At 37.6% G+C, this 144,179-nt stretch overlaps 7 protein-coding genes across 18 annotated transcripts; 2 read left to right on the top strand and 5 right to left on the bottom strand.

The window, feature by feature from the left end:
- Positions 1-8,160: 8,160 nt before the first annotated feature.
- On the top strand, positions 8,161-10,389 carry znf648 (zinc finger protein 648). Its single transcript, XM_079628907.1, has 2 exons — positions 8,161-8,315; positions 8,690-10,389. Exon 2 carries the CDS (start codon positions 8,747-8,749, stop codon positions 10,223-10,225), a length of 1,479 nt encoding a protein of 492 aa, XP_079485033.1. The 5' UTR covers positions 8,161-8,315; positions 8,690-8,746; the 3' UTR covers positions 10,226-10,389.
- A 928-nt stretch (positions 10,390-11,317) lies between these two features.
- sec16b (SEC16 homolog B, endoplasmic reticulum export factor) lies at positions 11,318-40,788 on the bottom strand. Of its 4 annotated transcripts, none has more exons than XM_079628904.1 (25): positions 40,677-40,788; positions 39,213-39,506; positions 37,622-37,722; positions 37,436-37,538; positions 37,258-37,342; positions 36,501-36,621; positions 36,204-36,349; positions 36,057-36,118; positions 35,246-35,384; positions 33,877-34,104; positions 32,998-33,095; positions 23,159-23,240; positions 21,692-21,809; positions 21,474-21,585; positions 21,283-21,388; positions 20,756-20,893; positions 20,533-20,646; positions 19,612-19,690; positions 19,130-19,471; positions 18,212-18,240; positions 17,901-18,002; positions 17,706-17,798; positions 15,168-15,267; positions 12,076-12,125; positions 11,318-11,998 (listed from the first exon to the last, which is right to left on the bottom strand). In XM_079628904.1, exons 2-25 carry the CDS (start codon positions 39,470-39,472, stop codon positions 11,990-11,992), a joined length of 2,817 nt encoding a protein of 938 aa, XP_079485030.1. In that variant the 5' UTR covers positions 39,473-39,506; positions 40,677-40,788; the 3' UTR covers positions 11,318-11,989. The 4 variants fall into 4 exon arrangements, 3 of the variants coding, with proteins under 3 accessions (XP_079485030.1, XP_079485032.1, XP_079485031.1); XM_079628906.1 differs by having other exon boundaries at positions 17,901-17,999; XM_079628905.1 differs by lacking the exon at positions 40,677-40,788 and adding an exon at positions 40,259-40,522.
- gadd45ab (growth arrest and DNA-damage-inducible, alpha, b) lies at positions 40,761-43,982 on the top strand. Its single transcript, XM_079628908.1, has 4 exons — positions 40,761-41,789; positions 42,145-42,246; positions 42,470-42,683; positions 43,202-43,982. The coding sequence occupies exons 1-4, from the start codon at positions 41,740-41,742 to the stop codon at positions 43,313-43,315; spliced, it is 480 nt and encodes a 159-aa protein (XP_079485034.1). The 5' UTR covers positions 40,761-41,739; the 3' UTR covers positions 43,316-43,982.
- A 5,740-nt stretch (positions 43,983-49,722) lies between these two features.
- On the bottom strand, positions 49,723-104,486 carry gng12b (guanine nucleotide binding protein (G protein), gamma 12b). Of its 7 annotated transcripts, none has more exons than XM_079627358.1 (3): positions 103,898-104,486; positions 54,290-54,399; positions 49,723-53,179 (listed from the first exon to the last, which is right to left on the bottom strand). In XM_079627358.1, the coding sequence occupies exons 2-3, from the start codon at positions 54,377-54,379 to the stop codon at positions 53,054-53,056; spliced, it is 216 nt and encodes a 71-aa protein (XP_079483484.1). In that variant the 5' UTR covers positions 54,380-54,399; positions 103,898-104,486; the 3' UTR covers positions 49,723-53,053. The 7 variants fall into 7 exon arrangements, with proteins under 7 accessions (XP_079483484.1, XP_079483485.1, XP_079483488.1 ...); XM_079627359.1 differs by having other exon boundaries at positions 103,903-104,486; XM_079627362.1 differs by lacking the exon at positions 103,898-104,486 and adding an exon at positions 101,087-101,138.
- A 1,546-nt stretch (positions 104,487-106,032) lies between these two features.
- dr1 (down-regulator of transcription 1) lies at positions 106,033-109,752 on the bottom strand. 2 transcript variants are annotated; one of them, XM_079628485.1, is made up of 4 exons: positions 109,439-109,752; positions 108,978-109,353; positions 107,346-107,509; positions 106,033-107,231 (listed from the first exon to the last, which is right to left on the bottom strand). In XM_079628485.1, the coding sequence occupies exons 2-4, from the start codon at positions 109,195-109,197 to the stop codon at positions 107,085-107,087; spliced, it is 531 nt and encodes a 176-aa protein (XP_079484611.1). In that variant the 5' UTR covers positions 109,198-109,353; positions 109,439-109,752; the 3' UTR covers positions 106,033-107,084. The 2 variants fall into 2 exon arrangements, with proteins under 2 accessions (XP_079484611.1, XP_079484610.1); XM_079628484.1 differs by having other exon boundaries at positions 108,978-109,349; positions 109,439-109,702.
- Positions 109,753-119,464: 9,712 nt separating this feature from the next.
- LOC307007359 (retinol dehydrogenase 8) lies at positions 119,465-124,715 on the bottom strand. 2 transcript variants are annotated; one of them, XM_079629305.1, is made up of 7 exons: positions 124,681-124,715; positions 124,449-124,570; positions 123,262-123,423; positions 121,519-121,698; positions 121,271-121,364; positions 120,580-120,763; positions 119,465-120,462 (listed from the first exon to the last, which is right to left on the bottom strand). In XM_079629305.1, exons 2-7 carry the CDS (start codon positions 124,543-124,545, stop codon positions 120,238-120,240), a joined length of 942 nt encoding a protein of 313 aa, XP_079485431.1. In that variant the 5' UTR covers positions 124,546-124,570; positions 124,681-124,715; the 3' UTR covers positions 119,465-120,237. The 2 variants fall into 2 exon arrangements, with proteins under 2 accessions (XP_079485431.1, XP_079485430.1); XM_079629304.1 differs by having other exon boundaries at positions 124,449-124,547; positions 124,681-124,701.
- A 973-nt stretch (positions 124,716-125,688) lies between these two features.
- On the bottom strand, positions 125,689-135,390 carry scinla (scinderin like a). Its single transcript, XM_079629303.1, has 17 exons — positions 135,194-135,390; positions 133,484-133,669; positions 133,131-133,285; positions 132,244-132,405; positions 131,991-132,140; positions 131,231-131,320; positions 130,983-131,115; positions 130,758-130,846; positions 130,461-130,676; positions 129,391-129,524; positions 129,177-129,267; positions 127,940-128,110; positions 127,683-127,857; positions 127,438-127,553; positions 127,272-127,349; positions 126,704-126,764; positions 125,689-126,498 (listed from the first exon to the last, which is right to left on the bottom strand). Exons 2-17 carry the CDS (start codon positions 133,662-133,664, stop codon positions 126,338-126,340), a joined length of 2,163 nt encoding a protein of 720 aa, XP_079485429.1. The 5' UTR covers positions 133,665-133,669; positions 135,194-135,390; the 3' UTR covers positions 125,689-126,337.
- Between the last annotated feature and the right edge of the window lie 8,789 nt (positions 135,391-144,179).

The raw sequence follows: 144,179 nt of genomic DNA, 5'->3' as shown, positions 1-144,179 counted from the left end.
CGCGTTTGCTGGCTTCTTAATGACGCTCAACTTAGGGACCGTGCGGTTTTTATATTTTTCGCGTTTTTTAACGGAATTGTGTTACTTTTGTGTCTATTTTCAGAATAAAAGAATAATATATATTTTTAATGCAAATAACACTGATATATCAGCGAAAAATGACTGTAAAAATATAAAGGCACATAATTAGGCTACAGTAGGCCTATTCTTTAATAATTGTACATGTCATCAGCTCAATTTCCACCAGCAAAAGTGTCCAAAATTGAAGAGTTACAGTAAGTAAAGTACTGTGATCTTACAATGTGTTTGCCCACATGAGATAAAATAAAATAAAAACGGACAGATTTTTATACATTTTATTTGTTTTAATTAGCCTAGTTGTATTAATTTTTATCAAACCTTAAAAATTAAGCTTCATAAACTTCAAAAGTAAAAATGTTAGACTGATGAGAGTGCACGCATAACTACTTCAAAAGTAATCAAAAGAACAGCTGTTGACTGAGATTGTTGGGGGGGGGGGGGGGGGGACTGAAAGGGCCCTTTGCTATTAGCGATTATAAAGGGAATAAAGACTTTAAAAGTATTTTTCTGGTGAAGCTGGTTGACAAAGACCGTCTTGCTGGTTTAGCTAGTGAAGCAGAATGTTCATGTTGGTTAAGTGGTCAAGTAGTAGGCTACTGCAAACCTTTTTTTTTTTTTTTGCAAATCCTTAAAAAATTAGGTTTGGGTTGAGGTCAGATGTCTGTGGCTATATGCAGTTTGATGATAAGGGCAAGTCAGCATCACAAAACACAACTGATGATCATAATTCATTCATTCACTCAAAGTCACAGAATAATACTGTTGCCTAATGAATACATAGTAAACAAAAGGCTAAGCATAGTTAATTAAATGAAAATAGTATCCCTATTTACTCACCCTCATATCGTTTTAAACCTGTATGAATTTTTGAAGAAAATGTCTGACAAACAAAAACTGGCAAAAACATAGGACCCCCATTGACTTTCATTGTATCAACAAAAGAAAGAAAAAAAGTCAGTTTGGAAGAGCATAAGTAAATTATGTCAGAACTTTCACTTTGGGGGTAGGCTATATTAAACTCCACCATAAATTACGCTCAGGTTGGGTGTAAAGAGTATAAAAAATAAAAAAAAGGACTAAAACAATTTCCAAATATAGCACTACACAATACCGCTCCACAATTTGCCATGATGAAAAAAAAAAAAAAACCCGCACATATAGGGCCCTATTTTAACGATCTGAAACGCAAGTATTAAACGCGAAACGCAAGTAACTTTATGGGCGGATCCCGGGCGCTGTTGCTATTATACCGGCGCGATAAATTACTCTTGCGCCCGACGCATCTTTACTGTTGTAAATTCAGTTCCCTGATGAATTGAACAAGACGTGCTGTCCCTCCTGCCACAAAGCTGAACTGTCTGCTGAAAAGGAAAATGTGTTTATTTATGTTTTATAAGATGCTTGTAAGTCAAGTCACCTTTATTAATATAGTGCTTTTACAATACAGATTGTATCAAAGCAGCTTCACAGTGATAACATGAAAATAATACAACAAAGTTTGTTTCTAGAAGAAAATTGTATCATTGTCCACCTTAAGTAAGGCAGATCAATAATACTGTTGAATATCTCCACCTAAGCAAGCCAAAATCCAAGGCAAACAGTGGCAAGGAACCAAAACTTCAAGCAGTGCCCCAAGATGTTTCCATAGGTGTGTGTGTGTGTGTGTGTGTGTGTGTGTGTGTGTGTGTGTGTGTGTGTGTGTGTGTGTGTGTGTGTGTTTTATAAGATATAAGATGCTTGTACTACGTCTCTTCAAGTCCTCTGAACTGTATTGGTAAACATAGCCTACAGTACTATTAATTTGATAATATCGACCTCTGCTGGACACAAGTTGTATACCAGGTTGTTTACACCATTAGTTTGAATGTAGATTACAAACAAAAGCCAGGACTAGAGTGTGAGCGAAGAGAACAGAATGTCCTCTTTTAACTGAACAGAACCTCCTCCTTATAACCTAAATGTTTATGCTGGCATTCAAAAACATACAAACTTGAAAAAAAGCAAATCCATGCGATTCTAAACAATGCTTACATGAAAAAGAAGATTCAAACAGCAGAAAGGCTACGAAAATAAATGACGAATATACACATAGGCATGTCTTAATTTATCTTATTATTATTTTTTTTTCATTTTAATTTCAAACACAATATTATATTGTTTGTTGTTTTAATTCATGTTTTTTTAATACTTATCAATCATTTGTCTTTATAATGAATGTAATTATATTTTCAATTAGTATTCTAAACTACATCATGTTTTATTAACGATTTATGTAATAGGAATGTGCAAAACTGGCATGTTGCCATTTCTCCTGTTTAAAGCAGAATGACATTTTAAAAGTGGCTTGGAGAGTTAAATTCAATTAGCTGAAATTGCTCTTAGACTAATTGTTCATTTACTGAAAAATCTGAAAGCAATGACATGTTTTTGGTTGGCCACATGGCCAGATTCTATAATTGATAACGCTTATTTCAACTGTGCATGTCCTCTCAGCTCAGCATGGGCGACAGCAAATTGCAGCTGTTGTTGAAGCTTCTGCTTTTAATGGACTGCTGAAAAGGCAAGTAAGCAAGTAGTTCAAGTATTATATTAACACGATGACATGCATGTGCAACAAGTGCATTTTAAAAGGTTTTGTGTCATCTTAGCAGCTAGGGTGGCTGTTAGCCACTATTAATGTGCCAGATAATTTTACATGCACTGCTGCAACATATTTTGTTCAAGGATATATGTTGGCTTGTGTGACATTTAATAATGAACCAGATATTAACCCAGGGCCATCTAACCCCAGTCTCCACTATATATGTTATCCATCATACTCTGCCATACAACATTATATTAGTTTGTCATCAAAACATTTATGGCAACACAGTTATGTTGAGAGTAACTCATGGTGGTATCATTAACTCTTAAACTGAACTAGTAGAGGAAGAAGGACATTATAGCGAGGATCACTCTCTGATCGTCAAAACAAACACATCACTGACCAGGATTATAATATAATAATATAACAACATTATGCTGTTCAGGGACAGACCACCATGTCTGCTTATCCTATATCATGTAGTCATACTTTAAACATGCAAGTCTAAACCATTTTAGGGGAGAGAAGAAATAATGTTTACAATGTTTAATGTCTACATATTATTAAGTATACTTACACAAATAAGTAATAAAAAAGAATGGACGTCAAGTAACACATACTTACTATGTAGGCCAAGGTTAGGGTTGGCAAGGTTTAGTGTGTGTGTGTGTGTGTGTGTGTGTGTGTGTGTGTGTGTGTGTGTGTGTGTGTGTGTGTGTGTGTGCAAACAAAAATACTTTCATTTTATTAAATAAATTAATACTTTTATTCAGGAAGAAGAATTCAATTTTGATTATTTGAATCGAAAGTGACAAAGACATTTCTAATGTTACAAATGATTTATATTTCAAATAACTTCTGTTCTTTTGAACCAATTCCATTCATTCATCGAAGAATCCTTAAAAAAAGGTATCACGGTTTACACAAAAACCATTAGTGGACTAAGGGCACAACTTTTTTTAACATTGATAGCAAGCAATGTTTCTTAAACACAAAATTAAATTACATTTTAAAATATATTACAATAGAAAATTGTTAATTTGTAATAATATTTTAAATTTTACGGTTTATTTTCCCTGTATATTTGATCGCATAAATGCAGTCTTAAGTTAGCATAAAAAACTTTTCAAAAACATTAACAAATCTTACCTAAACCCTAAACTCGCAATTCTGAGAGAAAATAGTCAGAAGTTTATATCTCGCAATTCTGTCTTTATAACACGCAATTGCGAGTTTGTATCCCACAATTCTGACTTATTTTATCAGAATTGTGAGATATAAACTGAAAATTGCGAGTTATAGGCCTGGTTTGACAGACAGACAGGGCTTAGACTAAGCCAGGATTTGGCCTTAGTTCAATTATGACATTTAAGTAGCTTTTATAAACGTGCCTTAGAAAACAAAAATACTGGTGTGCTTGAGACAAAAAGAAATTCATAAGATATATCAGTGCAAGTTGCTTTCAGTTAAATGTGCAATAGGTGATTCTCTACAGAATTTTTTTTTGTTATGCTGGTGCTGGTTGAAAGTCTCTTATCCTCATAGCATATAGTATATATAGTCTGTGGAAGGTGTAGGACCATTTGTTCCCTGTCAGTCAACGTGTGTTTGAATACCACTGAGCAGCCTGTTAATACAGACATCATACGTATTCAGCACATTTCACATGCTCTGTGCAGACAGAGCGAGAATACCAGGCAAACAACCTAACTTTCCTTTTGAACTGACAACAGGTGGCAAGTATCTACATTTCAGGTTTGACAGTAGAGTTCTATGTATTGCTGACTTTGCCCTATGCAGGTAATTCATTGAGATATGACTGTGTTGAAATGGAAGCTTTAGCATAAGTTCTGCCGGGAAGACTCAATTACTACGTCAACTTTCGCTTCACTTCTATCCAATCATATTCTTATGCTCACTGTATAAAAGCTCGGTACTTACACATGTTTGAGTTCGCAGATACTGAAGCAACAATTACCCCCATCCTCCCCACCACCACCACCAGGATGGTCCTGTCCATACCTCCCGGGGGGGTCGGCTGCGCCCCGTCCTTCATCTTCAGGCAGGAATTGCAGATCCGATACCCTCGGATTATGCACTACGGACGGGGCCTACGCCAAATGACTTTGTACAGTGCTATGCATAAGTTTAGACACCCATGCTAAAGTTGACTAAAAAGAGGAATAAAAAATCATCTTTTGGAAATTGAACTTAATGCCTTAATTTAAAAAAATAGGAAAAATCCAACCTTTAAGGACACCAATTTTCGTTGTGAATGAATAATGTATCGTAAATAAATAAATGTTCTTCCTTAAAATACAGGGTGCATAAGTTTGGACACCCCTATGTTAAACTCCCATAGAGGCAGGCAGATTTTTATTTTTAAAGGCCAGTTACTTCATGGATCCAGGATACTCTGCATCCTGATAAAGTTCCCCTGGCCTTTGGAATTAAAATAGCCCCACATCATCACATAGCCTTCACCATACCTAGAGATTGGCATGGTTTTATTTCAGTTAGCCTAACAGCTGGTTTGATTTGCATTGAGAGATGATCTTATGGAAAGTACTCCATGCCAATCTCCAGGTATAGTGAAGAGTGTGTGATGATGTGGGGCTATTTTAATTCCAGAGGCCAAGGGAACTTTATCAGGATGCTGAGTATCCTGGATCCATATAGTAACTGGCCTTTAAAAATAAAAATCTGCCTGCCTCTATGGGAGTTTAACATAGGGGTGTCCAAACTTATGCACCCTGTATTTTAAGGAAGAACATTTATTTATTTACGATACATTATTCATTCACAAAGAAAATTGGTGTCCTTAAAGGTTGGATTTTTCCTATTTTTTTAAATTAAGGCATTAAGTTCAGTTTCCAAAAGATGATTTTTTATTCCTCTTTTTAGTCAACTTTAGCATGGGTGTCTAAACTTATGCATAGCACTGTATATTATCAGCTTGCTGAGCTGTCAATAAATGTATGATTGTTTAAATAATTCTCCCGAATCTTTCAGGTAGAAATGGGAATAAAGCTGAAATTCAGTGCATTTTTTCCCTCTATGTCAACTTCTGAACTGAGTCATTTTACAATCAAATGCTTATGTATGCAAGCAAGCGCTTCTGTTTCTCCCTGCACTGTACTGTAAAGATTTCTCACCAGTGAATGAAACATGATGAATTCATTAACATTGTTTCTGGTCGTCTTGCTTCTGGTCTGTGCGCGTTCATGTGTTTTGGAGGAGGCGTGGCTTTGGTCTGCGATTAATCGACGTTTTTGACAATACCCGTGTTCGTGTGGAAAGGGCCTTAGTCTGGGACTAGACTTAAGCCTTGTCTGTGAAACCGGGGGATAAAGTTCAAATCTGAGGGGGGGGAAATGTCAGCTCACATTCTGACTTCGTTACTTGAAATTGTGTGTTAAAGGGTAATGTTTCATAGTAATTTTAACCTATGGTCCTTTACACCATGACCTCGAGCTAAACACCACGGGGCTTCTCAGGTGCTGCGAGCAAATCACTCCGCAGAAGTAGCAGTGCTTCGCCTTCTGAGAATATAGTTCCCAGTATGTATACGGTTAGAAGATGGCTGTGTCTCATGTGGCCTTGTTATTTGTACCGCTGTAACTATACAAATAACAACATATAAATAGGAAAATGTTGGTGTTATTTTGTCATTTATTGGGAGCAGTATGCTAGCTGGAGCCGTTTACCTCCAGTTTTTGTGCTAAGCTAGCGGTGGGTGCGTCAGACAGAGTTTTGAGACGCACAGAGATGAAAAGGGTGTGTATGGACTTATCTAACTCTGGGGGATGGGGTGAATAAGCTAAAGTTCCAAAAAGTCGGCGTGTTCCTTTAAATAAGTTTGTTTTTTGTTAGTTATTTGATGCTATAAAAACGGGGATGTGTTGTCATGATTGACACCGGAGATTGACAGCTTCTCTGAGTGAAGTAGTCACTGGCACCAACAGACTTTAATTGGGATCTTCGGGAGGAGATTGGAGCTTAAACTTTAATTTCTACATTTCCGTAACACACCTACATAAACTGTACAAACCGATTCTGCGGGGCCTTTTGCGGCTCAACTTCGCACTGTGCAGACTCAAGATGTCAGCGCCATATTGGAACACTGGATACATAAGCACTCGCAGTCTTCCAACGAGTCTGCATTTTCATGAATATTGGGACACTGGTGGCTTCACTTAAGCCCTGTTCCAAATATCCCAATAAGCACTCGCGGTCTTCCTACGAGTCCGCACTTTCGTGACATAACGCCGCTTTGACTGTCGGGAAGAAGTCTGCTGCAGAGCTCGCATCAGTGCGGCTTCAGCAAAAGTGCACATCAAGGGCACATATCGACCGCAAAGAGGGCACTCAAGAGCACTCTTCTGAAACCTAAAATGACAAATGGGACACCCTATGGCCTCATGGACTTAACGGAAAAGTCGCACGCTGCAGCCATGGTAAGTCCACAAGACCGAAAGTGCATATGAAGTGTGCCATTTGGGACAGGGCCTTACTACAATGGAAGAGAGTAAAGGTGTGTCTATGATATAGAGAGACATAAAATGTGCAGTGCTGTTGGTCTCCAGGACCAGGATTAAAACCGACCCTTGTAAATCTGTAGTGACCACTAGTGAGGGTTGGGAAACACTGCTGTAGAGAGTAAGCCTCACTGTCAGGATTCCCCTGCCAGTGCTTTTGCACTGTTTGAACCTTAAGCAGTAAACAGGTGTCTGGTACTAGCTGCTCTACAGCATGTTCTCTTCCTCTCATATTTCCTCTGACTCTTAATTTTTTGATCTATATGCATGCTGCTGGACAGGTATCAAGTTGTTAGTTATGTCTTGCATCAGCAGGTTATTCCTGTTCCTAATTCTCTCGCTCAATAATTAGTAGAAATATGTAGATGCTAATTAAATTAATTTAAGAATGTAGAAGATGGACACATCTCCTCAGTCAGACAAAAACAGCCTTACATACTTAGAAAATGTAAAATAAATAATGCCGCAGTGAAAATGTACATCAAACATAGAAACTGCTATTAGAGATAGTATAGCATAAGCTGGATGCATTTCCCTGGGCGCCACAGCAAAAATGGCTGCCCGCTGCTCTGTGTGTGTGTGTGTGTGTGTGCACACTACTCGCTGCTCCTTATGTGTGTGCACTATCTTGGATGAGTTAAATGTAGAGGACAAATTCCGAGTATGGGTAACCATACTTGGCCTTCACATGTCACTTGAATGGCTTGTACTCTTAAAAATATTGGGAATGATTGCATCATACTTTTGCAACAGTCTATAAAACAAAAAAACAAACAAGAAAAGCTATATACTCTATAGTGGTTAAATATAATCCTTGTGGATTGTAATCACATCTATGTATGTATGTTATGTGCTGTTCCCTGGGAAATATCTTGTACCTCACGCCTGTCATGGGTGAAAGGGTCACTGAGCTGATCTTTCCCGACAGCAAATGGTTTTGCTAAAGTGCTGACCACTGCCAGAATATGTTGCACTCCCCCATGTGAAGTAAGTGTAACTGTGCTCTGGCTCCTCCTATGGTATCCTAAACGTCTGCCTAAAATCCACCATAAAGAGGAAGTGCATTAATTGCTCTCTTTGAAATCAGCATTGGTGGACTTCTTGCTGCCAAGGTAAGAGACTCTTTGCATGTGTAGAATAGTTGAACGTTTCTTTGGAGTGCACACTATGCACTATGACAGCTGAGAATAAAGTCTTGTTCTTTGCTGGCTCCGGACTGCGTAACTCTAAGATCAAGGCAATCTACTGGATGGTCTCCCAGTTAATATAATTTATACTGGATACCATCATTACTCTCAAATCCAGAGTTAATTCGCAGCCTAAAATAAGGCAAACAAGAGCCTCTTAGAATAGAATCTGCTGTACAATTTGTTATTTGATGGTTAAAGTATTATTCTCTACATTTCATCCATTTTATAAAATATATTTTTAATGATATTATGCTGTATATAAATCTGACAACTAAACTTGTGAATTATTTTGGCAGGCATTGCAAACATTGATTATTTCTATTGGCTAATAAAGGTCAATGCACTAAACTACAATGGCTAATATGAATGACCTGTGGAATCCAGCAACTTTAAAAGATAATGCCTACATATCAAAACGAAGTATTAGAAAGATTCTCATCAGCAAGAGGCATTATCTGCCTAAGGAGAGTAACCTTGCGGACACCATGCAAATGAGCCTTAATCTACATACTGAAGAGGATATCAGCACTTCTACCAGTTGCGATGAAAGAAAAAACAATACGAGAATCCAAAATATCCTTTCTAAGAATTCAAGAACTGAAGCTTCATGCCACCTTCACGTGAAAAGTTCTGAACGATCCTCTATAAAGGAAAGAAGAGTGGATGAAGCTGACGTGGAGGCTGAGTCTGGATCTGACCATAATTCCCAACTGATTCATGAGCGCTTGGAAGCGACCAGCATCACCAACGTGAAGTTGAAACAGGAGGTGGATATCACTACTCTGTGTGAACTGGCAACGGTTCCAAGAAATCTGCATGAAGCTGCGGCGGACGAATGTGAGGTGGAGGGAAACGTAGCGGACAACCTGAAATCTTCACAGAAGCAGGTTTTAAAAAATCAGGTAGTGTTTGCGACCATTAAGAAGCGAGTAATGGAGGGAAGCACGGAAAACCGTCCATACAAGTGCACTTACTGCAACTGGGCTTTCAAAAAGTCCAGCAACCTGTTGAGCCACATCGATACTCACCGCGGTGTTAAACCGCACGTTTGTGACATGTGCGGGAAGGCCTACTCGCACCAGGGGACTCTTCAGCAGCACAAGCGGCTGCACACGGGCGAAAGACCTTACCAGTGCCCGTTTTGTGTGAAAAACTACATTTGGTCCTCTGACTTCCGCAAACACATCCGAACGCACACTGGAGAGAAGCCATACATCTGTGAGGAATGCGGCAAGGACTTTGTACGCTCCTCTGACCTGCGGAAACACGAGCGCAACATGCACACCAACAACAAGCCGTTCCTCTGCAAGCAATGCGGCAAAACCTTCAACAAACCCCTGTCTCTTCTCCGCCACGAGCGTACGCATTTGGGCGAGAGGCCATTTGTTTGTCCGGAGTGCGGGAAGGCGTTTGCCCTGGCCAGTCGCATGACAGAGCACAGGAAAATCCACAGCGGAGTGCGCCCCTACACCTGCTCGATTTGCTCCAAAGCTTTCACTAAGTCCTCCAATCTCGCCGAACATCTCACAGTTCACAGTGGAGTGCGGCCACACAAGTGCTCAGAATGTGGAGTTGCATTCGCCATGGCGTCCCGACTGGTGCGACACCAGCGTGTCCACGCAGCTGTGCGGTCTTACCGCTGCCAGCTGTGCGATATGTCGTTTGGCCACCTTGCAGCACTCAAGAGGCATGAGAAACAGCATGGGGAAGGTATGATCTTTGTATGTGGGCAGTGCAGTAAATCTTTCCCTCAGGATTCCCTGCTTACTGAACACATGCAGAGCCACGCTAATGCTAAAACTTGTGTTCCTACCCACTTCACACTGAAGTAACTGGAAAATTGTAAGTAAGCCTGGGTTCTTTTCTTTCTTTCTGTCTATCTATCTGCCTATCTGTCTATCTATCTATCTATCTATCTATCTATCTATCTATCTATCTATCTATCTATCTATCTATCTATCACAATTCAGCCTACAGTGTATCTATCTATCACAATTCAGCCATAACAACAGTTATATTTAGCTAGAATTTAAAAACAATTTAAGACGTATCTATTTTTACAAGTGTTAAATGCAGGGAATGGTGGGGACCACCGTCGAAAGGCTTGGATTTCAAATAAATCACTGTGTATATTCCTAGCAAAAAAACACACTGTAAACACACTTGACCCATTTGTAACATGTCAATTGCACTTGATGGCCTCTTGTCGACCAAGGCAGACTCTGTGTGCGTGAGAAACAGAAAGTAAGGTGGAATATGTTGAATTCTCAGAGGTGAATCAAGCATAGTGCTATTTTAAGTTTCAAGATATGTTGTTAAAAGCTATAAGATATTACTATGTGATATAGTACTATTTTTTAATATTAAATGCAGCAGGGAAACGTGTATTTTGAGGTTGGTACATGTTATATGAATTAAATGAATTACAAAACTGTTACCTCTTCTTTGATGCTGCTAAAAATCACTGACTTAAATGAGAGTATGTGTTGTATAATATTGAATATGAATGTCATTACAAATAAAAATACTTTTTTTCTTCATTACAAAATGTCACAACAGATGGACTAAATAAAATCCAGTATTATTTAGGATTCATGTAATTTTTATGTGTGAAATGTGGGTTGGACTAGATATTTATTCCTGTTGTTGGCTCTATATATCTCTCTTGAGGACACCAGACCTAATTCCCAGAGTGCCACTTCTGGTAACATTTGTCACTTTGCTGCCAGACCTGCTCACTCATGGTAAAATAAGATGGCATTCAACTTGTCAAATTCCACTGTCCTGCTTTGCAACAAGAGATGTTGACTCATATTTCCGTATTTTTAGTTGTAATTTAAATGACTAAGTATATTTTAGTCGTTAATAAAATGACGACTAAAATATAGTCGTTAGTAATTAGTCGTTAATAAAATGCTTTGACGTATACAAATACAATTGATTTTTATTAGAAAGTTTTACAACAATTTTGAATACAGTTTTGGAAGAGATATTGAGTAAACAACCTAAAACATCAATATCTCTCCATCTGGGATAAATCAAGGCTGTTCATTTTCCAATTTACAACATTTCCCATATTCACTAGTGTCCGGCTCTCTATCCCAAACATATGAATTGTGAAAAGCCACTTAAATGATTCAAATAATTTGTGTGTACGGAGGAGGGAAAGTGGGGGAGGTGTTATGTGTTATTCAATTTACTGACATTGCCAGCTGTGGTGACAGTTTAAGTTCATGTTTCCATGGGTCACAGCACCTTTGCTCAGCACCCATTCCTTCATATTCCCGGCCCCACGGGGCATAACACAAATCCCTAGAGTCAGCATAGGGAGCTGTGCTTCAGCTGTTCAACGGCTTCATTCAAAGACGAAAGGACACCAGACCCTTTACAGATTATTTCAAGAACCCTATGTCCGCAATTTATTTCTGTAACCACAGATGTTCCTGTATATGAAGATACAGACGCTCCTCTGACCTTCTCTAGAGGTACTGCATGGGTTTGCCTGAGAGATCCCTTAGTCATGTAATCACTGGGCTGGAACCCAAAAGTGCATCCTTGTTCCACAGCTGATGATTATTCTTCAGTGTAGACCTTCATTACGGACCCTATGAACAAAACAATAAAACCTGAATATTTTCATGACAGCTATGGTATATATATTTACATTTATCAGGATTTTTACCTGTGACATGTACCCTTGATTCTGAATCACGGGTCCAGACATTTTTTGTCCTGTAACAAAGAGACAAACTTCCTATTAGACTTGTTAAAGCTTTTGTTTGAGCTTTGAAAATGTAAAATCTTTATTTTGTACAAAATAATGCAGATATATGTTGGTCAAACTAGAATAATACATATATATTCCAGATAATAGCACCTATTGGCCATTGAATTTTCACATATTTTGGAAAACTTTAATTTTTAAAATGTATTTTTTTAATCTTTGTAGTGCTGTCAAATCTGATGTCAATTAATCGCATCTAGCATAAAAGTTTTCGTTTATGTGTGTGTGTGGGTACATACAGTAAATGCATGCATACAGTAAATGGGTACACACACACGCACACACACGCACACACACGCACACACACGCACACACACGCACACACACGCACACGCACACACACGCACACGCCCACACACTAACCCTACCCCCAAAACCTAACCATCACGGAAAACTTTATGCATTTTTAAATTTTAATAAAACACTGTTTAGTATGTTTTTAAAGCCATTTTAAATACGAGGACTCAGCAAATGTCCTCATAAATCAAGTTCACATTGTAATACCAGTGTAATACCCATGTCATTTTACAAATTTCACAAAAACAAACACACACACATTATAATATATATATATATATATATATATATATATATATATATATATATATATATATATATATATATATATATATATATATATATATATATATATATACACACATGTTAGATGTGATTCATTTATTTGACAGAACTAAATCTTTACTTTTCCAGACACAGAAAATGCACTGATTTTCTAACTTTATTGACTACGTTATATATTAAGTAAATAAAATGGAAACATATATGCTTTACAAATTTTAATGAATAAAAATATTTAAATGTAAAAAAAATTGTAGTTTACTAATTTATTTTCAACCTGTTTATTCTGCCAAAAGCTGCGCTGAGAAAGACTAATTATTGGACTAATATTTAACTAATTATTTACTAAATGCAACTACAGTCATTAATGATTAATAAGTTGCGTGCTAACGATTTACAAATGTGTTGCAAGTTATCTTAAAAAAGTGTAAATCATGATATAATCAGATCATTAGTAGATGTGTAATGTCATTAGTTGATATACAATTATTCACTTTTAAATCACTGAAATAACTGTCGAAATTTGTTTTAGTATCCTTCTCTAAATAAACAATGCTTAATCTTAAACTAATGTTGAACAGACCATTAGTAAATGATCAGTATATAGTTTATTGATGTATCGTGAAGTTGTAATCTGGTCTGTGTTCAAAAGCACTTACATATGCTAAAGCAGAATTTTTAAGAAGAGTAATGTATTTGTTTTCAAGTGGATAAACATTTATAAATAACTCACAGTCAGGGGCTTCCAGTGGGTTACGTTAAATCCTTTCACTCCTCAGCACAGACTTGTGTTCTGTGTGGATCTAGTGATAATGTGAACCAGTTTTACCTTCCACTGAAGCTCACATGCAGATGCACAGGGTTTAAAGACTCAATGTGTGTCAGAGAAGACAGCTGTCTATACCTTCACCAGTCAGCACTTACATTGCAGTACAAACTACAAAGTAATGGTTCGAGTGAGATGCAGAGGATGGACATGCGGACCATGGGAATGGGAACAGCATTAATTCTGTTAATTATGCTTTGCTGTCAGAGCACTGGTAATGTAGCTTGTCTATTCTTTATCCTGCTTTTTGTCATATTTTAAATTAATTATTGTGTACATTTATCTGCCTGTTATGTTCTGTATATTGTCAAAATGATTATCTTAAGGGCTATAGGGTGAAGTAGGGAGTTTAAAATTATAATATTGACACTATAAATTAATCTATATTACGTTTTTATTTTTGAGAAGTGGCTGAAAAGTGGATACGTTTAGTATTGGGGTTAGTTAAGGGCTCAAATATATCTATATAACAGTCAAATATACTTAACATTTAAATATCAAATAAGGGATTTGTATAGATGTGTAACTGAAGGTTATACCAGAAGCTTTGCATATGGCAAATAAGTTATACATTTAAAAATTGCAGTTTGTACATAATTTATAAGGAATATCTACAAAAAAAGTAGTTTACACTTTAGATTAGGACGGAGATGCAGAAAGTGTTGTAAATTACTTGTATACTTATACACATCATTTGTAACAGATCTACAAATTTTATGCAACAAATTTACAAATCATAAATAGTTTACACTTTAGATTAGTGGATACAGAAAGCTTTGTAAATTATGTATTCATGCGTTTACACATAAATTATAACAGGTGTTGAACCGTTTGTAGTTTGCTCTGCAATGTAAGCATGCATGTTTGTGCTTTTGAACACAGACCAGATTACAACTTCACCATATATCTATAAACAATGTACTAATCATTTATTAATGGTTTCTTCATTATCAGTTCATGATTAACCATTGTGTATTGAGATAATGATAAAAAAAACTATTTTGACAAATATGTCAGTGATTTATAAGTGATATCAACTAATGACTTATTAACCATCTATTAATGATCTGTTTGATTATTTCATTATTTACTATTTTTTATTAGTACTAAGTTAACTTACAAGACATTTGTAAATTGTTAGCATACCAATTATTAATCATTTATGAATGTATAGTCATGTTTTGTACATGATTAGGTAATCATTAACTAAAAAAGTATAAATGAATTATAACTGAATTAAAACATTCATAACATTTTTGCATATCACATATTAATAATTTATGTACTGTATGTAGCCTATAGTCATGTTTTGTAATTGATTAGTGAATTATAACAGAATTAAAACATTCATAAAATGTTATAATATCACATATAAATAATTTATGTATGTATAGTTATGTTTTGTAAATGATTAGTTCATCATTAACTAATAACTTATAAATGACTGTCAAACTGAAAAATTGCAGTGATTTAGGACATTTTGATTTTGTCAGCTCATGCTCATTCAATGTACAACAGTCTCAAAGCTCAGTTGCTGAGTCAGTGATGCCAAAACCAGACAGGTGTACAGATGTTCTTCACTCACCAGCACTCCTAGAAAAAGGATTGATCCCACTGAATTGAGACTGTGAAGCCTTTGGAATGGGTGGAGGAGGAGAAGGGAAAGGAAAGTTGGCTGATGACTCCTTACAGGAAAGACCACAATTTTGTTACTTGACTGCAAACAAGGCTCATTGAAAACAAAGCTTAACACTGTCACTGTGCAAAAGCTTTTTAGGGCCATTGGAAATTAGCTTTATCATGTTTAAGTAGGCTAACTATGATAAATGTAACTAGAAAGTAAAGTTCGTTGGGACAACTTTTAAGTTTTATATTCTTCTTAGCATGTTTTATCATGTTGTTAGAATGTCATAGCATGCGTCTAGCATTATTAACATTTTGTTAACATGTTTGTAGCATATTTTAAGACAATGCTAAGATGAATTTGCATGTTGTAAGCATGTTTTAGCACGTTGTTAACATGTTGCTAGCATGATTAACATGTTGTTAGTGTTTAACACATTGTTAGCATAAATTAACATTGCTAACATATTTTAGCTCAATGCTAACATGAATTAACATTTTCCTAACATGAATTAACATGTTTTAATACATTACTATCATTAATTAACACATTGCTAGCATTTAATACCATGTCGCTAACGTGTTTTAGCAAATTTCTAGCATTAATTAGCACATTGCTAACATGAATTATTATGTTACTAACATGTTTTAACCAACGCTATCTCACGACCAATTCGTACGAATTTGTACGAGTGATTAAAAGGTGGCTAATTCGTACGAATTTGTACGACCTCACTCGTACGAATTTGTACGATTTGTCTAAACCCACGTGACGGTTGGGTTTAGGGGCGGGGTCAGGGGTAGGTAATTCGTATGAATTCATACGATTTTGGCAAATCGTAAAATATGTACGATTTAGCAAAAAACGTACAAATTCGTACGAGTGAGGTCGTATGAATTGGTACGAATTAGCCACCTCGTAAAATTCGTACGAATTGCCGTGAGATCGGGTTGGTTTTAACACAATGCTAACATAAACTACCATATTTTAACATTCTGCTAACATGTTTTAATACATTGCTAGCCTGTTTTAACATGTTGTTAACATGATAAGCATTTTCCTAGTATGATTAGTATTTTGTTATCGTGTTGTTAACATGATCTAACATGTTGCCAGCATGATTAACATGTTGCTAGCACAAATTAACACATTCCTAGCATGTTTAACATGTTGTTAACATGATTATCATTTTGTTTACATGATTTAGCTGGTTGTTGTTAGCATGTTTGCAAACATGTTTTAACAAGTTGGATTTAACACACTGCTAGCATGTTGCTCACATGATTTAACATGTTGCTAACATAATTTAACATGTTGTTAGCATTTTACTAACATGTTTTTAAAAGTTGCTAGCATGTTTCTGACACGTTGCTAGCATTAATAACATGTTAATAACATGTTGCTAGCATGATCTAACATTTTTCTAACACAAATTAACATGTTTCTACAATGACTTAGTATTGTGTTAACATGACTTAAAGGAGAACTCCGGTCAATTTTAACATTGAGCTATTTTTTTTTAATTGGTCGAAGTCCAAAATAGTCGATTGTCGAGTTCACGCGCGTGATCATAGGTAACTAAACCTATGCGCATGAACTCAACAATCGACTACTTTGGACTTCGACCGAAAACAGGATGTAAATACAGATATTTGCGCTGGCTGATATAACATCATTTTTATTCATATCTTTCATATCTACTGCATTCAGATTCACTTGTGTTCACTCTGAAGGAATCATCTAACATGGCTGGGCATTTGTATGACACATTAAGGATGTTAAGAGGCTAAAAGCAGGTTTAAAACTTGCCCCATTGAAGTCAACAGGGTGCAAATTTTAAAGAGGATAACACGGTGTAGGCAACACTGATTTTTGTCGTTGTTCTCTGTATTGACAGCACTCCAAATTAGCTCAGTGTTAAAATTGACCGGAGTTCTCTTTTAACACATTGTTAGCATTTTTAACATTTGCTAACATGATTATCATGTTGCACGTGACATTTTGCTAGCATGTTGTTAGCATTTTTAAAAAATTGCTATCATGATTTAACATGTTGCTAACATATTTACCATGTTGTTACCATGATTTGCATGTTGTTAACATGTTGCTAGCCTGTTGCTAGCATGATTTAACATGTTGTTAGTATGGTTAGCATGTTAATGTTTTAACATGATGTAACATGTTGCTATCATGTTTCGTAAGTTGGATCAGTTAGAAAAGATATAGCAACTTGATCAGAACGGTCTGCAGGTCTGACCCGAGTTTGGTGGTTGGCTTTGTCAAGCCAACATAATGAGTGTAAGAAACTAACAAAGGATACTGATTTCATGCAAGATAAAATAAACTTGAACAAATTGTTGAATGATTGTCCAATGATTGAAATACTAACTATGGAATATGGCAGTTTAAGGTTGCAGACTGGGGTTTCACCGTTTTTATCATAAACTATCCTAGACTGTTATTTTACGATCACTTTATGGGAAATGTAAAGGTGTCTACCTTTGTAGTAGGATTGGGGTCTGGGATTTGTTCTTTTGGGTCTTCTTTAGGCTTGGACTTGAACCAGCCACTGAACCATCCAGGCTTAGAGCTCTATTAAAAAATGAAACAATACAACAATAATAATAATAAATACACACATACAAGAGCAAAAAGTATAGAGGTAATCGTGTAAACATTTGATGTAATATATACCGTAGCTGATAGTGTGTTGGCCTCTCTATTGTTGTCTTCACTTGGATTTGTCCCAGACTGATTTACACTTCCAACTACAGCATCGTTTTCAACAGCACCCTGCTTGAATTGTAAATACAACATTGACAATTACAGACCAAAGTACACACACGTTTACAATTAAACTGCATAGAGGTGATGTGTGTGTTTTTTTTTTGTGTGTGTGTAAAAATACTGTCTCCAATCTCTATTTAACCAGCAGAGACAACTTCCCCAAGGTTGATTAGTCTTTCAAATAAAAAGGAACTGAAATGGAAATTTCATTTTCTCACCATTATTGCATCAGCAAAAAAGTCACCACCTTAGAAAAGAAATGTTAAATAAAATATATATTATAAATCAGTGTTTTAAAATATGTACACAACTGTTCAAAAGTTTGGGGTCGGTAAGATTATTTTTTAAAGTGCCTTTTGCTCGCAAAGGCTGCATTTATTTTATCAAGCACACAGTAAAACCAGTAATATTGTGAAGTATTATTACAAATTAAAATAACTGTTAAAAACAATAATTTGTTAAATTCAAATCATATTTTATATGATTATTTGAAACTCAAGAAACATTTGTTATATATAACGTTGTATATTTTTTTCTGGATTCTACGATAATAGAAAGTTAATAATAACAGCATTTATTTGACATAAATATTTTGTAACATTGTAAATGTCTTTACTATCAATTTTGATCCATGTAATAAAGTATTAATTTCTTTAAAAAAAAACTTTTGAACGGTAGTGTACATATACATTAGTTTCAAGAGATCATTGAAGAATGGTATATAAGGGTACATTTACACAACAACGTTTTTCCTTTGCGTTTTTCGCATACAGGCGACAACGTTATCAAAACGATTCCTGTTCAAACGGATGCACCAAAGGGACTAAAAACAATGTATTATGCATGTCAGGCCAGTAGTTGGCGATGTCACACACAAAAAGAAATACACACGTGCATAACGTTGCTGTTTTCACAAATTCGTGTTTTTTAGTTTACATGGAGATGATAATGGTATAGTTTAAAAAAACTTGCACTTTAAAACACGTTTTCAAAAGTTTGCATTCCCAGGCCCCCAAAACGCCGTTGTTGTGTAAATAAATGGGCAAAACCCAAACAAAGTTTTTCTGTTTTTAGTTGAAAACGGTGACGTTTTAAACAGCCCCAAAAATATATCATGATTTCATAGTAATCTTAACCTGTATTACTGTAGCTTTTTGGAGGCGAAGTGTAAGCAGCAGTGTGACTGTGAAAGGTATCATGTTTACTGCTGCTATCAAGATTAGCGTGGCTTTGGTCTATTGAAACTGGTGGAGAACCAAACATTTCCATAGGAGGGACTGGGGGCAGTGGCATCGGTTGCTGGGTCGGGTACAGTGGCACTGGGGCAACAGTCCTAGGAGCCTGTTCTTCAGAATAGAGGCACACTGGCGAGTAAGACTCCTGAAACCGGCCATCAGTGGGTGGTATCATGTATTGAGATGGGTTTGAGGGTTCATTTTCAGTGCTAGCATGGTTAAGCGCCTCTGTCTGGGAGTCTTCTGTAAAAACACATGACATTTTTGCAGCATAATGACAAACTAAAATTACAGGAAACACTTCTGAGTTGTATTATGACCAAGTGGCTCAAAGGGCAACATCATGGTCACATACTCAAACATCTCTGGTATTTGTTTTTAACCTGAACACTTGTTGCTGTCCTCATGAGTCCAAGTAGTCTCCCCAACTGGTGACTGGTATGTCTCACTATAGTTCCCCACCTAAACAAATAAATAGGTCACTGACGGTGGAACCAGTGGAAAGGTCATAAGGATCATTAAGGAAAGTGGCAGTTCTACAGGATGTCTGAGGCCCTATTTATACCCAGTATTACATTAACATCAAATGATCAGAGGGTTAGCTCTAAATACGGCTGTGATCAGGGTCTAAAACATTTTCACTATACCTCATCCAAGTTCAGAGGTAAACATAAACAGTTGACACCACATAACCTTTGCAGTATAAATACAAATGTGTCCTAATGTGCCCTGGACAACTGTGGAAGACAGCCAACTCACAAAACAAAGGTAAAAATCATGTAAGGAATAGACATGTACTGTATGTGAAATTCAGTTAATATGGTTATATTTTACATAAAAGTATATTAATATTTGTATATTACATTTGTAATGTTTTCTCATAGTTTCATATGTATATACTATTATTTGTGATATAAATTTTTTTGTATACAAAATGCATTAATATGGGAAAAGTACATTTGGGAGCTGTTTTGCATGTTATCAACATGCAGTTATACGTACTAATGTACTGTATAAGGTCATAAAATCGTGGTCTCCTTGAAATCCAATAGCAAGTGGTCACAGGAGACACTTTAAAAATAGGTGTAAACTTCGATCTGTTTTTGCTGACAACTTGTGACCCGTATTACCCGAGACAGATGTCAATACTAGGTCAATACCGGTCAGTAAGCCATAGGTTATGCAAAGGTAAAATGATAGTGTGGTCTGTGCATTGAGTTCCATATGGTCTTCCCATAGACAACCCTGAAAATCTTAAAGTGGACTAACGACTTTCATATATAGTGTACAAACATCGGGTTTACCAGCATGGTCTGGTGTCTGCAGCGAATCTGCACCAGCCAGTCAGGGTCCAGAAAAGGCTGACTGACACCGGTCTCACTGAGCTGTGCCTCAGAGAACTTCAGTCTGTCCACCATCTGTGTTAGCAAACAGACAGATCACAAAACAAGCACACACATTTCGATGCATACACAAAATGAACAAAACTACAGGATTAGTTTTTAGTACTGTGTACAGGTGTGTTACTTTGATAAGCTCTCCAAGCAGCACTAAATGGGGTTCCTCTATCCTGAGCAGAGCTTTTGCCACCACCTCACAGTAGTGGAAGGCTTGAGAAAACAGACCACATTCCAGCAACCGGCATGCATAGAGGAATTTATACACCTACACAGAGCACAACACAATATTATGCAATATATAAATCACATAATCACCCACTGAACCATTGTACATCAACATATAAATGTGAAACAGCCATGTAATCAGAATGTGTAAAAGAGTGACCTATAGAAGGTATGACATTCAGATTACTAGTCAAATTTATTTATTTATAAACCTTTAAAAAAAAAAACGTTATAAAGGAAAAAAATTGGCCCTAAAAATCAACCTAAGAGGTAAAATGCTGTCCCTTCATGGAAAAGTTGTGACTGCAGTCTAAGTAGAAGAGAGTGGAGGGGGTGCACAGAGCAAAGGGATGTTAAATGTCTCAAGGGGTACACCACTCTAAAAAGTTTGGGAACCAACCACTTCTGTAGATAATGTGTGAATTGTACCTGAAAAGCAGGAATGATAAATTCAGCATTTCCAAGCCTTTGACAGTACTCAAACAGTTCAGTACAGCGAATGGCAGAGTTGTGACAGAACTTGGAAAATTGTGTACTGCAATCAAAAGATTAAATGTTAAAAAGCCATTTAAATTCAGGTCAGGAATTCAGATATGTTAGCATTTACACTGAATCTTCACCTTTGCTTGCTCCCCAGAAGCACCAGGCGCTCTGAACTGTTTTTGTACCAGCCAAATGGACATTGGGCTATGAGGTAGCAGATTTGGGAGGCATACAGCATATCCCTGGAGGCTGAGAAGAAACATTTAAAGTCAAGACCTACTTTCATTTTATATTAGGCCAAAATATGAGAGAACATACAAGAATGGTTATTTCTAGAAAATGGACTGGACATTACCTAGGGTATCACCCATGGTGACGATGGCCCTGTGATGTATGATTGGGTCTGCGGTCTCATTGGACAGCATAACAGCCAAGTGTGGTTTCCACTCCCCCCACTTCTCACAACTCCAGGACTGCAAAGAGGAGAGGAGAACATCAAGAAAACATTTAGAAGAGAAGGTCAAGAGGATGATTTAGAGGACAAGAAAAGGTTTTACATGAGGTGTGACTGGAGGTTTCTGTTTTACACTTCTGCTTAAAGGAAAAATTCATTCAAAATTTAAATGTAATGAAATTATATCACCATCATGTCATTCCAAATCCATATGCTATTATTTTTTCACTGAAACATATCCTATGAGAAATGTTTATATATATATACATATTTTTATTTATTTGGCATTCTGATTCCCCTTGAATCAGAATAAATTCTCGAATTATGTTGTACTTAAATCTTGAATTAACTATATGTGCATACTGTCATGAAACACCCAACACAGAGGGATCCAAGTGCAGCGTGAGTTTAATACAGGGTAGTCAGACAGGCAAGGGTCACAGACAGCAAACACAGCATAGGAGACAAGGCAATACTCAGAGTCCGATAACCAGGCGAGAAGAAAGAGGCAGGCGGCAGACGAAACGGAATCCAGGAAACAGGCGATGGGTCAGATACACAGACAGGACTAGACTCGGAAAAGCTTGGTGATGTCCACAACAGTAAAACAAGACTACGCAAGGGGTAATAGTGTGAGTGGGGTATAAATGTGTGTGGAGCTGTGAGTGGAACTAGATGCAGGTGTGAGAGTGATCAGTGGAAACAGGTGTAAGAAATTAGTCCAGAGTGTGTGCGTGAACAGTCCAAGGGAATGAAGTGCAGGGGTGAAGCGCCCTCTCTGTTCTGCTTACCCCAAGGGGGGTTATTGCTGCTCTCCCTGCTCTTATTAATGCTAGGCTTCATGGGTGCGCAGGGAGTTCTCGCCCAGAACGGAACCATACCGCCAATCCAAATTGTTTGCTAATTGTCAATCATATTTGACAATAGTGGTCCTGACAGAAATAGATATAAATTCTTATTTGTACTTTCTGCTATCTCACTGCTTAACTCTGGTAACGTCTGCACATAAGGCATACTTGAACGTAAACTTTAAATGTTGTGGTATTCATTCATCCATTTGTCTGATCTTGTATTTATTTTTGATCGATGTTGTCGTCTTTGTTGCCATGTACTGTATGTTAACTTATTTGCTACTGCAGCAAAACGAATCGCCCCTCTGGGACAAATAAAGGCCTTGAACTTGAAAGTCTTACAGGGTTTGAACAACATGAGGGTGAGTACTGACATAACTGACAGAATTTTTGGGTGAACTAACCCTTTAACTTGATAACTAAAACTAAAATTGAAATAAAAAAGAATAATATATATATATTTTTAAATAAAGACATTTATTAACTATAAACTAAGTCAGGACAGAATGTAGTTTACCATGGAAACCGCTGGAATCCTCCCAGAGAGCAGCTGGAAGACAGTTTGCAGTGGGTCACTCGGAGCCAGACTGCCTTTAAATCTGTCAAACACATACATATTCAGTCTATAGAGATGCACCGATTGCAATTTTCTTGTCTTATTCTGATTTCTGTTTTTTTAGTGTGACCTGCTGCCAAAACCGATTTTTGCTGATTCCGGTTTTCTTTCTTTAGAAGTATAAATTAACATACAAACAAAAATCTGCTCTTAAAGTCCCTGTAAAGTCAAAATTAAGTTTTGAGTTTGTCACACTACAGAAAAATGTGTTATTAGCCAGCCACCTAGCCAAATTTGAATGATAAAAAAAGCCGCCAAGTACATAAAATAAGCTATCAAAATCTTGAAAAAAATAACAGTTTTCTCTGCTCTCAAACGCTGGGGGCGGCACAACTGTCGGCGCGACGAGAGGATGAAGGCCGAGGCGGGAGATAGTCGATTCGGCTCCATTCACCAGTAACAGCCATAGACTGTAAAAAAATAGGTAACAGCGGATTATCAGTGAATCGATCCCAGTTGTCTCCGACTACAGAGGTTTTGGCGGTGATCCTCAGCTCTCCATCAAGGTGGCTCTTCAAAAAATGAATCCACCTCTTCTTGATGTGATCGTTTTTCGGAAATTTAAATAAGGACAACGATCTGTTTTTGTACGTGATCGTGTACGGTACGGTACCGTACGGTAGTTCAGTGACGAAAGCATAGCTAGCTAGCAAACTAGGCTGTAGTAACTAATAGTAGCTACTGACAGTAACTCGCGATTGAGCGGCACACTGATGTGTGAATGTACTCTATTTATATTGTTAGGGGAGGGGCCAGCCTCAGTGGCTTCAGTGCGCCATCAAGTAGGGGCGTGTCCAGGAGCACAGGGGCTCCACTGCATCATCGAGCCCCCGTTTTAGCCCCGCCAAAAAAAAATCCGGAACACAGCAAAAAAAAACCTGTTTAACGGTCTAACTCCAGTACTTCACAGTTCACAGTCTATGTTTTAACATTACATTTCTAACATTTATAATGTGTTTAGATTATTATTTTATTTTTTTGCCTTTACAGGGACTTTAAAGAAAAAAAAATGTAATAAAATAAGAACAAATAAATAAATTGCAAACAACAGCACAAATAAAATGCATGGCTTTATGTTTTTCAGCTAGGTCTAGCAGTAAAGTCAGGTAAGAAATACTACATGTAATCAAATGTAAAATAACACTGGATAGTCTTCATTGTAAAAAATAAACACAGATTAAAGGGCACCTATTATGACATTTAAAATGTTCCTAATGTTGTTTAGGGAGTCCCCAACAACAGTTTTACGTGCATGCAATGTCAAAAAACACTTTTGTTTTCGTATAATATGCATTTATTTTTACCTGATTTGCTCACCGACTCCCAAATGATTCGTTCAACGACTCATTTTTCCAAACCCCTCCTTTGCGCGACGCTAATCTGCGTTGATTGGTCAGATGACCCAGCAGTGTTTACAGAGATAATACTTATTGTTTAACACGGAGTACAATGATGCTTTTATCAATTAAATCGTGTTATAATAATGATTATAGTCCACTGCTTTGTAGTTTGTAGTAAAAAACTAAAAATAAGAATTTAATGTTATGTTAGCGAGCATAGCCCAGAGTTCATATTGTAAAAGCACAATCAGTCTTTGTTTGCATTAGCCCGATGCATAAACATAACGTTTTTACAAAAAAAAAAAAAATGCAGTTACGTTACAACGAGTTATTATTCTATTCTTTAAAACAACTCCGAAAACAACGACAAACACTTCACATATCTCAATACAATTGCCATTGAAGACCTAGAAGCTAAACGGTGCTTACACAACAAACAAAATAATTATTAAGCATGCTACATAAAACATAAAAGCAACAATTATTAATAACACTTAAGTTACAGGTTGTGATACGGAGGAGGAAGCTGATGCAAATGCACTTAGAAATGAACCTTCCTTCAATATCAACCGGCTCGCGAATCCAAGTTTGATTGCATTTAAAAAGCAATCGTCTTCAAAATGGTGCGAACAAAGCACAAGGCTTGGACTATTCTGTGGTATAGTTATATGAATTGTAGCCACTTAGTCTTCAAATGCTCCTCCTTGGGCAGATGAAAAAAGTTGGCTTTTGAGTCGCACTTCAGAACACAGCGTCTCGTCGCCATGATATTTTCCCTGGCCTTGGAGCGCAATAAGTGGGCGTATCGTATTCAAATAACTTGACAAGTTGACGTCATCTAGTCAGAGAAAAAGCTTCGGTCTTCTAACGATTCATAAAAATGACTCTGAGTCGACTCTTACTTTTGAAAGACAATAACTTTATATACGGTGCACTTTCATATTTCAAACTTTGCAGGATGTTTTTGTTCACTTAGATCTATGTTACACACTACATGAAAGGTCAATTTCAAAATTCCATAATAGGTGCCCTTTAATACTTACAATTAAAGTTACAAAAGTTATTCAGTCAAGAGCAGAGAGTGATTTTTTGTTCTTTGATTAACATGACAGACAGCAACAGGAATATTAGACTGCTGTCACTTAAAGGGCCCTATTTTAATGATCTAAGCGCATGGTCTAAAGTGCATGGTGCAAATTCACTTAGGGCATGTCTGAATCCACTGTTGCTTTTGGCTGGCACATGGTCGAAAAGGGTTGTTCCCATTCTCTTAATGAGTAATGAGTGTGTTTTGGGCGTAACGTGCAATAAACCAATCAGAGGCTCATCTCCCATTCTCTTTAAAAGCCAGTTGCGCTTCTCCAGAACGCAAACGGATCTGCTCGTGCGTGAGGTTAAAGCGTGCAAGCAGACCATCTACAGGACAAGCCAGATTCCACCATATCTTTATGTACACAATAATAATCTTTTACATTGTAAAATGACTGACTGACTGACTGTGTTTAACTGAATACTCACAAAGATGGACATTTTGACATAATTTTGTCTGCCCGTTTAAGTGCATGGTAAGCCACTCATTTTGGTACTTGCGACTCACAAGCTGTTTGAGATGCGGTTTTATGCGCACAGCACTTATTTAGTTCAAGAGTGTACGCACTTTTGGTGTGAGCGTGAAACCTGCGGGAATTAGTCAAAGTATGAGCAATACAAGCACTATTTAACCGGAGCGAATGAGACAAGTGAGTGAGAGGAGGCGGGTGAGTGTCACTTCGCCGTTGGAGAGAAGAGAGCGAGAACGCACAGCTGGTATTGGTGTATCGATGCTACAGAAAAGGTGTATCAGAATGGTTTCAGATATTTCTTATGTTATAGACATTTTATATTTTTGACAACACTAGTGTCTAATTAAGTTTGTTGCTCTGAACGTATTCGTGGTGGTTCCCCCACGGTTTACTTTGGCCTTTATTACAAATTAGAACTTTGTTGTCTTCTTCACTCACAATGAAGAACTTCCAAGCTAACGACATGTTTATATTGTTATATTGTGTGGCTGTGACGTTACCGGCAACAAAGCGGACCAGTTCGGAATCGAAAGACAAGAAACTGATCGACCAGTCACCGGTCTAAACTGAGCTTGCGTAAAAGTGGCTGATTCCAGTCCCTGGCCGTTTGATCGATGCATCTCTAATGCTATACTGTGACATTTATGCACACCAGAGGTGGAAAGTCCAGGGGTCAGAAAGTAAAAGTCCTGCCATATGTTTATTCCACCCATGAACTCAGTCAGCTGATTTCACTAATTAGTTCTATCTCCTGGCTGAAAAACTGTGCTAATTAACAAATCCAGGTGATTGGAACAAAATACTAAGGAGGACTTTTACTTTCTGAACCTGGACTTTCCACCTCTGATGCACACACAAGAAAACGTATTAGTCGGTAAGTTCATAACATACATATCAACAAATGAAAATGCTACCTTATTAACAAAAAAACTGCCCAAAAAAGAAAGAAATCTCCATTAATTGAAAGCAGATGAAACATTACAGGGACGTGCTAGCAATCTTTCAGGCAATTCCCCATTTGAACTGAAACCATGCCCTCGCTGGTATACTCATGAGCATGTGTAACTTTAACGCATATACTGTACTGTTTTCTGGGATTACCATTTCCTTTCAATTGATAACCCGCAGAAGCCCTAAGCTCAATCAAGTTAGAGGAAGGTGTCTTGAGAGAAGAAGAGAGGATAGCGATATCACTGGCTCAAAGATGTTGCATGGCCTGTAAAGGTGAGCCAGTTGCAATTAACTCTATCATATTTTGCATACTTCTTTCTGGCAGACCCAGTGACAGCTAGGAAAGACAGCTAGGAAGAACGATGACACCTGGGAAAGACCGCAGAGGTTAGGAAAGACCAGAGCAGGGGTGCTTGGCAAGCTGAAGCACATTCTCCATGAGAAGGAAAATTGATCACTATGGAAAGTTATAAGATACCCCTGGGGTCGGGCGAGAGCGGGGGAGGATGACCGACCCACAAGACAGACCACGGATATGACCAACCAGGATAGGCAATCGACGATGGAATAGCCGAGCAATGTATTCTGCGTCTGTGATGTGGAAAGTTACACAAAACGAGAGGGAACGCATTAACTGAGAGCTTCATCAGGAATCTATTCAATTACTTGTCAAAACTTCTGGCTGGCAAAAGATCAGGAGAGTTAGAAGCAACAAAGAAAAAGGCGTAAGAACATCTCTGTCAAGTTTATAGTGACAATAGAAGGGAGGACAGCTTGAAAGAGATGAAGAAACTCATTAAACCGGCGGAACCAGTTATCCCTTTTGGACTAGAGAAACCAAGTTTCGCCAAAGTTGCCTGCTTTCTTCACGACAGGTAATTCAGCCTATTTGTGTAAATTCAAAGTTTTATAGTTGCTTGGCTAACTAGGTATAGCAAGGTTGTGCATAACGCTAGAACGACATCTAGGTAACCTCATCACTTGAAGGAACACTCATGGACGAAGTCGAACTGGAAGCCATGTTAATTTTGGAATAATACGACCACCGTAGGAGTTAAAACGCCCTCGGAATGGGAGGGGCTAGAAAGTAATATTCAGTTGGTAGTCATATACAATTTCACAGCTAGATGGGAGAAAATCCTACACAGTGTAGCTTTAAGATAGCCAGAGGAAGATCAGCTCCAGGACCAAATGGTATACCGTACAAGGTGTACAAGCATTATGAAAGGCTCAGGAGATGATTCTGGAGGTTAATGAAAGTGGCATGAAGGAATAACTTCCTTGCTGACGATTGGTTGGTTGCTAAGTGGTGTTTCATCTCTAAGGAGGAGAATTTTATAGATATCAATCAATTTTGTACCATATCACTCCACAATGTGGAGGGTAACATTTTTTTTTTTTTTGGCGAGGAGGCTGACCACTTTAATCTTGGACAATGAGTTTATGGACAGACACGTCAGTTCAAAAAGAGTGCTTTTCACGGGTTAGGCAACCTAACAGTTCAGTGGCTTGATCTGACCAACGCCTATAGAACGATACTCCACAAGCTAGTGGAACTAACACTGAATCCTACCATGTCCCAGAGCGCTTCCAAAAGCTCTTGCAGTGCTACTTCAGTAAGGTTAACATGGGTTTCAACTGCGGTACCTTTACCACTGACTGGTAGACGCTAGAAGTGGGCATTGTCAGTGGGTGTAAAATCTCAGTAATTCTGTTCTCAGCAGCAATGAACCTCCTTGTCAAGTCAGCCGAGAAGTTACATCGGGGTGCAGTACTGGCAGATGGCACCCAACAGGCTTTCATGGATGACTTGACCATCATGGTAAGATCAGTACCCCGAAGGGAGATGGACATTGGAGGACTTGGTTGAGCTCACAGATTGGGCAAGAATAGAGTTCAAACTCGCAAATTCCAGAAGTTTGGTGTTGAGGAGGGGGTAAGTCCAGGATCGGTTTCACATTAAGATCAAAGAGGACATCATTCCAACAGTCCAAGAACAAGTTTGCAAGTGGTTAGCTAGCAGAGCATTGAAGGAGGTGGAGGAGCACCTGCATCATGCTGACATAGCTTGACCAGGGCAAGCTGGAAGCAGGCGAATCCGAGTGACCAGCGTGGTATGTTGCAAAGGGAGGTCCCCAAGGAAGAAGAGGAAAATCGACATGTTAAGCCTGCAACCATGATAAGAAGGACAGCTGGATATGGTGGGAAAGTGTGTGGGAGAGGGTTCTGACCTTGCAGGACATCTAGAGCATGGTAGAGCATTAGATTAAGATTCTGTTGTGTTCTGTATACGATGTCCTACCTACTCCATCGAACTTCCATACATGGGGGTTAGCAGAGAGACACAACTGCACACTCTGAGGAAGGCCAGCTAATCTTGAGCATGTCCTCTCCTCGTGCAGGTCAAGTTTGGTAGCTGGGAAATTTCAGAGGCGACATGACATTGACAATTTTTACCTAAGCTGGCTGCCGGGGTGAAACAAGCAAGAAAGAAGCTAAAACAACTTATTTATGGGGCCTTGTTTCATTCAGATTTCCTTAGGTTTGGGGAGCGTGGCAACAGAGATGAGGAATAAAGGAGTTCTGGCCACACAAAAGTCAAGTCATCTTCATTTATATAGCACTTTTAACAATGTAGATTGTTTCAAAGGAGCTTTACAGAGATAAACGTATAATTTAAGGTAATAGATTGTTTTGGCTTTATAGCGGTTCTTGAATTAAGATATTTTCCAGCTAAAGTTAGTTTTGATTGATTCACTTCCGTCGAAGTGATCATTTGTTATTAAATTAGGGGCCACTAAGACAACACCGTTTTTCTCTTAACAGACTTTAAACGCAAACCTGTGATAAACGCTGATGCCGCTCATGTGCGCATCAAGAATTAATTCTATAGTTATATGCGTTTGAATATACTGTATATGTGCAGGTTTGTAATTCCCTGCAAACCACGCCTAAACAAACTACTTGTCTTAAATTTTGATACAGAATTGTATTTGATCATTTCGGGGTAGGTACGCGAGCCGAATTTCCCCACAACGCTTTATCTGTAGAGTGGTAAAGGGATCCGTCATAGGGAGAGGCTAGTTGGCACTTCAGCACTGCATTGTCATCGGGTCCAGGCGAAGGTCGTTCGTCAGATCTGGATACGGCAGGCTGCGGGAAAACCTCGGGATAAACAAAGACACTAAAATGAGCGTAGATGCCATTCTTCTTATGATGTAATGAGTACATCAGGATATAGGGGAAGTGTTCCCAGTTCCGGCTGACCTAATCTATGCAGCCTAACATTGAATTATAGAAGTCTATGATTATAATGTATTATGTGAATGCTAGGTCAAAGAGATGTCTTTAATCTAGCTTTGAACTGACAGAGTGTGTCTGCTTCCCGGACAATGGTAGGAAGACTGTTCCAAAGTTTTGGTGCTAAATAGGAAAAGGATCTACCGCCAGTAGGGCTGTCACTTTTTGTTCGAAAATCGATTGCACAATCGATCGGACCAACCAACACAAGTTTCGAAAATGAAAATAGGGAAACGATTTTAACGGCTTTCAGGACGCAGAATGCGCGGCGCTGGCAGCTGGGTTCAGCGTTGCGCTTCAGATACAACGCGATTTGCGCGATTGAACTTTGACCGCGGCGTGCGCACCGCTTAGTCGACCCAGCAACAACACGTCTCGCGCTATCTGTAGCCTATTGAATGGCTCAGCCATTGAACCGCACAGTCCAATGGCATAGATCTGACCAATTGTTGGTGTGTTTTGGAGGTAAAAACAAAAGAGCTGCTTTCACAAAACAGAATGTCTCGCAAGCCATTGAAATGAATGGGTCTCATAGCGCCGCGAATGCCGTGCCCTGTCTGAAAGGCGCTTTCTCTCAGAGCGCGTCCAGCTCGTCACAATACGCCCGCAGCGAACGCGCATCACACAGCAAATGCAGGTTCTGATAAACACACATAACAGCAAATTATAGCCTACTTCTGCATAAGGTGTCGCCAGTATTTCGAAAATTTCAAGAATAGGCTACAGATAGCTTACAGACTCGGGCTACAGGCTACGTAGGTGAAATTTGTTTGACATTTCTAATCGTGAAAACAGCCATGTTAAAGCCTGCAGTAATGTTTTTCATTGCTGTTATGGCAGTCCACTCTGCTTTTCGAGAATGTTACACTCCTGTTTGTAATTGTACACGAAATTTCATGCCAATAAATCATCAGAAATATTGTGCGTCTCAAGCACGAACTTTACGTTCGTCCTAATGCCTGTTAGTTGTCCGTGGATTGGCCTATATTTGGCGTTGAAAATGGAAACGTCTTTAGACATGGAAAATCGATTTTACAATCGATTCAATGAACACTTATGTCTCGAAAATCGAAAATGACTTTTTCACAAAAGTGACAGCCCTAACAACCAGCAGTCGATTTTGATATTCTAGGTATTATTAACTGGCCGTAATTTTGAGATCGCAATATATGTGAAGGACTATAATGCGTTGAGAGCTTGCTCAAGTACTGCAGAGCTAAACCATTTAATGCTTTGTAAGTAATCAGCAATATTTTAAATTTATACGATGATTAATAGGCAGCCAATGCAGTGTTGACAGAACGGGGCTAATATGGTCATACTTCCTGGTTCTGGTAAGAACTCGAGCTGCTGCGTTTTGAACTAGCTGTAGTTTGTTTATTAAGCGTGCAGGGCAACCACCTAGTAGAGCATTACAATAATCTAGCCTTGAGGTCATGAACGCATGAACTAATTGTTCCGCATTTGTCAATGAGAGAATATGGCGTAATTTAGAAGATGGAAAAATGTGGTTTTACAGATACTAGACACGTGACTTTCAAATGAAAGATTGGTATCAAAGAGCACACCCAGGTTCCTAACCGATGACGAAGACTTAACAGAGCAGCCATCAAGTGTTGGACAGTATTCTAGGTTATTACGTGGGGACGTTTTTTGTCCAATAATTAGAATCTCAGTTTTTTCTGAATTTAGTAGTAGGAAATTACTTGTCATCCAAGTTTTTTATATCAGCTATGCATTCCGTTAATTTTGTGAATTGGTAGGTTTCGTTAGGTTTTGAAGAAATATACAGCTGAGTATCATCGGCATAACAGTGAAAGCTAATTCCATGTTTCCTAATGATATCTCCTAATGGTAGCATGTACAGAGTGAACAGCAGCGGTCCTAGCACTGAGCCTTGTGGTACGCCATACTGAACTTGTGATCGATAAGACATCTCGTCATTTACTGCTACAAACTGATAACGGTCAGATAAGTATGATTTAAACCATGCTAGTGCAATTCCACTAATGCCAACATAGTTTTCTAGTCTATTTAAAATGATGTTGTGGTCAATGGTGTCAAATGCAGCACTAAGATCAAGTAACACTAATAGAGAGATACAACCACGATCAGATGATAAGTGCAAATCATTTGTGACTCTAACGAGAGCTGTCTCGATACTATGGTATGGTCTAAATCCGGACTGAAAATCCTCGCAGAGGCACATAAGTGTAATCTTAAGAAATATCATGCTTTGATTCTCCAAAGGAAAATATGGAAGCCTTGTAACATGCCAGTGGAGGTTTACTGCAGAGGTTTCACAGGGCAGTTGCTTCAGAGGTCTGCTTGGGATTGGCATTAGCATCCCGGTGGATATGGATAAAATGGATTAAGAGTTGGCAGACCCAACATGGGGAAGGGCTAAGAACATCTTGAGTTTAAAGGTGGGGAGCGGGGTCGGAACTACGTAGGACGCTGGTTCTATACCATCATGATTATTCGGGCATTCGTTCTATTTGAAAGCATGACTGACTGTGCCAGTTATTGATGGGAAGTGGTTACTGCTAAAATGCAAGGGTAGATGGGTGAGTCATCTTTTACAAACCTGCTCAGCACCGTGTTGTAGGATCTGATGTCCATTTTGCTGGCCAGAAATAGGGCATGTCCCCAAAGTCCACTCTGCATGGCTGACTCCAGCGCCTCCTGTAGTGAGGGGAGAAAAGATCAGACATTTGAGATCTGGAAAGATATTTACAAAAGTCAAGGCACAAAAAAGGAGTTTAGGGTCAGCAATATATATATATATATATATATATATATATATATATATATATATATATATATATATATATATTTTTTTTTTTTTTTTTTTTTTTAAGAAATTAATACTTTTATTGAGCATGCATTGATATATTTAATTGATCAAAAGTCACAATTAAAACATTTATAATGAATATTGTACTTTTTAACTCTATTCACCAATGAATCCTGAAAAAATATATCATGGTCAAATAGTAAGCATGGCTGTTTTCAACCTTGATAACAAATAAAAAAAATGTTTATTGAATACTAAATTAGTATTTTAGAATGATTTCTGAAGGATCATGTGACTGAAGACTGGAGCAACGTCTGCTAAAAAAATCTAATAAATGCAGCCTTGGTGAGCATAAGATAATTATTTCAAAAACATCTTCAAAAAAATCTTACTCTGGCTGCAAAACTTTTGAACGGTAGTGTACACATTTACAATGTACAGACTTTTTCTTATAGGAAAATGGAGTAAAAATATATATTGGCTATTTATCTTCACAGTGGTGGCATAGAAATATTTTTGTCCAATAAAATTTATAAGGTCCTTCTTTATGTCCCAACCTAATGTCCATTTTTAATAGAAAATGTCAACAAAGAAAAAAAATGCATTGGCCAAAATATTGTACAGGGTCATTAACATAAAAATAGAAAAAGATTGTTCACTAAAATTAACCTTCTTCCTGCCAGACAGCAATAGTTTTGTGTAATTCTGAAGGTTTTGCTCTGTCGCCTCTTTGTCAGTTGGGGGGTATCCAGTGAGAAGATCAGCAATATTGAGGGTCTCTTTTCCTGGTGTGGGTGTTTCGTTAAGGTCAATGAGGCTTTCTCCATCTGCAAGCTCACCACACGTACTCATGGAGTCCCTCATCAGAAGTTCTGCAACATCTGAACCCATAATTCTCTGCAGAACACCAACGCATACTCAAATTAACAGTGCAAAATGGGCAATCAGAACTCACAAACAAAGCTGAAAAGAATGGTCTTCAGAATTATTCTACAGTGGCTTAGTAATAGTAACATTAATATACCGTAAAGGGTAACACTTTATAATAACTGCACGCTATTAATCATTAACTAAACATTAGTAAACAGTTAATTCATCATTTATAAAGCATTCATAGACATGAATAAGTGGTTTATAAATACAGCTATAAATGCTTTATTCTTGTTTTAAAAGCATTTCTATAATGTGTTTAATACGTGTATTTTTATACTTTATTAATGATCAATTTATAATTTCTAAACGAAGTATAGTATTATTTACAAACCAGTTATTTAGGAGTTGTCAGTGATTCATAAGATCACTTAGAAAGTGTACGTAAATGTAGTAAATTAATGTAGTTATAAAGCATTTAGTAGTGGTCAGTTAACTATTTCTGTGAGCTCATCTAAAGTGAGGACTAGTTATGCCTTGTAAAGCATTTACAAATGAGATTTAAAGGCTCATTTGTCTTCTAAACAGAAAAAATAAACAAACACAACACAGTAATACAGAACATAGAAATATGAACTGCCTTTAAATCTCCTTTATAAATGCTTTACAAGTCATAACTAGTCCTCACTTTAGATGAGCTCACATAAATAGTTAACTGACCACTACTAAATGCTTTATAACTACCTGAATTAAACATGAATTACAGTAGAAATTCATGTTAATAAAGCATTTATTAACACACTAAGTAACTATTAATATACGTCTGAATAATATGTATGAATGTACATTTAAATAGTTTATTTATCATTTACTTACACTTTCTAAGTGATCTTATGAACCAATGACAACCCCTAAATAACTGGTGTCTAAATAATGCGATACTTCATTTAGAAATGATACATTTATAATTAATAAAGTATGAAAATACAATTATTAAACACATTATATATATGCTTTTAAAGCAAGAATAAAGCATTTATAGCTGTATGTATAAACTGCTTATTAATGCTTTATAAATTATGAATTAACTGTTTACTAATGCTTAACTCATGATTAATAGCGTGCAGTTATTATAAAGTGTTACCCTGTAAAGATTAATAGAACTTACTCCATTCTGTCTGCATAGCAGTATTAGGAGATGCCACAAGAGGGCAGCAGAAGTGGCATCTTCTAATTTTTCATCCTTCAGACATTCCTCTGACATTTGCAGGGCAAAGTTAATAGCATCAACCTTATGCAAATCCTCCCTTCACAAGAGAAGAAGAAAAGCAGCAATCTATTTAAGTAGACAGCATTTATATACAAAATATATACTTCTAGCCATCCTCCACAGGGCTCGACATTAAGCCCTGTTATGTGCTTTCGAACAAGTAAATTGGTCATTCACTTGTCTAAGAAAAAAGTTACTTATACGGAAAGAATGTGTGAGATATAATTTTGCAATTCTGACTGGGCCATCTGACCATTCAGAGTAGAGTAGGCAAAATAAGAGGCAAAATTAGGAAAAGGAGGGGTTTAGAGAGGGTGAATCCTTGATCGCTACAATATATATTATGATAAATTTAAAGTGTTTTTTATCTTTGATGCATGCAAACCTATTGTCTAACAAAATTAGGAACCTTTAAAATAGCATAATAGGGGCACTTTAACACTTAAAAATGAATGGGAAAAAACCCTGGAACCCAGGCCGGGTCATGGACAGGAATTGTTGTACTCAGGAATCAGTGAGGGTCTTTAAACATGACCTCTAGCAAAAAAGGTTAATACATAATTTTGTTTAATGATGACCTAGCAGAATCTTTTGAGGGGGGGAAAAACAATATTTATATATTTTATATTGTACTTATACAAAGATTTCAGACTGGATTAATGTCTTGCCACTTTAAGTATTATTGTGAGAGGGATATTTTGAAATATACCTAGCCAGTGGTCCAGGATAGTCTCTCATATTCTGCTGTTCTTGTGTGTCACATAGAATGACCTGAAATCATTAAATAACATATTTATTCCACCATAATATTTAATATCATAACTTAAAAGATGTCTGTATACCGTGTCTTTCTAACCTCCAAGCTGTGGAGCTCCACTTGAGCAGGCTCACCCTCAGAGGCAAGGGCTGGACTGACCCATACCAGCTGACCTGCAGGGCCAAAACTCACTGCCACATGAGGGATGCAGAACTTTAGAGGGATTACCTCCATGGGTACAGCATCTAAATCAAATTGCCAAATAAATAACAGTCATTCTGAGACCAGTGACCAATCAGATCCAAGGATTAGACCTAACTGTTGTATAAAGGAAACTTAATCACACATTTGCAGTGCAACATTAAGCATTAAAGGAAGACGATGGTTCTGACAAACCTGTGTGAGATATTAGATCTGGTTCACTCTGGTCAGCTCCATTGATGTACTGGCTGAGCTCATAGCTGCTCGAGGAAAGGCCTGATGCTTTAGAGCTGGCAAGAGCTCCACTATCATACACCTAAAGAACAAATAAAACAGCCTGAGGGCCATCATACACTACCATTGAGAAGTTTAGGGTCAGTACAATCTCAAACAAAGCACAAATTGTATATTTAGGGTAAAAATGGGGCAGTAATCTTAAAGGGATATCTTTGTATCTTAATTACCCCTAAAATGATCATAGTAGTACTACTCTACTAATATGCACTTTTTAGGGGTACATAAGGTACAAAGTTGTCTCTTTAAGGGTACTGCCCCAGTGACAACTTGTTGTGTAATTACTCCAGTCTTCAGTGTCACATAATCCTTTAGAAATCTTTCCAATATGATAATTTGGTGCTTAAGAAACATTTCTTATTATCAATGTTGAAAACAGTTGTTCTGTTTTTTTGTTGTTGTTGTGTTTTTTAAACCTTGATAAAACATTTTTGTTTTTTTATTAAAAGAAAGTTCAACAGAACAGCATTTCTTTGAAATATTATCTACTTTTAATAAATTCAACGTGTCTTTGCTGAATAAAAGTATTAGTTTTTTTTTTAAAGAAAATCGTACTGACCCCAAACATTTGAAAGGTAATGCATATTGAAATGCTTCGTCTTATATGTATAAATATTTAATACTTAAGTCTTATGAAAAGTCATTTCTGGAAACAAACCTCTCCAGTTCCATCTCCATTGTCCATACTGTCTCTGTGCTGTCTCTCTGAGACACCATATTGAGTGTCTGTTCTAAGGCTATAGCTGTTAAAAAAAATGTGTCAGATCACTTGAAAAGCATTTTTTTTTGTACAAAATCACTGAATAAACGTTTCAGGAATGGCAAAGTCAACAGACCCCTGCTGATCTATGTATGAAGCTCTTGCAGACTCCTGCTGCAGTCCTCTGCCCTGATAGCCCTCTGTTCTCCAACCATCTGTCTGGCTCCAGCCAACACCATCTACAAAACAGCAATGAGGTGAACATTAGATTGAATTTAGCAGATAATTAAAAACTGAGGGCCTCTGATTGAATATTATGTACCTGGGGAGCTGTACTGTGGTCTGTGATAACCATGATAATCATAATACCCGTAGTCTTCTCTGTAGGGCCAGTAGCTGGAAGTGGGGTAGTCATATTCCTGCCTGAACAGATATTAGCTATTAGACCTGGGATTTTAGACCTGCGCTCAATCAGGGACAAATAATAACAAGGTGCCGGGTCTTTCAATATATTAATGTTTAATGCCGTTTAAAAGATTGGGTCAGTAATATTTTTTGTAATATTCAAACATACAGTAAAAATAAAATGACATAGTTTAATTACAGTTTAAAATAACTGTTTTCTATTTTAATTTCCATTTCTTTATCAATGTTGAAAAGAGTTGTGCAGCTTAAAGGAATAGTTCATCCCGAATTTACTCACCACAACACAAGGCCATCCAAGTTGTATATGACTTTGTTTCTTCAGCCAAACAGAAGTGAAGGTGTTAGAAGAAAACATTCCAGAATTTTTCTCTATCTAATGCAAGTGAATGGTGCATAACGCAAACCTGGACAATTTTTGATGGTCCAAAATCCATTTTTAGGCAACTTCAAAGGACTCCACACACAACCCCAGCCAACGAATAAGGATATTCTCAAGCAAAACGATCAGTAATTTCAGAAAATAAAATGAATTATATACAGACATATGCCCACGATGTATGGACATTGGGAAGGTCATGCATGACATAGGCGGTCATTTTGCTGTTTATTACAGTAGTATTTGTTTCAATTTATTGTTCATGTGTGTATTCTGGATGTAAACTCCTCTTGTCACCTACGTCACGCGTGGCCTTCCCAACGTGCGGACATTATGCAAAAGGTTGTGAACTCAACCGTCTCGTTAATGCGCAGAGTTGGACCAAGGTGAGCATTTGTAGTTAAAAACCATATACCTATGTTGGGCACCATTCACTTGCATTTGATGGTGAAAAATCCAGGAACATTTTTCTCCAAATCCTTCATTTCTCTTTGGCTGAGAAAAGAAAGTCATATGCATCTTCTTGGATGGCCTTGGAGTGAGTACATTATCTGAAAATTTTCATTTTTTAAGGTTTCTTTCCTTTCCTTAATTCCTTAATATTAAATCTTTTTTTGTGCAAACCAGGATATACTGTATATTTTTTCAGGATTCTTTGATTTGTTTAAAATCCAGGATTTGTTTAAAATTGTACTGACTACAAACCTTTGAATGGTAGTGTATATTCAAAACAAGAGGTACTGAAAATATTTCTTAATCAGTATTTTTGTCTTGATTTCAGGTAAAAACATCTTAACATTCTTAAAACAATATAATAAATTTAACTGAGAAGCAAAATGACATAAATTATTATTCATTATTAAGACACGTTTATTTTTCTTACCCTATCTGCAAATGATGTATAAAATGCAACTTCATATAATTCAATGTTTCTTTTCTCTTACTGTATACTTACAGTCTTATTTATGAATCTGTGAAACAAGTTTAAAATGGTTTGTGCCAATAAAATGATTAGCCAACTGGGTAAAGAAAATAAACGTAATAATAAAAACAAGTATATTCATTTTGTTTTAAATTGATTTTGCTGCATGATTTATAATCGTACTGTTACCTGGAATGAGGTCTAAAGTGCAATGGTTGGTTTGATGCATAACTGCTGTTATATCCAGGAATATACTCTGGTTTAGGAGGAGGACTGGCCATGTAGCTTCCATACCGAGGATCCACATGGGGCCACTGTCTTTCTCTCCCTCTTGGGTCTGTAGGTGGGTAGTAATACGGTGTTTGCTGGGAGGATCTGTAGTGGTCGTCTCTCTCACTAGACTGGTACTGATGGCCTGGCATATGCCAGCCTTGCCCTCTGGGCTCCATCACACAACGCAGTGCCGGATAAACCTAAAGAAAACTGCGTTTGCAAAGACAAATGTCAGTTATTAGTGAGAAGAGAGGAGGATTTTGTCTGCTGTATACACACTAAGTCAAATGCTATCAGTGAGCATAGATACAGAGACTGCTTATCAGGAAGGGAGCAGTAAATCAAAAACAACCTTTGTTTTCAATTCTGTAAGTGTTTTAGTGGTAACTTATGATATAGCCTACCTAAAGACATCAGTATGAGATCAGAACAAAGCAGCGTATATTACATTTTGTATTTTACCAAGAAGGGTTACACTTTATAAGCTGTCTTAAAGCAACATATTGTTTGTTTGTTACAATGTACTAATTGAATTCATGCTCTATTGCAAAACACGTTTGCTGCTATTGAGGTGGAACACGGGTAGGTTAAGGAGGGTTTAGTAGTTTTAAGTCTGGGTTAAGGTGTAATGGAAGGGTCAACAGTGTAACCATGTTATTACAGAAATTAATTACGGGTGCATACAGGTCTTTTTAATATATAAGTTGTAAAACATGTCTTTACGCAATAAGTGCATTATGTCAAATGATTGATTTAAATGTTAATAGCCGTTAAAGAGACAATATAAAGTGGGTTCGAAAAACTTTGTAATTGTAAATTGTAATTGTCTGTAATTGTCATGCACATAAAAAGGAACGTACTGTAAGATTAATGTTTTATTTGTAATACAAATAAAGTTGTAAAACAACTGACAATAGTATTGCAGAACGATTTATCTTAAAATCAAATTTCAAATAACTCACAGGTCTCTATTTGAGATGTTTTCCATATAGACTTTCGCAGTTGACTGTGTACTGTGTCCTGTCACCGTTTCAAAGTGCACATGCCACATCATTTCAAAGCACAACAAGGTGACTCATGGACCTGCCTTACTCTCAAAATCTTTCTTTGCCCTTCAACCCCTAAAAGGGAAATCAAGGGAGTCAAAATACACCTTATTTCTGATGCATCTCTTTGTGGCTATTCTAAACAGCTGTTGTCAGCTCAGCTCAATGCAACAGCTGGACGTCGACTTTTTATTAATATTTCCTCTAAATACATCACTGAAGCCTGTGTAATCTGTGTAAAAAGCACTAAAATGCGCTTAAACATAAAACATGTTTTTTTTTTCTATACAGATAAAATAACGGTAAATGCGAAATAAATCAAAGCTGGACTTACAGTATGTTTGCATACACAGCTTTGACAGGCGCCCGAGCTTTCTGCACTCACTCCCATATTAGGAATATTTGAAGTTGCCACGTCGTGCGGAACCATCGCGCACAGACGCTGGAGCTGCTCGGACACACCTCGGAGAAACACAGTATTACTCATGGGAGGAGATCACTGCCATGTTATGAAGGGAAAATTTCACCACAGTAATATTAAAAAAGAAAAACGATAGTGAAACTTTTCAAGCGCTTCTTACAAGTGATTGTTTAGAAATTTGATTTAGGTAAATAATTTGGTCACGCTTTGGTCAGTTAACAAAATTAACTGCATTTGGACTTAAGCACTGAAGTTGGTAGGCCTACCACAGATTATATTTTCTTTCTTATATCTTATTTCTTACATTCTTTCTTAGCAGGGACGTTTTATGCAGATTTATATTAAAACAATTTCGTACTGCATCACTGTATACATATTTGTGTATTGTTTATTTTACTAAACTAGCACAATGATGCAAAATATCCATATTTATATTTTGTCTTATTTAACCTTATTTAAATACTATAATTTAAATAAGCAAGAACATAAAATAAATAAAAAAAACAATAAATTCGAAGACTTCACTAATCCGCCACCAGATGTCACTTAAGTCACGTTGATGATCACGCAAATTTCGACGTTTTAGAAAGATTATGTTGGCCTGAAGCAACATTATTTATTTTGTTTTGTTAGTATATTCTTAATTGATTAACTACAAATTACTGTGCAAGCATATAATATATATTTAGAATATATATGCAGCGGGTTTAATTGCAACTGCATTTAATTTAACTGTATCAAACATACCGGTATTCGTGGATCTCCGTGTTCATTCGTGCACGACTGCGCGTCCATGTGAGCTGACCAATCAGGGACGGTATGTAAATGAGACAGGAGCGAGTAGAGTACTCTACTTTCTCACGTATCGTTAGTGTCATTTTATCACTCCACTCTGCACGAGTTGCATATTCCTGTCTGGATCGCACAGGATTACCTAACTAACAGAGAGCACATACTTAAAGGATATCCGTTTCTAATGTGCAATATGACTTTTGAAGAACCGTGTGGAGACAACGCAACGGAAAGGTATGTTTTCATATAAAACTAACAGGTGTTGTTGCATATTAGTTTGACCGCGCCTGTTGTCCGTTTGTGCCGTTGAAAGATCACGAAGATCACATCATTTCCCGAATATGTTTACAGTGTGGTGATCTGCTTTATTAACGAACGCGTCTGTCATTGCACATTTTTCTCTTTCTTTCTTAAGTTAAATGCTTTATTTGCTGCAAGTCCTGCAGAAGTTCGACCAAACAGCAATACTTGTGTGACATTGATCGGATTTCCTCTATTCTTTTGCAAACCGTGAGAATTGTATTGTTCAGTTTGTATGAGGGATCGCCTGTAAGTTAAAGCTGATGTGTGTTTTTAAATCATCTCTTAGAATGGACACGGTTGAAAAGGCACTGGAAGAGGTTCTGACTGCTGCATTACCTCAGGGGTGCATCACTGTGGGAGTTTATGAGGCAGCGAAGTCACTTAATGTGTAAGTGATCATTGGAAGATCCTTTCCATCCAAACCATACCTGGGTTATTTCACATAAAATAAAATAAAATCTGTGCTTCACTATCAACAATAGTCATTGGATCTTTTTTGCTCACGGAATTTTGCTATTGTGATCGCACATTAAGATTAAAGTAGTTCCATTGGATTTTTTTTTTTTTTTTTTTGCACATTTTTAAATGTTCTTTCATTGACATTTTTGCAGGGACCCAGACAACGTGGTCTTATGTCTGCTGGCCACAGATGAGGAGGATGTGAAAGATGTCGCGCTCCAGATTCACTTCACCTTGATCCAAGCGTTCTGTTGCGAGAATGACATCAATATCTTGCGAGTGAACAACATGAGACGTCTGGCAGAGATCCTGGAGGGTGTGAAACCGGGAGGAGAGTCGATGGACCTACACTGTGTATTAGTCACCGTATGTGTCACTTCATACTCCTATCAGTTTATTGCTCGCACGCTATTGTTTCGATCACAGCTGCAGAATTGTCCATGCATATTCATATTAACTGCCAGGAAAGGATTAGTTAAACTCTTTGAGAACGGCACGCCTGAAGTAGAAAGTTCAATGATCCGTTCAGAGTGTCTGTGATGTGGAATTCCAGCCGGTCTGGAGCTGCAGTAAACTGGCAGCTCTTCAGAGTGATCTAATAGCAGTGCTGAACTTCTGTGGCCGCCCGCCTTTAGTATTCACAGAACTTCCTGTGCAACAGTGGGGCATTTCTGCAAACACCGTTTCCTGGAAGAAAAAGCTCTGTGAAGTGACCATCTTTAACAAATTAGAGAGAGGCCCTTTGAAAACAAGTGCTTGTCAGTTAACGGCAGCTGTTAAAATCACTTACCGCCAGACTCTTGCAGACGTACTGAATTGATCTAGAATACATGCGATATACAACTGCACTTCACTCACAATGTTTCTCTTTTTCCCCCTCACAGAATCCGCAGTCATCCACGTGGAAGGATCCAGCCCTCAGCAAACTAAATCGATTCTGCAGAGACAGCCGGGGTTTGGACCAGTGGGTGCCGGTTATCAATCTCCCCGAACGATGAACAGAAGCGGACAAACAATGTCACCGCTTTTACGGGCTACTGCACTAGATTCGTGCTCTGGATGAAGCTTAATGCCAGTGAGAATGAGACATGAGGGGGATTTAATGAAATTCAATGGATTAAATGTATTCCAGCAAAGCCAATGATCAGAAGTGTGGATTTTGTGTGTCATGCTGGACGGTCGATTCATGGTTTCACCTCGGAGCAGGAAGAATGACTCAGCACTATGTTCGCAGTGCTGCCGGGGAATGACAAGTCCCGCAGTTTGCCGGGAAACGAGACTGTACAGGAAACTGAATCACACATGCTGGATTAGAGGACTAGGAGTGAGCTGCGAGACTGGACTGAGTCCAACTGGAATCTACTCAATGAAATGTGATCGGACTGTCGCAGATCAGATGGACTGTTAAATGTTGGGCATGACCCTTTTGCAGACACGCTGCAATTTAAAGACAACTTATGATATTAATGCTGTCCTGTATTATAATTATTTAAAAGGGAATATACAACATTCGTTATTGATTTAGATAGAAATGAGTTCCTTGTTTTCATTTTAACTATACTGGAATATGTTCTCTGTATTTTAAGATGTTAATTTATTAATTGTATTTATATTGTTGCTTTCATCCTCAGATATTGTTAAAAAATAAAATGTCTGACCCATGTATATGTCTTTGGCAGTGTTTCTGTTGTCTGAGTTCATTGAACTAGTTATGCACAATAATTATGTTGGTACCATATCTGTTATCGGCTGATATTTATATGTATCAGATTATTTTGGATATTTAATTGTGCATGCTTTTTTTACAGTTAGATTAGCTTTGCGACCACCTAACAAACACTCAACGCTAATCCTTAAAAATGCTAATAATTTAACGCTTAACTAATCTTAGCAAATCCTAAAATGAAAATTTTCTTTTGCATTCTTTACATTACAATGTTCAGATGCATAAACCCCTCTTGTAGCATTTGAAAGGACTGGTTTTAGTTTTTAATATTTTATTCTTTAGAAATTGTGCAGAATTTTTTTTAAAGGCTGTTTTTCTGTTATAGGCAATACAATTAGAATAATATTATTGGCTTGTCAGAATTTAAAGGAACACTCCGACTTTTTGGGACTTTAGCCTATTCACCTTATCCCCCAGAGTTAGATAAGTCCATACATACCTTTTTCATCTCCGTGCGTGCTATAAGTCTGTTTGACGCACCCACCGCTAGCCTAGCTTAGCACAAAGACTGGATGTAAATGGTTGCAGCTAGCATACTTATCCAAATAGGTGACAAAATAACGCAAACATTTTCCTATTTACATGTTGTGATTTGTATAGTCACAGAGTGTACAAAAAACAAAGTCACATGAGACTCAGACATATTTTAACCTAAATACTGGGAACTATATTCTCTGAAGGCGAAGCACTGCTACTTGGGCGGAGTGATAACCGCAGCACCTGAGACGCGCCGTTGTTTCTTCTGTCAACAAAACCAACGTGATGTCTCAGGTGCTGCGGTTATCACTCCGCCCAAGTAGCAGTGCTTCGCCTTCAGAGAATATAGTTCCCAGTATTTAGGTTAAAATATGTCTGTGTCTCATGTGACTTTGTTTTTTGTACACTCTGTGACTATACAAATCACAACATGTAAATAGGAAAATGTTTGCGTTATTTTGTCACTTATTTGGATTAGTATGCTAGCTGCAACCATTTACATCCAGTCTTTGTGCTAAGCTAGGCTAGCGGTGGGTGCGTCAAACAGACTTATAGCACGCACGGAGATGAAAAAGGTATGTATGGACTTATCTAACTCTGGGGGATAAGGTGAATAGGCTAAAGTCCCAAAAAGTCGGAGTGTTCCTTTAAATATCAGTACAAACAGGTCACAAGATGTTCCCGTAAAGTATGGTTGTGCGAGTTTTTATTTATTAATTTTTTAAGATCATTATGTCCTGTATTACTATTTAAAAGGGAATATAAAACAGTTTTCATTGATTTAGATGTAAATTTGTTGCTTTTGAATTTTTTTTAGAATTTGAATATTTAAGCCAATTTGTTGATAATCGGCCATAAAATAAACTATTATTGACTTGTCGGAATCAGGCATAATTTAATTATCAGTGTATTTCTACAGTACTTTAAACATGGTCAATGAAAGTGTAAAAAAAACACACACAAAAAAAAGGACATTTGCACTAAAAAAACTGACTTAGCAACTAAATCTGATCATTTAAATGCACCGTAATGCTTCAGGTGGCAGGCAGGTTTGATGTTGTAGAGGGCAGTTTTTTTAAGTGTCATTGGGCTTTATTTTGTCAACAGCATTTTGGAAACCGTCCAACAGCTTTCTTCTCTTGTATTGCTAAAAAAAAAAGGTATTTCCACAAGTAGGCGGGACAGAGAATTCCATTACGTTCACCACGGCAGCTGGGAGACGCATGACGTCGGGTCATCACGGCCTTGTGTCTTTACACAAAACAGAAGATAATCCGGGCCCTGACCAAGCCAGAAATAGAAATGGCACTGAGAGAGTGAATCATACCTGACAGCATCAGCATACAGACGGGGTGGGGGACATGCAAAACGTTGGCAGAGTTAAAATGTGCACAAAGAAAATGGAACGAGGCAAGGCTATTCAAGGCTGCAGCAGGAGAGCTGACAACTAAAAATAGCCCTCTGTTCCTTTTGCTGAGTTCACTGCAAGAATGAGACAGGACAAAGAGAGAGAAGACTGGAAAGACCCTAACATTGAATACTGTAAACTGTTGCTTCATTTCCAGCTAATGCTTTGCTGCGTTGCTCTTAAGCAGCTGATGTTCGGGAACAGTATTTCAACTTTTTGTACAAAGGAACTGGGTCACTAGGCCATATTTTCAAACTGGAAACTGATCCTCAGTGTTCTTTATGTTCCCGTAAACTGGTTGCAAGACGACATATCGGTCATCCATCAATATTATTATTTGTTTATTTTTTATTTATAAGTTATTTAATTGTGCGCGTTCATTTCCCCTATTTTTAAGTTTAGATGATCTTTGTCATCATCTAACTCACTTAACGTCAATCAGTAACTTTAGAATAAGGTCCCATTTGTTAACATTAGTTAATGCATTAGCTAACGAACAACAACAAGCAATACATTTGCAGCATTTAACAATCTTTGTTAATGTTAGTTAATAAAAATACAATTCTTCAATGTTTGTTCTTGTTAGTTCACAGTGCATTTACTATCGTTAAAATATTAACAACTTTTGATTTAAAAAATGTTGAAATGTTGAAATTAGATTTGACATTAATGACCATTCTGTTTTCTAAAGGTCAGAAATCATTACATTTATTGAGCAGAATAATTATACTGACAACTTTTTCCTCACATACCGTAGCATAAACATAAAGTCTTTACACCTATGGTTCCTGGCAAGGGGAGTCTTTGGCAACAAAAAAAGAAGGAGGGGGATGCAGTTACGTGTTTTAGTTAAGAAATACATTTGAAGCTACACTTACTACACTTGACTACACACACAACTGTGATGTAAAAAGCCCCATCAGAGAGCCAGACTGACCATTTTGGGAGGGATATTTCTGTACAGGCTGACATTATGCCCCTGCTGTAGTGACCTTTGGAGTTTCTACCACCCGGCCTTCCATTAACCTCATCCTGCTAAATACAGGTATGCGCAGGTAAATGGTGTAACACAGTGGTACTTTCTCCCTAAAAGTGCCTAGAGCTGGGAAACTCCAGCTTTATGCGTTTGGGGCCATGATTTTATAGGTGGAAGTGAGACGTCGGCTGTTCCCACGCATGAGGAATGCAAATGTTTCTGAAGGGACTGACTGCAGTGCCACAGATCAAACAATTTAATGGTCATCTTCTCAGAGGGGTAAAAAGCTATTAGTAATCATTTACCTGCAAAATTATGCATGATTACACTATACTTTTTAAAAGGAAATGTATTCTTTTATTCAATAAGTATGCAATAAATTGATCAAAAGTCACAGTAAAGACTTTTACATTGTTAAAAAAAATCTATGAATCTATTTCAAATAAATTATGTTTTTTCTATTAATCAAAGCATCCTGAAAAAAATGATTAAGCAGCAAAAGTTTTTTTTAAATGGACAATAATAAGAAATGTTTCTTGAGCACCAAATCAGCATTAGATTGATTTCTGAAGGATCATGTGAAACACTGAAGACTTAAAAAAAAAAAATGCTTTTCCATCACAGGAATAAATTATATATTTTAAATATATTAAAATAGAAAACAGTTATTTTAAACTGTAATAATATTTCAGTTTCACTCTTTTTCTGTATTATGGTTAGGGTTAGGAAGGGGAATTAAAAAAATCTTACTGACCCCAAACTCTTGAACAGTAGTGTTTCATTCCTGTTTCCTTTAGTTCTTGTCACTAGTTTGTTTCCATGGTTACTAATTATGTTGTTCGCTTGTTTCTTGTTAAGTTCCTCATTATTTAGTGCCCTTAGGGACTGCTTACACGACACCATTTTGAACTAAAATGCGTTTTGGCCGTTCATTTACACGCAAACCGCATTTTGGAATCCTGAAAATGCAAACTTTTGAAAAAGGATTTCAAAGTGAAAGATTTTGAAAACGATACCGTTATTGTTCAGTATAGGCTCGTAGTGTTTCTTTACAAAGTAACATCGCCAACTACTGGCCTGGCATGAATAATACAGCGTTTTTATTTTTCCCCCGGATCTGTGTGAACGGGGATGTTTTTGACACATTTGACATATTGTCGTCTGTACACGAAAATCCTAAAAGAAAAACTTTTCTGGTTTTAGTACATCATTGTTGTGCCTTTAGTTTGTTCAAATGGTAACACTTTAGTTTAGGGTCCAATTCTCACTATTTACTAGTTGCTTATTAGCATGCATGTTACTAGGATATTGGCTGTTTATTATTACTTATAAAGCACATATCAATGCTTTATTCTGTATGACCATATTCCACATCCCATAATCCTAATACCTAAACTTAACAACTACCTTAGTTACTATTAATAATTATGAGTTTATTGAGGCAAAGGTCTTAATTAATTAATAGTTAATTAATAGTGAGAACTGGACCCTAAACTAAAGCCATACTAGGAGATTAACTGTTTTAACCTCAGGAGAGAAATATTACACAGGCAATAATCCTGAAATACCAAGCCATCCTGTATTCATTAATGGACACCTGTGGTCTTGGAAAGCTGTGGTATATAGCTGAATAATAACAAATAAATGGCTCCTTGTTTTCACTTATACAGGATTACGGGGTTTATCCTGGTGCCTTTCCACCGAGATGACATGTAACTATATCACTAAAATTGACAAGAGCACAAAGCCAGTTCCTCAATGTAGCGGGAATGAGAGCTCTACTGGGATCAACAAGGCTTTGACCTGGAGCAGAGACCCAAATAAAACAATATCAGAGAAATTAGAGCAAGTGGGAGAACTGAGACCATGAACACCTGGCTGCTGTGGGAAAGCATTAGGCAGTCATTACATACATAAATACTACAAATTAATAATACTGATATTACATATCAATAGTGGCAAAAAACTAACAAACTTGATAATACGTTAAACCTACTTTTTTAAAGGGTGTGATTTTGAGTGCACCTATGACAGATTAGTTGATTTGATTGCCATTATGCAGTTATTATAATGCATCAAGGCTGCATTTATTTGATCCAAAAGAGTAAAAATAGTATTATTGTGAATTACAATTAAGGATGAATATTCTTTAGTGTCACATGATACTTCAGAGAAGATTCTAATATACTGATTTATTTCTAACATTTCTTATAAGCAATGTTGAAAACAGTTTTGCTGCTTAATATTTTTGTGGAAACCATGATGCAATATTTTTTGTAGGATTTTCTTATAAACTGAAAGTTTTTTAAGAAATTTATTAAGCATTTATTAAGTTTTACTGTCACTTTTGATCAATTAATTGTGTCCTTGCCGGATACAAGTATCAGTTTCTTATTGACCCCAAAACTTTTTTACAACAGAAATGAATCAACACTACTTACTTAAGCTGGACTATGACACTATTTTCTTCTAGATCTGCCGTACAGCCGAAACAAATGTTGTTGCATTATTTTCCTGTTATCACTGTAAAGCTGCTTTGAAACAATCTGCATTATAAAAAGCGCTATATAAATAAAGGTGACTTGACTTATATACTGTGTATATACTTTGTAATAATTGTTTCTGCTTGTATTAGCATTTGCTAAATATGATTGTAACATTGAAACATGCATTTTATATGAAGCTGCTTTGAAACAATATGTATTGTGAAAAGTGCAACATAAATAATTTTTTTAATTAAATAGAATAAAATAAATAAATGTAAATCTAATACTGGACATAGAAGAGAACATGCATAAACAAGACAACAAGTCTGAGAATAAAACTATATTTTGTTGGAAAAAGACAACATCTACAACCCAATTATATTGGGACCCAGTTCTGCACAATGATAGTAAGATGTAAAATCCATTTAAATATGATGACACTGAATGCTCTTCATATAAAAAAGATATATATTTTTCAAAGGCAAAAAGAGATAAGAAGGCAGACCGAAAAGCTTGTGCATGTCATATTTACAATACAAAAGCACCTGTGACAACTCAATACTACTTTTGGGAAACATTGCAAAAAATGTCACTTTAAAAGTAGCGCTCAACGAGAAAGCAAGGCTGAAATTGCCATTCAAAGCATATACTGATGTTGTTCAAATAAGATTGTGGTTTAGCACAGTTGCAGGTTCAGTTGCATGATAAATCATTATTGTTGCACAGGCAAGGATCAGATGTCGGCCTGGGTACAGTATATATCCAGACTGATGACACAGATGTGTAATGATGAAGACACTGTGAAGATGTCTGTGGGACAGCAGCCCCACTAGTTCACAGTAGTTCAACTCTGGCTGTTGTCTGGACACAGTGAGCGAGTCAGGAATACATAAGGCCGGTTCTGCTGGTCTGGTGAAGTTGTTTTCTGCCAGCTGTGTCACGAAGGCATTACACACTCACTTTCATTATATGCATGGCAATTCACAAGAGTTTTACAAAAAAGGTACAGGAGTTGTAAACATGGAATGATGTCAAAATGCATAACAGTCACAAATTCACCACAATCAGAGAAATCATTGTGTGCTCGGTGTGTACAGAAAAATCATATATGCCAACGAGAGTTTCTATTGCTGGTTAGATCCCAGAATGACATGGCACAATAACATTAAAAGTTTGACATAATAACGAAACATTCAGGATAAATGCATACATTAAATGTATAAGGTATCTTGTATATAATCATTAAAGGGTTACAATATATTATGTACCATGATCTCCAATAAAGTGTTGCTATCTATAGTACACAGAGCAATAATAAGAGTCAAAGTATCCTAATGCAAATTCAGAAGTTTTTCAATTTTTTTTTAAAGAATGGGGTATTTAGTGAAATGGGTAAAACAAACACAGTTTGGTAATACTTAAAAAAAAAAAAGAAAAAAAAAAGACGGCATATATATATATATATATAAATTTAGGCTTTTATTCATATATAAATAATCAATGCACACATATGTAATGGTAAACGAAAGCTCAAGCATGCTTGCTTGACGTGCGAGAACCAATGAGGTTCATTCTTGTGTTACGCAGCACGTTTGAGCTTCCGCAAGAACCAATGAGGTTTCCTCTTGTGCGTCATCATGAACGGTTGAGCTTCTGTTTATGTTCGCTGATCAATGTTTACTATATGTGACCCTGGATCACAAAACCAGTCACAAGTCGCACGGGTTTATTTGTGGCAATAGCCAACAATACATTATATGGGTCAAAATGATAGATTTTTATTTTATGCAAAAAATCATTAGGATATTAAGTAAAGATAATGTTCCATGAATATATTATGTAAATTTCCTACCTTAAATATATATAAAACATTTATTTTTGTGAGTGAATGAAGCACAATCGCGAACATAAATGGACAACTTTAAAGGTGATTTTCTCAATGTTTCGATTTTTTTGCACCCTCAGATTCCAGATTTTCAAATAGTTGTATCTCGGGCCAAATATTATCCTGTCATAACAGACCATACATCAATGGAACGCTTATTTATTCAGCTTTCAGATGATGTATACTTCTCAATAAATTAAAAAATACCCATGTGACTGGTTTTGTGGTCCACGGTCACATATGTGAATAAAAGCATAAAGTATCATATAAACCGATCGAATCTCTTCACAAAATGTGGACTAAACCGCTCGATTCATACGGATTAGTTTTAAGATTTCTTTCGGAACTTTTTTAAGCGTCAAAGTAGTAGTTGTGTTGTGTAGACTTTCAACTAAGGGACAGAAATCTCAGGTTTCATTTAAAACATCTTCATCTGTGTTTAAGATGAACGAAAGTCTTACGGGTTTGGAATGACATGAGGGTGAGTATTCAAAAATAACAGGAAAAAAAAAACAGGATATATGTGAAATATTATTACAATTTAAAATAACAGTTTTCTATTTAAGTATATTTTAAAATACAATTTTTTAGTGTGATGGCAAAGCTCAATTTTCTGCAGTCGTTACATAATAAAATCCGCTTTGATTTGGTGCTCAAGTAACAGTTCTTATCATCACAGTTTAACAACAGTTGTGTATCGCTAAATATTTCAGTGGAAACCATATTTTTTTCCAGGATTCTATTAGGAATAGAAAGTTAATTAGAAACAGAATCTTTTGTAACAAATGTGCTCACTGTCACTTTTGATTAATTTAATGCATCCTTGCTTAATAGAAGTTTTTTTTTTTTATCTTACTGACCCTAAACTTTTGAACAGTGGTCTATAATACATTTTTAACTTTTCAAGTTGAAGTAATCAATGAATTGAACCTTATTGTAAAGTGTTACCCACATTTTGTCTGGCTGGAATAAACAACATTTCCACATCATTTTGTATTCGGTTACTCTTAAAATGCTGATCTGCAAGTTTAGGCAGTTGTTGAACTTTTGAAACACAGCTCCCCTGGAAAAAAGAGAGAAAAAGAAAAGGGCACGACGTTGTGTGTAGTGTTTTGACAGGAGCAGTTAGCTTTGTATCACTCCATTGTTCAAAGCGTGAGTTAATGAGGGAGGGCCGGAGCAGCATTGCGTCAATGTGACGCCTCCAAAGACACCTGTTTCCTCCTCCAATGAGCACAAGCACACAAGCACACATTCATGATGCTGACATTTCACCCCTCGCATCAACCCTCCACACTCCCTGTGACTGGACACCTTTAAAAGCATCAGATAGGGTCAAAAGCACTGCAGATGAGGCTCTGCTTATCTGCAGATATATATTACAGACTGCAGTCATTAAATGATCGTTTCCTGTGCTTTGTGATACTAGCGCCCACTCTGACCTCTCCCTTTATTTGCAGAAGACACAACCACATCAGTGGAGTCCATCACAAAGCAAACAAGTCATCTGTGCTGTGCCCTAAAGCTAAAAATTCATTCATGGGTTGGTTTTGTCTTTGCGCCACAAATGATTTGTTTACTAGGTGCTTTGACTCTCCTTTTCATAGACAACATGAACTTTTCTAGTCAGGAGACTTGTGGATACAATCAAATAATGGCTTGGGGTTTAGTTCACTTTAAGGCAAATAGGGAATGGATGTTTGAAGTATCATATTCTCTCTCTAAAAAATAACAATAAAAGGAACATCAACACACACATCAAGAGTTCAAGCATCCCACTACAATATAGTGCAGGGCTTTTTATCTTTAAAAGGGTTTTCTGAAGTTGGGATACCCATAAGCAGAGGGTCATACTTGGCATGTTCGCTGCAGTAATGCATGAGGTCTGCAGAAGCTTTAGACACCTGCACAGAAGAGACAAAATGTGAAATTTGAGAGATTTGTGTACAAGTAAATCAACTATTAATTAGTCATTAAAGTGATAGTTCATTCAAACTTGAAAAATCTGTAAATTTTATGACTTTTGTTCATATATAAAATGCAAAAAGGATAATATTCCAACTATTTTTGTCCATGCGATGAACATCAGTGGTGTCCAAGACAATACTGAATCCCATTAACTTTTATTGTATAACAAAAAAACATATCATAAAAAAACCAAGTCATAATATTCAAAATAAAAATGTTTCCCGTTTCACAGAAGAAAGAAGTGCATACAGATTTTATTGGTAGTTTATATATTATATATATATATATATATATATATATATGTAAATTATATGACTTCTGTTCTTCAGCAAAACACAAAAGAAGAATAGTTCAATGTTTTTTTGTCCATGCAATGAAGTGTGAGCCTAAAACCTGCAAGATCAGTTCTTACCCCATTTCAAAATAAAAGTAAAGTCATCAAAAGTATTAAAAAACTGTCAATGATTAAAAAACTGTAATCAAATTAATGGGAAGGGGACAAGGGGTTATCCAATGCATTAGCAAAAAAAAAAAAAAAAAAAATAGTACTGTATATATTAAATATTGTATTATTGATATTATATATATATTTTTACATATATATGTTAAATAAAATACGATAAAATATTAACCTGACAGACCTAAAAATAACACACATGGAAGTATAAGAATTTTCTCTTGAGCAAAAAAAGTACATATGAGTAAAATTCAGTTAAAATAAAATTATAATAAAAAAATATAATTTAGCTTCTTCAAACCATCCTGTTTCTATATTTACAGCTCTGCATACTCCTTTTCTCAGCCATCTCATGAAGCGTCGTTTAGTATGCCATTTAAACAATCAAACTTTATTTATTTATTTTAATTAAATTCAAATTTTGTAAAAATTATGCAAAGGCACAATTTAGTAACCATTTCACAACATCTTTAGCATCATGAGAAACAAATTAAAACAAGTGTGTCCAAAAGTTTCACTCGTATTCATATATTGAATGGTACCTTATGCCACAGCACTTTTATTTAATGATAACGAACAATTCATTTACCTTTATTCTCTCTATGTTAGCTTCTATCCGTAGCTGCTGAACAGTCCTTCTGGCCTGGGTTATATTATTAGAGCTTTGCTTAGACGACATCTTTGATTATCTTCACAGACCTGGATCGAAAACAACAACAGAAAAGTTGATATTGACATGCACTCTACTTTGTTTCCTATGAGCAGCCAGCAGCAGATCAAAGTTACATATCATTCTAGTCCCATGATTCATGAGTTAAAAACGGCAGAATTATCATGCAAAACTTGTGCAAGACAGGAAATTGGTCTGTATGCACATGCATGTTAACACATATATCTCTCTGAGGAGGCACCGAAGGCCCCTTTGACTCCTGCAGTGGGTGGGGGGTGTTTAGTGCGTCAAACCCCCAGCGAGGGGCTTTTTCACTGGGTCAGCAGCCTCTGTATTGCTTTACGACTGCAGGAGGGAGAACCAAAGCAAGCTGTGTGTGAACAGAAAACAGAAGATCCCATGCTGCCAGCAGCTCGGTCTCTGCAACTACTGACTGTTCCTGCAGAGCACTCTTTCCGTAAACCGTCGTCACCGGTTACTCTGCCAACTCATCATGCGCAATGGTGCACAGGCACAGAGAGTCAGCGTTGCAGTCGCTCAAACAGAAGAACTTGTGCAATACAAATGGTAGAAAAGGAAATGGTGTGAGGCAAGTGGTCTCTCATTGATCAGGAGATATAAAGAGGAAAGCAGACCATTTGTATTGAGAAATCAAAACAACGTTTTTGGTAGTAGATAACAATATCAGTGAAATTTCACCATAGCACAGAAAAAAAGCAAATAAAAATAATAAAAAGGAATATAAATATAAAATCAAATAACTTATACAAATATATATATATTAATACATTTTACATAAAAAAAAACAGGTTACACTTTATTTTAAAGGCCCACTGAAGTGCCTTGAAGAGCGCAGCATTATTCAACGCGCTGACGTAATTCTCATTGAAACAGGAAGACAGGGTGGGACATATCGAACAGCCAATAGCTTGGTAAACCCAGTCTCCTAATCTCAAAAAATATAGCATTCTGTACAGAATTCAAATGGGTCAGATACGTTTTGTGGTCTACATCGCTTTTAGCTGCAGCTTCAGCGTCTATGATGTAGGATTGGGATGCTTTAGATTCTAGAGAGCATTTGATTGGACAGAAAATCTGATGAGAAGCTGAAGTGCAGAGTGATGTCATCAAATCATTTATCCATATTGGCAGAAGTGAGATTGTGTAAATTTTGAATGCTTATATCTTCTAAATGTGAATTTTGTCATTGTTTTGGAGCACTCTAATAGATAATAGTAAGGCTAACATATACTATTGATTTCATGGGGACTTCCAGGTATCATTGTTTCAGTGTAACTATATACTTAGGTACTGAGTAATACTAATTAACATGTACTTGCTAGATGGTTAGGGTTAGGAATAGGGTTTGTTGCAATTGTAATGTAATTATGCATAATTTTCTGTTATTACTAAAGTAAGAACATGCAACATATGAAGGGAATAAAATAAAAAAATCAAAGTGTAGTGTTGTAAAATTCGTATTTTGTATTGAAGTAAAATTCGTAAATATTCAAGAAAACAGTCAAGAAATAAAGATCGAATTAAAAGAGCAGTGTATTGTTTTATCTTTTTGTTGTCAATATCATGGTTTCAATAACATGCAGCAGGTCTTTTAGCTTTCACTGTAAACAGAGCCATCAATAAAATTTGTGAGACAGTGTAAGTGTCAGTTTTGACAACAGGGGAAATGTTTATTAGAATGGCTTCCATATTGCTACATGTTTAGCCGCATAATCTCTAGCACAACAAACCCTTATATCCTACTTCCTGAAAAGCCCAGACACAGCTTTATCAAGAATTCAGAGGAAGAGTGTATGGCTGTCTCCCATTCCACCGGCACAGTGCTGCTATCTCTACACGGAGGTCTGTGTTGGGAGGTGACCTTATCTGGTCGCACACCAGACATAGCTAGGGGTTAAGAGGTTTGGATAACAACTACTTGTTAATGTAGTGACATAATTAGTGTGAGACAGAGGCTGCAGTTGCTCCCACAAGCCCTGGGGTCAAGGGGCCATCCATACATTACGGTCCACAGAACACACTACTTAGCTGCAGCTTAACAAGTATAGACACAACATGACGCCTCTACCGATAGCAGTTTACTAATGATGACATTTTCAGGACAATACAGCATCCCAGGTTGCTAATTTTAGATGAATCAAGAATTGCTCAAATCAAACAGGTTAAACTGTTGCCATGCACGTCTTTTGTTTAAAGCTGCAAAATGACAAAATTGATAAACAATGCATGTGTTTACATGCATAGTTACAATTGAGCTACAAGTACATTTTGTGTATGTCTCCGTCTTCATGTCTTTATCAATGTATACAGCGTACATTTGTGATTGAAAGAAACAACACTGAATAATTAAATAAACGATGATAATTGTGGTTAGTACGAACTGTAATAAATTAGAACTGTATGTTTGCATGCGCTTTAAAATATTTAATTCAGACTAAAACAATAATTCTTCACTTTTAATGTTTGATTGAGACTAAAAGACCTAGACAATTTGATTTGTCCAAGGACAGATTTTGTTCATTTGATCCAAGTCAAGGTTGAGTAAGAATGCAGCTCTGTGAAAGGGCACAGTGTTCCAGTGAGGTAACGGTTCATTCGCTTAGAGTGGCTTCTTAGGGACAACGAGTCAATTTTTTGCAGACGCAGCACAGAGAGAACTGTGACGCAGACAGACATGGCTCAAGAGCTGGGCCAATCAAACTCCATTCACTACTCGCACACTGGTGACCTCTGGCCTTTCAGGTCGATTGTTGTTCTCATCCACTCACACCATCCAAGCGGAGGTTCACGTGTGGAGACAGAATCAAGATTACAATATGATTAACCGCCAAAACCAGCGCCAAGCGAGCCTTCCAAGAGCCCACATCCGTTTCATTAACCCACTCACTCCTCTCCCTGCACTATAAATGATTAAAGATGTGTATGAATGTATAAATAGCAAAGGAACAGGAAGCAGGGGCGTCTGTGTGCCTGGACTCAGTAGAGAAAGGGCTCGCTAATAACTGCATATCCTGACCCACGGGATCTCATTTATTCCTCTCACGTTCGCCCCCGATAAAACTCTTCTTTTGCTAACTTGTCCTTTCTGTGCTGGGAAATCGGTATGTGATATTACCGTGATGTTAGCCTATGCCCTCTGCTGTCTGCGTAACAGCGACTTTGAATCATCCAGCAGGCAAACCGCTGGCTTAAATGTGGAGTGGACATAGGATTCCGGCCAGTATAGCTGGCCGCTGAGGAGAGAGGACACTCGAAGTGCACTAAGCTGTGCCGCACGGCTCATCTGGATGTCTCGACTGTAATTACAGCTTTAGAGAGAGAGAGATCCAAGAGTCAAGCACACTCCAAAAGATCAGGCTGACGATGCACCCTTCAGTCTTTTGTTAAATCTCTCCCCTCTGCCCTCGCTGTGACCCTGCCTCCAAAAACAACTGAACATTTCAAGAGTGAAGGCCTGTTCGCACCAACACAAATGTTTGGCATGACAATTCAGATATTCGCATGCAATTTGTCTGTTTAGACTAGTGCAGAAAAAAAAATAACGCAAGATGGGCTGAATTTAAGTACAAATTTACTCTCTTATTATACAGCCATAATAATAATGACAAAATATTGACTAACACCATAAAAAAGTTTTGTTAATGCTGTCTCAAAATTGTAAGTTTAGTCAACTTGAAATGTGAGGTTGTACTAAGTGACAACTTGAATATTTCAGTTGACAAAACTTAAAAATGAAGGCAGAACGGACACTTAATTTTTTTAAGTTGAAGCAACATTTTTTTTAAACTGAAATTGCACAGACCTACAAACACAGTAAACCTGTTTTTCTTTAAAAATACGTTTTTCCATGAATCATGCAGCCTTATTAGAATAACTCTTCATAAAAAAAATCCTTCACATTGACGTCATGCAAATATGTTTGTGTCTTTCTGAACAGGTGCATTAACATCCCTTTATTCCAAATGAAATATTTGTCGCACTGAATTTTCACACCGAACATTCATGAGGTAGGATGAAAAGACACAATAAAGACTGAATGAAAAGCAGATATTGCATTGGATAGCTCGTGTTCATTCTTGGACAGATGTGGAGGTCAGGAGGGGTTGGGATGTTTGTTTGTCTTGCAAACCTGTAGAAAGAGTGTGAGAGACAGCGAGTGAGAGGAGAAAAAAAGAGGGGACTGTAACCGGCTTTGAAGTGTGTGACTCAAGCTGAATCACAAACAAACAACAAGAAGAGGAAACTAAGTAAGACCACCAAAAGGCAGAGTACAGACCACCTTGGGGCCCAGAGCAATACTGCTTCTGACTGAGCTGCCCACTGGGCCACCCACACCTCTGCAGACGGGCCCGCTCCTCCCTCCCGCTCTGGCACTGCTGTTGCCTGCTGGATCTCAGCCAGAACCAGACGGCTCCAGCCATCGGCCCAGTCTCTGATGCAGCACTCCAGGAATAACAGTGCGCTGGCATACTGAGACCACCACAGCGGCGGCACAGAGAGCGGGAAATTACTTTCAAATCTGTTTTACAAATTGTAAATAAAAAATTTACGTTTTCTGAAGAACACGTGTGTTGCCGCAATGCTAGGGTGGTCTGCATGGTTAATAAGGGTTGATGTGGTTACAACGGTATTAAGGGTGGTTGCTAGGGCCTTGCTAGGCGGTTGCTAACTGGCGTTAGTCAAAAAAAAAGAAATCACCCCCAAGTTTCACAAATGGCTCGGGTCCCTCCGTTAATTTAACTCTGTTTAAATCCCGAAATCACAAAAGTATAGCATCTTCTTAATAACCTGCATTATTTAAGGAACCAAATGTAATTAAATAAAAAGATTATTAAACCTTGTGGACAGCATACAAAAACACATACAATGGGACTATTATAGTCTGATTCACAGTACTATTAATTAACTAATTAACTGTGTTTGAATAGTTATCGAACTGAATTGGTCAGCACTGAATGAAGTTGTTTAATGAATCAACATTAAAGGGATATTGAGGTGCTAGAGCAATCACCAGTAATAACAACCCCCTCTGACTTTAAGCATTACAATTTTTTTTTTAAATGGAGTATAGTACTATGTGCTTTCTGCAGCACAATTTCTTGGTGTGTACACTACAGTACGCCTTTCATATTAACACTATTCAAATTCACATGAAGGAATAGGACTTTTTTTTTTTTTTTTTTTTTTTACAACACTTGAGGAGAATTATGTATACAGCTGCGTTTCCAATGCTCAGAGAGGAATTTGTCGGCTGGTCGTACCTCACGAGAGCCCTTGACCACAGTGACAGCCCAAGTCTGACTGGACCACCATCGCTAGGACAGAATCCAGCAAGTATGCACATTAAGTCTTCAGCATTCTGAACATAGCGTCTTAAGATGTACATCAATTGAGCACTGTGTTCCTTAATGACTGGGTGGCGGCGTGGGTTACAAAGTTCTAAGAAGAACAAGCTATTTTTTATCCCCTGTCCCACTATGTTCTTTTGGCAGGTCTGTTATCTCTCCTTCACACGGCCTGATTGCTAAGCGACGGTTGTGCCTAAAATTGTGCCTTGTGCTGCTGTAACACAATAAGGCCGTCGAGTCCTGGACGCACAGTGCACAGAAAGGACAAAGAAGACTGTGCTATCAAAGAACCGCCGCACTCCAGCTTGTAAAGTAGGAGATAGCTTACGGCTAGACAGCAAAACATAGTAGGCAGAGGTAACCAGTTTAACAGAACCCTCATGGGAGCTAATCTCAGAGAGCCTGATGTTATCAGACAGCCATGAAGCATGGGGAAGAAGGGAGAGCACCTCTTTCACAGTGGTGCAGGGCTTCGGGAAGAGAAAGAAGGGGGTGAGGAGTGTTGACAGAGGTGTACGTGCATGTGTTTGTTTAAATGGAGAGCTGGGAGTCACAAAAAAGATCCCCGCCCACATAAAATTGGCAAACTGCAGCAAACGCATTAGCACTGACAATGAAGGTAGTTCTATAGATAAGAGGACATTAAGATACTTGATTATGACAGACAAAAGATGACAGATTGCTGAGTGAATGCATTAGAGGTGTAAAGTATAGGTGCTCAACAAAGGTAGTTTTATTTACAGTGTGTACTCGGGACATTTAGCCTGTGAGTCACAGGCTGATAGTTTCTCCCATGTCTCCAGAGTGTCTCAGACTGAAGGAATGAAGACAAGAGGTGAAATGCAAACGCACACCTACATCCCTGAAACATCCGGGACAGTAAGGCTCCAACGGCTCAAATACAGCATGGCAATGTCATCATGTCTAATTCAGACAATAAATGGCTGTTTTTTCCCCTGTAGCTTTCACACTGCCAGTATTTGGGAACTGCATTTACTTCCTGCTTCTGATGACACAGAAAAAAATCGCATTATTCATGCAATCTATCTAGAGCCATCTAGTCACCCCTGAGCTGTGTATCTAAATGCCATTTCAGATGCAGCTTCTGCAGTGTAATGATGGATTTTTTTATACTGATTTCAGTTGATTTGTAACAGCTCCATAGCGTCTTAGTATTCTAATTTAATTTGTTGATTAAATGTAAAAAATGTACATAAGATGATGCATACATCCAATAAGGTTATAAATAATTGCCATTATGAAGGTAAAAAACAATCCTGTGGAAATTCACGTAAGAGGGCAAATATCACACATTAATAGGAAAGTTAATTTCTGTCTCTACTGAACTAACCTCTGCACAGAATATGAAGAATTTAAAAAAGATTTGTGAATCAACTGTCAGGCCATGCAATGTACCATCACAAAAATACACTATATCGTCTATATACACTACATCACAATATGTCGTCTCATTAGTGACAAAATACCAGAAAATATTAAGTTCTTTTTTTTTGTCAATATTTATATACTTTAGTAATATCAAAGATGGTGATCTTCATAAAACTGGAAGGTCTTATTACATTTGACATGACAAAGTTCAGTCGAGGTTCAAATTCATCCATCAGATTAGGGATGTCAATTTACATAAATTCCCATAATCGATCATTGTTTAAATTAACCAATTAATCGATTAATCATTAACCATAACTTCTTAAATCTGAAGATTTACGCATATATTATTCATCTCCTTGATACGATACAATTGGTTTTAAATAATATTGTGCCACAAATGTTGTCGATCGAGTTTTAACTTCTACTGGACCTGGAATTTTCCCTTAATACTCCTCAATAACAACTCCTCACACATTCCTTGAGCTGGTCTGCACACAACTCTGCCCAATGCAATGCAGACGGGACAGGTGAGAGACTTCAGAGACAGCGGCTTCACTTTCAAGTGTATGAGCATCTCGCCACATCTGCACAGCAGAACGAGGGCCAAAAGAGAGAATCGCCATCAACTGAGCGGCGAGGAAGGATGTTTGCATTTGGGATGGGCGGCCCTTTCTGAGGTATGGCGGGACAGGAAATGGGGCAGCACAGTAGGGAGAGTTCAGTCAGGAACAACCAGATGCAACATCAATGAATGAACCCACCATCTGCTTCTATTAATACACGAGAATGGCATAAAGAGAGATGGGTGGGGGAGAGAACACAGACCTGCTCCAGAAGTCTGTTTGATTTTAGACCTTGACTATTGAGTGAGACAATCTAGCATGAAATGCTGGTAAAATGGGTTGAGGGTGTTCGTGCACCTTGAACTGGCCTCAAATAGTCTTGTGTAGCATTTTTTTCACTTTAAGGCCTGTTCACACCAAGGGTCAGATGTACTAACAGCTTGCGCCAGTGCAAACCCTCTTTTAACGTTAAAAAAACTACTGTCAGGATTTACTAAAGACACGCAGTGAAAAATTAGCACTGAAAAGGCGTAACACATTTCATTTTGTGGCAGACCTTATTGCTTATTGTGGGAGTTTCCCTTTCAGACGCAAAATGTATGGGAGGAGAGTATTTAAATGAATCACGCAAGGTGATTTAGTAAGGTTTGTCCATGTCAATTTACCGGTGTTTGCGTCAAATGATCCGGCTGCGTCTGTGTTCTTTAATGTGCGTCGTCAGTAGATCACGCGCAGAACTTTCCACTCCCATCTGCACTTTTTTGGAATTGTGTAATCTCTCGCTAATTTGCCCTGTTTAGTAAATAATAATAATAATAATAATAATAAACTTCATTTTCTATAGCGCCTTTAAAAGTAGCATCTCAAAGCGCTTCACAAGAATAGAAACATGATAAAACATACAATTATACAAAAATGCATTAATTACAGAAAAATAAATAAAACACCAATTAAAAACATTTTATGAAATGTTTGATTAATAATAATAATAATATGGCAATTACGAACAATTATGTAAAAGCTAAACTAAACAAATAAGTTTTAAGGGATGATTTAAAAATACTAAGGGATTCAGCTTGCCTAATCTCAACTGGCAGATAATTCCAAAGTTTCGGAGCATTCGAAGAAAAAGCCCTATCACCCATGGATTTTAAATGAGTAAGCGGAACAATTAAAAGGCCAGCTTCCGAGGAAATTTAATTAGTATCAAATATCACCCCCAATAAAAAAAAAAAAATGTTTAATTGAAGTGTAGAACCATCTACACTTAAAGTTGGAGACTCAGCCTTACGTAGCTGGTGTGGTGAACCAATGAGCATTACCTCCGTCTTGTCACTGTTTAGACATAGAACATTTCTAGACATCCATTTTTTAATCTCAGAAATACATAGAAAAGCGTGTAAAAAGCATAGTAAATCTGGCCCCAAGAGCGATAACTATACTGATACCAATAAAGATGTAGTTCTAAAAAGCGTTCTACCTTCAATCAAAAAGAACTGTATGAATATATGAATGCTACCGATACGGATCTGAATTCTGTGATGCAGCCTGAATTATATGACACCATGTTCATTCGTTGGTAAGAAGAGAACTGGCCCCAATGAGACTGAGCCTGGTTTCTCCCAATGTATTTTTTATCATTCTTTCACCTGATGGAGATGGTACCTTGTCACTGTTGCCTCTGGCTTGCTTAGTTGGGGACAGTCTTAACATTTAACATCTGAACGTACTGACGTTGTTGTATGAGAACTGAATTGAGCTGGGCGATTACATCATTTAGCTATTTTTTTTGAAGAACTGCTTTATAGATCTGGGCCAGATTTACTAAACAGGGCAAATTATCATGAGAGAGCAATCCCATAAAAGTGCCGATGGGAGTGGAATCCACCTGTCACTCAAAAGTGGACGCACCCTTAATTTTGCAGAACTTTAAATATTAATCAACTAAACGGGTGAGTTATAAAAAAATTCACCCCCCTCACATAGAGAACCAGGCTGTAAACATGTTTTTTTTCTGCTGTAAAGTTGGGCATTTTAACATGGGGGAGATACAGATTTGACTCACTTCTGCAGCCAGCCTCAAGCGGCCAGTCGACGAATTGCAGTTTAATTCACTTCCGTGTTGGTTTCAAGAGAGAGACAGGGAGGTTGCCGCTTGATCTGAACGTACTGACGTTGTTGTGCGAGAACTGAATTGAGCTGGGCGATTACATTTTGCTATTTTTTTTTAAGCTTTATAGATCTGGGCCAGATTTACTAAACAGGGCAAATTATCATGAGAGAGCAATCCCATAAAAGTGCCGATGGGAGTGGAAAGTTCTGTGCGTGATCTACTGACGATGCACAAATTAAATAACACAGACGCAAATTAGCGTCTGGTTTCAGACAAAATGTTTTGGAGCGGTAAATAATGGTGCAAATACCACTAAATTGACAAACCTGAGTAGTCAAGTCAAGTCACCTTCATTTATTTGGCACTTTTAACAATATTGACTGTTTCAAAGGAGCTCTACAGTGATAATAGGAAATTAAAATAACAGAGATTGTTTTGGCTTTACAGCAGCTCTAGAATAAAGTTATATTCCAGCTAAAGTTAGTTTTGATCGATTCACTTCCCATGCAAAGATCATTATTAACTTAGGGGCTGCTTACACGACGCTTCCAAGTAGCCATGTGAACTGGAACTATTTTGACAACGTTTTATCTGTATAGAGGTAAAGGGAAGGAGAAGGGGGCCTTCACAGGGGAGAGACTAGTTGACACTTCAGGACTGCGTTGTCGTCATGTCCAGGCGCAGGTCCTTCATCAGATCTGGATACGGCCTAGATCCGGCGGACTGTGATAAACCTCTGGATAAACAGAGAGACTAATATTAGCGTAGACGCCATTCTTCTTATAATGTACCAAGTACATCAGGATAGGATTTATGGGAAGTGTTCCTGGTTCCGCTTGACCTAATCTATGCAGCCTTACATTGAATTGTAGAAGTTTATAATGTGTTATGTGTATGCTAGGTCAAAAAGATGTGTTTTTAGTCTAGATTTGAACTGACAGTTCTGCTTCCCGGACAACGGTAGGAAGACTGTTCCAAAGTTTTGGTGCTAAATAGGAAAATAATCTACAAACAGCAGTCGATTTTGATATTCTAGGTATTATAAACTGGCCGGAATGTTGAGATTGCAAGAGACGTGAAGGCCTATAATGTGTTAAGAGGTCGCTCAAGTACTGCGGAGCTAAACCATTTAGTGCTTTGTAAGTAATCAGCAATATTAAAAAATGTATACAATGTTTAAAGCTAGGGTAGGTAATCCTGTTCAGAAATTTTTTTTTTTATACTGGGTGAAATGGTCCTCCATTCTGATAGTAGTCAATACATTATGTGTTCAGAAAAGGGAATGAAAAAAATCTGACCTCTGTAGCAGCTGTAGGACAGTAAAAACTCTGACCAATCACTGCCATTCGGTGCGAATGTAAAGAACCAATCAGATGCCTTCATGTCTCGTGCCCGAGCACCACTGCGTGCACAGCAGTGATGCGCGGGTCAATGTATAAACAACCCGCACCCGACCGACGTTTTCAACTAACCCGCCCGCAACTCGGACCGCAAAAAAAAAGAAAGAAAATATTGTACTTGACCCGCTTCCTGACCCGCGTTTTTTAAAGTAGCTATAGTAAATGCTCATCGCGTCATGGGCCATAGACGGAGGAACTAGGGGTGCGCATTTTTCAGAATGCTGTATGATAGAGCCTAGTGTTTTGTAATAAAGGCTTGATTTATTCATTTATTTTGTTTCATTTTCTTAACAATTAAGATGCTGCATTTGTTTATCCAGTCTAATCGAAGTGTGCGTCTCTCCACTGACTTTCCCAACAAAAATCCCGCCCCCTCTCAAAAAAATCCCAATGCTAACAGTAGCTTCTCTGTCGGTGTAAGCCAGTTGCAGTTACAGGTCGTAGGTACATGCAGCTGACTCCAAATGTGGATGCGTGTTCATGTTTGTGGGGGGGGCGTAGCTTTGGACGGAGCACTGACAGGAGGGGGCGGAGCTTAGAAGAGGTGCCACTTTCAAATCTGGCTAGCTCTCCAACATTACCTACCCTAGCTTTAATAGGGAGCCAATGCAGTGTTGACAGAACCGGGCTAATATGGTCATACTTCCTGATTCTGGTAAGAACTCGAGCTCCTGTGTTTTGGACCAGCTGGAGTTTGTTTATTAAGCGTCCAGGGCAACCACTCATAAGAGCATTACAATAATCTAGCCTTGATGTCATGAACGCATGAACTAATTGTTCCACATTTGAGAGCATATGATGTAATTTAGATATATTTTCAAGATGTAAGATACTAGGGTTTTAAAAAATACGGTTTTACAGAAAGAAACGTGACTTTCAAATGAAAGATTGGTATCAAAGAGCACACCCAGGTTCCTAACCGACGACGATGGCTTGACAGTAAAGCTTCTTCCTCTTCTGTAGGTCTTTTATGGCGACCATAGTAAATCACCTTGCTTGATTCATTTAAATACTCTCCTCCCATAAATTTTGCGTCTGAAATGGAAACTCCAACCACTGCATGCAATAAGGTCAGCCGCAAAAAATATTGTGTCCACGCCTTTTCAGCACAAATTTTTCCAAAATTTCCAAAGGAGGGGTTTGTGCAAGCGCAAGCTGTTTGCCTTAAATCTGGCCATAAATTAACTAATTTTATAATTGATTATCTTTTCATCTGTTGTCACTATGAAGCTGCTTTGGAACAATCTGTATTGTATAAAGCGCAATAAATAAAGGTGACTTGACTTTACATCTGATGAACACTTTACCATTCCATGAGGTCACAGGAGAGGAGTTGTGAATGTCAGTGAAAAGCGACGCAACTGACGCTGGTAGGTCACATGACAGTGACAACATGGCAGATGTAGAACGTCAGAATGTCATTACTAGTTCAGCTTAGAAGCTTAAAGGGATAGTTCACTCAAAAATTTAAATTCGGTTTAAAATTTAAATTTAAATCCTCATTTACTCACCCTCAAATTGTTTCAAACTATTATGAATTTCTTTCATCTGCTGAACACAAAGAAAGGTTATTTTGAAGAAAGGATAACCAGGCTGCGTTGGGGCACCATTGACTTATAGGGAAAAAAAATACTTTGGAAGTCAATGGTGCCCCAGAACTGTTCAGTTTTTTAACATTCTTCAACATATCTTCCTTTGTGTTCAACAGAACAAAGAAATCTATACAGGTTGGAACAACCTGATGGTGAGTAAATGATGACAGAATTTTCATTTTTGGGTGAACTATCCCTTTAAAATATCCTGAAGAAATTGATTAGGTGGTTCAGCGGTCTAATTGGGGTTCACTCTAAAAAATGCTGGGCTGTTTCAACCCAACTTTGGGTCAAATATGGACAAACCCAGCTGAGTGTTGGAGCTAAAGTCTACAAGAACTGGATTGGATGCCTCTGTTCTAATGAGTAAACACAGTGGAAATGATTTGTTGTTTTGCAAGTCCTGTAGAATATTTACCCCATAACTTCATTAAAGCTCATCTCCACATGAATCATATTGATATGTACCACAAAAGGAACAGAAAAACACATTCAGGAACACACACAATGGACTCTTTGCTCTTTCATGGCATCAGCAGCTTTTATCCTCACTGTCACTGTGTTAAGTGCACTGACAAAAAGATAAACACTTGAAATCACTCTGTACTCTCAAAACTGCTGGTGGCCTATCACCTTTTCTTCACCCTACTGTCATGTATTGTATAAGTGCATCTTTAAGGAGATGAAAGAGGAGGGGAGAGTCATGTGGAGGTCATCATTTATGACAGTGCGCACGCATCTTCGCTTAAAGCCTGTTTGAGTAGATCACAATGTAGTACAGCTTTTGTTTGGGTCTCTCTTAAGGTGTTTTATCATGGAGTGTAATAGGGGCTCTGTGTGTGGCGAGAAAGTAGAAAGGCTTTCTTCTTTCTTTGTACAAACAAAATGTGCACTGTGCAGCATTGACTCACCTTTATGAATCTGATAACACATACCAGACATGAAGACGAGCAGTCTGTTCTTCAATGATGCACAACAGACACTTTAATTTTTCAAAGTCATTTCATGGTTCATGCTATCAAATTTTCTGTGATCTGTGCATACAGACAATAAGGAAGTTGTGGTTGCATACATACTTCTGTATTGAAAATACAAGAAGAATTGCATTAAGATTACCAGAAATGATAGCAGCAAATATAAGGATTCTAGTTCCTCAAAATCTCAAAGACTCATTGACCTGCTCAGAAAATGTTGCTTACGATGAACTCTGCTTGTGAGGTCTACATTTATCTCTTGGAAGCAAACGGATCTCTGAATCACAGCTACTGCTGAGTAACAACACTCAAGTATGCTGCATGTTAAACAAGTATGGAAAAAATGCAAACCTAGAATAAAAACAAAAGCAAAAAACTACATAGAAAATGAAAGTAAAATTTGCTTTTCAAATAAACATAGTTTACTGGCCCTCATTTGCATTTCCATTCTATTCATAACACGCACGTTTAAGATCGGTCACATGACATGATTTAACCTGTTAAACTCAATTTTGGAAAGCTCTGACATGTACTATTGTTCCCTGCAACATTTAACAAAAACTATCAAAATGGCAGTGGTAAAATGTAGTTCAGCATTTATTTAGTAATATTTCTGTTTAAAAATTCCTATAATTGACTATTGTTAATGTCTTAATAATGCAAGAATAATCTGAAAATAAATGACGTACTATTAGGTCTTGCTCAAAACTAGCTTTATTAATAAGGCATTTGCATAACGACTGGACTCTTACCTGTTGTATTTTGTTTGGTATATTGTTTACCGCCAATTATAACATGGCGAGAAGGCAGAATTAAGGGTGTTAACATTCATGCAAACGTCATTTTTTGAATCTCAACTGCTCCTGTACCCTTAAATATCTCCAGTTGTGTTGCATGAAAGAAAGATCTGGAATGACATGACGGTAGTACATAATGACAACTTTTTTTTAGGTTGAACTATCCCTTTAATTCAAGCTTTGCAACAAAACCACATCACCACTGTCATTTACTGAAACATGCTCCTAGACAGTTGCGTAAAGACTGTGGAAGAGCCAATGAGTATCTGGAGTATTTCACGTCAAGCTGCTCAACCCTGCGTTTCCTAACTGCGCAACAGTATAGACGCAACTCTGACGTCCATCAGCCGTGGAACACTCCAAGAGAGCGGGAGGTAATGTCATCATTTCTCAGCGGAGTAAATATGAGGGACAGAACAGAGGCTCCCCGACAAGCCTTCACACAGGAAAGCTGCAACAGGAAGAGCGTGTATCTTACGCTCGAGCGGAGCGGTTTGGCCACAGTACCCTCCCTAGGGTCAACAGAGGAGGGGCTCATGCTGACAAAAGCTCAATCCCATTTTTTCACTTCACACACCACTTCCTGGAGCCCTGAGCACTGAGTTAGGCTATTTTAGTGCTGCTTAAGCAAATACATTTAGGTCCTGCCAACAACTCCATTCCATCTATAGGGTCCAGGCCAGACTTAGCTCATTTCAAAAGAATTTGATTTCAAACTCACGGTTCCTCACATTAACACATACTGTGATCTCAGTAAGTGTCTAGACACTTAAAATGTATAAATGCAATTCCATGAGATAAAACATCCAACCAAATGGCATCGGCAAACTAACATTTGAGACATCTTTGCAACTGGGTCAATGACAAATAAGATTGTTATTTAGACAAATAAGCCCAAGTTGAAGAAATATGTTTAAAATGCACACTCTAAGAAATGTAACTGTAGTATTACAGTTGGTTATATATGGTTTTGAAAAACCTTTATACCTTTTTTTAGGAAAAGATTGCATTTAAAAATGTCATGTTGTGTAATCATCAAGTAATTAATGAATTTTCCTTGAACCTCTTTTAACATCTTCAATCATTATTTTCCACATTTACACAAGGTAATACGTATTTTGTAACAATTATCATGATGTATTAATTCAGAAATTTCATTACGATTTTTGAGGGGTTGTACTACTTTTACAACGTGAACTAACCTTATCATGTCCAAAAAGCGCAAAATATCTGATATCTCATTGAACTTATGACAAAGGTAATTGGGGTCCTTTCTACAATGTTTTTCCTGTTTTGTTTCTGCATGTTGGTTGCATTTTATTTTTGTACATAAACGTTTTTCAAATATGTACACTATTTAAACAAAACAGCTACACTGCTTTTCTTAAAACAATTAATTATTTTATCTTTTTAATGTTTAAATTTTTTGTTAGAAAAATGTTACCACCCTAGCAAGTTATGCTTGAATGTTACAATTGTGGCACTTGCTGTAATGTAATTCAATGATACACAACTTTTTTGTTCAAATACTTTTTGGTGCCATTGTACATGACCAATCTCTAAGCCCTGCCTTACAAGCACATGCCGTACAATGCTTTTATTTCCTTTATATATATACAAAAAAAAACATCAAATGCTCCCTGGCCATTAGAAACAAAAGTGCATATGTTGCCATCCATCTTTGCATGTAAACTTTATTTATTCTCAGTATCTCTATGCAAGCACATAAATCCCTCAGCAAAGAGACACAGTAAAAGAGCAAAGTAAAGATTTGTAAATGCGCAGGCAGTGTGTGCGTATGTACGAAAGCACAATGCCTCATAACGTAAGCGAAAGCAGCCCGGGATCAAGAAATTGTACAGCTTTGGGTGTGTTCCTGAAACTGCTCCATCAAGGATGTGTGACAAGGTTGTTAAGTCACCTTTTACCTTCCTTCTATTTAAAAATATTCTCGGTTGCATTCAGAATAGCAGCTTACATTCATGACAAAAAATAAATAAATCGTCACCATAATAACAGTTGTGCACAGTCATTCCATCGCCTGAGATTTAGCAAAGTTTCTGCTAACAACATAATTTGTGCATGCTGCAAGTATGACTATTGTATGCCAAACTGCATTAAAAAGGCAAACAAGCATCAGTCTGCTTAGTATTCTCAATCTGTGCGTGAGTGATTTGTATGCATGACGTCACATTTCCATGCAAATCTATGTTTAGTCTCCAGCTATGTGCCAGGAACATCAAGAATACTGACGTAATAAAGCAAAGTAAAATTTAAATGTCCTAAAATCCCCCTGATTTTCTTCTTTGTTCTATTTCAATCAACCCACCCATATTCTTACAACTATTTTGCTGTTTCTCAGGAAACAATTATGACAACCAAACAGTGAAGACATTATGAGACTTTGGTGGAATTGACAGCAGGCATGAGACAGACTGCAGAAAAAGCACAGTGATGGTATGAGCCAGGAATGTGAGGTGCAGTTCCACACACACACACACACACACACACACACACACACACACACACACACACACGCACGCATGCATGCACACACATTTTTACAGTAAAAAGGTACGTCCTTATCTCTGAAACATGGTGTCACATGTACTGTGAGATTATATGCTCTTGTTATCTTTTAGACGGCGACAGTCTCTTATGCACACCCACAAAGAAAGAAAAATCACAAATGTTTAATATCTATATCTCAATCGGTTCTCCAAGACAGCAATGACGTTATGGGGGCCAAGCCTCTTGTAGTAAAAGACCATAGGCCTACTAATCTCACATGTGTCTCCAGTGTTTTAGGAGAAATGTAAACATTATAACAAACTTGGCTCAAATTTGCCAACTTAATAAAATATGCAATCATAAAGTCAAAGATGTCAGATGATAACAATTCTAGTGAATTTCTGCTAAGACTCAATTATCTGAGTGAACTATAGAGCAGGGATGAGCAACTTCGGTCCTGGAGGGTCACTGTCCTGTTCAGCTCCAACCATGAAAAACTCAACTGGCGTAACTTTCTAGTAATCCTGAAGACATTGAGATTAGCTTGTCCGGGTGTCTTTGATTTGGGTTGGAGCTAAACTCTGCAGAACAGTGCCTCTCCAGGGCCCATCTCTGCTATATAGGATTTAATTAAAAAAAAAATTATAACTCTGTAATTGTCATGTGCGTCAGTAATGTTCAAATTTTCAAAAGGTACGTAAATAAAATATAATTGAGAATGCCATCATGCATGGCTCAACAATAACTGTCACATATTTAAACTGGCCCATCCATCAATCAATCAATCAATCATTTAAGGAATATTTTACATTAAACCTATTTTTTCATGACAAAAACAAGACATATAACAAATGACACAAAAATGTGTAATTGTCAAAACAGCTAGAAATTAAATGAAAATACAACTCCATTAAGCTATAAATTCAAACTACAGTATAATTTTGGAAAGCAATGGCATATTGTGATTTGTTCAATATGTTTTAAATGCTGCTTTCAAAACTATCATAAGTCAATCTTCTAATAAAAAAAAAAACTCTATGTGAGTCAGTTAGATACCCTTTGTGACATTTAAATCAGCAGAACAACAATATTCGATATATCACATACAATTAAAAATTTAAGTTCAAGGCATATGACCATTGTGACAATGCAGCACTGGCCCGATAGAGCAGGTGACAGTTCAGTCAATTTGCCCAAAACTCTCTCACGCTCGCTCCGGACGTCCTTATCATTGAGAGCTGCATTATATCTCCTGACTTGGGAGTAATATATTTTCTTCTGGGCATGGCTTCTGACACAAGCAAACTTTCCATGCAGTTATTTCCACATAACAATCAATCTCTTTCATATACTACGTACGCACTAAAAACCAGTTGTCATCTGGTCTGTTACTGTACACAAGGAAACAAGAGTAACATGTCTCATCCAGGGCCATAACCATAATAGACATTGAAGGGGACAAGTCCCCACCAATAATCCAAATTGACCCCCTCAATATTTGACATTATTAATGCAGCTCTGCTCTTGTGTTGTTAAGATGACAAAAAAATTGTAAGGTTACATTTTTAGGGTGGTTTGCCCTTGCAGTCTGGAACATCCTGATATTGCTTCTTTTTTGTTGTTGTATAAATCTTTTTTTTTTTTACTTTAAAGTTTTATTGTTTGTGTAGTAGCATTTGGTCAACAGGAACAGGAATTGGAAATTGGAAACATTTTGCGATATACAGTAAATTGTAAATAACTGGCAATAATATCCAGTGGTCCGGAAAGTTTTCACATTTAATTTTTTGTAAGCTTCTTTTTTTTTTTTTGGCCTTTTATACCTTTATTAGATAGGATAGTGCAAATGAAGCAGAAAGCAACAGAGGGAGAGAGAAGGGAGCAGGACAGGTAAAGGACCACGAGCCAGCACTTGAACTTGGGTCGCCTGAAGCACAGCTGCAGCACATGTAGGAGTGCTGCCCACAAGGCTATGCTTTCAACAAATTTCACAGTTTTAACTGAAGGGGGACATTAGAGCAATTCGTGTTTCACAGACGCACTTTGCGATTTTAATCCTGTCCGAATCTGCCAAGTCTGTGTTTCTGTCATACAACCTCAGTAAAAATTTCAGAGCCAATCACCTACTGTTTTTTCTGCAAAATCAACAGTCCTCTAATCTAATCCCGTCTGAATGCGAATGTCTGTGATTGCTGATGTTGTATCATCAATACAACTGATACAACAACTGATTATTTCAATGCTTCTCCTCATGTTTTTGAGCTACCTGAGCTGTTTGTGCACCAATCGTCGGCATGCTTTCATTAAGTTTCCATATGGGTGGTTTCCAACGAAAAAAATAACATTTAAGATTAATAAATAGAGCCAAATCGCAGAAATTGCGAAGACTGCCCATTTTAATATCAGTGTCAGGTAAGAGTACTTTGGATTTCTCTGCTCATTAATGCAAGTTTATTATAAACAGTCACTGCTATAAACTTGTGAAGTTTACTTAAATGTTTTTTTTTATGATAAATTAAAATCATATCAACAATTAAATAATAATAATAAATTAAAAGAAATATCTGTGACGCACACACAGCACATGACCTTCTGAAAAGCCCACATCTAGAAAACACACACTCCCACCTCTGTAATAAACACAGAAATGTAAGTCCAGACCGAATAGGTACATGAAATCACAGACATCAAGTGATAAGAACTATTACTCATTTGGAAAACTAGTCGGACCGTCTGAATAGGGCTATTAACAAAACCATTTTGGGAATATTATACATATAATTAAGAGTGATTGTGTCAATTTCTAACATAAAAATATGGTAACATCACACCTATTTTAGGAAACACAGGGATATAATGAAAAGCAAAACCTTCCAAATGGAGATGAGTGGCAAAACATCCAATATCTGTGAGAAACTTGCACAACAAACTGAATCACCCTGTACTGCATTTTTTAGATTTCTACGTGACTCATTGAGAAAAGTCCCTGATGCAGGTGAAAACTGTTTTTCTAGGGGGAAAGAGAGAGAAAAATATAAGGATGACCTCACTGTGGCATAATCAAAAGTGTGCCTCACTAAATTCACCCAAAAATGTAAATTCTGCCATTATTTAACACTCACGTAGTTCCAAACCTGTATGAGTTTCTTTTTCTCTGCTGAACACAAAAGAAGATATTTTGAAGAATGTTGTCAACCAGAAAGTTTACGATAGCCATTGACTTCCATAGTATTTTTTTTTCTACTATAGAAGTCAATGGCTACCGTCAACTGTTTGGGTACCAAAATTCAAAAATGTCTTCATTTGTGTTCAACAGAAGAAACTCAAACAAGTTTGGAACGACATAAAGGTGAATAATTGATGGCAGAATTTTCAGTTTTGGGTGAATTATCACTTTAGTGAGGCGCACTTTTGATTATGCCACAGTGAGTGTGTGTTCAGAGGCATAAAGCTCTCGCCTGAATGACTGCACACTGTCCCTGCTGGCCAGAAATAGAGAGAGAAAGAGAGAGGACAGAGTATGTACAAGGAAGAGATTTCAATCCGTGTGTGTGTGTGTGTGTGTGTGTGTGTGTGTGTCAGGGTCAGGCTGACCTCAGCGGGTAGGAAGAGGTAGCACGGGGAAAGCAAGCTGTTGATGGTTGATGAGAAGGCACCTGACCAGAAAACACATTCCTGTACAGTTTGTCACCTCCTTAGTGCAGTACAAAGAACACACAAACAATTGCATACGTAAGGTTATATATCAGGAAACCTAATGCACATGAACTTGCACGGTGCATGTACTTTTACAATTGACTGTTATATTCATATAAAGCCAGCATTTTGCACGAATGTGCATCTTAAAGCAAACGAGAGCATACATTTTGTGGTCATCAACAAATTTTTCTAAAATATTTTATGTTTTATATTTTCATTTGCAATTTTTGTTGTCTTACATCAAATCTCGGTTTTAAACGAACCTTAATTAAAATTTGAAGTCCTATATGCAAAACATTTCATATGAACAATGTATTTAATGGTATTACTTCATAAAAAAAAAAAAAGAGTATGGCCTTACATTACTTCATAAAAGTAGAGGTAATGTGAATATAGTAGTGTGTTGAGGACGTGTTTGTTCCTGCAAACAATCTACCTCTAAGTGTTATATATTTTTCAAATTATATTTTATATACATATATATTATGTTTTAAACCATTTTGCACACATAATAACATATTATTGCTAAGGGTTTGAATGAGAGTTTCAGAATATCTGATTTGTTAAAAGAAACAATCAATTTTGAAAACAGTGGTTAGTTGCAGGTCAGTATGCACACTTTGCACAGTTATTAAAATTATGTTTGATAATTTTTTTATATAATCGGCTCATCATAACATATAAATGGATTATACTGAATTCTATGCAATTTATCTAAATTAATAACAAAAATAAAATTAAAAACACTATATTCTACAACTAACTGTAAATTCATGGGAAAAATGGAGGTCTGCTAGAGATTACATAAAAAAATGTCCAATATCGACTGATAATATGTTATATATCTTCCAACCCAAATGATGTAGACTTCTTTCATGTTGTTACTTGCAATATTGTTTCTCGCACACTAATGCTCTACACACTGTGAATCTCTGGCCTCTGTGCACAGCTGCAATCTTGAGAAGGCTGCAGAAACGTCAGAGTTAATGCTTAACTGGAATCCAGGCGTTGGGTGTCAGTTCAGTTCAGTTCCTCCCTTGATTCTTGGAAGTGATAGCACCGTTTCTAACAAACTGAAATTGAAAGATTTCTCTGAACAGGTGGAAAAGGATAAGCCTATACCTGAAGGAAAATAAAAACAGTGCCTGCAGGGCCAAGGACAAGAGGGGAGCAGCTTGGTGTTGTTGAGCAATAACATGTTCGTTAAATAGAGGAAAAGCAAAGGGGACATTTCAGAGAAATGGTTGTCTAAAGAGGATGTGATTGTAGTGCATTCAGGCTGAGCAAATGAAAACAGAACTGAACTGAAAACCCAGAAAAGGATGACTCTGTTAAGATGGCGCAAGTGCAGCAGGGTCAAATGTAAAAACCAGGGCCATGTGCATGCAAATCAAATACAAAGATGATAAAATCAGACAACAAACTTATTCTGTACTCACACGCGTCCTTACCGACTCAATTTGTTTTCCATTAGGGTCGTGCGGACGGGGGTCAACCGCATTGCTCTGGTGGGAGGACAGGACAAGGTAGGAGTGAGTGTATGTTTGTAAATGTGTGTGAGCGACCGCGGGTCCTGCTGTGGTCTGGAGGCCGTTCTCTTGACCTGCAGGTGGAATGTGCAATCTCAGTGTTAATACGACCCCTAGAGAGACAGCACGGCGTCAGGCGGCTCATGAAAGGTCCCTCCTCTCTCTCTCTCTTGTTCATTTTTAATGTTCCTCCCTCCCTCTCTCTTTTTTTTTTTACAAGAAAACCTTGGAAAGACAAGGCAAGCAGCCTTATCAATCAGTCTGTGCTTGTTTAGAATCAGCAAACCATTGGAAAAGCTCTAGAGCTCACAGCTCTAGAATCTCATATGCAGTGTGCACTGTCCATGCAGCCTTATACATCACTGACTAAAGGTTTTTGCCAAAAACAAAAGCTGCAAGACACAAATGTGCATTAAGCATCAACACTCCCGGGTTCAATACAACTTAAGCTCAATCAATAGCATTTGTAGCACAATGTTGATTACTACAAAGAAAACTGTAGACTCTTTTTTGTTACAACAATTAAACTAATTAAAACGAGGGAACGAATTATTAAAGTGTGGCTGATTTAACTAAAATGAACAAATGACTAAAACATGGCCATATATTAACAAATCATTGGGAGAGAATCCTTAATTTGTGGCCGTGATATCTATTTTTTTATTCCACATGTCATGCACTGATGAGCTCCATAGTCACCCACATTTTTGCTTTTTTTTTTTTAAAGTGGAAATTCAGTTCGCAAGAAATGCTTACAATTGAGCTTAAACCTTTATGCCTTTAACTGCATTTTAAATTAGGTCAAATGAGTGATGAGTGATATATGTCCCTCACCCACTCTGGGACCCTCTGAGAATGTACATCATGTGCACTCATAAATATTAATGAGTCTGATAAGATAACGATTCATATCAATGGCAGATATGGTTCATGTAAACACAGGGAGTTCTAAGAAAAGTTTTGTGTATTTTTCCAACACACACATGGGCAGACAATGCGTTGGAAGCACAAATAGCACAAGCATTTGAACCAAGTCAGCTGTAAGTTGTTCATAAGCTTTGCTGCTTTTTTAAAGAAGAGAAACACGCATGTGTTTGTAACCCAGAGGTCTGTGTCCTAATGATCTTAATGTGCATGTTAGGAGACAAGGTTTATCCGACAGGAAAAGCAGTGTCTAAACTGCCTGTGATGCACACAGACTAAACATACACAACTGCACACATGCAACAGCACATTACACCCACATGACTATTCTCAGCACTGATGGGAAGCTCCTTTGAAATCGCAGAATGTTAAGCTTAAACGTACTCATAATTTAAAGTGGTTCATAGCCAACCATAGCCAATTTAAAGTGGTTCATGCGAACGCTTCGGGTGTGCAGTGTGTGAGTCCCGATTTTCGCCTCTTCTTTCGCGTTATAAACACGCAGCGCAACAGACTATATGCTTCTTAAATTAAAAAGACTACATTTTTACTTAAAGGGGGTGATGAACTGAGAAATCGAAATTTCCTTGAGCTTTTGAAATAAGAGGTCATCATCATACTATAAGAATATCCTGTAAGTTTCAGAACTGAAAACTTCCTTGTTAGTCCAATAAAAGCTTTTACACCAGGCCCAGCGAACGACAGGTTTCTCAAAGTGGGATCTATGACGTCAAAGCGTATCAAACACCGCTTCCGCAGAAAAAGATCAACGCCTACTTCAACACTTCCTGTTTAGCCTCGCCCACCAATTCACGCATTACATGAAACTCATAATAGGCAAAACTGTTATCCAATCATAGCAGTGAGCGTTTACTTCCAAGTCTTCAATCGCAATTTCAGGAGCTAGGCTCAAAACCAGGGTAAAAAATAGTTATTAATTTTGATGTTTTTGAATGTAAAAACCAATGTCATAAGTTGACCTCAGACAACACAACAATATAAAAAAAAATAAAAAGCCAGTTCATGACCCCTTTAAATGTATTGTACTGCCGATTTTTATAAAGAATAACGAAGTTCAGAGTCAAAGCCCTAATACATACTGGGAACTATATTCTCAGAAGGCGAAGCACTGCTACTTGGGCAGAGTGATTAGCGCAATACTCTGAGCGAAATTTCTGCTCCTCACCATGGGGCTTCTCAGGTGCTGCGAGCAAATCACTCCGCAGAAGTAGCAGTGCTTCGCCTTCTGAGAATATAGTTCCCAGTATGTATACGGTTAGAAGATGGCTGTGTCTCATGTGACCTTGTTATTTGTACACGCTGTGACTATAAAAATCACAACATGTAAATAGGAAAATGTTGGTGTTATTTTGTCACTTATTGGGAGCAGTATGCTAGCTGGAGCCATTTACCTCCAGTCTTTGTGCTAAGCTAGGCTAGCGGTGGGTGCGTTAGACAGAGTTACGGCAAGCACGGAGATGAAAAGGGTATTAATGGACTATCTAACTCTAAAGTCACAAAAAGTCGGTGTGTTCCTTTAATGTTACATTTTATTTAATTAAGTATTTGCTTTTTATAAATTCACAAACACCCTGCAGTTCCCTCATAAACCCCCATTTGGGAAACCCTTATGTAGATGAACCTGATTAACTTAGGCAGCGGGTGCAATACAAGATTAAAATAACAACGATATAATGCGTTTTAAGTGTGCATGAAAGCAGAAAGGAGAGAGAGCTTAACTTGTATGAAACCGGCATATTTAACGGTCATTAGACTGTGGGGTTGAGAGGGCCGGTAAAGCTGCCTCCGTCTACTTTCAAACACATCAATAATCTCTGCCCAGCGACAACCACTGCCGCTGCAATTAAACTCTGCTTATTTATGGCCAGGCAAATATTTCCATTTCCTCTGTCTGCCAAGAGACATGGCTTCAAATGAACCTCAAAAACAAAACAAAAAAGAGGGGACAAAAACGGCATGAAAGGCAGACTGCGAACAGAATTCCAGGCATGTCGATTTTTCCTGTGAGGCCACAGAGGGATGGGTCACTTGCCGCTGTCCTGTGAGATCATCATTGAACATATAGCCTCACATCCTGCAGACTACTGAAGCTGAGGTTGCTGGAAATGGTTCCAGACTACATACACATGCATTATGGTGAAGGGTGTAATTTATATTGATAAGCTTTTTTTTTGGAAAGGAACTAGTCAGCTTTTAACATGACCCTATGTGATTGCAATGGTCTTAGGGGTGGTCACTAGGGTGTTTGTTGCAAAGTTGTTGCTAACTAGTCTGAATCAAAAGAGCACACACCCCAAATCTCTACGAATTTCTATGACCAATATGAAAATGAGAATGTTTCTGCATCTTCTTCGCATGTGTTTTGATCTGGAGATTCAGTACTCTTTCAGAAGATGTGTAATAGCGCCCCCTACCGTATAACAGTGAAAATATGGAAACCCGGAAAATTCCAGTAGTATGTTCCTGCACAACCGGAGGCTGCAGTTTCAGGGCCTTAATTCTAGGACCGCAGTTCCAGGACCCTAGTTTTTTGTGACAGCGCCACCTACCAAAAACACAAATTTAACCCCTATTAATTTTGCAAGACAACAGAGCCAGAGGTAGGTGAACAGGTTGGTGGTTTCATTCCCTTTTGCGCTGACTGTTGATCGGCAAGTCCTGCAAACTGGGATGATTACAGAGTCATTTTGAGAGCTCACTCTGTCATTCGCTATTTTTCAGATGTGCTCGTAATAACAAACTACTGTATATAAACAGTAGTATTGCCTCATTCAGTATCATTTACAAAAAATATCTCGATATATATCATACAAACTCGATATACCGCCAGCTCTATTTACTATTCATTTTAAATATCACGATGATCAACACCCCTATTCTGCATCACACAAAGAGGCAAAATAAATAAATAAAGTTAAAGAATAGAAGCGTATTTATTACAATAATTTAATTAAACACATGCATACTCTTTCAAAACACACATAAACAGAACAAAAATGATGCACTGGGTCCCATGATTGACATGCTTTGTCAGTGTGAGAAAGAAAGCCAGGAATGTGATCTGAGATGACCTACTTAAAGGAGGTGAAATAGGCCAGTGTGACAGGGGCCAGGTAACCCACACACAGTGCTCTGATACTTCACAGATAATCTTACCACACGCTTCTGAACAATAAAGCCCCTCCACAGTCAAGATGTCCAAGCCCTGATTTTGACTCAAAGGGTGGACATTACACTCATAAAGAGCACTTCCTGTCTCCTGCTAGTCAATTAGTGACTGTAAGATTTGAATTGGCCCTTTTCCCAGAGGAGAGAGCTGCAGAAGGCACACAGCAACACAGGATTCAGACACTGTTATCAGACCTATTACTGTTAAACAAATCTGACTGCTGTCAGGAGACCATAACTGCACAAAACATCCGACAGATTCAGCCATCTGTGAACGTGTTAATTATGTTCCAATGTCTTAGTGTTATTTTGTGTGTTCATAATGTCTGTATTATCACAGCAAAGCTCTGTTACAGTAGAATACATAATTCTCATGACTTATTAATTTGTTGTATATGCTCGCAATGGCAAATGCTGAAAAGTTAGTGCATACATTCATGACCTCAAGGATTATTGTAATGCTCTACTAGGGGGTTGCCCGGCACGCTTAATAAACAAACTCCAGCTGGTCCAAAACGCAGCAGATTTACTAAGGTTTGCGCTAGTCAATTTAGTGGTATCTGCGCCATTATTTACCACCGCTTAAAAAGCATGTCTTAAACCAGAAGCTAATTTGCGCTGCTCTTGGTAGGCAATGGAGATGATCCGGCTGAACTTCACAATCACGTGAAAGATCACGTGCAAAACTTTCCACTCCCATCTGTGCTTTTATGGGATTGTGCTCTCAAGCTAATTTGCCATGTTTAGTAAATCTGGCTCTTAATATTCAAAGATATTATTGATCTGACTGTACTGACTGTCAAGATTTGAGTTTATTTGATCATGTTCAGAGTTTGTTTTTGACCATAGAGTTTTCTACGTCAATCTCTATTTTTTTTCTTCTTAGTTCTACCTGTTAATTAGTTCAGTCTTCCTCCATCCCCTGCCTCTTTGTATCCTAGGTTACTGATTGTGTTAGTTGAGTTCAGGTGTGTCTTGTTAATCAGTCTCTTTAGTTTCTCTTAAGCCTGAGTTTAGTCCTGTCTAGTTGTCTGTCGACGTTGCTATTTTGGCTGGTTGTTCTGGTCCTATTTTAAAGTTCTAAAGATTCCCGAGCATTTCTGTTAGTTTGAGTTTATTTGTAATAAAGACTGCTGCATAATTATAGATCCTGTTTCCTCTCTGCTGCAACCAGACCCATGACACTGACGCTGTTGCATGAGAACTGAGCTGGACGATTACTTTTTTGTTTGTTTGTTGCATAACTGCTTTACAGATTAAATCAAACTAATTTAATAATTGATGATCTTTACAACGGAACTGAATCAACACTGAACTGACAACAGCCGAAATGCATCCTTTTCCTGCTATCACTGCTTATTGAAACAATCTGTGTTGTATATAGCAATATATAAATAAGGGTGACTTGACTTGACTTTGTACGAGGGAACGAATCATAATTCATTGTCATGATAACTATTTGTTTATGAGCAAAATGCATTCAGAAAATGCCTTATCCACAAAGGATCATTTTAATGCTGACAATGTATCTTTAAAGTCGGCATAATTATAATCATTTTGGAACAGCAATTACATCAGGAACATGTCTAAGATGCATGCCTTAAAATGCTGTACAGTAGATTTCACCAGGTTTTGGAACATAGCTACGGTGTGCAGAACTGTATGACTGACTCAGGGAGCAGACATACAGGTAGAGCCTGTATTCTTCTCCCTGCTTTAACATTCAGTTCCTGTTTTTTAATGGCTCTTCTAGGAGGTGTTCTCCCTATTTTTCCCCAAATTAAGTCATAAGCAGGAACCTGCACTACAAGTCACCAGGTGCAACTGTTGGCATGATGATCCTACAAGCATAAACCAACACATTTGATTCACTATCAGAAAAGAGACTGTCCAATGTTTCTGTTGTTTTAATAATGAGAGCTTGTGGTATTGTCTATCCCCTAACCCTAATCCTGAAAGTAGCTGTTTTGCATTTTTATATTTTCAGTTAGGTTAGTTCAAACAAAGCCTTGGAAGCCTTGCACTTCCTCTAAAACAATATTGTTTTTTTAGCTGACATCACTAATGCCAGAGGATTTTAAACTGGGTTCCAAAGACCCACAGGGGGCAGCAGAGGGGTCACTGGAAATTTTAAAGAGAAAAAAGGAAATATAATGTAATTATGAAATAATTTTGACTTAAGATATTAATAATTTTGACTTAAGAAATTAAATTTTTATTTTTTATATTTTTACTGAAGATTATATTGTATTACTCTTAATTGTGATTAAAACTGCAATATAAAAACCAATGTGACCAATGTAAATAAATTGTATAAATGTATAATGTATAAGTTGACCAATGTAATTTTTAATAGTTTTAGATAACTGGAACTGTTGGCTCATCTTCACACTGCAGCTGATTTCGGGTTTTACAACTCTTGTGACTCCACCCCATCCCCTATCCCCCCCAAGAAGGAACTTCATACATATTATGTTAACAAGCAACTACAAAGTTATCTGTGGTCAGCACCCGCACTAACAGACAGAGAGAACAACAAATCCAAAGTGAAGCACTTCCTCATTTTCCTGTGGGGCGCACTACAACACACATGATCAAAAAGACCAGTCTTACAAAGCCAAGTAACATCACTTCCTGCCAGGCCACGCCTGTCTGCACTTCGGGACGGTTTGCGCGGATGTTGAGCGAGTGTGTCTGTGTGTGGAGGATGTGGGAGAGTGCGAGTCTATGTATTTGTGGAGGGGGAGCTAAAAGAATGGCAGACGGAACTCAACCACATCCATTTAATGCAATGCCCATATATGTGCGAAACAGGAAGGTAGAGAATGCCTTGAATGGGAAAGGCCTATGATAAAGAAATCATGAGGTAATGCAGGCTATATGTAATTTCTCACTTTTTAACATCCAGTGTCATTTTAGTCTTTTATAGTATTATTTTATATTTCTGGTTGTCATTATATATTTTCCAGTAATTTATTATAGTTTTTTCAAGTAATTTAGTTTTTGTGCTTTTGTCATTTTTATTATATATTTTTTTAAATATTATTTTTAGTCATTTTAATTTATTTCAGTATATTTTTCCGTCCGTATATATATATAGGCTATTTCTTTTTTAATGATAATGTTTTGAAGGGTTTTAGTTAACAATAGCAACTATTTTCACACTGTTCACATCTTGCATCTTGCTCACATCTTGCTAGAAGACCATTTGTATAATCCTAGAAGACAAAAGACATAAACTTTTGCAAATACATTTAGTGATGCGCATATATGTCTCCTGCAGGTGCACAAATTCATTCCTATCCACACATTAGGCGTAAAAACAGCCGCGGGACACCCAGCGGTCCTTCCAGTTCTCATACACTTACACTATTTCCCACCGATGCTGACATCCGCCATGTCCGTTAGATATAGCGTATCATTAATGCAAGCCCACCAGCCAAGAGAGCACACGGTTATGAGCTCTGAGAGAGTGAGCCATCGATCCACACAAAAGAAAGACTGAAACTAAAACCTGCTGCTCTTGTTGTCCTGCAAGAGAAAGGAATTTTTCCCACACTTCCTCCAGCAGGGGTGAAAACAACCTTTCTCGGCCAAGAGCCTCCCTCCTCCAAAGTAGCTCTATGACACTCCATCGCAGATTGTATTACACTTTATGCATTCCAGCCTTCTCTCTGTTTAAGCATTTAACTAATGCACTTTTATTCACATGAACTATGGCTGTGTTCTGAGTAACTATAAGCACCTGACCTGCCTTCACTGCTATGCTGAGTATGTTATTACAACACTAGGCTAGTTTTGACAGTGAAACTTCAGATTTTCACAAACACGATTTGTTTAAAAAAATGTAAGGACCCCACAACAGGGCTGTTACTCTGAAAAAACACTATTGCACTGTGAGAAGTGGAGGAGAACAGCTGGAGGAGAGCATAGTCCAATATAATACATACATATATGTCCATATGGTGCACAGTATTAATAAAAGTGTCCAGTCTAATTTGTTCATTGAAACTTTGTGTTGTTGAAGGAGCATAAAACTGTTATAGTTCAGTGGCTCCCCCTAGTGAAGAAAGGGGTGTCACAACAACATAGCCTAACGAATGCCATATAGATCCATGAAATCAAATTCCTTTAACCACCAGCTAAAGCAATCATATCTGTCATAGGAACTGTAAACGCACCAGGAAATTTCCCAGAGGAATTTTCAAAAGAATTATGCCACGGCACAGATCCTCATGATCTTCCTAAAAAAAAAGGTAACATTAAATAATTGTCTTTTATATGGACATTGCTAAAGCCAATTGAAATTATTAAACCATTACTTGTCAAATAGCCTATTTGCTTTTACCCACTATTAAAGTAATGTTTGACACATCTACTTGAAAATAAACAATTAATTTAATTTCTAAACTCAGAGTATAGTGATTTTCACTGCATGTATGTATGTATATATATATATTTAATATATATATATATATATATATATATATATATATATATATATATATATATATATATATATAGGCCTATATATATATATTGATGATTAATGCTTTTTTTTTTTTTTTTTTTTTTACCAGAAAGCACATTTTGAAAATGTAAACTTTCTTTAGACTGTTTTTCTATGATATTTCCACAAACTCCCAAGCAGCCGACTATTGGTGCCTAGATAAGAGTGGCCCACAGATTCAAATGTTGTCCCAGGCACAGTTTTTAGTGAAAATAAATTCCAGTCACAAATAAGCATTTCTTATAACATTTATATCAACACATATTCTACTCTTTACAACGAGATTTTAGTAAAGCAGCCTATTAATAAATCAAGCACACTGTGGAAATATATATATTTTTTAAACTGTCCAAGTCTTAATAGGCCTATATCACGGTGTAATTGCATGCAGTGCTGTCTTTACCCCAGTAGGGGTCAGTGTTCCCCAGAGAGAGATTTCATCACTACACACTGCAGGGGGGAAAGGGTTCTAATAACAGCAGATGAGTAATTCATTTTAATAGTGAATGTTAAAGATGACCCAATATCTGCAATATATATACACTATCGTTTAGAAAAACGCAGGTTTTTAACATAAGTAAAGAAATGAATACGTTTATTTAGCATCAAGGATGCATTAAATTGAACAAAATAAACAGTAAAGACATTTCTGATGGATCATGTGACACTGAAGACTGGAGTAATTCAGTTTTGCCATCACATAAAAAAATTACATTTTAAAATATATTAAAGTAGGCTACCCCTGTGGTGGAAATCAAGTTCTTAATGTTGTTTATATGTCTGTGTGGTGTTTTTAATATGCTTCGAGACAAACCATGTGCAAATTCATCACCATCAACACCATTGCTGAGTATTTGCAGTGAAAACAATTGCTAATTTAAAAGCTAATTTGCATATTCATGGAATCGTGTCTACTAAATGAAGCAAGGAGTAACATTCAAGCTATTTTGAGGCATAAATATAATTTTTTCACAGGAAAAAAATAAGCTTGCTGCACAAGTCCAGACAAGTGAAGCCAAAGCTTTTCAATGGCTCCCAGGTGGTTGGTCCCTCCCAGTATAGGTCATAAACCCCGCCCTCTCCATGTAGTCTCACGGCGGTGATCCACTTGTCCGTGCGACACTTCTGTCGTGCTGCACTCCACTATATTCCTATGGGTGACGTCAAGCGACTTTGACGCGCCCGCAAAGCATTCCGGGAAGGCGGCGCTTCATTTGAAAAAATGCCGCGCGTCAAAAAGCTGGCCGATGCCCATCTTTATGCAAATGAATTCCGTTGAACGCGAGGCGTCTATCCAATAGAAGCACGCACATGGAGACGGAGGGAAGTCTCTCGCGGGTCCTTTGTTTTTGACTGGCCGCTGGCTCAAAACCACGCCCATAGCGGTAAACTAGAAGAACGCCCATCAACGTTCACATGTGGGGAGGCGTTGCGACACCACACGACATTCGTGTCGGACAAGTGGATCAGTACCGTCACGGGGGTGATCCACTTGTTCGTGCGACACTTCTGTCGCGCTGCACTCCACTATATTCCTATGGGTGACGTCAAGCGACTTTGACGCGCTCGCAAAGAATTTCGGGAAGGCGGCGCTTCATTTGAAAAAATGCAGCGCGTCAAAAAGCTGGCCGATGCCCATCTTTATGCAAATGAATTCCGTTGAACGCGGCGCGGCTATCCAATAGAAGCACGCACATGGAGACGGGGGGAAGTCTCTCGCGGGTCCTTTGTTCTAGATTGGCCGCTGGCTCAAAACCATGCCCATAGGAAAACTAGAGGAACGCCCATCAACGTACACATGTGGGGAGGCGTCGCGACACCACACGACATTCGTGTCGGACAAGTGGATCAGTACCATATCGGTGTAGTGTGATGCGAGGCAAACTAAACAATACAATTACACTTCAAATAATTTTTTTCTGTCTTTTTAGGTAGTTTTTATTACGCGGATGTAAGTTTAAGTGTTCGTTTTTTTAAATAAGTTTGGTTTTAGTTAGTTATTTGATGCTATAAAAACGTGAATGTGTGATGTCATGATTGACAGCAGAGATTGCCACCTTCTCTGAGCGAAGAGTCACTGAGGCACCAACAAACTTTTTGGGGGATTTCTGGGAGGAGATTGGAGCTTCATTTTTCATTTCTACATGTCCATAACTGTTTATTTCACACTGACTAACGGTTTCTGCGAGAGTGAGGGCGGGACCTTGATATCGCGGCTCCACTTTACGCAAATTACCGGTAGTCTACTGCACAGACTTGCATCCCGTGTTCACTACTGCGCAGAATCAGGTCCCAAATCTGCACAAGATGTCAGCGCCATATTAGGACTTTGGCGCTTCACATTTCTACAATGGAAGAGAGTGAAGGGGCGTCGTCCATCTTTTTTGTACAGTCTGGAAAAAACTTTAAATGTGCCATTTTGGTGATCAAATATGAGTTTTTAGGGATACAACTATTGACTATAGGGGGACTTTAAAATACCAAACAGTTATTTTTAAATATAGGCCTAATAATATTTCACAATTTTCGGTCAAATAAATGCAGCCTTGGTGAGCCTAAGAGTCGAGACTTCATTGAAGGATTGAAAAAGGATGTTTCTGAATGTCCAAAATGAACAGACCATTTTTTAAAGCAATTTTTAACATCTTTGGATGGATATCTTTGTGAATGGTAGTTTTAACAACAAAAATAATTCAGGTGGATATAACACTCGGAAAGAGAGGGAAACCCTGATTATTTGGCTCTGATTGCACATCAGATTGGATATTATCAGGAAGATGATCACATTCAAGTGAAACCATTCTAAGCTTAAGGCCCACCATTCGTGACAAAATGGCGGAAGAAGCGCGATAAAACCTGAGAAACTTTTTTTGGGGGAAATCCCTATGGTCTTTATTTCCTCTAATGTTTCTATACATACTGTCTTATTCATTTGACATGATTTCAACTGTCATGGAAATCAGCGATGGCCCAAGGTGCCTCAGCCTCATGCACTGAAAAAAAAAATCCTGTTCCCTTACTCCTGGAAGTTACGTATGGTCAGCCAATATTATTCAATCAGCCAACTTGCCAGATTGAAAGTGATTTCCAGTTTTTTGAGCAACATGCATCAGGAGGTCAGCGAATGGACTGAGGTCTTTGAGTGTACATCTGAGAATGAGACCTGTCTCTCAAACTAGTGTATGCTTAGTATAGACAAAGAGCAACTAATTGAGATGTTCAGTTTATTACAGTCTCTTGTAAGCAGCTGGAATGGTCAATTTAGGCTTTGCCTGGCAACAGACTTCATCTTCCCAGTTTTATTCCTAAGGGCTGCTTTACAACAAGCTCATCTCTGATACAAATACAGACATTATTCACAAGGTTTTGAAAAACATTTATACCATTTTCAAGAATAATTTTTTTAAGTTTATTATATTTGATCAAATGTGATATTACCATCAAGGAAAAAAAAAACTCTTAAAAAAATTATTTATTTTCCTTATACATTGAATGAGTGTGTGTGTGTACATCTTAATCATTATTTTCAAAACTCTTTTAAAATTCATTTCTGTCATGACAACTCTCGGATTATTGGCACGGTAACGGATATGACAATGTTGATATGTTTTGTCTTGGCGGAATAGATCTGCTACACTGCTGCTGTTATTGCTGAAACAATATTGAGTCTATAAAACACGTCAAAACTCCAAGAAGCACAACAAGCGTATCGGTGAGAACACTCGTTTAAACAGCATGTATGGGACATTTGACTGCACATCACATTTTTGACATTATTGACACTGCTTGCATAGTAATGCAACGGACCAGTCTTCGGGACATAAATTAAGCATTTAAATAAAAGGGTTATTGAGCTGTTTACACTGTCATATACAATAAAAGAGCATGCACAGCGACAGGGAATAAACAAGGAACACAAAAAAACCTGCGGACCTGCCTTGCAACACCTAAGGTGGACTTGCTCTCAGGAGTAGAGCAAACAAATTATTTCTACGCACACTGCAATGGTCACAGTATGACATCACACTGTCAAAAATTCAGTGTGAAATTACAGTATATTCCAGATTAATAATTGCATTAATTTCACAGTAATTCCACTTCTCTTGTATCTAACTGCACTTTTTTGTACAATCTACAATATCATACTGTACTTCTACAGTGCATATGTAGGTACCCAGCATGCAGTGCGGCATGAATAGATCATGCTATGCAGTTTCTTGATTCTTGTTAGTATTATCTGTGCTATCAACTTATTTTTGGTACACTTTTAGCAGTTAACATAAAACAATAAACTTTGTTTATTTTGTAATTTTCCGAATTTATCTTTTATTATTATTATTATTTGTTTGTATGCCACAATTGTGCTCGACAAATGTATGTGCACTGACGTATGTGCATCATAAGGTGATGGAAGAAAAAAATCTTGTTGCAAGATGATGTCACACCTTTCAAATTTCACACCTTTCAAACAACTATGAATTTGTAATAAGATTATATAAAGGGACAACGGATGATTATTAGCTAGTGTTGGCTAAATCTGGCGCATTTTACATTTTGTTATGTACTATTAATGTGTATTGTCCCTGATTAAATAAATAACTGGTAAAATATTGGTAAACCTCTATACTGAAATAACGCTAATAATAGTATAGTTTATTTTATATTCTATCGTGTCATTGAGTTAACAAATGTTTTCATTTGTCACACTTCTGACTTAGGTAGAAATTTGAATATGTATATACAAGGTCCAAGATCCCAAGCAAACGGAACACTAATCACCATTATGGTGCCTTCAAAATAATTACAGTACTAAACAATATAATTTCTTACAGTGGCATGGTTAAAGACAACTTAATTAATAAAAACTTATAATGGGAATTACATTAAAGTAATTAACAGTAAAACAAGAGCAGTAAATTACTGTGATGACAGCATCATTTTGCCGATGATTAACAGTAATTTGTAAGAAAATGACCCAGCATGCATTAACTTCACAGTAAATTCTGAAGTAATTGAAATTGTAAAGTAATAGGCTACTCTTTAATCCTGTAAATTCCTTGCAGTTTTTTACAGTGCACACTCTGCGCGTGTGTTAGCCAATATGCTGTTGATATTTGAAATCACCAAAACAAACACGCCCCTACCCAAAGGGATCACACCCCATATTGATGCATCCGTCCCCACATTCACGTACACACTATGCAACACAGGCAACAACGACTTTGGCGAAATCTGCTGTGCCTCCCGCCCGAGAGTATGATGTCATCAATAAGTGAAAGCAATTTGTGTTACTAAGCTAATTCAGGTCGAATGTCTAATTGTTATTTAGCTCCTCAACTCCTTCGATGGAAAAGTCATCCCTTCCAACCTAAAAAACAAACACAGATTTCATAAACAGCTCCCTAGATAGCACGATAGTCCAAGTAACTAATACACTACAAATGTGATTGATTGAGGGGTTATAGCGATCACTAAAAGGGGAACCAAAAGGTTTTTGAAAGCTTACCGATATTAAAGGGGTCCTAATATGCCCTTTCACAAAGTCTTGATTTTGTTTTTGGGGTGTACTAGAAAATGCTTTCATGCTTTATGTTAAAAAAAACAAGTGTTGTGATTTGTACAGCTTAGCGTGTGTTCGGGAAATGCCCCGCCTCTTACCACAACCACGCATTTCCTCTCCTCAGATGTATATATTTGGCGTCAATTTCAAACCAATTCAAGCCTAATTCACTCTTCATCAACCAGAATGTATTTAACCCTTTAGAACCTGAAGCTAAAATGGGTGTTTTTCACATAGGCCTATTTAGATTTTTTGACTGTAAAATTCTAAAACAATGTGCTATCTTCATGTGCGAGGTGTCATCTTTTTCAGAAAAAGATTAGCTTTCAACAAATTACAGTTATTGACCATTATTGTGTGTGGTGAGTTTGTAAATATAATTTAAATAAAAAAAAAATAAAAAAAACGAGAATACATTTTCCGATTTTTATTTAGAAAAAAAACAATGACAAATGAAGTATAATACAACTATACAAGTCTTTTTTGTGACATTGGGTTGCACAGTTTTCATTTAGGACACTTTTTTTCATACACGCACACATACAAATGCGTCCATTCATATTAGGCATGCACACATAGGCTACACATGCATACACCACATGTAAAGATACGTGAAAAAGTAATGGCCATCCGCCTCCCAAGTTTCATTAAAAACCATCCCAATCCCCTCTTCTACTGTCTACCACTTCTTTCACCATGTATTTGTTCGTGACGTGTCTTTTATTATTTTATGCAATCCAAAACACTCTAACCTGCCACGCTTCGTATCTCTCGGTTCAAATCCTTCCTTCCCGCTCTGCCAGAAAGTCCGCTGTCATTTGCTGATGGAAAGCATGAAATTACCGTAATAAGCCGCATATTGCCGAAAAAAGAGCATGTTGTCTACTGTCAGGGGCAATTTGAATGGTTTTGGCTTTTTTATGCTCAAACAGCAACATTACACACTAACGAAAGTTGAAAAAGCATGATGGGACCCCTTTAATGCTGGTCCTGCTGGTCTTACCTCTTGCCTGACCATAACCCTTCTTTGTAAAGTTATATTCCCCTGGCCTTTTCCTCTTTTGTATTTCTACTAATTAGTTCTACTAATGTCTGTCTTGTGCACTGAGCTCTCTCTCCTCCCCGATCATGAGTGTATACGCCCCTCACTGCTGATTGGCTACAAGTGTGTTTTGGTGCTTGGTCCGATCCACTTTTCAACGGTGTTTTTCAAAAATTGCTTACTGCACCTTTAAAATGTATACTTTTGCAGTAAATCTGTTTTCATTTCACAGGCGAGATGTGCAAGCTTGTAATAGCCAAGTCTAAATGCTGGCAGTAAACACACTAATTGTAGTAAGTACTACAACAGCAAAATAAAACTGAGAGTGTGGCTCTACAGAGAAACTTTAGACAGGGGCTGCGGCCAATTCTAGGTTTATAGATCGCTAGGCAACAAAGCAGGAAACTCGCCATGGAGACAGGAGGTGGGGGGACAGAAAGCACTCCAGATGAAATGGCTTAATAAAACAAGAAGTCATAAAGTAGAGGCAAAGTCCAAATACTATGTATCACTGCTGATTTAATGTGACTATAAATCACTATCATGCTTTTTTTGTTAGCTTAAAATCCATTCAAAATTAATTCAGGACTCGTTTTCCCTCTGTGTGTCTGCAATTTGCGTAATCTAGTTGTCACAACACAACACTGTGACAGGAGATAAGGCCTTGCAGACAGTGAGAACTGAGTGCTGAGGTCATTCACAGTCACGCTTACACAAAACACAAGCTCAGATACTGCACTCGTTTAGAGGAAAATCAAGGCATGAGTATAAACAGAAGTATAAAATCTATTAATAAACATTATGGAGTTAGTGTGTCCTATCTCTATTTTCAAAGCACATCCACTATCTCTCATTATTCAACACTTCAATCATACTTGATCAAGTTTGTCTCAAAGTCAAAAGACACTCACCTACGCCCAAACATCAATGTGTGCTGTTTTGGGTTAGGTGCTGAACCTATTCCGTTTCTTTATTACCTACTGTGTTTTACAGTTTCTAGGCAACCGGTTACTGCCCTAGTCGGAGAGTTTATACAGGGTTCTTGTTTTTCTGTCTTTCCATGAAGGCAATAACATGACCACGGCATTCATCTGCCGACACCTATTTAAGCAGCTCTCGGCAAGTGACCCTGTGCATCATTATATAAGTGAATCTTGCAGTCCATTTACCTCCTTGTCAATAGGCTCCCTGCAAGAAGCTCGGAAATCCGCAACTTGACATCTCAGATGACAAAGAGCATCTGGACTGGTACGTCAGTGTGTGACCTCAATAAATACTGCATTTACCATCTTCTGTGGCTCCATGTCTTGCAAGTGAAAGGGATTCTGTGGCATTTAGACAATTAGTTGATTTGGTAATCAGCATTTGTAAACACAATTGACATTCGATAGATAAATGACTTAAAAGCCAAACTAATCGCTTCGCTGATAAGCCTTGTTGTTATCTGCCATTGTCCGTCAAACTTTCTGAACCGTTTATGACATACAAACGTTCTTATTGGAAAATGTACAACATCATGATAAAGTGGTGTTGATAAACATGTAATTCTGATACTAGGTATCCAGAGAGTTCTCAACGCCAGTAATAAAAACTTGAAAAATTTTGACTCATTTGACATGAATGGGGTAGACCCAATAAACGACTAAACATCAGAAAATACAGTTACCCATATTTGCAATAAGTACATTTACATCAGCGAATGAGCTGACTCGCGACATCATTTTGTTTGATGGACATAGAGTACCCACACTTGAAAACCGGTAGGTGTGGTTAATTTATCATTGTCATAAGGTTAATACAATGACCAATAAAATAAAGTCTACTGTGGTAAATATGGAGACAGGAAGGGAAAGCTGCTTTTTGAAAATGCTTTGAAATATAGTTCCAAATTGCTTTAGGGAGTTTGAGCTTTTAAATGGGTGTGATCCTATAAGTGCCTTGCAGGGCGCAATCATCAGTGCCTCAACCAGACTGAGTACAGCACAGCCTTCTGGGAGATTACTGAAATGAAGTGAGTCAATAAGTGAGCTACAGTACTCTCGGTTGGTTAGACTAATGAGTTGTACCTTCAATCCCCTAAGCCAATGCGCACTGGTACCAGAATGGCTGAAGAAAGCCAAATGGGGTTTCCTGGTGTTGCATTCAATTCCACTGAGAAAAATAAGCTTTTAATTGTATTGACTATAATCTGAAGCATATTCATTCATTCATTCATTTACATGACAGACAGTCCAGGAATACTTTGAGCTTCATAAGATCTAAAAGGGCTTTTGAGTTTGCGGCATGGACCTCAATCATTTGACACCAGGATTGGTTGGTGGGCTGAAGAACAACTCAGGTCCATTTGAAAATGTGTCTGAACTATGATTAATCCACATTAAAGGGGATGCATTGGGATGTTTGCTAACATTATACCGCTACAATTTCAAACTTAATTTTACCCCTAAACGGAAAAAAAGAAATTTGTTGTGTGTATATTGGGGGCTTTAATGTTTTTTTGTTTTTTCATTTTAAAAAAATACATTGGTCAGTCACATTCACCCCGGCCTGTCACCAAACCTTCAGCCTGTGGTCAGACCTTGCGTTTCTACAGGCAAGAGTTCCCCTAGAACAAGAGTCCAGGCATGCAGTTGTCTCCACAGATGCCTCCACCAACAGCTGGGGTGCACGTACAACGGGCATGCAATCTCGGGCGTTTGGACGGGACCCCAACTGCATTGGCACATCAACTGCCTTGAGCTGCTAACAGTATGTCTTGGACAGCTTCAAATCACCGCTACTAGGCAAGCACGTACTGGTCAGCACTGCGGCGCTGCGTACATCAATCATCAAGGTGGTCTAAGCAAGGTGGTCGCATGTCGCACTCACCCACCATCTCCTCCTATGGAGTCAGAAGCAGCCAGGCATGCTCAATCGTGTAGCCGACAAGCACTCACAACAGCCTGCGCTTCCGGGAGAGTGGAGACTCCATCCCCAGGCGGTCCAGTGCGATTAATCTATTGACAGCCCTAGTTATAAGTTAAAGGTAATGACGACACGGAGGAAGTTTAACAGACTTAACTTCACACTCTCCATAGTGCAGTCGTCAACATCTCTCATCAGCTTCAGAATACATTTACAGTGTTTTATGGGGGAACACTCTTCATTAATGCTGTTCATCAACTTTAAGGCGCATCTAATTGACAGATAAACCGTGCACTCTTATTTCAGTGTTGTTTACCATTTTCTGGATATCTGAGCTAACAGTTTGCTTTGTACATTAATTTTAACAACAAGGGTAAACTCTATCATTAAGCTGAACTGTGCACGGAGGCTATATTCCAAACACTTACCTTACTCTGTCCTCCATGCACTAAATGCACGACCTAGAAAATAGTGCAGTTTTCTAATGTATTTTGACTTGACTGGAATTTCATGAGACAGAACATTTACTAATGAAAGTAAATGGATAGAGGAATAATGACCATCTTTAAAATAAACATAATAATTAACTATTAACAACCCTATTTTGAAGTGTATAAACTATATTACAGAATACCAGCGCATGTCTAAATAAAATGTATCGATAAAATAATCATTTAAAGTCATTTTAAAATGACTAAAATTTTGTTCTTTTGAAGTATCAAGTCTGTGAGTAACTGTTAACTGAGATTTAAAAGTTAGCTGCCAATGTAAACAGTTTAGATTATATCCATTACTGTGTCTTGTCCTTGTATACTATTCGTATACGTATATATTCATTAGGGGTGGGAATCTTTTACCATCTCACGATTCAATTCGATTCCGATTCTTGAGGCCACGATTTGATTCAAAATCGATTTTCGATTCAAAAAGATTTTCGATTCAAACCGATTCGATTTTATCCATAATGATTTCTAATCGGGTTTCTGATCATGATCTACTCTCATCTGCTTTGCTATACAGAATGACAAACGGAGACATTAAAGCATCTTTTTCACATTTATTAAGTTTAATTCTCAGGGAAGTGCCTTTTATAAAAAACATTGTCTGGTTCTCAATTGCTAGTCATTAGTAGCTAGCTATAAAATAAGTTGGAACAAAAATAAAGTGCTTCTTCATAATACAAAATGGTTGAAAATAGATGCATTTCCCAGGAAAGTTGCAGTTTACCACAAATATCATGTAGAACACAACCGGTGAAGACAAAAAAACATCTATATTTCTCAGTCAGACTCAGTAACTTAAAGAATAAGAATTTATGAAAATAAAGTGCTTCTTTCAAAATGAAAAATAGTACCCCTAAGCTACCTGGCGATGAAGCAGCGATAGGCCGAGTTGTTATATTTTTTTTTTTTTGCCCTCTCGGAGTTTTTGGCACCAGAGCTCTCTCGGGCTGTGGGCGGGACTGTGATGCATCAGAGCATCACAGTCCCGCCCACAGCCCGAGAGAGCTCTGGTGCCGGAAGTAAATTTCCCATTCATTTCTCCCATTGACTTTTGGAAAAATCCGTATCTAAAGAGTTTTAGAGCATGTCTGAGGATAACCAGCTATGGCTGAACTCATAAGCATACAACATATCATTTCGAGTGAAAAAACGAAGAGAAAATCCAAAAAAAGGCAAAGGTACAAGACTGTGTACATATTTTCATTTCCGAGCGAAGGAACTACTCATCCCATAAACCACCGCGCCTCACTGAAGTCGACTGAAGCCAACCGCGAAAGAGCCTTTTGAGTGAATTTTATATAGTAAATGTGTAGTTAATAGCAGTTCTTTCAGTAATAATCGTGTAAATAAAAAGAATAATATATTGTGTGCGTGTGTGAAAGCGGTTAACGATAACGTTAGCAACATGGTGCAGCTCAGTCATCAACACACGTGTGTTCAGTCAGTGTGTAACGTTAGTTTGTGTGTTTATTTCAGAGCCCTTTATGACACAGGACACTCTGCTGACAGGACAGGTTGAGGTCCATGCTCATTTTCATGATGTTATAGTTCATCCTTAATTGTAATAACATTTAATGTATTTTCTTAATATCCACAACAAGTGAAAATTAAAAAGTGATGGTCAGCAAACCAGAAAGTGCACAGCGCCACCGGTCTGATGCATGGACCGGTGCATGGTCTGCTCTTGGACCGTCATAATCAGTTTATTAACTTGCCATGAATTATTACACAAATGTTCAGTAAATGCATGAAGAGGTAACGTTATGCCTAGGCTTAATATTGTTTTGACAATGGCATAATAAAATGCTTGATATGACTCATACCATATGAAGGCTACAGTAGCCTATCTGAAGTGAACGATAAGTAAGGGATAATGTAAAGCGAGGCGGTTGTTATAGCGAATACAACTCGCGAAAGGCTGATTATGAGCCCGACGCGAAGCGGAGCCTGAAGGGAGTTGTATTCGCTATAACAACCAACTCGCTATACATTATCCCGCTTATTACATGGCTACCTACCAAATAAATAAATAATTTGACACAAAATATTAATTAAAAAAGGAATGTATTGATTTAAAAACTATTTATATGGCTTCCGCTAAAGAAAACAGTCCGTTCAGTCTACTGTTAGAATCCTGCTTCCATGGCAACGCTCTCCGGACCTTCGCGGGGTTTACACGACATCCACCAATCAGATGCATCACTGTGGGATTGTTTAGGATTGTGGGTAATGAAGTACTTATCCAAGACATCGCGAATAAAAGGCATTTATCTCAAATCAAGGTTAGTGCCCCATGAACTTTTGGCGTTTATATGAGCATATACAATCGCTTTTCTACAGCCGTTGCTGGTTTTAAGTCTACCATGTATGGTTACGTTTTTATGGCTTATACCCCAAATGTCTATGGAGAAATTGTATTGAATTTTTACTTCCGGCACCGGCTGTGGGCGGGACTGTGATGCTCTATACTGTCTATGGTTCTTATACCCTGTCAAGCGCGCCCTGTTAAACTGACAGGACTTAAAAACACACGCAAATGATACACTTTCACTCTATGATGGGTAAACTGTGCAATTAATTATTTTTTCTCGGAACTAATGTTTTGTTAGGAACGAAAGATCTCCCTCTCATCCATATTTGCTTCCTCTGCTTTATTTGCCGCTCACGTTCAAAAACCGGCTGCGTGGTGACGTCCCGTATAGGCTAGTTACAAAAATGGAGGCGAACAGCCAGCTGATTTTATTTATTTATTAAATCGATTCTTGGACATTTCAGATCGATTCTGAATCGTTGCAAATGAGAATCTAGATTCTTCTGTGAATCGATTTTTTTGCACACCCCTAATATTCATCATTCAAAAAGGGAAACCGACGCTGCAGGCTGCAGATACACAAACCGTAAACATACCGTTTGAATATCATTTTTTTCCTTTATTCCACTCCGCTCATGTTGATATTGAAATATTCACTAAGGAACACTCTGCTGTTTTGCTATTTTTCTCGTGCACTGACTCGTTCAGTAAGCTGAACGGCCAATCAGAGTTCCCTCTTTCACCGACGGCCCGACGCCGATTCAACATGTCAAATCGGCCGAAATAAACCCGACGAGGACCAATTTCAGCCGACGGTGCGGAACACACAGAGAAAACTTAGTCGGCCGACGCACAAAAACTGCCCGACGGCCGACCGTCGGCTTGGTGTGTTCCAGGCTATAACACTCCTGATGGCTGCTTCAAAGAATAATGGAGTCTGAACTCCTAACCCCCCATCCCCTCCAGACCTGCTTCCAATCTGCTCCCTGAGGAGTGACCCCTATACCCTTTGGGGGATTAAAAATAAGCAAGATCTTCTGGGTTTTACATACTGTTAACAGTTATTTGTGTAACTGAATTAAACGTACAATGTCTAATCATGTTTGTGCTACCAAAGTATGAAATCCAAATAGTCTGCTAATGATTAGAAGGTTAGCATTTTCATACTCACAATACAAGGTGAAAAAAACTGGTCTAAGGACATGTTAGTCTAAGCAAGTGATGGTATCCCATCGTCTAAGATTAAACCTGCATATAATGGAATTAACTAACTAACGTTATTTAGCCTTATGTGTATTTATCTGCAGGCAGTACAATAAAGATGTGGCAAAGTAACTATTTACAGGAGCCAAGTGTTACTTTCTGTTAACACCTTTCCTAAACACTGTGAACTAATCATAAGTCACGCATAACTATTAGTCACAAATAGACTTCCAGTAAACATGAGGTAACTTCACACAGAACTTGTAGCAACCTAAACCTCATTCCTTACTCATATACAGTCACATTCACACTTCAGCAAAATGTGGCTGTCAATTCAGAGTTCAGTAGTTTAATGGAGTAACAACCTCATTCTACAAATGAATTAACTCAGGTGGGAAAAATAGTAAAAAACGCATTTACAGAAATTCTACCCAGTGTGTATACGGACCTGAACTGAACAACTAGTTTTGGTAATAACATATTTAAAAAGTGTATCACGCCCCTAAAGCTAAGCTGGCAGATTCTCAACAATGGTGTGTGGTGGCCAGTGGAGGACCGTTTGCTTGGTGTGTCACAGTCTTAAACCAGCCATGTTACCAGCAACACAATCAGCAAAGTCATCCAATTATTATTATCAACAAAATTCCAGAAGATATCAAAATATATTTGTTAATATTGTACACCCCTATTTAGGGGTAGATAAACAAATGACCTCAAAACAAGCACATATGGATTAAAAACTTTTAAGTTCATGTGTGTAATTTATGCCCACTCGTCTGATACTCATTCTTTGGAAAACATTCCTGCCTTAAACTCTTAGATCAAACCAAGTCTCCACAGGCCAGTGACAGTGGTAGAGTGTGTCACATCCTAGTGTGTGTGTGTGGGTGGGTGTGTGTGTTTGGGTGTGTGTGTGTGTGTGTGTGTGTGTGTGTGGGTGTGTGTGTGTCTGTGTACAGGTGTGTTTGTAAAAGAGAAAGAAAGTGTTTCTCCATGTCTGCTATGACACATTTATTGCCTTGTGCTGGTTAATCATATATTGAAACAAAAATGACCATAAATATGTGGCGAAACTGAGATTCAATGGCAACAGGATAAATTGAGCATTAAACTTTGACTGACAATTGTCATTGGGAACAGGGAACAGTCGCTAGAGGGGAGAAAGGTGGTGCCGATTCTCGCTGCCCCGCAATTTCAACCAAACACTTGGCAGGTTTGGTTCGATTAAAACGAACTCTGGTGCAACAGCTTTGTTAGTGCAGTTCATTTGAATAAGTATAAATGCTGCCATCTGAACCTTGGTGCGCACCAAACTTGCTGACCAAGACCCATGAAAAAGTGGGTACTCTGATGCTGTTCGACTAAAATATGAACGCAACACTGACCAAAGTAATCTAACAAACCCAAACCAGGCATGATGACACAAGATGGGAGCCTAAAAAGTACTGAATGCTCAAGCATATCAGCTTCTCATCATAGGAGCTACGTTGCCCATTACAGTTTGGTACAGATTCAGATTCAGATACCTTTATTAGTCCCTAAAGGGACAATTCAGTTTTACAGCCAACCCATCCATTAAGGCTTAAGTTAAAAAGTGCATTAGATTTAGCACACAATGTTATAATATAATGATAAAAACAGGCACCAGAAATGCCGACTCCTTGCAGATCTTTGTTTGTGTGCAACGGAGGAATTCCTGGAACGGTTTTAACTCCCTTAAACGTTTTATGTGCAACTTCGCGACAAAATAAAGTTTCAAGTAATATATTATGTGTAAGGTATTTAGCAGACAATCTAAGGCTGAAACGTTATTCTTTATACATCTACACGAAGATCTATAGCCTACTGGCCGATTAAAGTCACTTAAAGTCAATTAATCTTTAAAAACACAATTTAATAACATTGTTAAAGGTAATCTTTAGCAAATCCTAAAATGAATTATATCCATTGCATAGCTATCAGATAACGTACAAAGGGAAAGCTAATGGCTAACCTTGAGACTTGTGTTGACCTGAAGCTGGACCAAACTGGTAAATCCGCATTCATTGATTAACTGGCCTGACAACATCTAGTGATATACTGTAGATATCAATCTGACTTAACTTTTGTATGACTTTATGAAATGCACACTGCATATTTCCTATAAGATATAATCCAAGTGAACGTTGCGCCATGCAATACTGCATTATAAATACAAATATCATATGATATTACAAACATGCTGCGAAGTAGGGCAATTAAATGTGATGTGATAACTGATTTCTCAAAAAAAGCTGTATTTCCACCGAAATAACTTTTTCCCCCAGACCTGTTGCTGCCTGCGTACTGTAAAGTGTAATCAAATATTCCGGTGGCGTAGGACTACAAGCAACTTTCCAGTTCCTGCTGGATTTCGTCCTCCGCATATAATTTAATAAAGCCTGAACCTCGTCGTTGGTCCATCTGCTGTATTTTTTAAACACCATTGTTGATTCAAATAGCAAAACAACTCTTACTGCACGGCACCGCACGCATCGCAACAGACTTTTAAAAATGGTGGTTTAAATAAAATGCCGCGTAGAGTCAACCAATCAGCATGTTCAGAGCCCAAGTCCCACCCCAGAAAGTTCTTGAACTTTGAAAAAGTACTACCTCGCAAGCAGACTTTCTGAGGGGGGAATTTTTACCCGGAACTTCCTTTAGACCCTGGTCCCTGTTGTCGAAACACAAAGAGTACCACCCCAAAGTCCATAGTTCCTGGGGAAAGTTCCTGTGGTGGAAACGCAGCTTAAGTGTTCATCGAGTGTCTCTGTTTGAGGTTCCCAATCACGAAGGTATTCGATGCCTGGAGAAAGGTATCCGTTAAAATAGCTTTTCAAATTGCTTAAATCTGTAACCAAACGTTGACCCCTATGCACAACTACTACGTAAACAGAGACTCAAACAATGGCACGAGTTTGGGGCGGGACTATGTGGTTGAGCAATCAGTGACAGAAGAAGGGAGTGCTCAAGAAACCTGTTGAAACCACAAATTCAATATTTTGAACCGCTAGTGACACCCTCCTTCTAAGCAACAGTTCACCCCAATATGAAAATTCGGTCATGATTTACTCAACAACAACATCATGTTGCTCCAAACCTGTATGACTTTCTGTCTTCTGCAGAACACAAAAGAAGATATTCTTAATTTAAGTTTTCTCTGTAATTTATCTTACATACAATGAAAGTCAATGGGGTCCAATGTTGTTTTGGACCCCATTGACTTTTAATGTAAGGACAAACAAATTATATAATCGTTCAGAACCCTGCTTTTAACTCCAGGTAGAGGAATGTTTCACACTAATTTATTAGTTGTTAGCACTTTTTTGCCAGGGTTATGAATCCCTGCCGAGTAGTAGGCTTTGTGAAAGAAATGCAGGGGGTTCATACATTTATGAAAGGCTTAATTATTTAAATCATAAAAAGTCAAATGAAATGATATTCATGATATTTTAGTCGCCTGACTAGTGGCCGATCTGTGTGTAGAAGGAAAAGGAATTAGGGAGAATAAATAAATTCGGAATAATTTACTGCCATTTTGTGAATATTAAGTAATCATCATGGTATCAATAAAAAATAAACTGTATTCTGATTGTGAGTATTTTAAAATGTAATAAATAAAATGACAAGAATTACATTTTTGGAATCGGATTACATTATTCAGATTACATCAGTTACTATACAAAAAACTGCAAACTTGTATAGTGTAAAACGATGTGGTGTTGGAATGTTATGGTTAGATATAAGACACCCAATCACGTGACTCAGGTTTAGGTGCTTTAGTCACAGAATGCTGCAGGATGTATAAACAGTACGCTTCAGCATTTGACCGTCAATTGCAGTGCAGAGGAGAGGGTTTCATTCTTACCAGTCTGAAAGTCCATTCAGGAAAAACTTGGTAGCAGTCGCCGGCAATATGAAGATGCGCAATGCTTAGAGTCTTTATGTAAACAGGTCATGTGCTATTTGTCAATCAATCAATGCATCCATATAGAACCCTAGGGTTCTTGACTCAGTTTCAAAGAACGCTTTATGCCAAAAAGATTCTATATAGAAATGTCTTAAATGATTTAAAAATGATTTCATGTTTATTAAGTTATTTATTTATTTTTTGAAGTGATAAAGAATGTTTAAAGCTTTTCAGTTCATAAAATTTAATTAAAATTAATTAAAACTAAATCCATAAAATGATCCAATGATGAGAACCCCTAAAATGTCCTTTTTTTCCGAATGCACTTTAAATATAGGAACAGTACTGTGTGAAATGTCATCTTATGAATACCGAAGATTAATTGTCAACCCCTGGTAAATTATGAGCAGTGTGAAACAAGATAACCTAGGATTTTGCTCACTCAGGGTTTAGTATGACCCAGGGTTAACTTTCCCAAAAAGTGAAAATATCTTCAAAATATCTTATTTTGTGTTCCACAAAAGACCGAAAGTCATACAGGTTTGGAAAGACATAAGTGTCAATAAATAATGACGAAAAAAATTGATGAACTATAACTGTACATTTTATTTTCATTAAATAAATTCAGCCTGAAAGGGCAATAAGAGAATTAAGCAGGAAATACTAGTAAAGACTTAATAAAAAATAAAAATAAAAACATACTTCACAGGATCAACAGACTAGAAACATTCATGCAGTCAGTTACAAATGCTATGTAAATACAATGTATAAAAATAGTATCTTGTATCAAAGTTTCCAAAAAATAACTCCACTGAGAGAACAGGCTCAGCTGTCCACACCAATTCTTTCTTCTTCTTTTTTCTTGCAATGATAATACCCAGACCACCGATTCATGTCTAACCTGAAATGTACTGCCTGTGTTTAACAGATCAATGTACAAAGTCCTTTACAGTAAGTTTACAGATCTGGTTCATGTCAGGCAGAATGACAACATTTCCTCTGGATGACATGAACAGAATGTTGTTGAATTTTCTGTGATATGATCAATCACTCATCATTCATCCTTTAGCAAAAACAACAGAATATTACTAGTTATACTGTGTCTAAAGATAGCAGCTATGTCAGTGAGGACACAAGCTGATCTTAAACTGACCAAAAAAAACGGATAGTTCATAATGTAAGTTATAAGATTCCATTTGGCAACACATCCATGTCAAATAAATAAATGCACCACACGTTAACAGCAATAATATTTCTCTCATTGTTGAACATGAAGCAATAACATCATTACATAGGAACATAGCCTAATAGTTAGAGCAACTATTAAACAATAGGCAGGTAAATGCTGACTAAAGCCAGTCAGATCAAAATCAACCGTGCAACTGTGTTTAAAGGCTAAACATGTAACGTTACATGATTATTTAACTCTGAACAGATTTAACACTTTATGAGTGATGTAGTTAGTACACATATGAACACCTATACAGTATACATTCGGTCAGTTTGACACTTACCGTACCTCGGCTCGGTAGTATGAGGAAAAAACGGGAATGCCAAACCGGACCGATCTGTCGATGGCAATTCTTCACAAGTATAAAAAGTTCTCCTTGCAATAACTGTTACCTCATAACAGTTACTCTTTTAATCTATGTGCTCTGCCTCTGTTTATTTGATACAGCCAAACTCAGAAACCGATCGACCTTTCACTTCTGTAGGCGTAAATAAAGCGGAATGGTGGGAACGGTGGAGGACTGGAGCGCAGCAGTTTCTCTACACGTCCACAGCGGGAATTTACCAATTCTACTATGGCAGATGCACCAGCTTATGAATATTAATTAGGACATAATGACGTTCCTGGTCACCTTCCGGTAGCGTCCAGTCTTGTAACCCGATCGTATTCAAGATCAAATGATTTGGCAAATCACTCTGGGCTACTGAGAGAACGTCACCTAGCGTAATTAATATTAATGTTTCAAAGCCTTCGCCATAGTAACACTCTCGTCTCTTTTACTGCTGCAGGAGCGCCATCTGTCAGTTAGATGCATGCACCATAATACAACCACCACCACCCAGTTCAAATACTACATTTCCAAGTTCAGTCATAAAAAACGTTCACAATTTTCTGCACTTGTTCTTGGGTTATACGTAGTTAATTAATATTTTAATTTGTCATTTTAAAAAAACATTCTGGTATACCATCATCCCAGACAGCAACATAATGTCTGCTCAGATCCGGGCTACGTCTGGTACATGCGGATTAAACGTGTACCACATGTGGATCGGATCTGGGTAGGGTGACCAACCGTCCCGCATAGCGCGTGCGCGCACAGCGTTTGAAGCCCAATTCATGCGTCCCGCAAATTGAGACCGTGTCACGCATAATCAATGCTTGCTCAAAAAAAAAAAAGTTGGTCGCTCTATATCCTCGAGCCCCAGGCAGCCAAACGAACATTACTTGACAGTTCAGCAGGCTACTGTTGCCACACCCACCCTCAGTTGAACTGCAGACTAGGTTGTCAACTTTTTCGTTGTTGTCATGACAGCGCACGCACGTGCATACCAGACACACTGCGAAGGAACGTTTAGATGCGCGCTTTCCAATTAGAGGCGCGCTTTCTCTTATCTTTCTTCCTTATTTGATTCAGATGCTGGTGAAAAGGTTTGAGTCCTAAAGGTGTCCCCAAAGTCCTAAAGGTGTCCCCAGAACACATTTTTTTCCCTGCGCCTGCCTTTACTAACATGCAAGTTCACCATCCTTCCTCCCACTTCTCGTTCCGTGAACCTCTGGAGTTGTGAGTTAAGACTTTTTTTTTTAACTGCTCCTGTGGTGTTGAGCAACTACAATTTCCTGTTATTCCTATAATTTTATATTATAATTTATTTACAGTGAATAAATTGTAATGAAAAATAAATAAAATAAATAGCTAAAGTAAATCGTAAGTGGAAGTGCATCTGTCAATTAATTGAATGTTCAAAATATTATGAATCTTAATTTAGAAAAAAATACACATTGGTTGCATGGCCTATTCATGAGCATACATCAGCAATCACACATGTTTAGGTGAATAGGGCATTATTAATATACCTTGTAAGGTGGTATGTGCTAGAAATGGGTAAACCACTATCAGTGAGTCTGTCCGTGGGGTGGGGGCACCGCCGCGCCAGGCAGTGTCCCACATTGTCCCTCCGAAACATACCCCTTGTCCCCCCTTGGGCTTATTAGCAGGTGGTCACCCTAGATCTGGGCGACACAATGCTGTCTGTGAAGAATACTTTAGATTTTTTTTTATTGATTTTTATTTTTAAAGGCACCATTAAATCAATTGTCAATTAATAATTTCTGTGGACTTTTTTTTTCTTTTTTAATTCACGTGCCCTCTAATCTAACCGCAAACTTCCCCTGCCTCTTGCAACGACATATCTTCTCTGATGACGTGTTTATTGGTGCGAGGGCGAGACAACCCTGTCACGCAAACCACAATCATCCAATCAACTCCCGATAGACAAAATCAAGTCCCACCCGACATTTGTCATGTTTGAAAGGCGTTTCACTACGCTATGTCACAAGAAAACACAATCGTAACTTCCATGTCATGCCCACTTTAAAACTTTCCATTAACCAAAAGAAAAAGAAAAAAAAGAACACAGGTTGTCTATAAAACGGGTTGACTTTATTGCTTAGAGAATACAGCTTACAGCTTTTGCAAAGGCATGTGAATACGCTTCTCAACTACACCTTACCAGTCATCACAAGATATGAGTTAACCACACATTCACAAGTCCACTTTTACACATTGCACCTGTAAAAAAAAAAAAAATCTGCTATCAAAACATTGTACAAAGTGTAAGTTAGAGCGTTCAGCGCAATCTGCACCAAACCACTCTTACCATACAGAGAGCAAATACCATGAGCAGATTTCCAAAGCCTATCTGGTGACTGAATTTTTTTTAATAGTTTCTTCTATCTTTGGTACTATAAGACAGATTTTATTCTGCACATGTAAATCTTTTCCTTGGAATACTGTTCTGAACACAGGGCAGGTAAAAGCCTATCTACACAATCTTTATCCTCACTCGAACTAAAATGAACCAAAAAGCAACATCCTATATTACACAAATCACGTTCTCCGATCTCACTCAGCAGAACAAAGAGAAATACGGTAGCGGGGATGAACGGCTGTAAAAGTCACTTTCCAAAAATGTTCCTCAATTGTGTCTCTTCAAAACTATATAACAAAGACTAATATAAGAGAAATACGCAAATCGCCTAAAACAGGACGCAGCCATTCAAAACAGCAGCTCCTGAATTTAACCAATGACAATTAACATGGTGCGTCTCACATCACAGCCACATCACATGACTTAGCATCCTTCCCACACACGTATGGTGAAACGATGACAACAGCCTTCAATTAAATCAGGAACAAATGAGAAAGAGGGATTTTCAAGAGCTAATAATTCTAGTTAACAAGTGATCACAGGAGAGCACCCATGACTGCCCCTGAACCGTCAGCATGAATTTATACTGTAGATCTGGGATTTAAAAGTTCATATAGAAGACAACACTGCAGAGGTCCTTCTCTGCTAAGGTTTACGGAGGACAGTGTGTGTGTGCGGGAGACCGTACATGTCTGTAAATATATATGTATATATATATATTTGTCAATCTATCTGTGTGCTTCGGAGAAAGCATGCCGGGATTCACATGTCGTCCTCTTCATCTTCATCCTGGGAAGATCCGGCCTGCTGAGCGGAACTGGCTGAAGCCGCCGCTAACTGTGCCTGCTGGGCGGCTTGCTGCATCTGTAACCACTCCTGCTGTGCTAACTCAGCCTGCTGCTGCCGTGCCTGGAAGACAGCACAACTCATCAGAACAGACACTTCATCTAGTTACAAGGCTGGGAACAAACTGGAAAGCTACAGAGCCAAAATTAATAATTCAAGCTCTTCCAGGATCTCTACCTTGGCAAATAATTCCTGCTGTTGACGTAGAAGTTCTTCCTCGGGAATGCCAAGGTTCTCTAGTCGGGAGCTGGCCTTTCTCCGCTTAAGTGCTACAGTTTTACACTCCTGCAGGACGTCTTTTACTTCTGCGATGTATGAACCAAAACCTAGACTTTCAAGTGCTGAAGAAAAACAAACAAAAAAGCATTCACTGTTACATTGAATTTTAGGAGAGATGTACAAGTTTGAAGTGAAATGCACAACCGCCAGTGAACAAGAAACCGTTATCTTAATGCTGTAAATCTTTTACATGACAGTAATACAATCATATCCATCCACGTGTCTTAGAAATGTGAACTTAATACTGAATCTTGTGTATATTAATGCAGCCTGATCCAAGATCTCAGCTGTTAACTAAAAGTTTGTAGGTTCAAACCCACCATAGTGCATTAGATCAAACATTTAAAGGGATAGATTGCTCAAATGAAAATTGCATAATTTCTTTTTTTTTTTAAAGGTTTGGAGTAATATGAGGGTGTGACTTACTTTCTATTTCTATTATTTAAAAGAATAACAGCCCCGGTTTCACAGACAAGGCTTAAACCTAGTTCCAGACTAAAATGCATATTTGAGCTGTTTTAACTGAAAGCAACATGCACTGATATATCTTAAAACATGTCAGCGGCATAGTTTTGTCTCAAGATGCCAGAAACCAGTAATGCTTTTTTCTAAGGCACGTTTATAAAAGCTACTTAAATGTTGAAATTGAAGGTCTAATCCTGGCTTAATCTAAGCCCTGTCTGTGAAAGCCAATATTTTTCAGAACTGTGTAAAAAACTGAAGGACAATTTTAAGTCACTGGTGTCCAAACATTGGTCGCAATTGACTTTCATTTTGAAGACAAAAGAGACCAACATTTTTCTAAATATCTTCTTTTGTGTTTAAATACAGGTTTGGAGTTTGTCCAAATTGTCATGTTAAGGTGAACTTCCATTTAAACCAATCTAACTTGGTTTAATCTAACTTGGTTTAAGGTGGTCCTTCAGACAGAAGTCTCACAGGCTGAGCAGCTGAAAAGTGCCCAAAACCCCTTTAAAAGACCAGTAGACTGGTTTAGTCTTGTTTGACAGGATAGAGTGCACACAAAAATGTAATTGTCAGTACTTCCTCATCCTCAAGTTGTCCCAAACCTGTATGGGTTTCTTAACAGTTAACGGCATCCATTGACTTCCATAGAAGAAAAATAAAATATGGAAGTCAACGGGTGCAGTCAAAAGTCTGGTTACCAACATCCTTTAACATATTTTTTGTTCAACAGAAGAAACCCATAAAAGGTTTAGAACAACGTGAAGGTGAGCAAATGACAACAAAACTCATCTTTTTGGGACAACTATCGCTTTAAGATGTTTTAAACAAGATTTGCTTGGAAATTATGCATTGAAAGTGAATGGTGACTGAGGTTGTCAGACACTATCATTTCTCTTTGTGTTCAACAGAATCAAGCAAGAATTACGGGGGAGGGTGTATAAGAGCGAGGTGCATGACAGCATTTCATTTTTGAGCAAACTACCTCTTTAACTCTAGTTTACTGCACAGGCTTTGAATAAAACCCTCTTCCGAAATGAAAAATGAACTGGGTGCCATCCTCACCGTTTATAACATGTTCAGGGGATATAGTCTTCTTCTCTGATTTATTGCAGATCTCGTTGGCCTCTGATGAGACGAGGTGAATGAACTCTGTGCAGCAGTTCACCACCAGCTCTCTGGCATCGTTCGCTACTCGCACATTGGGAAGCGTTTCTTTAATCATTTTATTGATCGCCGCCCTCGGGATCGTCAGGTCATCGTCGTTCCCCGATGAAGAGGCCATGAGGGACGAGCTGAGGTGCTTCAGAGTGTAAAAGGAATCGAAACCAGGCGAGGAGGTTCAATGGGATGTTAATGATGATACACCCACAGCGACGGCTTTGTGTGGAGATCCAGATGATGTGGTCGGCTTTCTTACACCAGATCGCTAAAACACTGTCTGAGAAAGTGCAATTTTGAATATAGCTTTGAATTCAAATGCAGGGAGAGAGTGTACGTGTTTGGAGGATGAGAGGAGTCAGTACCTTTCGGTTGATCAGTTTACGCTGACTCTCCACATCCACACATCAGTGCTGCTGCTTCTGCTGTTCCTGTGCGCCTTTATAATCATGATTCAACCCCGATCGTTCATTCTCAAGCTGCCTGGGTAAACCGATAAACGCCGCGCTTGTTCAGCTAAAGCACGGTGCAGAAATATTAAGCACCCAAAGCTCTTAATTCATCACTTCAACCATTCGGTTAGCGACCAACGAAATGAACCCCACAATGCAACACTTCCGGATATCCGGTGTTTCTTCTGCTTGTTATTGTTTCGTGGGAATGCACGATACTGCCGCCTACTGTAAGAAACGGAAATTAAGGAATTTAAGCTCAAGATTTGGTTACATAGTTGGGGTCCAAGCAGGGTTGTAGGGTTTCTGTTGTGGTTCTCTTTTTCTCCTCTTTCTTATTTTACTGTAGGCTATGCATATTGTGTATATTACTTTACATTTATGATATTATATCATTGTAATATTATAGTAGACCTATACAATTATAGGCTACACACAGTACACACAGACAAAACCAACCCTCAAGTTTAGCTAATGTGGCACACTAATTATACATAATCATCCTCATAAATGCTCAACTGTGTGATTTTCAATATTGATTTGATGATTTTGATGTTTTTCCTTGGTGTGGCATGTCTTAAAATATAAATATTTGTTGTTGTTTTTGTTGAAAAAAAGGTGAATAACATGAAATTTGGGATATGCAGGTTTTTGAAAGACCTGGCCACAAAGTGGTGCAGTGGTTTTACATTGGTGTTTTACATTTGAATCAAGCTGGATTCAAACTTTTTCCCCCTCTGAATTGCCCCCTTGAGTAGGACTGTTAAATGATTAATCGCGATCCAAAATAAAAGTTTGTTTACATAATAAATGTTTGTGTACTGTGTATAATTATTTTGTATATATAAATACACACACGTGCATGTATATAAAGAAAATGTTTAAGAAAATGTGTTATTTTATTTATAAAATATTTATAATTAATATATAATATAAATTATATTTAAATATACAGTAGCCTATGCAAATATTTCTTAAATATATACAAGCATGTGTGTGTGTATTTAAATATATTAAATAATTATACAGTACACACACATTATGTAGCCTAAACACAAACTTTTATTTTGGAGGCGATTAATCGTGTAACAGCCCTACCCTTGAGTGCTTGGAATTTAATAGCAACATGTTTCATTTCTGCCTATAAAACTCTTTAAAAAAAAAAAAAAAAAAAAAAAAAAAAAACAGAGACCACAGCCAGCCAGGCGATTTGCATTAAATTCAAATTGTACTCAGGGCACTTGTGTCACGCCATTATGGAGAAAAGTGCAAAAAAAAATATACAGGCCATGCTGGATGGTCAGATTTTAACATCACGACCTTTGAATTCACATCAACAGATATGGTCCGCTCCATACTGCAGCTTCTAAGTTATTCTAGATAAGAATCGGCTAGACAGAAAGTGTGACTGCATGTAAAACAATGTTATTTTGCAATGCAGAAGTAAGCTATTTTCTGTGAATGTGTGAGACTTTCGATTCATTAGTCGCTATATGTAAATAACTACAATAACAAAGTGCAAAATGTAAAACTCTCATGTTACCTTTTCTTTTGTAACCTTAATAACTTAAGTTATTAGTTTCATTTATGACGTACACTATACATTAATCATCCACTTAATTTAATTGGATATAAACTGAAAGTAAGGAATTATATATAATATAATATTATATATATATATATATATATATATATATATATATATATATATATATATATATATATATATATATATATATATATATATATGCATATATATGCTGCAAGCAAGCATGTGCAAACTATAGACTACTCGTGTGCTGGCACAACCCATAGACAGTATATAAACGGCACAACCGCAGTTGATTTCATTTTCCGGGTTGCGTCTAGGGAGTCCCGAAATTTGAAGCTTTGTCCCGCGTCCCGCAAGTCATAAACAGTGTCCCGCATTTTAATTTTGTCTGTATTTTATTTAATCGTCCTTTAAATTACAATTCTACAATTAAAAAAATTGATAATTAGAAAACACTGAACATGTGCAGCGCAGCCGTTATTATTGGTTCTAGCCAGAGCGGGAAAACAAACACTGAGAAGAAGAAAAAAAAAAAAAAAAAAAAAACACACACACACACACACAAAAAAATATAAATTCAAGATGCACTGAATCCGGTAAGAACGCATTCAAACTTTTTATTCTTCACTAATGGAATTTATGTGCTTATTTGGAAATGTGCTTTTTAGCGATTGGATTATTATTTTCATTTAATTATTTAGATTGAATAGACCCGTGCTGTTAAAATGAGTTTTATATTAATAGTGACGTCCACAGCGCCGGTCAGCGCCATCATTAACATTTTTATAAAGCCTATTAGCAATTTAAAGCATGTTAACATCACTGCAAAAAGACATCTAATATAAAATCAATATTTATTCACCTAGTATAATAATAGTAAGTTTTCTCCCTCGTGTCCTGCATTGTCCCGCAAAATCAGGTCTGCTGACCTGCAACAGAGCAATAGCCAGGTGGTCACCCTAGTTGCGTCTGTTGCTGGAGCGGCTAGAAGGGTGCGCTGTCATTGTACAGTACGAGAGCGGCCTCTAGAGGCGAAATAAAAACTAGCACTCCACTGACGCCTCGTGGACGTGGAGTTTGTTTTGACCATACTGTCTATGGTTTTGACACGGGACGTGATTCTGCGCGCTGCACAGGACACTTTAAAAACGGATTCAACAAAACGGTCTGTATACAGTGCACTGCATGTTGTCGTAATATTATAAATTAATCTGTTGTCTGGCATTAGTGGTCGTGGAGAACAGCATATTTGCCGTCGAGCCTGCAGAGGAAGCTGAGTATCCTACCTCAAGCGGTTTAATTAAAACAATGAGACTAAAACACGCAAGGCAGACCCAAATGTTTAATGTCTCGACTGTTACCATCTATTTGCATTAGTTTATATCTATGTGTTCCCCTTTATACATTAAAATTGCAGGAGAGTTGCATATTTAAAAGCAGTGACATGAGAAAGCAAACTGTAGGCCTATCAGCGTGCAGCTGACAGACAGAAACATAAATCAGAAATGCATTCGATTTCAGTTAGCCTATTTTTTTATCGTCCCTGTAACACAGGCTATTTTGATTAAATAATCATCAATTGTTCTAAATAGAAGCAAATAACGGGTGAAAGTACATACATATGTCATGTGTCTAAATTCAATGATATGCCTTTGTGTGTAAAGATGGCTATCTTTAAGCATGTCTGTTTGGATTTTTATGAAATGGTAACACTTTACAATGAGTCTTTTTGTAACTAATTAAGGTTAATAACAGTATTATTCATTGTTAATTTCAACATTTACTTATACATTTTAACATTTTAAAGTTGTCTCTTACATTAGTTAATTATACGCTATGAATTGACATGAATGATCAATGAGTAACTCATATTTTTATATTTTAAACTTACAATAAACATTTTTGAAAACAAAATGGAACAGAGTTAAAACTGAACACAATCTTGTTGCTCAAACTGAACCATTTTTAATAATATTTTTTTTCTTCTTTTGTATTTAGCATTGACTAATAGGCTACATTTTTAAATTACATTTAAAATAATACGTTTCATACTTAAGTACAATAAAACATACTTTAAAACGTTAAACTACTTTTACTCAGCTTTTACTCAAGTAATATTCTAAACTCAAGTAATATTCTAAACAGTGACAGGGCACCACCTACTATGCAAAACTCACTTTTACATGGTGTTTGCGCATATGTGTTGGCAGTGTGTGTACATGTGATGATGAACCTGTGGGTGTTATTGTGTACATTGATTTATTGTTTATTATGTTATGATTTAATATGTGTATATTAAATGTCAATGTTTGGTGTTCAAACTGTGTTTTGTACACAATAGTACAATAATTGAACAGAGACTTTGAAGACTTTATATTTATTTTATTTTGCATGTTTATTGGTTAAGAATACATTACATAGTAGGGCTGTTTGTGTTTACATAATAAATGTGTGTGTACTGTGTATAATTATTTTATATATTTAAATACACACACATGCTTGTATATATTTAAGAAATATTTGCATACTGTATATATATTTATATATAATTGATATTATATATGAATTATAAATATTATATATATATATATATATATATATATATATATATATATATATATATATATATATAAAACACATTTTCTTAAATATATACATGAACGTGTGTATTTATATACAAAATAATTGTACACAGTACACAAACATTTATTATGTAAACACAAACTTTTATTTTGGAGGCGATTAAGCATTTAACAGCCCTATTACATAGTAGGCTATATCTTACCTGTCTGGTCCAGTTTGGTAGGGAGTGGCCAGATGACGTAAAGCCCCTGAATTTACCTGCTTATTAGTGGTTATACCATTTACTAGGACAGCGAAGGATAGGAATGCTCTGAAATGGTAATGGTCTTTTTTAAAGGGTGTATTGTTTACCTTTGATTAATTATATTATTCGTGATCATGTTTATCTGTTAAAATGCATAGGCTATGTGATAGAACTGATATTGAACTAAATGTGTACTCATTGTCATGGGTGTTAACCGAGCCCTACTGATGGTATGATGATCCGCTAGTGTTTGGCAGGAAGGAAGATTGCATAGCTAGACTCTAGGTGCTAGAGGGAGGCTAGTTGAGCCATGGTTGAGCCACAGTCGGGTGAAGGGCCAGAGCTTGTACAGCCAATGTCAGATGCGAATGTCTGATGTGAGTCGTCATTGTCAGAGGCTAGATAGATATGATGCCTTGTTTGCTGCTCTCAGCATGTTTTATTTATGTTTTGTTTGTACAGTCTAATTTGAGTATTATTTTTTACTTTATTTGGAGCACATGTGCAGAGACAGCTGTCATAATAAATTCACTTGGACTTTAATGATTACCTACATTGTACTCAACTCATTCCATCTTTTCCCAGGCCTGTCGGCAAAACAAATAACTGTATACAAGCAGCCAACCGACTCATGGCGTTCCGAAACAAGGTGGCAGTTATTGTGGCAGTGGTTGTAACAGCATTCCCGACAGTACACAACCACCCTATAATGATAAAAATCCACCAAGTGTTTTTTTTTTTAAACCCCATAAATCATAAGCAGAATCATAAGTCTCAGAACAAGCTGTTTGCAGAATCTGGGCAAAGTGACGTCACTTTGTTTCCACAGGCCCCTCCCACAACTATTGACGGACACTGCCGTTTTAGCATAGACCTGCCCTGAGTGAGCTGTACACAGTCCGCGTCTGCCGTTGCTATGCAACCATGAACAGCGCGCCTGGAAAACTAATTTGCACGCGCAAAAAACGCGCTGTGTGAACGATTCATTCCTCCTTTCTTGTCAACAAGTGGATTCAGAGCCACCGCCGGTCGCCATGTGTTTATGAAGAGGACGCAACTGTGCACCTTTCGGACAGCGCATCAAGAACCGGATTAATCCAATACTTCGGTACCACCGGTACTATAGAAAAGCTGGTACCGTAACCATGTGATTTTTTTAGTACCGAAATGGTACCGAAGTACCGGGTATTTTGACAACACTAGTTGTAACGAGTGTTTGTGTAATTCGCTGTGTGTATGTTGATGATAATGAAAGGGAGAGAGAGAGAGTTTATGGATAAGACAATGCACACTTCTTGTACTGTTTTATTCAGCTCTTGCCTCTTACAGTGATTTTCTGGAGTGAAAACGGACGCTTCATCTTTTGTGTGATGTACAATAAACTCATCAGTAAATTTTGGGCCATCGTTCGAACAGGGTCCACTACAACAGGCTTGTAGTGGATAAAAGCAAGGTGACAACATAAGTTGTAACCGTAATTAAAGGATAATTCCGGTATTTAACACCTTGAGTTTATATTGTAGTTTGTTTTGGATGAACAAGAGTGGTGGACAACATTTTTTTGACAATGGTTCCTCTCTCGAGTTTTTGACTATAATAGAATTGGCCATGGACCCATTTAACATTGGAGTCAATGGGCATGTCCGAAAATGTCATTAAAACAGCCAATAATGTTCGTTTACAAAACTGTTAAACTGTGTGGTTAGTGGTGTTCGTTGATGATTATAAACAATATATCGTCGCAATATATGATTCCAATCCGTTTATTTTGCTATAGTGGAACTATTTTTTCAGACACTTCACAACTGTGTAACTTCCGCTCAATATTTGAATCTGAAGCGTTAGCACACTCCCGACCACTTGATGGCGATAGGTTTTGTTTGTTTATTTCGCTTACTCTCCCGGAGCACAGTTGCTCTGCTCGCTAGCCTTATGAGAAATGGAAGCGAGCAAAAAGACTACATCGATCAAATGTAAACAGCCCCCTTTCCGTTTCCGGTAGCGCATTTATATTAAAGGGGTCATGACATGAGAAACCAAATTTGCCTTGATCTTTTGGTATATAAGAGGTCTTTGTACCATTAAAATGTTTTGCAAGTTTCATAGCTTAAGACGTCCTCCCCATTATAAACAAATCATTTATTTAATCAAGCTCTAAATACAGCTTGTTCTGGATCCATGGTAAGAAGTGGCGTCACGGTACGAAGTGACGTACCAGCGTTTGCATATGACCGCCTCCAGCACAAGACAACTACGCAAGACAACTACGCTCATTTCGTATCATTGTCGCGCCCGCGCGCCTCACAAGTGTTCAGTTGACGGACAGCGAGTGGGTCTGTGTACAGGGAAATTACGATGCCACAGAATTGCTGTTCCTGGCTGTGGACAAACAACATCTTTGAATACGCTGCGAAAGATCCAGACGTCAGGGAAAAATGGATGCAGTTTATTTTTTGCGGACGTCCCAGTCACGGCAGTGTTAATTTAAGCGTTTGTTCTATACATTTGAAGGATGACTGTTTTGAGAACAAATCCCAAAATGATGCTGGCTTTGCCAGAAAACTGTTGCTCAAAGATAAGTCCTTGCTGACGATTCTGGGCTCAACATCGACGACGCAAACTGTAAGTAATGTATTTAAAACTTTAAACTTCTTTTTAAATATGCCGAATCCGCAAATGTTCTGGCTGGGGGCGTTAATAATTGATGCATAGGCACTGACGTTAGCCAATCACAACAGTGGACGTTAACACTGAACTCTTAAAGGGGAAACACCCCCAAAACAGACTGAATCAGAGGATGAGAAACAGGGTGGGAAAAGGTCATAAATCACTACATTTTAAAAGTTTTTTGTAAAAAAAACTATAGTAATACTATAATTGCACCTAAGGGAACATAATAATAAAATAAAATAAAAACATGTCATGACCCCTTTAACGAGCACTCAGTCCTTCAACAGAATTCAATGGGATTTTACAAAATGACGAATAAAACACGACAGAAACTGTATTTCGCAACACTTTTTGTTTCTGGAACATCAACTAACATCACTAATCACTCGGTGAGTTGCACAGTTTTGAAAACTAATGTTAAAGGTTGTTTTAATGACATTTTCGGACATGCCCATTGACTCCAATGTTAAATGGGTTTCTATTATAGTCAAAAACTCGAGAGAGGAACCATTGTCAAAAAAATGTTGTCCACCACTCTTGTTCATCCAAAACAAACTACAATATAGACTCAAGGTGTTAAATACTGGAATTATCCTTTAAACTAAACTATACCTGTTCTATCTCCATACAGCATATAGGCCTATTCTCTGGCTCTGTATGCATTAATGTCCGACTGACATTTCAGTGTGCATGAGATTGTTCAGGGGAGCGTTTCCCATACAACGACGTAACTCGCTGCTTAACTACCATAGTACGATGCATCGTTGAAGAAATCAACTAGCTAGTCACGACTGTTTCCCAAAACCGTATTGTCGCAAATTGGTCATTCAACCACGTTGGTTAAAGATGCCACGCAGTTGGTGGAGTAATAACAACTTTTATTGAATCTGTTTGAGATTTAATTATTGCTAAATGTTTTGCTATAAATTACGGACATGGCATCAGATGACTTTCTCATTTTTCTCAGTTATTTTGCTTTATTTCCAGATTCAATCACAGGCTCGTTCTTATGTACTAGAGCACGTTCGCACATGGGCACTATTCAAAAACGACGCTTTAAATCTCTTGACAAACTAAAAGACGTAAATGTCATGTGTATTCTAAATAAAAGATATAGATTGTACTGAATGTCAGCTTGCTTATTTTGCTCAAGATACTGATTTATTTAAGGTGCTCTAAGCGATGCTGGGTGACGTCACTTCTTGTTGACGTTCAAAGTATTGTGAAACAAAACGGAGGCTAGCTAGACCCTCCCTCCTTCTCATCCCGTCTCATCCCCCTCCCTTCGTTTCCCAGTGAGCTGCATAAACAACGCCTCCGTCATAAACAAATTTAGTCAAAGTTGTCAATAGCCTATAAATGAACATTCAAATTCATAACCAACAGTGGGTGAATACAATAATTCGCACAAGCTGTCGCCCTACTGTGAGTTTGCTTGATCATTTACAATAAAGATCGATCGCTAGCTGCTCACTATTAGCGCTGACTGCATAGCTCTAGCTAATTATATCCTTGTGTTGGTTAGGCGAACACGAACGTCCATTTAGAAAAACAAAAAAATGGATTTACCCACCTGTCCAGCTAAAACAGAGCTACCTGGATGTCGGATTGGAAGCCCTTCTGCCGGTGGAGTTCTCGCCACCTTTCAAAGGCTTTTCCAGTGTAAATTCGGGACTTCGCGTTCCTTATCCTTTTCCCTCTTTGCAATTTGTTCATCAGAACGTCGTCTCTTTGGTCGTGTGTCGGCCATATCAAACTTAAAGAGAATATAATTCTAACTTCCCTCTTCATGCTTCTCTCTCCTCCACACCCCCCTTCATTTGCACGGCACGCACACTAACCCCGCCCCCCCAAACCCTGCTTGTCGGTGATTGGCTGGAACACTGTTTATGTTTCGTGGTGTGTGTTTGCCCAGTTTGTTTTTGTTGCTGTTGTGGAGCTTGGGCTGTCTACAGAGAACGCGTTTTTCGTGTGTTCAGGGGACAGGCAGCTAGCGGATAGTGAGGAGATGTTTGCTGTATGTGACAAAAAATGTTTTGGCCTAAAAAATGCGTGACATCGCTTTTGAACCTTAAGTCCACGTGTCATGCAAACAAGAAACTCTGCTTCTTCTAACCACAGGTCGAGAGCTGTCGTTCCAACCACAACGCAAAAGGCGAAACGCACCCCTGTTTGTTTGTTGCACAAACTCTTAAGCCCCACCCTCTTCCTGAAAGGGGGCCGGGAGCAGCAGCTCATTTTCATTTAAAGCGATATAGACAACAACGGCATGTTTTTGCACATCCTCAAAAGTGGCAATTTTAACACGCTATAAAATTATCTGTGTAGGTTATTTTGAGCTACAACTTCACATGCACACTCTGGGGACATCAGAAGCTTATTTTACATCTTGTAAAAAAAGGGGCATAATAGGTTCCCTTTAAAGGATTAGTTCACTGTTAAAATGAAAATTCTGTCATCATATACTCACCCTTAAGTTGTTTCAAACCTGTATGAATTTCTTTCCTCTGCTGAACACAAAGGAAGATATTTAGAAGAATGTCAGGAACCAGACAGTTTTTGGTTCCCATTGACTTCCATAGTATATTTTTTTCCTACTATGGAAGTCAATGAGAACCAAAAACTGTCTGGTTACTGACATTCTTCTAAATATCTTCCTTTGTGTTCAGCAGAGGAAAGAAATTCATACAGGTTTGAAACAAACTAATCCTTTAACTTCTACCAAAGTCTTTCTGGTAAGATATATATACTTTTACTCAAGTGTGGCTTTCAAGTACTTTATCCAGTGCTTACCATCAAATAAGTCTCGGTTGATTAGCTTGTTGCGTGCATGCGGTTATTAATTGAAATGCAGTCTGGAGTTAAGGCTGGAATACACTACACAACTTTTGCCCAGATTTCTGCTCTGGTTTACTGAACACATCTGAACACGTGGATGTTACATGTCGAAAGTCGGAGCTAGTAGGCAATGCAAATTATCAGAGTTTACAGATTCTGCACAAAAAAAATCACATTGTGTATGATGGGGACAGGTTTTTTTGTTTCAGACTTAAATTTTAGGACACGTATTTTTTTAATTTGTCATTTGTTTTCTAGTAACGAAGCACACATTTTTGTGTGAGTGTTTGAAACTACTTGAAAGTATTGTAGTGTGTGATACTCAGTTGTTTATTGTATGATGACAGTACGAAAACAATCTTTGCTTGCCAAGATAATATGACTGTATAACAGGGGTGTCTCATCCAGCAGGGCTTATCCAGATATATTCTTATTATGGGGAACCATCCAGCTAAGTTCTGCAACAATAATCCCATTAAGTTCAGCAAGGAATCTTGGGGTCATTTTTGATGACCAGCTGACCTTCAAAGACCACATTGCTACAACAGCATAATCATGCAGGTTTGCAATGTACAACATCAGGAAGATCAGGGCCTTCACTCCCTTAACTGCAGCCCGTAAAAAAATAAAATAAATTAATTAATTCTATTTCACTATCAATTTCACTATTCCTTTGCTCTTGCTATTTCTTAATCCCTCCTATTCTATCTTGTACAATCCTGAGCGATGATTGAGACTTTGTATTACTAGCAATTCTCATGTTTATTGCCTCTTTAAGATGAACCGCTTGTTGTATTCCTAAGTTGTAAGTCAAGAGACAGTCTTTTATTTTTCCAAAGTGAAGCTCTTACGGCTTCTCCAGCGCAGAAGCTTGAGGAAATTAAGACTTGCATTGAACACCTTGTCGTGTTCAAACACCATCTTGTAGAAGGTTTCAATGGGAAGGTCACCGTTTGGATCTGCATATTTCAGGGTGGTCATGGGTGTGTACAGAGTGTTAGTCTGATGGCGAAATGGTGGGTTCTCCATGGTAATCATTTTGAATGTGTGCTGGTTAGAGAGGAAATGACATACAGTATGGACTATTAGTAATTCAGAGAGAAAACAAAACATCTATTGGAATGGTAGATTGCTGCATTAAATGTTTTGGAAGTGTTGTCCAGGTACCTCTGCAACAACCTCTGGTGTTTGTCCAAGACTCTCAAATATCTGGCTGTAATTCTTCAAGTAGATGTTTTGGAACATATCTGCAGTCACTTTATCGGCTTTGGAGAGATCTATCTTCAAGCCTTCCTCATACACCTTACGCTCAAACTCTGTGACGACAGGTCCTGGTTCAATCAGGCTGATACTGCACAAGATGCAAATAAAATAGACATACAATGACAACTTAAATGTGACGGCCAAGGCATTCAATGGTTTCAAAACACATCAGAAGTTTCTAGATTACTGAATATTATCATGAACTCTAGAACTGAGCTCTCTTAAACTTGGACATTTTAAAAAGATCCAGTCACACAAAACTGCCATAAAAACTGAGGTAATGTGTAACTACTGAGCATTAGTAGAACAGAAGTGTCAGAGTTTTGTCAATGTTTGTTCACACAAACATGCAGAACACCAGGTACACTACTATAGGTGCACTGTTCCCCAATGACAATTTTATAATAATTATTTTATTGCAGCCCAAACTTGTGGCCAGCTTTCAAAAAAGTACATGTTTAAAATTTTATGAGATTTTGGAGATCTGAATGAATTAGGGGAACAGTAAGTTGATAATAGTTGTCAATAAATGTACTCCTCGGTAGTTGGGGGGATTATGGCCATTCAGGGCTTGGACCTACAAATGATCACTTACTTTAAATTGAATCTCAGAGCTTGAACTGCCAGACTCTCACAGAACCCTTCAACAGCAAACTTGGAAGCAGCATAAATGTCATTAAACAAAATACCTGTGTACATGAACACGACAGTGATTAGAGATGGCAAAATCCTGTTGAATCCTCTCAGATCTTCTTTAAGTCATTGTTCTTAATCCTTTAAGTATCCAAAGTTTGTTCTCTCACATACTGGTGTAAAGAGCTCAGACGCAAATATAAGGCTCACCCTGAATCCCCATGACACTGCTGATGACCACTATGTGCCCACTTTTTCTCTTCTTCATATCAGGCAAAACCTCCTTCATGAGTCGCACAAGCCCAAAGAAGTTGGTGTCCATGACAGTTTTCATCTCGTCAATGGTCTGGCACTCAATGGGGCCAATTATTCCCATTCCAGCATTACTAACTGAAACGCAGAGAACAGAGGGGTGGGAACAACAATACTGATTCAGGTTAAATTAAACAAATCATTAGGTTTTCATAAGCCTTGAATATTAGCTTTTTTTCAGTTTGATCTTATCTAAAATTTCAAAAGCACTTTGATTGCGTATGTTCCTTACTGTAAATCAGAACACCCTAATGCAAATTTGTAATCAGCTAATTGTGTAAATATACGGTTAAGAGGTTTCTCTGTTGTTCAAACATCAGAATGGCAAAGAAATCTGATCTAAGTGATGTAAATCTCATCTTGTAAACTGCTGGGATCTTCATGCACAGTTCAAAAGTAATCCTGTAAGCAGCAATTGAGTGGGTGAAAATACCTTGTGAAAGATGTCAGAGCTGCTGAATGGCGAGACAGATTAAAGGTGACGGAAATGTCAGAGTAGCAACGTTGAATGCAAAATGTTGACCCTTGAAGTAGGTGGGCTGCTCAGCAGAAGCCCAAATTGGCTTCTCTTGTCGGAACAGTAAAACTGAAGTTGATTCCACAAACATGAAGTTCAATGTTCTCTAATGGCCAAATTTACAGCAAATGCATGATGTTATAAAGTCAACATGAACCAGAATCTCTAAGGAATGTCCTCAGATTCTTAAATCCATGCCTCAAAGAATCCACGCTGTTTTATGCTATATGCTGGTTCCAGATTAGCTCTTTTAATTTCCATACCTGCAGCGACCATGTATAGCATTACGATTATGTCCATGTCCTCCTTACGGAGCCGCACACATGATATGCACGGGGGAAAAAATCTATATTGTGGCCACAAATTAAGAATTAATTCCCACAACTTATTAATTAGTGGCTATGTTTTAATTTAGTTAAATTGTGACCATAATTTAACTAAAATGAGGGAACAAATTAGTACAACTTGGCCACAATTTATCTAAGGATACGTTTACACAACAGCAATAACCTGAAAACGTAAAAGTTTGTCCTTTGTGTTTTTCCCGTACACACGACAATGTTGTCAATACGATCCTGTTCACACGGATCCACGAAAATTACAAAAAAACGCTGCATTATGCATGCCAGGCCAGTAGTTATACATGACATCACCATTTTCACAAATTCACGTTTTTGTAGTTTACACGGATACGTTAACAGGGTCGTTTTCAAAAACGTGCATTTTCAGGCCCCCAATATGCCGTCGTCATGTAAATGAATGGCCAATAACGTGTCGTGTAAACTGCCCCTAAAACAAAAGAACACATTATAATTTGTGGGAACTAATTCTTAATTCATGGCCACAATGTCTTGTTTTTTCCACTAAATGTCATGTGCAGGACTCCTTATGCTGTCTGTTATCCTTCTAGTATTAGTATTTATTAGTACTTCCTAATATCAGTAGAGCTACCAAATACAATGGCCGCTAAGTGAATACTATAGTGTTTACATAAATATCTGATAAACGTACTGTAGCATTTTATTATTGAGAAAATACTGTTTAGAGCACTGAAACAAAGGAAAATAACAAATAAGCATTTGTGTTTTTACGTAAGAAGTACATCTTCAGTAATAAAATCTTACTGAGAATGTCGACTCTACGCATGGGCAGGCTGTTGACACAGTCTTTGATAGAGTTCTCGTCACACACGTCCAGCTGCTTGATCTCCATTGTGCGTCCCAAAGTACGACCCGCTGCCTCCACCAATGCTTCTCCTTTAGCCAGGTTCCTCATGGTGGCATACACTGCCAAAGTCAAAACATTTAGCTTAACTTCCATTTAAACTATAGTCTGCTAACATTTGCACTGACCAGTCAACGTGATTTCAGGTAACAGATGGGGAACAGTCATCTTTCACTTACTAATAGATTAAAGCTTAGCTACTTACTTTAAGAAAATCTTCAAGCCAAGTCAATTTATTGAGGACAATCCACAAGTTACACATAAAGAAATATTATGAGAAACTTTTTTTTTTTTTACTGCAATTTCTCAGCATATCAAGCAAACAGAGCACAGTTGTTGTAACCTTGTGAATATAAGTTCAAACTGGCATAATCTGTGTGCACTTTCACATTAGAAAGATAAAATGCCTGCTTGATCTCCAATATATGTCCCAAAGTACGACATGCTTCCTCCTCAAAAAGTTTCCCCTTTTTAAGTTTCTCTCTGTGGCATACACTTCCAAGGCTCAAACATATAGCCTACAGTACATTACACTACAGTATTTCATTTGAACTAAAACAAGGGTAACAGTTTTGGGACATGCTAGTGTGTTAATTTGCTGAGAAAATCGGGCAAACATCCAAGGTGATCAGTGAGAAGAGTTGTAACTGTTGTTTCACCACTAAACATAATTAAGATTTATAAATAATTAATTCACAAAAATACTGAACTGATGCATACATTACAATGATTTAGTATAACATGTGGCAGTATATTTCACTTAAATGTAGACCTACTATCTAATTTGGCACTCTAAGAACTGTCCCAGGGCAGTGTTACAGTTGTACCTGCACGGGGTAACAAAAGCACTCCTGGTTTTTAACCATTAATAGTGGAAAATATATATTATCTATTTAGGTTTTTTGACATTTCTTTTTTGATAATGTGTAAAAAAGGTTACACAAATATGTAAAAAAATGCATGTTTGTTTTGAACAGTATTTGTGCAATACAAAAGCATATTCACAACTGTTCTTGATCTACACCACTATTATACTACTATAACCTACATTCACAATATTTGTATGTATTTTATATGCTGGTCTTACCCATAAACCTCTTCTTCTCATCTCTGGCAATACGAACAGCAAGTGCCAATCCAATGCCAGAAGAACAACCAGTGATCAGAACAACCTTTTGATTCATGGCTGCAACAAAAATGCGGCTTTCTCTGACAATGCGGCGAGACAAAGAACAGAAAGTAAAAGACCGCTAAGAATAACTGGAAACGAGATAAAGAGACAGAATGATTGGGAGCTTGAGAGATGAGCTAAAACTTACTCTTGCTAATCCACTGCATAAAGACTCAGCAGAATGACCCACGTGTCACTCCGGTCTAGACATGTGGTGGACAATACGTAACAATACGACTGCCGAGACACAAGTTATATGCACCGCTGTGGTCTAAAATAAATATCTGATAAAACACAGTAGCCTATCACTGTGCTTTTGTAAAACATAAAATCATATATACACACATTCTACTGCTGCTCAAATGTTTAGAGGCAGGAAGATTTCTTTTGACGTTTTTAAAAGAATCCTTATGCTTACTAAGGCTGTATTTATTTGATCGAAAATACTGTAAAAACAGGTTTACTATTTTGATATATTTTAAAAAGTAAATTATTCCTGTGATTCTCAAGTAACGTATGATTATTATCACATTTGAAAACGGTTGTGCTGCATAATATTTTTGTGGAAACCGTGCTAAAAAAAATCCAAGATCCTTTAATAAATAGAAAGTTTAAATAAAATAACATTTATTTAAAATAGAAACTTTATGTAACAATGTAAAAGTTTTTACTGTCACTTTTGGTCAATTTAATTCATCCTTGCTAAATAAAGTATTAATTTATTTTTTCTTTCATTCTATAATGTTCAGTTTGCTTTAATTTTCATGGTCGTTTGGTTTGAACCTTTTTGTTCCTGTGTTTTTCTTTTTTGTTTCCCTGGCTTCTATAATTTTCTCATTTACTGTATTGTCATAATGACTTATTGTTTGATTGATTTGATTCACCTGTTCCTTGTTTAGAGTTTTGTCCATTCATGTTTATTCTTAGTAACACTGTTTCCTGTGTTTCCATTGTTTCCATGTTTTCTAGAATTTTCTCATTTGTTGCCATAGTAACTTTGAATTTATTCACCTGTTCCTTTTAGCCCTTTAGTTTCTCTGTGTATTTAGTGCTTTTTGCATGTTTATTGTTTTAGTTTATTTTTTAATAAAGTGACTGCTGCGTTTAGATCCTGCCTTAACTACTCTTCCTTGCTGTAACCAACTGTGACATTAGAACAAATCCAAACTTTTGAACAGTAGTGTGTAATTGACCTTTCAAACAATGCCAACATTAACAAACACATAACTCAATAGTATTTTGAAGGTTTTTTTTTTTATTATATACTGGGAATCAGAATAATTGCAGAGGTACATTCAAATATTTTTAGCAACTACAATATATTCTCAGATTATATTTCAGTCTGCATATTTGTGAGGCATTATCCATACACTTGTACAGTTTTAATAATCCAAATTCACTAAGTCTGTTGAATTGTTTGTTGAAAATAAGGCAAGGCAAGGCCTTGATAAATATCAGCAAGATTTGTATCTTGCTGATACAAATCTACAATTTCCTTTTTCATTCCTTTTAATAGTCATTTAAAAAAATCATAATGACCGTGTGGTTGAAAACATCACTGGAATACAGAATTATATAAAAAAAGATGTATAAAAGAGTTTAAATGTCTAACAAGGCAAAGTCAAGGCACAGAAACAACAAGGCAAAAAGTCATTAATAGTAGCAAAATACGGTACATTGAAGTTTATCATGCAGTATTTTAGCAAATTGTGTTCCTTCCGTATCCCTTCCAGGCCACCACAGCATGAAACACACAAGGTGAGTATTCTGGAAGCTATGCAAAAGTGTATAATGATTTATGTGTTTTAGAAACGAGCACGGATGCGATCCATTGGGTCTGTGTCCCACATCTTCGAGTCCCAAGCCTGGAACCAGCCAGTGAAGGTTGGGGGCTCAAAGCCTTGCTTTATAGTGATGATTGGGGTGCCACGGCGACCAGAGGGGTCGGAGTCCACATATTCTTTTGCTGATGGCAAAGAAACATTTTATGACATTTAACAATCAGGAATTACATTCAGTGCCAATGCTAAACCAAACTTAATCCTCCATTTTTGGTTCACATGGACTGTTCCAGTTGAGATTTAGTTTTTTGGTGCCTAACGATATTATTGTAATTTTCATAGGTATGAAGGGAATATTAAGTTGGTTAGTGCTTCAGCATCTTGACTTACATATTTGATCTGATCCAGTTCGCTCCACCTCGTTGGCATCATTACCAATCCAAAGAAAGATCTAAGGGAAGAAGATAAAAAAAAAATAAAGCTTATATTTATTTTAAAGTTCAGCAATATACCTTAATCACATTAGATGCCATATTAAATTTAACACGGATGAAAATGAGGCTGTGAGAGATAGACTTAGTATCACATCCACTGTATAATAATTTTCCACTGTATGTATATATAATTTTCACAACTTTTTGGGAAATTTGTTTTGTCAGTTTAACAATCTGTATGTTGGTATTCAGCATTAAAATCCACTGAACGCACTGTACTTCAATCCCTCACAGCCTCGATTTCCTTCCTGTCAAAAATGGAATATGGCACTACCCTGATTAAGTTCTATAAATGAACTTCATCCTGTACTCTTTTCCGGTTTAACGCCCACTTTTCAAGAACCAGTCAAACGATTATGGATAAAATCTATTCTCATCTTGCTTTTTTTTTCTAGTTGGATATCCTGTTTCACTCGGAAGTTTGTCAGATTACAGAAGAATGTGAAAGTATTTCAAATGCTAACCTGATCCCAGGTATCCAGAAGCATGACATCATCAGTGGCCAAATCAGACTGGGTGAACTCTCCAGGAACTTCTTCAGCCTGAAATGGAAAAGGAGAGGTATAGTAAAGTTTATGCAATCATTTAACAAAGAAATCTGAATTAGTTGCAAATTCTATGTTAACTCACAATTAGACGCCCAGTCTTGTTGGAGCAGCCAAACAGACGAGGAGGTTTAACACTCTTCTGCAGACTTTTGGAGGTCTGATACTCCTTCTTTCCACCCAAAGCAGACCAAAACGCAGCTGAGAGGAGCAAAGAGACCGATAAAGCAGACCAATCAGTTCAAAGTAACAGGAAACGTGATTAGGTTAGGAATGCCTTTTAACTGTATAAATCACAGTTTCCGAACATTTAAAAAAGGAGACACCCACCCGGCTCTTTGCCCTCGGATATTTCCGTAACACTGCCTCCAAGGAAGCTGCAGATGTATTTTGCAGCAGCCATTTCTTCCTCTGAAGCGGCAACTCCTTTCCACAGAAACAAGCCGTCAGGAAACTTCAGCACAAACACATCATTAGTGTTCAGTTTAGATGCAGAAGGTTCCACCTGGGTGAGCAGAGAGAGGAAGATTATTGCCTGATGGTCATTCCTGACTGTGTCCATATTTGTGTTCGCTGCAATCACCGACCTCCACAGCGCGTGTTGCACGGGTGGAGCTCTGACGGATGTGGAAGAGGCGAGTGTTGCCAGCCCGAATCTGACCACCTTTACGGGAAGTCCCACCCAAGTGGATGATCATGGGTTTCCCCTTGAACAGACTCATCAAATGGGCCGGTTCCTGGCCCTGAGTGACACGTACCTGCAGGACGACATTACAGTGAATTGCCAGTGAGATGCATAATTTATCTGAAAAATATTTAAGATTACAATGCCACGGTAATCTGATCCTGAAGTGTTGATTGTAGCGATTAATGTACTGCCATTACATTACAATTTCTTGCAGTTTGACCAATATTATTAGTTAATTATTTTTAATGATTGCCTTTAAGTGAGCATTAGATTATGGCAAATTAATATACAATTATTATAAAAATGTAATATTTAATTTCAACCAATATGCACTGGTGTTCAAATGTTTGGGATCAGTAAGATTTTTATTAATTTTTTTAAAAGAAAAAATACTATTCAACAAGGACATATTAAATTGAACAAAAGTGACAGTAAAGACTTTTATTATGTTACAAAAGATTTATCTAAAATAAAGGTTGTTTCTTTGAACTTTGACCTCATCAAAGCATCCATGCTTGTTTCGATTAAATCTATCACAGTTTCCTCAAAAATATTAAGTACTATAAATGTTTTGAACAGTGATAATAAGAAATGTTTCCTGAGCATCAAATCACCAGATTAAAATAATTTCTGAAGGATCATATGACACTGAAGACTGGAGTAATGATAAAAGTTCCGCTTTGCCATCACAGGAACAAATTACATTTTAAAATATATTAAAATAGAAAACACAAATTATAAACTATTTAAATGATAATATTTCACAATATTACTGTTTTACTGTATGCTAGATCTATAGCATTGTTCAGCATAAGAGACTTATTTCATAAACATTTTAAAAATCCTAACGACCTCAGACTTTTGAAGGGAAGTGTATCGATCGATATCAATAAATTAAAGCAAATGATAACAATACGGTACAGATATATTGTGCATCCCTAGAAACAAACACATCTTGGAACCAAAGTGAAAAGCATCAGACTATTTTCGAATTATTTTGAATTTGAGAACTAGAACTAGAAAACTCTCATAATCAACAATGTATAAAAAAGAAGACAATTACTTGACCGATATATATATATAAAAGCATGGAATAATGACCAGACTCAAGAAATTAGGCCTGAGTTTGGTAGTACCTGAACAGGTGAACCGCCCATGGAATCATCCAGCTGGACAGTTATAAAAGCTGAGGCAGCCAGCTCGTCCTGTGTACACTTCAGTCCTTGCCTGATATGAAGATCAATCAATCTAATTAGAATATTAAATATTGACTTGATTGGGTAAATATTAGCTAATCGGGTGGTTAAGGAGTACTTTCCGGCATGTCATCCTGTGACTGTCTTGACTTACCAGGTGTAGATAATGTGTTGCTCTCTGCTTCCTTGGAGATAGGTGTAGAGAATCAGGTAACAGTCTCCTCCATAGAACTGCCCATAGCTAGAAGGGTCCACAGGAACTTTATTCCCACCCTCGACCCGCCACACCTGCCAAGGTCCAGAGCAGTGTTGTAGTTTACAATCAACAGCAATCTTGAATTTTAAGCAATTATAGTTCAGCCCATTCAAATGAGTCTTTAGAATAGAGCTTCGTTTGTTTATGAGTTCGTAGTTAACTTTAAATAAATGTTATAACAGCATTAGTAATTTAGGCTAACAGATTGATACTTAAGTTTTAAAACAGCTGTGTTATTTATCAATATTTATTTAGCAACTTGTTAGTTATTAAAAAATCAGGTTGTACATATGTGCAGTATAGGACAAATTACTTTTAAAGTCTAATATCCAAAGACTATACTATCTAAAAACGAATACTAAAGTCTATACTATCCAAAGATATTCACCTTTCCCGTTATTTGGCAAATTTTCAAATAATCAAATAATTTCAATAGAAATATGTGCTATGTGAATTTGCTGCGTTCACTACCAGAAAGCTGCTTGGTTTGAGAGTGGCTTCTGTGTGAGCTGTGCTTCACACATTGCTACACTATTGTAAATGAACAATGGACCTTTTTGCCCACAAAATTGATCTCATGTGACAGCAAAATTGAAAACATGATTCTAAAACCAATTAGCAATTCCTGAGGCAATTCCTGGCTCAAAAACACTGAAGGCCCGTTCACACCAAAGACGATAACTACAACGATAAAGATGTAGTTTTAAAAACTGTTCTAATTTTAAATAATATAGTCCAGACCACAATTACAACAGTAACGACACAAGAGAAACCAAATTGTTGGAAAACAATTTTTTTCCAGCTGATGAACAATAAAAACAGCCAATCAGCTCGTGCTTATAATAAACAACGTTATCGTGCGTTGGTGTAGAGGCTTAATAGTTATCGTCATTATTGGTGTGAACAGTCCTTAATTCTCCTCTGGGATAATCTATGGTGCTTGGGGGGATGAGCGTCAATATTTTTACCTGAATCTTGCCAGAGCCGTCATCCACCATACCGTGCTGGGAAGCCATTTGTTTGTTGGAGTGCAGACTGGAGGCGTCGAAGGGAACCTGCGGAACACGGGCAATGCGGCCAATGCTGTAGGCCTGGCCTGGACCTGTGGTTTGATCCTTATCCTTCCAGTTACTGAAGAACTGTTTGAACAGTGTGGTCTCACCTCCAGCTGGCATAACCTGGATCTGATCACAAAAAGTTAGATAGACTGGTTAAAATTTGGCTTCTATTTAATCAACTTCCATTAATAGGCTAGAGTCTGATACCTGTGTGTTTTGGGGGTAGTTCTTGTCTTTGACAAACTGCTCTGCGACCTTCATGGCTGCCTTACGTTCTTCAGTGTTTGCACTCGGTCCTGAAAGGTTAAAATAGATGAAACTGTGATAAAGTCATAATCAGCCATCTAAGGTAGCCTATATCTTTCACACGGCAGCTTTAATTAATATACAGTATATGTAATATAAGGATATCAAAATAAAATTTGACCGTACCTTTCCAAAGAAAGATCTTGCCATCCCCTCCATTGTCCAGGATGGAGCACTCGGCGGGATTGAGCATCTCCTGTTTGAAAGGGCTGCTCTGGGCCACCAGAGTTGTCTTTATAGAGCCTGCAGCATCAGATACCTAACCCAGACAAAACACACAAATGCATACATTTATAAAATGCCATGAATACTTAACAGTTAGAATAATACAGTGCTCATGGTAACTCTGATATGTGCATAATACATAAATGTACCATGTAGAGTGTGCCCTTTTTCTGATTGCTTCTGTCAGTCGTCTCATCGTCAGGACTTCCTGCTGGGATGTTGGGCTTGGGCCCAAGAGCCTAAAAATAAACAAATACAATAGGAGTTTCCTCAGTTTCCTCCATGGCAGAGGTCAACCCAGGACACACAAAAAAAGACCACAGTGCAGAACCTCAGGCAATAAGTCAAAATCAAAACCAGATGAACTGGCCTCCTTTGCTGACTGCAACACTAAATCCCCTATTTACTGTTAACTCATTTTTACTGACACAAACTTATTCCAACTTTCTTTTTGTTTCTGTACCTTACACACTAGAGCATGGTGCTGCTAGGCTAGCAATGTTAAGACCATGAGTTCAATTCCCAGACAATGCATGAACTTGAATATCCTGTAAACATGTCTGGCATGTGAATGTTTACAGATTCTTTCTGTTGTAATTTATCCAATGTCTCTGCTGTGTCTATGTCTCTTTTGTATTACTGAAGCCTGTTTCTGTAACTACAAAGATGGTCTATGATATTTGGAGAAAACTATCTGCTAGCATTCCCATTCATTTCAATGACAGTTGCTCAGAATATGTTTTATTTGTGTTCCATTAAATAAAGACTGAAGCATTTCACCACTGACCATGTTAATTATGTCTTGACTTCCTGCCACAGCATATCCTCATTCTTCTTGCACACTGCATGTTCAAACTTGCAACATAATGACATATAGTTTTTTATTTTGTAGAAGAAGACAAGACTTACACTAAGGACAGCCTCTGGCTCAGAACCGTCCTCAATCATTTGCAGACTGGCGCGCCCATTTCTCTCATTATCACGAATGCCAATTGCAACCTCGGAAGCTTTCAACCGCTCAAAGCGGTTGCACTCACTCCCACACCATTGGTAGATGTCCTAGGAAAAACGTAATATGATTTGTGAGGTTGGGAATTTGGGATTTCTCAAAAGGACAGCACTAAATAGATTTATTAATCACTTCACTCCATGTATTTCTGACCTTGCCAAGATCAATGATGAAGCAGTCTCCGTGATTGAAGCTGGCCCAAGACATGTTCACCTCAGTGGCACGAATGGCACGTCGTCCTTTAATGTGAAGCACACGCTTCACGTTCATGTCATTGGTCACCACATGCTGGAACCCAGAGGCCACACCACCTTGCTGTGTAGGGGGAAAAGACAATGTCCCATTGAACAAAATACACCAACATGTCTCGTGGCTGTTACATTACAATAAAAAAAAAAATTGCAGATGGCATTACAGCAAAAAGTTAAATCCATTTAATCTGAAAGGGAAAATGGCACATATGTAAAAGGGAGCAAAAAAGCAAAGCAATACTCTACGAAAGTCAATTCTTATTTCATAATATGCCAGATATTTGCAAGGGAATTTTTTTATAAAATTTTCACTATTTATTTGAATGTGGTTTGTGAGATCCTCCAACATAAACAAATGTATTATCTGTAAAAAAAACAAAAACATAATTCATACACTACTAGAGCCGTGGCCACCATCTACATTGGTGTTGATGAATCCACATTATTTTTTGGATTAGTGGTCCATCAATATAGGATTTTCTTACAAATTCTTGCATTTTTTCGTTGCTGTTACCCCTTTGCCTTAATTAACTTTCCGTCAAAGAGGCTTTATTATTTATTACTAAAATGTAATATACAGTATAGTGATGCTAGCATATTAAACTAGATTCCTCTGGCAGCATATTTTCGACAAAAACACCATAATACATTTCCAATGAGAAAAAGGTTGCGTTTAATTGGAGGAGCGCTGAATTTAAAATGAAGCATGTTGCCAAAATGACCCCATTTTGTCAGATTTATCAGCAAAAAAAATATTTTTTTCAATCAGCTATCTGTAAGGGTTATTACCTTGTACTTAATTCCAGTTTTAAAGTAGCCAAGGAAGGTGACAGACTCATTGTTCTGAACCTCACGGTACTGGACTGGTGCTCCACCCAGATGATCGTCCAGCTGCATAGCAAAGATGGCGGCAGCTCCACCTTCATCCTGAGAGCACTCCTCACCTGTAGTTTAAACAGACACAAACAAATAACCAAACTAAAAACAGTGTCAAGGTGTGTTGCTGTATCTGCTTACATTCCTGACAAGAAAAAAACTAAAATGTGCCACGTCCTTGAAAGGGAACAGGTTTTTTTTTTGTTGTTGACATATCAGAAGTTTGGCAAAGGTTTAAATTATTAAATGTGGTAACTTCTACTCACCCAACCACATATGGACACTGTAAGACGGAGCAGGAGTGGTGTTAAGGACAACATAGGCGTCTCCAGTGTAGAAGTTTCCTTGGAGCTGTTTGGGGACCGGTTTCAGGTCCATCTTCTCTATTCTCCAAATCTGCAGGCCAGCCGCTTTACCTGCACTCTGGAACTCCTTGTGGAAAACCATGATTCCTGGAAAATACAGGCACACGAATGTTGGGGCTGAACTGTGACTATGACTGGACTATTCAAATCCAAACAATTCTAAGACCTAATGGTCTGAAGTTGATAACTACTGGGAGGGTGATCAAACAAATGCACAGTGGATCTTATTAAAGAAAAAAATGAAATATCAAGAGTCCTTATTATTTACTCATCAGACCAAGGTCATCATTCATCTAATATAAGAAAATGACTGTAAACATCCATTTCATTCAAAATATGTATTTTATATAAATATAAGACAAATGTGTGCATGCACACTGAGAGTAATGCTCCCTGCATCAGGTGCATTTATTCTTAGAGGACAACGTGAGAATGTGTATATCATCAGTTGCATGAAAAAAAAGATGTGATCAGTTGCAGGCTGGATTTACTCAGTTGAAGTACAAGTTGTGTGCAGCCCAGCAGGGTGAGGCAGCCAACAAGTGAGTCATGCAGCATTATTACAGCTGTGGGCAATGGACAGACATGCGTGCCTTTGACTTTACCAGGAAACGTTTGATGCAAAACATACATTTTGCATGGGCTTTAGATCTGCCAGTTTCAGATTCATGTTGTCAAAGGAAACAGTGTGATTTATCCTTAAACTATAGAGGTGACATTAACAAAGCCACATAGTGCGAATATAAACCCTGCAGTTATAAGTTCATTGCACTTTTTCAACCACTTTGAATCTAATTAGATAAAGTCAAAACTCTTAAAACTCATACAAATTTGACTGTTTTATAAAACATAATTCATTGGTGACTTTTTCGTTTACCCAATTAATATTTTTATTTATTGTGGTTCTAATACCATGTAGCCAAGATTATTCATTTATTTGAATAATTTGATTCACATGAGTTGTATGCCTAACTTTTTAATGGAAAGTAGGCTATGGTTACCACCATAGACTGTAAAAAAAGGTGACCACATATTGTAAGGGTGTGTCTGAATGGACACGCCCACATATTAAAGTAGGCTACTAGCCTGGATTTTGAATAAACAAATCAATGAAATAAGAACTATTATACTTTTTTGTTTATTAAATAAGAACCATTAAAAGTCTACATCCAAATTTAGCAAAAGAAAAAAAGTTATTTATCTAGCTTGAAGTTTTTATTATTTAGCCTATTCTGGAAAAGATCCGCGCATTATCACATATGTCTGCAAAATAGCTACAAAGGAATGGTGGAAACTATATATTTATTGTAAATATAGATAAAGAGTGACCATCGGTCTGAAAGCGGTCTGCAGAACTCCACGTCCGCATTTATAATGAAACTGTTATTTCACTTTCCGTCATGCAGCGGGGATCTGCGTAGTAGGCAATAAAATGCGAACAAAGAAATAAAATTCTCTACCGTGAAACAACCCATAAAGACTCCAGAAAGTTTGAGATATATATAAAGATAACCCAGATAAATGCATAGTTTATTCTGAACTCAGCTGTCTTTCGGAGACTCTAAAGTAGGCTAACATAAGAGACTAAAAGTGATGGTTTAGTTCTCTTACCTTCCTGGTCAAGAAAATGCACAGAAGGCGATAAAGAACAGATCTGGTTTGAGAAGCTGCTCCTGGTTTAGTCCAGATTCAGTTTCACAAGTTTCAATGGATGCAAGCCGACTTTAAATGATCTGCCGTATTTTTCGGGGAGAGGCAGATGCGAGTTCTCAGCCAATGACTCTCTCTGTTTCTCTTCCCCTTAGGCTAAACTCTAAATCCACATTATGCAACTTTATGGCACGAAGTCATCTCACTCCCCCCAAACCAAATCACACCATAAACCAGCATTACGCCTTATTCTTTCTTCTAATAGGCCTATAGACACAGAAAAGTGCCACATTAATTACGCATATCATATGCATTATAAAAACGATATGGTGGTGGGTGCAGCAGGCAGTTCAAAAACGTCAATATAGCCTACTTGATGCATTTAGATTTTAGGTTTAAATTGATGTGGATGTTAAAGGGGATATATTTGTAAATTGTGTATATTTTTATCTATGACTGGTATATTTTATTATTAATAATAATACATATAAAATATTTAGCAAAATGCAGTTTGAAGAAATGTGGTCAGATGTTCCATATAGGCTACTTGAAATGGCTTATCAGCATAACATAAGCATAGATAAAGTTCAAGGGTTTTTTGTGTGCATTCCATGTCAATGTCAAATGCATTATTCATAATGTTGACAATTCAAAATAAATGCAATGTACTGTAATTATTTTAAATGTGTGATTCATGTCATCCGGTTTAAAGTATACAGAATTGTAAATGTCTCAAATGCTTTGTAAAAGCACATGTCAAACATTTCAGTGCATGCAAAGGACAAAGAAAGGTGTTCACCTCTTCAATTTTACTTTTATTTATTGACATAGTGTTCATTGTAAAGTATCATTCAACATTATTTTTGCAGTTGGTAGTTAAAGGGAAGGATTGTTCCCACATTGAAGGTTAAGCTCACTACACATATTTCCAGTGAGGTGGCATTCTCTCATCAGTGAAAGTGAGACCACACCTTTCATGTAATTATAGCTCCAGTCAGGTCTACTTGTTTGTGCTTCGTGCACCTTAAATTCACAGTACAGCTAACAATTCCCTCTTCCCCACGTCAGTCATTCTCACCGTAATGCTCTCTGACTATATGCACCGCCCTACCCTGATCTTGCATTTGCTTACACTCCTCCACCCAGCCCTCATGGCTCTCCAATGTCATTACAATCTCAAGGCTTTCTCTGAGCTCTGCTACACCTGCAGACCCGAGAATCTTTCTCACAGAATCTGGCAGAAACCGAAAAGCCTGTAATATTTACTGTAATATTCTAGAGAATCTGAAATATTCCATCAAGACACAAAGGAGTGTCCAAGCTTTCTATTTAATATTCTCAACAGATCCACCCTGTAATGGCCTGAAGCTACCAATAGGCATCCCATAAAGTGAAGGGTAAAGAAATCATAGGCGCATCTCTTGAGTTTCGGAAAGCTCAAGGTAAAATCTGCCTAAAGATTTGCTCAAAGGCCTGTGGATTTAAAACATGAAGGTCTGACATGAGGACTGAAATGAGAGAATAACAGGAGGAGTGGTGTGCTCTGGAGTGGAGTGAGTGAGTCAGAGTGAGTCAGAGTCACAGGCTCTCGGTGCTAAAGTTAGTCTTGTAGTGGGGTTTCCTCAACTGTCTATGGCGATTTTCCATAACAGAAACAGTGCTCACAATTATGCATAAAACAGATTTTTGTTTACAGGGCCAAAACTATGGGCACACACTGTAGTAAACTTGGTAACGTTTTATTTCTATGTTCCACTTCAGACATTGTACTAACTAACTAAAAACTTTGCACCTACATAAGTTTGTCACACAATTTGTCCAACAATGTCTAACATTACATGCATCACAGGAGAATTTTGCAATTGTTGCCATTCTGAACAAACAACAAATATAATTTTCACTATTTTGTTTTTTTGTATTTTGATCATATTCTGTCCGGGAAATTATGGTGAAGGAAATTACTTCAAACATGCAAAGGTTTAAATATATACAGTGGATTTGATTAAAACATTTGATTAAAATGACTCCTTTGTTTTGTTAAGGCTAATATTGTTAAATCGCTCCCAGCATGTCTAAGAAAGTACACTTCCTCAAGTCTTACCCTGAATGGTGTTCCACAGGGATGTGTGCTGAGTCCCCTGTTATATGCACTCTTCACCCATGACTGCCTACCTGCCCATGTAACAAACACCATTGTAAAATTTGCAGATGATATAACAATAATTGGCTTGATCACGAACAATGATGAGCATACAGGGACGAACTACAAAATCTGACTGCATGGGGTTCCAACAATAATCTCATTCTTAAAATCAAGAAGACAAAGGAGATAGTGGTGGATTTTAGTAAGACAAGGACAATTGATTGGAGTCCTGTGTTCATAAATGGAGTGGCTGTGGAAAGAGTGACCTCTTTTAAATTCTTGGGGTTGAATATTATAATACCGGAGTTGGATTTTTATTGGACTACACACACCTCCACTGTCATTGGAAAGGCACAGCTACGTTTTTAATTTTAATTTTAATTTTCTTTCTTTACATGATGAGATGATTAAAGAAAGCAAGATTGCCTCAGAAACATCTTGTGAACTTCTTTCGATGTGCAGGGGAGAGTGTACTGACATATTGCATTACATCCTGGTATGGTACTTGTACAAGAGAGGAACAGATGACTCTGCAACGAGTTGCCAAAGTGGCACAAAATATCATCGGCACACAGTTACCTTCAGTTGAGGACATGTATTTGTCCAGATGCTCTAAGCAGAACCTCCAAATTGATTAGATATCCAACTCACCCTGCATATGCACTATGATCTCCTCCCTTCGGGTAGGACAACAGGACCATTTACTCTCGTACCACTTTTTTTGCTAGAGCTACAACTATCAAACACTTCCTGACTGGTTTCTATTAAATTCGTAATTACACTACACACTTTAAAGGGCTAGTTCACCAAAAAATGTGAAATTCTGTCATTAATTACACCTCATGTCGTTCCAAACCCCCCATGCCATAGACTCTAACATAATTGTCACTTTCAAGGCCCAGAAAGGTAGTTAAGACATCATTGAAATAGTGACTACAGTGGGTTAACCTCAATGCTCGTGTGAACTGTTTTTTTTTATCTAGATTTTAAAATGGTACTGTTGAATACAGAGGTAAGTTGACATAGTTACATATTTTATTGTAATAACATTATGTAAAAGCTATAACCCTAAACCATACCACAACCTAAACCCATTGTAAGTACCGTACATGTTAATTAATATTACTCAGTACCAATTTGTGTAATTACACAGTAACAACATCACCTTAAACTAAAGGTGAGAGAATAAACAAAGAAACTTTGTATCCCTTATTTATTAATATTTAAATGTTGAAATACAGCTCGACTGTGCAGAACCACAAAACAAAACCACTACCCTGAAGTGTTACTAAGACCAGTTTTAGACTCTCTGTAACTTATCTTTATAACATCCTGTTTAAGGAAACTGTAACATGTGTCTCTTGAAGCTGGTACTGCAATGATACAAACTCTTTACACTAACCACAGGCACAAACAGACGTTTCCATTGACAACAATAGAGGGTGTAAACAGAGCGGTTGCAGCATATTAATCAAAGTAAACCTACAGGTATAACTGCACGTTTATATGCTACATTACAGTATTGTGCACATTGAATCAATGAATAGCAGACTTTTGTATTTTGTAATCATATTTGGTTAGGTTACACTTTATTTTAAGGTGTCTGTGTTACAGTGTAATAATACATTTAAGTACTGAGTAATAATTATTAACAACAGGTGCTTACTTTAGGGTTAGGTTAAGGATTAGGGTTTGGTTTAGGGTTAGTTGCATGTAATTATGCATAGTTGATAGTTATATGTATATGTAACAAGGACACTTTACCTTTGGTTACACTTAAATGTAAGATGTCCTTGTTACTGTTACAATTTGCTGGTCAGTAAACATGACGATAGAGAATTCGATATGAAGGCTTCAGATGCCAAGACCTCTAAGTCCGTCTGACATTTTTTTATTTTTTTATCAGGCTATGTTTATGTTTATGTTTAGGTTCAGTAATTTCACTAAAGGTTATTAGTCAGTTATTGAATGCCTTCATTTAAAAAATGTCACTTTAGTCGATTAATTGGTAGCCTATTTAAACTTTTGCTGCAAAACAAGTCCATGTTAGCTTTTTTTGCAAAAACTTCTAAGTCCAACTTTATGGACAACAAATAAACAGTTGCAAAATCACTAAAGATGCAACTGGAAATATTGCAAATGATGAAAGCAGAATTCAGAATGTAACATTGAAGAACCTGACGTGTCGTAGCTGTTCTTTAATGCAGGTTATGTCCGTTTCTGTCAGAGTTACAGCAGTAAACAAAACATTGTTGTGTTTTCATGCTACTCACAGATCCTGTCATTATTGCCACTGTAACTATTTTATTGACACGCATGCCATCATTCATCTTGAAATCATATGATCCGATTTGCATCTTCTGATTGGTTCTGTGGACTTAGAGGCTTTTGCTGACAAAGGTTAGTGGCATTTAGCGGTTTACCAACAAACGGAATTTCTGAACGGACTGACGCTGGGATTTAGCGGCTTTGAAGCGAAAGCATTTGATGAACGTATACTATTTGCAGAGAGCATTCCATCAATATCATTATCTCTTTTTTGACAGAGACAAGCAAAACAATGAGGAGAACTAAGGGCTTAAGAAGGAGTGGTAATGAGGAAACAAAATAGTAACTTAGGGAACAAACTAGCACAAACTGCAGCTGTGTTCGAAATCGCCCGCTATACCCTTCCCCATTCCCTACATTACTCCACTAATATAGTTCACTGAAGGAGTGAATGAAAACAAGTGAGTTCAGACACTCAGCGCTGGAAGAGCTGTCGCTTTTGTTGCTTGCTTGCTGTTTAATTTGAAACCATTTGAAACGTAGCAAACTGGCAGATCCAGTAGTAATGAGATTTATATTGAACTCTGTCATGGAAACTAGCATGTTAGCACAATTAGCACCTGAATTAAACCATTTAAGAATTAATAAAACATTTATTTATACCTGTACGATATTGCGCAAATTACTACAGTAAGTATATGAAACATAACACTGTAAAGTATTACCTAATATTTTAATAATATATATATTTTAATTTAAAATATATATATTTAAATATTTTTTAGTACAAATGCTATGATAGAAATAGAAATCATGCAGAATTTCACATGTCCTTAATGTTGCTGTACTTTTTCCCCTGTGGTATTATGTTTTTCAAGTTAGGTATTGTAAGTTCCAGTATTGTGACACATAATGTGAATTAACCTTTTTTTTCATGAGTAGCTCTCCTATTCGTATACAGTAAATATGAATAATCTATACAGATATTAGTGAAAGACACCCGTTCTTTTTATTTCCAGATTTAAATTAGATTTTTAATCCCAGATTTTAAAAGTGTCTTCAAACTTTTGGACTTGAAAATGGCAAAATCAGATTTGTCTGTATCTGTCCTGTTTTTTGCCACTTTTCACATGGCTGTTTGGCAGAGGAATGCGTGCACCTGCATGGACCGGACCCTCTCATGACTAAACACTGGGGGAGGGGAGGGCTGCAAAATCCCTAAGCCCCTCACCGCAACCTCAGCATTTTCTGCTATTGTCTGCCCTTTAAACACACTCGCCCTTCATACAAGATCACGCACACACAGAAGTACATACCTGTACACATGCTTGCACACATGTGTATGTATACACTAAGACATTGACACACACACACACACACACACCTCCTGAAGTGATCAGTAACACACTCCAGTTGTCAGAACTTACACAAACCCCTTTCACGCACATATTCACAAATACAAAACTGTGCTCCGGTGCTGCACATGCAACAAAAGACAGGGATATAATGCTATTGTCTTCAGACCAGAGGAGTGTGAGCAGAGCGTGCCATCAGGAATGTGGATGAATCAGGCTTTATATACGATTATCCAACAATTCCAAACAAAGTGATGGATGCTATTTCAAAATAATCAAAAATCTTGTTAGATGTACCAGTTTCAGGTCATCATTATATCACAAACCGGCCTGTGAAGCGACTAAATGTCCAATTTCATAAAAGCTTTCGAAAGGATTGGATGTGAATCCCTGAAGAAAACGTTTATTCTCTCTGCAACGCTACATTTGTTCCTGGGCCGATGGAAATTTACCCTGGCTCCCTTTCCAAACCTTGCAGTGCTCCCCTCCAAAAAAAACGGCCACTGCTGGATTTGATAGTATTGTCCATCTCATGTAAAAGATATTTTAGCTCAAATACAAGACAGCAATGACCCCTCCTATATCAATCCTAATAAATAATGGTTAACCTGTAGAGTTTTCAAGTGCTCTGTGTCCTTGTGAATGTGGATCTCAGAGAGATTTGGGAGCAACACATGTGCGGAATGGCCAACAGATGCTCCAGCACTTTCATTTCCTGTTGCTGATTCCTGGATCTTACGGAACAGCCATACTAATGCCACCAGACTTCACGGCATAGCCAAACTAATGCCACGATTCACTCACACGACCGCCATTTGAACATGTGTGAACAGATAATACGCTGTAATCAGTTCTGAATAGAAATGGAAAATTACTGTGACTGTAAAATTTTATTTTTAACAAGTTCACTAGTATAGGAAGCCTAATTTATGTGGTATTTTGTCAACAAAACAAGAATGTACTCATAAAACATCTTTGAAGAATTGAACTATCATAATGCATTGCAATAGCAACTTTATATAGCACAATTAAAACAACACAAGTTTACCAATGTGCGTTACAGTATCACACAATAAAAATAAGCATCACACAAGCAACACCTAATAAAATTGTCACTGATTAAAAGCTATTGAACACAGATGTGTTTTGAGTTGTACTTTAAAATGTTGTACAGTAGCAGCGTTTTTAATATGTTTAGGCAAACTGTTCCAAAGTTTAGACGCTGATACAGCAAAGGCGAGATCTCCTTTTTGACTCAGATGTGTCATAGGAATGCAGTCTGTTTACGAAAAAGCAAACCTTATAATTAAATGTAAACAGTTCTCAAAAGGGCTGCTCAAATGTTGATTTTTGTGGTTTGTTTTGATGCTAATCTGAGAGACACAAGACCTGTGATCCTATCTGTTTTCTTGTACTTCTAGAACAATTGTATGTCTATTTTGAAGTACGTGCAACAATGGCCTAATTGTGATCATATGAAGTCACATAACCAAAATGTCTTGGGCATTTAAAACCACATCAGATTCATTCTGTTTCCTGACTATTAATAGAAATTACAAAGTAAAAAAATAAACATGCTCATACACTGGTCCCAAAAAGCGAACGGCATTGCATTTGATGCAAGATATCAACATCTACCTAAGGCCTAAGGTCACTTTAGTGGATGTATGAAGTAGGATACAAGTGCACAGGTTTTTCATGAATATGTCAATTAGCCCCGCCTCCACTCACTCACACCAGCTCAGAGATCAACTTTACTCAAGTTATGGCAGTAAAGTGGTATCGCTCTTTACAACGTTGAACACATAACGGTAATTAATATGTTTAGCATGTTGCTTATGACTACGTTATCAAACAGCTAATAATGTGTTGTAATTGTAATTTACACATGGTTTGTCTTAAAGCAAATCGAAAACACCACATAGACAAATAAACAAAATTAAAAACTTAAAAAAAACTTTTTTACTTTAAAGGTAGTCAACTTCAGAATGGCTAGCAATTTGAAATCATAAAATCCCACCCCCTCCCTTCAGAGCGTCTTCAAAGTCAGGCCTCCTCCAAAACACATTCATCGCACAGCCAGAGAAGAGTCTGCAAAGTGTCACGAGAGATGGCGTTAAATTCTCATGTCTCAAAGCACATAACATTACAACTAGATAGTAAAGTTTGTAGACAAACGTCGATGTTGGCTTGTGAAACCTTAAAAGTTTTAAGGTTTTAAGTTGAACATTTTTAGGATAGTTAAAGTTATTTTAAAGTTGTTCAAATGTGACCCTGGACCACAAAACCAGTCACATGGGAAACAATTTTTAAATGGAGATTTATGCATCATATGAAAGCTGAATAAATAAGTTGTTTCCTGTCCATTGTTAGGCTAGTGCAGTATTTGGCCGAGATACAACTATTTGAAAATCTGGAATCTGAGGGTGCAAAACAATCGAAACATTGAGAAAATCGCCTTTAAAGTTGTCCATTTATCCAGCGATTGTGCTGCATTCACTCACAAAAATAAATGTTTTATATATTTACGGTAGGAAATTTACAAAATATCTTCATGGAACATGATCTTTACCTAACATCCTCATGATTTTTGGCATAAAAGAAAAATCGATAATTTTGACCCATAATGTATTGTTGGCTATTGCCAAAAGTTTACCTGTGCGACTTGTGACTGGTTTTGTGATCTAGGGTCACAAATATTTAATTTCGGCGTTGATAGTGTAGAACGTCATGGGTTATCATCTCATAATTACAGTAATTACAACATGTCGTGAACGCAGCATGAGCTTGGTTCAGGAGGAACTGTAAAAGATGTCTGCTGTTTGTTTGCGGTGCTCTGTGACTGTCTGTCTACTGCTGCGTCCCAGTTCAGAGGCTGCATTCTTCGAAAGCCACATTTGAAGGCCAATTGCGTCACAGCGGTGCGACGAAGGCTGTCCCAATTCGAAAGCTCCTTCAAACGCAGCCTCCAAATGCGTCCTTTAGTTCCTGTGCAATGAAGGATACAACAGATGGATCCTTTGCGGCCTTGCGTACCCCATAATTCATTGCGAGCCAGTGATGACAGGATACATTTTTTTAGATACATTGTGGGATTACACTTTTAAACGCAAGTATTGAGTTTTGGCTTACATTTCTAATGATAGAAATGTTCGAAGAAAAAATACCTTTAAACCTTTCA

This window comes from Phoxinus phoxinus (assembly GCF_949152265.1).
Source record: "Phoxinus phoxinus genome assembly, chromosome: 11".
NCBI classification, from domain to species: Eukaryota; Metazoa; Chordata; class Actinopteri; order Cypriniformes; family Leuciscidae; genus Phoxinus; species Phoxinus phoxinus.
Note: the sequence above shows the minus strand (reverse complement) of the source record. Positions and strands in the feature narration are given on the sequence as shown.

Coding starts and splice junctions, on each gene's coding strand:
- gadd45ab (XM_079628908.1), top strand. CDS start 41,740: ATGTGCAATATGACTTTTGAAGAACCGTGTGGAGACAACGCAACGGAA. Junction 41,790..42,144: donor GGAGACAACGCAACGGAAAG/GTATGTTTTCAT, acceptor ATCATCTCTTAG/AATGGACACGGTTGAAAAGG. Junction 42,247..42,469: donor GCAGCGAAGTCACTTAATGT/GTAAGTGATCAT, acceptor ACATTTTTGCAG/GGACCCAGACAACGTGGTCT.
- gng12b (XM_079627358.1), bottom strand. CDS start 54,379: ATGTCGTCTAAGCAAAGCTCTAATAATATAACCCAGGCCAGAAGGACT. Junction 53,180..54,289: donor CTAACATAGAGAGAATAAAG/GTAAATGAATTG, acceptor TCTTCTGTGCAG/GTGTCTAAAGCTTCTGCAGA.
- LOC307007359 (XM_079629304.1), bottom strand. Junction 123,424..124,448: donor TGAGAAGAAGAGGTTTATGG/GTAAGACCAGCA, acceptor TGACTTTGGCAG/TGTATGCCACCATGAGGAAC. Junction 120,764..121,270: donor GCTCTGAGATTCAATTTAAA/GTAAGTGATCAT, acceptor CATCTTGTGCAG/TATCAGCCTGATTGAACCAG.
- znf648 (XM_079628907.1), top strand. CDS start 8,747: ATGGCTAATATGAATGACCTGTGGAATCCAGCAACTTTAAAAGATAAT.
- dr1 (XM_079628485.1), bottom strand. CDS start 109,197: ATGGCCTCTTCATCGGGGAACGACGATGACCTGACGATCCCGAGGGCG. Junction 107,510..108,977: donor CCCTGAACATGTTATAAACG/GTGAGGATGGCA, acceptor GTTTTTCTTCAG/CACTTGAAAGTCTAGGTTTT. Junction 107,232..107,345: donor AGCAGGAATTATTTGCCAAG/GTAGAGATCCTG, acceptor GCTGTCTTCCAG/GCACGGCAGCAGCAGGCTGA.
- sec16b (XM_079628904.1), bottom strand. CDS start 39,472: ATGGAGCCCAGAGGGCAAGGCTGGCATATGCCAGGCCATCAGTACCAG. Junction 37,723..39,212: donor CACTTTAGACCTCATTCCAG/GTAACAGTACGA, acceptor ATATCTGTTCAG/GCAGGAATATGACTACCCCA. Junction 18,003..18,211: donor TTTTTGCTGATGCAATAATG/GTGAGAAAATGA, acceptor TTACAATTCAAG/CAGGGTGCTGTTGAAAACGA.
- scinla (XM_079629303.1), bottom strand. CDS start 133,664: ATGGTTTTCCACAAGGAGTTCCAGAGTGCAGGTAAAGCGGCTGGCCTG. Junction 131,116..131,230: donor AAAAGGGCACACTCTACATG/GTACATTTATGT, acceptor TGTCTGGGTTAG/GTATCTGATGCTGCAGGCTC. Junction 129,268..129,390: donor CAACACATTATCTACACCTG/GTAAGTCAAGAC, acceptor TCTTCATATCAG/GCAAGGACTGAAGTGTACAC.